General features: G+C 42.9%; 3 protein-coding genes and 2 long non-coding RNA genes across 16 annotated transcripts; 3 read left to right on the forward strand and 2 right to left on the reverse strand.

Annotated features, from left to right (window-relative positions):
- Nucleotides 1-6,882: 6,882 nt before the first annotated feature.
- Nucleotides 6,883-31,368, forward strand: slc43a3b (solute carrier family 43 member 3b). 5 transcript variants are annotated; one of them, XM_061834471.1, is made up of 13 exons: nucleotides 6,883-7,019; nucleotides 14,424-14,655; nucleotides 14,728-14,857; nucleotides 16,841-16,887; nucleotides 17,345-17,421; nucleotides 21,036-21,128; nucleotides 21,241-21,380; nucleotides 21,508-21,611; nucleotides 23,126-23,269; nucleotides 23,485-23,592; nucleotides 27,549-27,735; nucleotides 31,016-31,139; nucleotides 31,228-31,368. In XM_061834471.1, the coding sequence occupies exons 2-13, from the start codon at nucleotides 14,469-14,471 to the stop codon at nucleotides 31,333-31,335; spliced, it is 1,449 nt and encodes a 482-aa protein (XP_061690455.1). In that variant the 5' UTR covers nucleotides 6,883-7,019; nucleotides 14,424-14,468; the 3' UTR covers nucleotides 31,336-31,368. The 5 variants fall into 5 exon arrangements, with proteins under 5 accessions (XP_061690455.1, XP_061690458.1, XP_061690457.1 ...); XM_061834474.1 differs by lacking the exon at nucleotides 6,883-7,019 and adding an exon at nucleotides 10,160-10,310 and having other exon boundaries at nucleotides 27,630-27,735; XM_061834473.1 differs by lacking the exon at nucleotides 6,883-7,019 and adding an exon at nucleotides 10,160-10,310 and having other exon boundaries at nucleotides 23,189-23,269.
- Nucleotides 31,369-33,852: 2,484 nt separating this feature from the next.
- On the reverse strand, nucleotides 33,853-45,143 carry LOC133508429 (uncharacterized). The gene is made up of 4 exons (XR_009797052.1): nucleotides 44,631-45,143; nucleotides 41,249-41,341; nucleotides 39,884-39,935; nucleotides 33,853-33,953 (listed from the first exon to the last, which is right to left on the reverse strand). It is a non-coding gene; the product is annotated as an uncharacterized LOC133508429 (long non-coding RNA).
- A 4,111-nt stretch (nucleotides 45,144-49,254) lies between these two features.
- On the reverse strand, nucleotides 49,255-50,141 carry LOC133508818 (uncharacterized). Its single transcript, XR_009797162.1, has 2 exons — nucleotides 49,802-50,141; nucleotides 49,255-49,378 (listed from the first exon to the last, which is right to left on the reverse strand). It is a non-coding gene; the product is annotated as an uncharacterized LOC133508818 (long non-coding RNA).
- Nucleotides 50,142-50,297: 156 nt separating this feature from the next.
- On the forward strand, nucleotides 50,298-64,478 carry rtn4rl2b (reticulon 4 receptor-like 2b). 8 transcript variants are annotated; one of them, XM_061835258.1, is made up of 6 exons: nucleotides 50,298-50,574; nucleotides 55,454-55,556; nucleotides 55,774-56,076; nucleotides 57,873-58,099; nucleotides 58,178-58,411; nucleotides 63,526-64,478. In XM_061835258.1, exons 3-6 carry the CDS (start codon nucleotides 56,025-56,027, stop codon nucleotides 64,387-64,389), a joined length of 1,377 nt encoding a protein of 458 aa, XP_061691242.1. In that variant the 5' UTR covers nucleotides 50,298-50,574; nucleotides 55,454-55,556; nucleotides 55,774-56,024; the 3' UTR covers nucleotides 64,390-64,478. The 8 variants fall into 8 exon arrangements, with proteins under 8 accessions (XP_061691242.1, XP_061691241.1, XP_061691247.1 ...); XM_061835261.1 differs by lacking the exon at nucleotides 50,298-50,574 and adding an exon at nucleotides 52,405-52,422; XM_061835259.1 differs by lacking the exon at nucleotides 50,298-50,574 and adding an exon at nucleotides 52,448-52,623.
- A 24,745-nt stretch (nucleotides 64,479-89,223) lies between these two features.
- On the forward strand, nucleotides 89,224-99,964 carry selenoh (selenoprotein H). Its single transcript, XM_061834475.1, has 5 exons — nucleotides 89,224-89,475; nucleotides 89,775-89,883; nucleotides 96,809-96,951; nucleotides 98,120-98,233; nucleotides 99,713-99,964. The coding sequence occupies exons 1-4, from the start codon at nucleotides 89,460-89,462 to the stop codon at nucleotides 98,224-98,226; spliced, it is 375 nt and encodes a 124-aa protein (XP_061690459.1). The 5' UTR covers nucleotides 89,224-89,459; the 3' UTR covers nucleotides 98,227-98,233; nucleotides 99,713-99,964.
- Nucleotides 99,965-107,126: the final 7,162 nt, after the last annotated feature.

Genomic DNA, 107,126 nt, shown 5'->3' on the forward strand with positions numbered 1-107,126 from the left:
CTTGCTCATGCACGGCTTGATTGGTATAAGGCTATCCTATAAGTCCTATTGTATTTATTGAATAGTAGTCTGTAATTGTGTTTTGTCAGAAGATGGCTCTGTGTATTGTAAATTGTAAAAAAAAATAAAACGCTACCCCAACTCAGCCTAGAATGGACCGGCCATTCAGAATTTGTTGCAAAATGTCCTTATTGCCAGCCCATTCCTGGGCCACTACTTTTTCATGGCACTCATTTATACAAAACCAAATATTCTTGACTTAATTTTAACGTTTTTTTTTTTTTCATGAAAACAATAAGAATAATGCAACTGTAAACAATGAAACAATCATTTCATGTTTAAAATGCATTGAGAGAAAGTTGTCATGCTCTATCCCTACAGTTCCTTCTATGGAACTTGGGTGGCGGTTTGTGCCTTGCCGTACCCTTCCCCTGTCTCTCCTCTGTCTGGCTGCTTCATCCTCATCATCGTTTTACCAATATACAGTATTCTCTCTCTCTCTCAGCCGGAGAGCCAGAAGCAGTTCACTGGAGTTTCTTTTGTATAGTGTAAACAACATAACAATGAGACAACAGAGGGGTCACAGACTGTAGAAGGAAAGGTGAATTTAAAATACCAAGATTCCTATCTGTGTTACGGGTTCATTGCAGCAGGTAATTCACAAGCACCGTAGCTCAGTGGTTAGAGCGTTGGTTTGATAAACCATGGGTCGTGAGTTCGTATCCCCTGAGAGAAGTTGCGTCAAGAAGGGTATCCAGCGTAAAAACAGTGCCAAACAAATATGAGTGTTTCGCTGTGGCGACTCCTAATGGGACAAGCCGAACGAAGTTCGCTCTCCTCTGCACTCAACACCTTCATTTAAGTCTACCAGATCCAGGAAGTTTGGACCAGATACTTAACGTTCATTTGTAATACACAGGCCATCTCTTGCACTGCTCCGTGTGAGCTACTCTGCCACTTTTCTCCATGTTATTCTTCATCCCCAGTGCTTGATCCTTGCTGAGTGTCCACTCCAGCCACACCACCAAGCTTTTCCACCGGGTTAAGCCACCGCTTCCTGAATGTTCCTTGTCCTGACAGTCAACCACCACATCTTGGAGATACTTGGGTTCTCAAATAAACCTCATGCCATCTACTTCCTCTGCCTGCTTTTGAGACCAATCAAACATCATAGGATCACCATCTGTGACAGAATTCTAGACCAAGGAATAAATCAAATTTTTGTCACTCCTCTGCAGAATGGGAATAGATGATACTGGGGTATGAGCTAAATTACATGAACAATAAACTATAGTAGGCCTACTATAATTCCTTCTAAAATAAAGCAAATACAATCATAAAATACATTGAAAAATTGGTCAAACTAAAATTAAAAAGATTATTTCCTGTCATTTGCTGAGGTTTAATAAATCTAATAAAAAGCATGTGCATGACACCAGCACATTACCAATGTGAACCTAATGTAGCTAGTGTCTGAAAAAATAAACACTACTGAAGGTTTTTGTTACAAGCCAGTGCAATCTGTAGGCCGGTCCCAAGTCCGGATAAATGCAGAGGGTTGCGTCAGGAAGGGCATCCGCCGTAAAACTGCCAAACAAATATGAGCATTCTTCAGTAGCGTACCATACCGGATCAGTTGTATCCCAGGTTAACAAGGCCGGCACCGCTAACCTGCAGGACGTCGGTGGAAATTCAACTACCGTTGGTCGAAGACAGATAAGAGGAGGAAACCGGATTCACCGGCAGAAGAAGAAGATTAATGCGCAGATCCTACAACTGAGTGTAGGGACTTTGAATGTTGGGACTATGAAGGAAAAGCTCAGGAGTTGATTGACGTGATGATGAGGAGAAAGGTTGATATATTGTGCATCCAAGAGAGCAGGTGGAAGGGTAGTAAGGCTAGAAGTTTAGTAGCAGGGTTTAAATTATTTTACCATGGATTAGATGGGAAGAGAAATGGAGGAGGGGTTATTTTAAAGGAATAGCTGGCAAAGAATGTCTTAGAGGTGAAAAGAGTATCAGATCGAGTGATGAGGCTGAAAATTGAAATTGAAGGTGTTATTTATATTGTGATTAATGGCTATGCCCAACAGGTAGGATGTCACCTAGAGTTGAAAGAGAAATTCTGGAAGGAACTAGATGAAGTAGTTCTGAGCATCCCAGACAGCGAGAGAGTTGTGATTGGTGCAGATTGTAATGGACATGTTGGTGAAGGAAACAGGGGCGATGAAGAAGTGCTGGGTAAGTACGGCAACCAGGAAAGGAACTTTAAGGGACAGATGGTGGTGGACTTTGGAAAAAGAATGGAAATCGAAGTAGTGAACACTTTTTCCAGAAGAGACAGGAACATAGAGTGACCTACATTTTGTGCAGACAATGAAGGAGGTTACTGACTGTAAGGTAGTGACAGGGGAGAGTGTAGCTCGACAGCATAGGATGGTGGTGTGTAGGATGACTCTGGTAGTGGGTAGGAAGATTAAGAAGACAAAGGTAGAGCAGAGAACCATGTGGTGGAAGCTGAGAAAGGAAGACACTGAGTGAGCTCACTCCCCCGCGAGCTCGCCACCCGACGAGCCCCGGAGCTTGCTCGGGGGGAGCGAGCTCCAAAGCTCGTCTATAAATAATGTTGAATATTCGGAGGGTTCTTCAGGCCGAATCACACGGAGTCTGACGAGCTCGCTCCACCACTCTGCGGAACCTGCTCCCCGAAGCTCAGCTAACGGCCTCCTTGCCCACCAAAGCTCGGCTAACAGCCTCCCGGCCGCCGAAGCTTGGCTAACAGCCTCCCTAGATGCTGTAACTCGGCTAATGGCCTCTGTCAGCGCCGCTGAAGCTCGACTTGCAGCCCGCCGCGGGAGTTCGTTCATCAGACTCCGCGTCATTACTGTCTGAAGAACCATCCGCGGCTGCCGGCCCGGAGCTCCGGGAGCCTTTGTTCACCCACTAATGCAATGTGCGTAGGCCTCCGAGTACTCATTGTGCCTGAAGAACCATCCGAAAATTCAACATTATTTACAGCCACAGGTTCAAATCTTATGGAAGTATTCCTCCGTCTTCCCGATCAACTGATACTGTTATTTCTTCATCAGATGAGGATAAATCAGAGAAATCAGCACTGGGGATAATGGTATCCCATGTAATCGACCGTTTGTAACCCCATATAACACGTCACATTCCCGCACATAGGTCATGTGACTTGCGAAAATGGCAGTGCCGCTGAAAATTCTTAATTGTCGATAAAAATCTTCTCAAAACACCATTAAATGAGAGAGGATTTAACATAACATTGTCAAGATAGACTACATATTACATGACCTATTGGATACATTGTTAATGCAAACCCCCGGAATTCTCCTTTAAAAACAAGGGTGATGTTCAGAACTGTGGGAACTATAGAGGAATAATGTTGATGAGCCACACAATGAAGTATTCCAGAATTTCATAAATGATGTTCTACGTGAAATGCTGAATAAACGTGATTTTGTCCATCTCAACTATATTCTGATTTTCTCTCCAGACGAGGATTCCTATGTCGGGCATGTCCGGGCTGTGCTGCAGCAACGTCAGACTCGGTGATAGGGGCAGTCCTCTCCCAGAGGAGCGCCAGTGATGGGAGACTTCACACCTGCGCCTTCCTTTCCAAGAGGTTGCTCGCAGTCAAGACCGCTATAGAGGAATGGAGACACTGGCTGGAGGTGTCCCAGGTTCCGTTCCTGGTACTGACGAACCACAAGAATCTTGAATACCTCAACACCGCCAAAAGGCTAAATGCCCGACAAGCCAGGTGGGCACTCTTCTTTACCCATTTCTGATTCACGATGTCCTTCCGACCAGGGACCAAGAACGGCAAGCCCGATGCCCTATCATGGACACACGAGGTGGAACGAGCTGAAGCCGGGCACGCCCCGATTCACCCTGAATCTTGCTTCGTCTCGATCTTCAGGTGGGAGATCAAGTGAAGGACGCATTGAAGGACTCTCCCAGCCTGGCCGGATGCCCTGCCAAAAGACTGTTTGTCGTGCCCCCACTGAGGGGGAAGGTGACAGACTGCGCCCACACGAATCGGATGGTGTGTCCTGCGGCATGGCCAAGACCCAGTCAGTGGTAGAGCAACGCTTTTGGTGGCCGAACATCAGAAAGTACATACAAGAATACGTTAATGCATGCCTGGTTTGTGTGGCCAAAAAAACCCTCTTGACAATGCCGTTTGGGGAGCTATGTCCATTGACCGTTCCCCAATGCCCATGGTCCCATATATCCCTGGATTTTGTGACTGGTCTCCTGTGCTCGCAGGGTCACACCGCCGTCCTCTTGGTGGTAAACCGGTTCTCAAAATTGGTCCACTTCATTCCGCTGCCGAAGATTCCCTCCGCCAAACAGACCACCGAGCTCCTGCATGATAAGGTTTTCCGTTACCATGGCTTGCCCATCGACGTCCTCAATTTATTTCCCAATTCTGGAGGGAGTTTGGCTCCCTTATTGGGGCCCCAGCAAGTCTGACCTCTGGCCATCATCCGGAGTCCAACGGGCAGACCGAACGGGTCAACCAAGACTTGGAGATCGGACTACGATGCCTGGCCTCTCGCGAACACAGCACCTGGAGTCGGCAGCTCTGCTGAGTGGGATTCGCTCACAACTTTCTTCCCTCGGCATCAACAGGTATGGACCCCTTCCATGTTGTCCATGGCTACCCCCCTTCTCTCTTCCCATCTGTAGGTGCTGTGTCCTCGGTATCTGGTGAACTGGGAGGGTTACGGTCCCAAGGAACGTTCATGGATCCCGTTCCGGTTCGTGGTCGATCCCAAACTCATCAGTGACTTTCACGCAGACCACCCTGAAGCACCTGGGCTGTCTGGGGCTGGCCAGTTGGCTGACAAGGGTGGGAGTGCATTCACCTTCATCCGCTGGTTCTCGAGAACAGCAGCGAAACACTTCAGCACTTGGTTGTGCCGCCAGGTGTACCAGCCTTGAGTAATCAATGATCAATGATCTTCCAACCAACCAGGATGTTCTTCAGTGTTGCAGGACTTGGGCATAACAGGCGCTTGGGATTTTCGGCATACCACTTGTTTAGGTTCGTGGGAGAAGGCAAGACGTCATACGCAGCTCTGATACTAAAGCTTGCCCTGAATGCCTACATCTCCCAAAGCTCTTTCCAGGTGATCTTCCTTGCTTCCACTCCTTCCTAGGCCAACCACAGCCCTTGCTTGGCCTGCGACACACCTTGGGCGCACCTTTGCCTGTTCAGTTCCGGCTAGCTGTGTCCACTTCCTCCCAGTGGCCGTTCATGGGGGCAGGCTGGGGTACCACCGGATCGCTGGAATCGAGTAGCATCATTTCCAGTCTTACTTTGGCGCACTTGTACTCCTCTGTCAGGCTAGAAATGGGCAGTTGTAACATCCCTTTACCGTAGAGCCCATTGCTGCTGAGGCACCTGGGAAGGCCAAGCCACTTCTTCACAAACGAGCTGATCAGTCTCTCCAGCTTTTCTACCTTTGCGAGTGGGATCTCATAGAGGGTTAGTGGGCAAAGGAGTTAAGAAAGTAACCCATACTGCAAGCACCAGAGCTTCAACTTCCCAAGAAGCAGGGTTCTGTTGATTCTTTTCAGAATAAAAACGTCTCCTGAGTCGTGCATTTGGGTCCAACCCCATGTTCTGGTCATGACACAGATGCATTATTTACCTGGAGGATGCTAGTGGAGAAGTACAAAGAAGGTCAGAAGGAGCTTCATTGTGTCGTCGTAGATCTAGAGAAAGCCTATGACAGAATACCAAGAGAGGGACTGTGGTACAGAATGGATAAATCAGGTGTGGCGGAGAAATATGTTAGAATAGCACAGGGCATGTATGACGGCAGCAGAACAGTGGTGAGGTGTGCCGTTGGTGTGAAAGAAGAATTTAAGGTGGAGGTGGGACTGCATCAGGGATCTGCTCTGAGCCCCTTCCCGTTTGCTGTGGTAATGGATAAAATGACAGATTGGTTAGACTGGGTGGCATAAATGAAGATGTTGAGGTTCTCTCTAGAAATGAGCAGGATGAATAGGATTAGAAATGAGCTCATTAGAGGGACAGCCAAAGTTGGATGTTTTGGAGATAAGTTGAGAGAGAGCAGACGTCGATGGTTTGGACATGTCTAGAGGCGAGAGAGTGAGTATATTGGTAGAAGGAGGCTGAGGATGGAGGTGCCAGGCAAAAGAGTGAGAGGAAGACCAAAGAGAAGGTTGATGGAAGATGCAGTAGACAGGCTCGGGACAAGCCGAAAGGAAAAGAAGAAGAAGATTGAAGCTTTTTGTTTGATTTTCTTACAAAGTAAATATCGAAACCACAGCTTCTTGATTTTACAGCATTTTTAATTAACAAAATCATTGTGTTTCTGTCATGTTTAATATGTCAGTATTTATAACAAAGTAAAAATATAGTAAGCACATTACCATTTCTTGAGAAATATGTCAAATTATTATTTACTTTAAAAACGCCACAACAACAAAATATTTTATTGATTGAATATTATTTATTTGGACTTTATAGAGAATCCCAGTGAGCCTCAAATTGAGTATAGAAGGTGTTAAAAAATAATATAAAGTTGAGAAGGCTAGTTTACTCTATGTTTCTGTCAACGAATTGACCCCAAATTGAGACGTAAAAATGTTCATTTCTGTGTTGCATCAGACAAAATTATGACTTTTATAAAGAATGCTTTAGTGTCTGTTTCCAATCAGGCTTTGCTATTTTTTCCCCTGTTGTAGTCACATGACCTTTAGACTGACGGAACAAGTGTTGCAGCAATTGCAGCACTTTCATCATAGCTGCTGTAGAAATGTGGAGCCTTTTCCCTTTTTTTCTTTTTTTTAAGCGATATATCTTTGCACTGAACCGAGCGAGGGATTGAGGGCAGAGAGAGAGGAAACCAAAATGCAAGAGGAAGGAGGGGCGGTTTTATTTAAAAGAAACTGGATGGTTGAGAGGATATGGAGACGTGATCTGTGAGATTTACGGGGGAGGAAAGTGAACGTCAACGGTCTGTATTGGTCTTTTCTTTAATTACAATTTTCTTTCAAAATGAAATATATATTTTTTTCAGAGGATAGCGAACCAAATCAGCTACTTCTCTCATGAAGTTTGTGGACATGGATAGAAATTTATTTGGGGTGTGTTTGGAATCGGATAGCGGTCACCTGTGAGAATAGAACAGAAGACCAGAACAGAATCAAATACATTACAATAGAAATAATTTATTGTTATTGTATGGTGCAGATACCATTCAGTTTGGGTGCAACTCCCAGTTTGTATTTTAAGAATTAACACCCCCCCCTCCAAAAAAAAAAAAACCCTATAAAAGCCATGATAAACAATGTTCAATGCAAGTGTGTTAAGAAAAATATTTTAAATGCACAGTAGTACTGGAGTCAATGATCTTGAATGTTCAAAGTACAATGAACCTTGTTTTTTGGGACACATCTGTTGCCAAAGTTTGAATAAATCCAAATTGCACAATAAATAAATAAAAAAGAAAAAATAATTTTTTTTCCCGACACAAATATTTATTTAAAAAAAACGCTTCACAGAGAATAACTACTATGTAGTTTAATATATAACAAACTGACTGACTAAATGAATAGTAAACATCACTTTTATCACTTGATGGGATGTGGAAAAATGGTGGAAATGGAAGAATGTGAATTATGGGTTATTGTTTGGAAGGAGACTCTGACAATCTTAGTTTGCTCTGCTTTCTTTCTCGAATTCTTAATCAAAATTGTTGTTGTTCATGATCAAATGCTGTGTGACGATATGTTCCTCCATCGATCCATCCATCCATCCATCCATCCATCCATCCATCCATCCATCCATCCGTTCATCCCTTATCTACCGCTTTTCTGGGTCAGGTCGTGGGGGAAGTAGCTTCAGCAGGGATAACGAGACTTCCCTTTCCCCAGCCACTTCTTCCAGCTCTTCTGGAGGGATCCCGAGGCGTTCCCAAGCCAGCCGAGAGAGACAGTCTCTCCAGCATGTCCTGGGTCGTCTTCGGGGTCTCCTTCCGGTGGGACATGCCCGGAACACCCCACCAGGGACCTCATCTGGCTCCTCTCAATGCGGAGGAGTAGCGGCTCGACACTAAGGCCTTCCCAGATGACCGAGCTTATCACCCTATCTCTAAGGGAGAGCCCGGACACCCTGCGGAAGAAACTCATTTTGGCCGCATGTATGCGGGATCTTGTTCTTTCGGTTACGACCCACAGCTCATGCCCATAGGTAAGGGTAGGAACGTAGATCGACTGGTAAATTGAGAGCTTCGCCTTTCGACTTAGCTCCTTCTTTACCACAACGAACCGATACAAAGTCCGCATCACTGCAGATGCTGCACTGATCCATCTGTCGATCTCCCGCTCTGTTCTTCCCTCACGCGTGAACAAGACCCCGAGATACTTCAACTCCTCCACTTGGGGAAGGATCTTATCCCCAACCTGGAGAGGGCACGCCACCCTTTTCCGACCGAGGACCATAGTCTCAGATTTGGAGGTGCTGATTGTCATCCCAGCCACCCTAGTCTCCCAATAAAGAGGCACTGTCCTCGATGTGCACGCGATGTTGCAGAGGCGTGTCAACCAGGACAGCCCCACAACATCCAGAGCCTTTAGGAACTCCGGGCGAATCTCATCCATCCCCGGGGCCCTGCCACCAAGGAGTTTTTTAACCACCTCAGTGACCTCAACCCCAGAGATAGAAGAGCCCGCCTCAGAGCATCCAGACTCAGCTTCCTCGTTGGAAGGCATGTTGGTGGAATTGAGGAGGTCTTCGGAGTATTCTTCCCACTGACTCACAACATCCCGAGTTGAGGTCAGCAGCGCCCCGTCCTCACTATACACAGTGTAGATGGTGCACTGCTTCCCCCTACTGAGACGCCGGACAGTGGACCAGAATTTCCTCGAAGCCTAAAGTCATTTTACATGGCCTCACCGAACTCTTCCCACGCAGAGTTTTTGCCTCAGCGACCACCGAAGCTGCATTCCGCATGGCCAGCCAATACCTATCAGCTGCCTCGGGAGTCCCACAGGCCAAAACTGCCTAATAGGACTCCTTCTTCATCTTGACAGCATCCCTCACTGTTGGTGTCCACCAACGTGTTCCTGAGTTGCCGCCATGAAGCCACCGACCACCTTACGGCCACAGCTCTAGTCGGCCGCCTCAGCAATGGAGGCGCGGAACATCATCCACTCAGATTCAATGTCCACCGCCTCCTTCGGGACGTGAGCAAAGTTCTTTCAGTGGTGGGAGTTGAAATTCCTTCTGACAGGGGAATCTGCTAGCCATTCTCAGGAGACCCTCACAATACGTTTGGGCCTGCCACGTTGGACTGGCATCTTCTCCCACCATCGGAGCCAACTCACCACCAGATGGTGATCAGTTGACAGCTCCGCCCCTCTCTTCATCCGAGTGTCCAAGACATGCGGTCGCAAGTTCGATGATACAACCACAAAGTTGATAATCGAACTGTGACCTAGGGTGTCCTGGTGTCAAGTAAACATCTGAACACCCTTATGCCTGGACATGGTATTTATTATGGACAATCCGTGTTGAGCGCAGAAGTCCAATAACAGAACACCACTCGAGTCCTGATCGGGGGGGGCTTCTTCCCAATCACGCCCTTCCAGGTCTCATTGTCAATGCCCTCGTGGGCATTGCAGTCCCCCAGCAGAATGATGGAGTCTCCAGATGGGGCGCTCTCCAGCACTCCCTCTATGGACTCAAAAAAGGGTGGGTACTCTGCACTGCTGTTTGGTGCATAAGCATTGCTTATGCAATAAGGATAATAAGGACCCATCCCCCTAACTTCAGGCAGAGGGAGGCTACCCTCTCATCCACTGAGGTAAACCCCAAAGTACAGGCCCCAAGCTGGGGGGCAATTAGTATACCCACACCTGTCCGGCGTCTCTCCCCCGTGGGCAACCCCAGAGTGGAAGAGAGTCCAACCTCTCTCAAGAGGAGTGGGTCTCCGCCTTTTGCCACCCCCCTGCTCACATTGCACCCGACCCCTACAGCCCCTCTCTCAGGTGGTGAGCCCATTGGAAGGGGGACCCATTTTACCGTTTCGAGCTGTGCCCGATCAAGCCCCATAGGTGCAGGCCCGGCCACCAGGCGCATGCCTTCGACCCCCACCTCCAGGCCTGGCACCAGAGGGGGGCCCCGGTGACCCGCGTCCTGGCAAGGGAAACCAAGATCCAATTTTTGTAGTCATCATAGGGTTTTAGAGTCAAACTTTCTCTGGTCCCTCACCTAAGACCTGTTTGCCATGGCTGACACTTACAGGGTACGTAGCCCCAGACAACTTAGCTCCTACGATCATCGAGACACACAAACCCCTCCACCACGATAAGGTGAGGAGGGGACATGTTCCTAAGCTCTAAAAAGAAAACAAAACCTTGCACCTGCACATGAGACGCTTTGTGTGGGTGTGCCATATGTAAAGAATTTTTTTTTTGCACCTGTTTAAATGCACTTATTTCTTTTAATCATTATTATGCTTTCTAACTATACTCTGTGTGGGGATCGGATTGCATGTTTCACCTGCAAGGAGGTGGTGGTGCTTTGTATGTTGATGCAGTAGACAGAAGGAGAAGAAAAAGCGAAAGAGAAGCTGTTGCTAGTGTTGCTGTGTGTGTATACCTGTAAGCTGTTGTTTTCCAGAGTTTTTCTGCTCTAAAGGCAATAAACTAACGTTTTCCCCACACCACCTGAGGCATCTGTAGTGAGTGGTGTAACATGGGCACTCGATTCCAGGGAGTTTGACCGTACAGCTGATTTTCAAACGTACATAAGAGCAATGGATGTACAAAAACTGGGACATCATGTCGGTAAGAAAAAGAAAATCTCACAAAACCGTGGGCATATGAAAACCAAGGTTCAGCTGAGTACAATGGCGTGATATATGTGCAGTAGTACTAGTAGCAACTACAAGCAGATCTTGTTTTCCCCCATGGAACCTCATGAAGCGCAACCTTTCCTGTGCCCTCTTGATGGGGACCGACGGGTTTCTGGAGCAGAGGAGGTGACCAGGATCACAGTGCCCAGGAAGTGGGCACTGGTGTTCAGGGGAATTTGCAGGACTTAGCGCTAAACCTGTAGGTAGACTCTTGCCCCTCTTGTCAGCCCCACGATCATTTTGTTGTCTAAACACATTACAACATTGTTGCTGGAGTCAGGGGTTCTGCACTCAGTGGTGCAGGGAGGGACTCAATGCATTTGGGGAGACATTCTTCAGTCTCTTGAGAGGAAGAGTGGCAGGATCTCAATGGATGGGTTTCCAATTACGCCATCTTGTGTGTCATAGAGGTCAAAGAACACAGGTGATTGGTGAAGTGTGAAGTTTTTTGGGGGGGTCTAAGGGTGGTGGTGACGTCATTGGAAACCTATCCATTGACTGATTGAGGTCTTTGAGAAGGAAGTCCTTCATGTGAGGGGAGTCAAATCAAGTCAGACAGCTTTCTGGGAAGGATGTCAGGGATGGTTGTGTTGAAGGCTGAGTAGAAGAAGTCAGTCACTCTGTCGTTGATCTCCCGGTGGTGAGAAAAAGTAACTTTTTTCGTTACTTTCAGCAGCTGTCATGTACAGGATATCACTTATCCACAATACAAAAAAAAGCATTACGTCAACCATACTCATTACTTGCTAATGTATGCCACACAAGTTGCAGGATGATATCGTCAACAAGAATCAAATTAAATATTAGTGTTCAAGTACAGTATTTACCTGAATGTAAGAAGAAAAACACAATTTTCAGTACATTGCCGATTGTGTTCTATGAAACTAATTGTGTGTGTGTGTGTGTGTGTGTGTGTGTGTGTGTGTGTGTGTGTGTGCGCGTCTGTATGTGTGTCCGTGTATGATGTACATATTCACGCATACACACATTTAAGGTACAGTGAAGAAAATAATTATTTGAACACCCTGCTGTATTGCAAGATCTCCCACAATCATGGAGGGATCTGAAATTTTCATCGTAGGTGCATCTCCACTGTGAGAGAGATAATCTAAAAAGAAAAATCCAGAAATCACAATGTATGATTTTTTTTAACGTTTTGTGTAATACAGCTGCAAGTAAGTATTTGAACACCTGTCCATCAGCTAGAATTCTGACCATCAAAGACCTGTCAGTCCACCTTTAAAAGTCCACCTCCACTCCATTTATTATCCTGAATCAGATCCACCTGTGTGAGGTCATTAGCTTCGTAAAGACACCTGTCCACCCCATACAATCAGTCAGACTCAAACTTGGAACATGGCCATGACCAAAGAGCTGTCCAAAGACACCAGAGACAAAATTGTACAACTCCACACGGCTGGAAAGGGCCACGAAAAAATTGCCAAGCAACTTGATGAAAAAAGGTCCACTGTTGGAGCAATCATTAGAAAGTGGAAGAAGCTAAACATGATGGTCAGTCTCGATCGGAGTGAAGCCCCATGCAAGATATCACCTCATGGGGTCTCACTGACCTTTAGAAAGGTGAGGAATCAGCTCAGGACTACACGACAGGACTTGGTCAATGACCTGAAAAGAGCTGGGACCACCGTTTCCAAGGTGACTGTTGGTAATACACTAAGACGTCATGGTTTGAAATCATGCATGGCACGGAAGATTCCCCCGCTTTGACCAGCACATGTGAAGGCCCGTCTTAAGTTTGCCATTGACCATTTGTGTCATGCTCCTGGCTACCTGCCCAGGCTGGACGTGGCCAGCCAATTAGTCAGAGCACACCTGCACCGTGTTACAGTTGATGACGCCCAGTATATATAGGACTTGGGGGACGACTTGTCCACCGCTAGATCGTTGTTTTTGATGCTTCATTCCCGCACTCCTGTTTGTCTGACTACTACACTCCGTGTACCGACCCCCGCCTATCCTTGACCCCGCTAGTAAGCCTGCCGCACGAATACTTCTGCCTAGTTTGGACTGCCTACCTGAACACTGACCTTTGACTGAATAAAGGTTTCCTCTGCACCGTCTGTGTGTCTCTGGAGTCGTGCATTTGGGTCCGCCCTCGTGCCTCGTTCGTGACAATTTGGATGAGACCAAAATGGAACTTTTTGGTCATAATGCCACGAACCGTGTTGGGAGGAAGATGAATTATGGGTTCCATCCCAAGAACACCATCCCTATGTTAAGCTTGGGGGTGGTAGCATCATGCTATGGGGGTGTTTTTCTGCACATGGGACAGGACAACTGCACTGTATTAAGGAGAGAATGACTGCGGACATGTATTTTGAGATTTTGGGGAACAACCTCTTCCATCCATCAGAGCATTGAAGATGCGTCGTGGCTGCGTCTTTCAACATGACAATGACCCGAAGCACACAGCCAGGAAAACCAAGGAGTTGCTCCGTTAAGAAGCATAACGAGGTTCTGTCATGTCCTAGCCAGTCTCCAGACCTAAACCCAATAGAAAATCATTGGAAGGAGCTGAAAGTCCATGATTCTCAGCAACAGCCCAGAAACCTGTCTGATCTCAAGAACATCTGTGTGGAGGAGTGGGCCAAAATCCCTCCTGCAGTGTGTGCAAGCCTGGTGAACAACTTCAGGAAATGTTTGATCTCTGTAATTGCAAACAAAGGCTACTGTGTCAAATGTTAACATTGGTTTTCTCAGGTGTTCAAATACTTATTTTTACATAAATCGTTAAGAAATCATACATTGTGATTTCTGGATTTTTCTTTTTAGATTATCTCTCTCACAGTGGACATGCACACATGATGAAAATTTCAGACTCCTCCACGGTTTCTAAGTGGGAGAACTTGCGATATAGCAGGGTGTTCAAATACTTATTTTCTTCACTGTAAGTATGGTAAGTCTAAGTTGTGAAACATTTCTTACCCTCTATGACTGAATGACGATGGCCTACTCCATATAAATAATTAACCCACAATGCACTGTGTGTTTAACACACCAGTTATACTGTATTCTTATTACGTGGGGAAAAAAAAGAGCACAACAGATAAATTCATTTTTTACCAGGGAGATCAAAACTCGTGTGACAAGAGTGAAACTATCAATTTCTTTGCACTTTTATGCGACTGCATCGTCACTGTGCATTGTGTAATAAACTTTCCCAATTACTTTCTTCTACTTACAGAAACGCAAATCTTGGTCTCAGTTAAATGCTGCTGCCCACGCTTGCCCTTTGTCTAAATCACTAACTAAAAAGTAGTATTTAGTGAGAGACCTTGATGATGAAAAGATAACTACTGATGGATTGAACAAGTAATTGTAATCAGAGTACATTTCCAGGGAAAGTAGCACGCTACTTCGCTCCTTAAATGCCGGACTTTTGGGGTAACGCGTTATTTTGTAACTTAATACCAGATCAAAATATTTGTCCTTTATCACTTCCTTTCTTTACTACTTCGATGTACATTTCTCTTTTATCAGGTGTGTGCACAGACTCCATAGGTGTGAGTGACAGAAGCCGGGACCATGCCGGACTTTCGAAACCATTTGAGGGTGCGACGAGGCCTCACCTTCATCACAGGCCTGGTGGAGTGTCTGTGTTTTGCGGGCATTATATTTGGGTGGGCTTCACTCGTCTTTGTCCTCAAGGCAGATGGTTACTTCAACTATCTGTGTGTCAACGCCACAGGAATCAATGGTTCGCAGGTCGTAGGTCAGTTTGCTCTTCCCAACCCCTTTAATCAGTAAAAAGGTACAACATGGGTTTTAACTTTGACTCTCTCAGATTGCAGCGGCCAGGATGAGCAGTTCTCGCTGGTCTTCACCATTGCATCTTTCATGAATAATTTTGTCACAGTGGCGAGTGGTTTTATATTTGACCACTTTGGCACCACGGTGGCTCGGCTCTTGGGAATGTAAGTGCACACTGACATGTCACGTACAGGACCTCGATGGAATGTGATCCATTCAAATAAAATGTTTATAAATGCAGTTGAAGTCACACCAAATTTTATGCATTGTCCCGAAGAGTAATAATTTAAATGAAATTGACGCCTATTACCTAGTATTTGTATTAATATTAGTATTGTGCAATATGCCATGTAAAGATAGAATTGACTGACCGTAAAGGATGTGCTTTAATACATTAGCTTTACAAAATGAACTCACTCGTGAAAATAACATTTGTAATGATACTGTGACATACGAAAATGTAGATACTGAGAAGTATTTAGAGCAAAATTGTGGCGATCTGGTGTCAAATTGGTTTTATTTTTCGTTCGTAGGATGACGTTTACCAGCTTATGAGCTAGTTGGTCACTAGCACTTTTTTTGTCCATGCTTGGAAAGCTTTAGGCTTGAGGCAGTTAACTCTTCCCAGCCCAAACATGGAGGGATGTGGATAGAAGAACATTACTCTAGTTACTAGGATCCATTTTTCAGCTGTGCCTGGTTTCACGCATTCAGTGGACACCGCAGTGCTTGTGAGAGCAGAGACAAAGACTTGTTTTTTAGGGATATTGAAGCCTCATTTTATACACTTCATGATTGTTTTTTTTAATCATTCAAATGAATCGTTCTGTGCTGTGTCAAATCTACACCGATGAATTTTGGTTGAAAAAGAAGCATACAGTAATCATAGAGTACACTAAAGTGGGTATCCACTAAAACTAGTCCTTTGTTGTTGCATTATTTTGATTTATTAACAGCATTCAGTGTTTTGGGATGAAAATCTATCCTTGTGTCACAGCTGGAGTTAAAATTTGTCCATGCTTGAAAAAATTCCCAGGACAGAATTTGAGGGTATCTCTTTAGGTCACTCCACATATTTTGTATTTGAATTAGGTCTAGGCTCTGGCTCAAAGATTCCAACACTTGAATTTATTTGTTTTCGGTCATTGTCATGCTGAACAGTGAAATTCCTCATCGGCTTCAGCTATTTATCCAAGTTATTAAAGATTTGGGCTAAAATGAACTACCTTGAAGCCCAAGCATAATGCTCCCCCAACCATCTAGCGTTCTTCTGGCGATGTCATTGCCTATGAACCTAAAGTTCGATCCCCGATTCACACATTCCCTCACATCACTTTGGGAGACCTGCTGATTTTTTTTTTCTGCAAAAGGGTTGACTTTGTATTGTCGTTATATGAACACGGAGAGGAAAAGGCAGGATGGGAAGCAAGTCAGAGTAGTTTTCGTAAGGAACGCTGGTCTCTATTGAACCAAAACAAATCTTTGTTTTTTTTTTTAGGGATGATAGATATCTGTAAATCAAAACAAAATAACGATAAATACATTGGGAGTTTGAAATATGAGAAAAATGCATATTTGGCTCCAGAATTATCTAAGTTAACAAAAAATAAACTGGCTTGAGGAATGTCCATGTGTTTCCACTAAAACAGGGAGGAAGAAAAATACAGAGCTATGGAATGCAAATAAGTTTTCCCAGCTTTTTACTCAGCCTGGTAGTTGGTGGGATCTCCTGTATTTAATTCTTTGGATGGTTCAAGAAAAGGAAATTAAAGCCAAACAAAAGACCCATTGGTAAGGAGCAAGGATGGAAAATATAGCTCGGTCCACCAGTGTTTACACAATAAATTCTGAAAGCACCGGAAAACGGAGATGCTCGCAATAAAATTATAGTTTTTAGTTCTAAATGGTGAACGAGATGCTAAATCTAGAAATCTCTTTAATTAAAGATGAAGGCCCACAATTTAATCACATATGGTTATTCTTGTTTTGTGAAAAGTCCAAATCTTGAATTGATACTGTTCAAATGTTTTTTTTAAATGATATGTATTTACAGCTTCAAAATGTCTTCCAGTGTTGTCTCTAAGATGTGTGTGTAATTTTGGGATGTCCGGCAATTTTAATGTCTTTATTGTGGGAATTTATTTCAGAGCTTTTCACACTGTGGGTACCTTCATGGTGGCATTCTCAAATTCAGGTAAAAAAAAAAAAAAAACATTTGTTTTAAATATGCCTTGACTGAGCTCTGAAACGGCGGCACAGTGGAGCAGCTGGAAACCGTTGGCCTCCCAGTTCTGAGATCGCGGGCTCAATCCCAGACCCGCCTGTGTAGAGTTTTCTATGTTCTCCCCATGCCTGCGTGGGTTTTCTCCGGGCACTCCAGTTTCCTCCCACATCCCAAAAACAAGCGACATTAATTGAACAAACTAAAATGCCCCAAGGTGTGATTGTGTGTGTGATTGGTTGTTTGTCTCCATGTGCCCTGCGATTGGCTCGCAACCAATTCTGGCTGTACCCTGCGTGTTGCCCGTTAACAGCTGGGATAGGCTCCAGCACTCCTGTGACCCTCGTAAGGATAAGCAGCAGAAAATGGATGGATGAGTTCTGAAAGCAAGTAGGGGAGGATCTTAATTTCTTTTTCTTTTTACCATCAGCTCTGTCCATCCTGCTTTTCCCAGCACTCTCCTTTATAGCTGTGGGCGGAATCATGTTGCTCATCACCAATATGCAGGTACGTCTCAACTGCGAGGGTATCTTTCAAATAATGTTTCTCCAAACTTTATGAAGCCAAGGCACATATTTGACGTGAGAAAATCTCATGGCATACTGCCCAAAGAAAGTCACAAGGTATTTACTGTGTGTAGTGAAATATTTCTAATCTCGCCTCAATTTACTCCCCAATTGACAGTGTGAAATCTGCGCCTGTTTAGTTAATCGAAAAGATATTTTGTTGTATGAATAGCAATCAGGCGGCACAGTGGTAAAATGGTTACAGCGTCTGCCTCACAGTTCTGAGGATGGGTGCTCAAATCCTGGACACACCCGTGTGGAGTTTACATGCTCTCCCCATAGCTGCGCAGGTTTTTGGCAGGCGCTCTGGTTTTCCTCCACATACCAAAAACATGCAACATTAATTGGACACTCTAAATTGCCCCTGGGTGTGATTGTGAGTGTGACTGCCGCCTGTCTCCACGTGCCCTGCGATTGGCTGGCAATCAGTTCAGGGTGTACGTTACCTCCTGCTCGTTGACAGCTTGGCTCCAGCACTCCTGCAATCCTCGTGAGGATGAGCGGCTCAGAAAATGGAAGGATGAATAGCAAGTTCACACACGCAGGTTAAGTGTACCTTCAGTGATCTAGCGGAAGAGTATTTGTGTTCTGCCGCCTCTATAGGCCGCTGGCATCGATAGAGCGAGTGAACAAAAATGCATCTTTTGTAGAAGATAAATTACATTTTCCAACCAGTAAAGTGACATTGGAAAATTTACTGCAGCACACCTGAGAATCTTTGCTTTCAAGCACATTCTTCCATTCAAGCAGCGCAAATTTCAGCTATCACAAGGCCTTTTACTCTGTGTTTTGCAGACATGTTTATTTTTTAAAAAACATTGTCCCACAACAGACTTTAATTAATGACAGACCTCCTTGTGCCTAAAGCTTGTGAGCCCATGAAGTAAAACAACTCCCACGCAAAAATTCCCAGTCTCTTTTATGTTTAAATAGAAATACTCTCTGACATATTTTCACATACGGAACGGAGTATTAAGTCCAGCCTTAGAAACCAAAATCTACACTGTGAGATTTAAGTTATAATCTTTTGAGGATAAAGGCGGAAATAGTTTGGCACCGCAACATTATTGTTAAGAACTTGTGTAAACATTTCTGTCTGTTGCTTGGAATTGGCCGTCGCTGTGGACAACCTCCGACATGAGTCACCGTTCTCATGAAGTAGTCCCCAATAATTAATAGCAATTATTCTCATTGTTCCTGTAAAAAATACTCCAGTAAAGTGTAACTTGAGGATAGACATTGCTCATCTTTTACCTTCGTAAAGGTACAAGAATCTAAAAAATATTTAAAAAAATTCTTTGAACTATATCATGTTATTCTCACAACATGACAACTTCAATGTAAGTCTACTTTTGTTTCTTTTCATCGTGGTCCTCTTACTGTTACGTACATACAGTCCACTCAAGAAAACATTGTTTTATTTACTTTAGACATCCTCGAAACAATGAAGAGAATGAGGCCTATAAGACCAAATGAACTCTTAAAAAAGGGCAACTTGCGGCCCAAACAGAAAGAACCTACCGCACATTTTTCTGAATCCTTTCACCAATGCGGGGCATTGGTGAGAGAGAGGGCTTACTGAAGGCGCCAATAAATTGTCACGACCCATCAAAATGGAGGTAAAATCCAAACGCAGGAGTACACGGGAGTCGCAGAGGTAATTCGGGAAAAAAGTTTATTGTTCCACAGTCGGGGATCGGGCAGGCAGTCAGGTGCAGCAGCGGTAGTCAGGGCACCATCGTGGCGCCATCACCACCTCCTCCTGGACAGCAACGTGAGGCGGCTGGGGAACGATCGTCACCTCCTCGACGGGAACGTATGGGCGTGCCAGTCACCGGAGCAGGAACAGGGGGCGACCGTGGACCGGTCGCCGACGAAGCAGGAGCGTGGAGGGGCCGCGGACCGGTCACCACCGGTACTCCTGGACACGGACGAGAAGCGGCTGTGGAGACGTCGCCACTTCCTGGACAGCAACCTGAGGTGGTGGCGGATTGGTCTCCACTGCCACGTGAGCTCTACTCGGCAGCAGATCAGTGGCCATCGCCGCGTGAGCCTGCAGTGAAACAGCCAAAACTGCGACGTGGGCGTGGCGAGGTGGCGGATCCGTTCCCACAGCGACGTGGGAATGGCGAGGTGGCGGATCCGTTCCCACTGCAATGTGTGCTTGGCTTGGTAGCGAATCAGTTGCCACTGCCGTGTGAGCAAAAGTCAGTAACGAGTCAGTCGAAACTGCAACGTGGGCGTGTCTTGGCAGCAGATCCGTTGCAACAGCGACATTAGCCTTGCTTGGTAGCGGATTCGTAGCTACTGCAGCGTGAACCTGAGTCAGCAGCGAATCTGTAGCAGTTGCGACTTCAGCGTAGCTCGGCTGGTTCTCTAATCCTTGCCGGACCTGGGCCGTGAGGACCGCCAGTTCGGCCCTCTGCCTCTTTATCTCCGCCCGCATTTCGCGGTAGAACACCTCATGATTTGGCGGCCTCTCCTCCCTCTGGATTGGAAGCTTCGCCACCAGCTGCAGGTCTGCTGGTTTCACCGTTGCCAGTGAGGAGTGGTGGACGGGGACGACATCTTTGTTGCTGCGCAGCGGGAGGCACACGGGGGCGCCCGGCCTGGACGTCTCCTCTGGCCGCCACACGGAGAACCCGGGTAGATGGCCAAGCGAGTTCCCTCAAATGGGTTGGAGGACTCGGACCTACCAGGCGAAAACGCTCAGGAGCTGGAAACGTGGGGAGGTGAAACAGACTGACTGGGATTAAAGATCGGGCGAAGAGATTCATAGTCGAAATAATCCCAGTCATAGTCAGGCAGCCGGTCATATAAATCACGGTCCTCCTCGTAGTCCGAAAAATCAGAGTCCAACAGAATGTGAGGTGCTGGACGGGGTCGTGGTTGGGACGTATTCATAGCTTGCCAGTGGAGCTTGTGACACAAATCGGACAGGCTTGGTCCTCCGGCAGTTGGTCTACATTGCGTCGGTCTTTCTTGCTGGGTCCTGTTTTGGCCAGATTGTTCTGTCACAACCCATTGAGACGGAGATAGGACTCAAATGCAGGAGTACACAGGAGATGCAGAGGTAATTCAGGAAAAACGTTTATTGTTCCACGGTCGGGGATCGGGCAGGCAGTCAGGTGCAGTAGCGGTAGTCAGGACGTCGGGCGTAGAGAGCAGGTCAGCGGGCAGGCAGGAGTCGGTACATGGGAGATCGATCAAAGCAGGCAGGAGTATCAAAGGAGTAAGGCTTACGGGGTTGGTCTGAGGACAGGCAGAGGTCGGTACACACGAGAATACGATCAGAGATACGGGAGTGCTGGAACGGGGCATGAACCACAGCGATCTGGCGCCGGACCAGTCGTCCCCAAGGTCCTATATACCCCGGGGCCAATTAGCCAGCATGAGACGCAGGTGTGTGCCTCCCAATCAGTGCGGCAACCCGCACAAGCCAGGGCTGGACCGGCAGGACTATGACATAAATCTGCTATGTTGCTTATCTTATAAAACAAAGCCACCAGTCAAGTCACATATAGCACATTGTGATTAAACCTCCTCCTCCTGAAGGTGGGAAACCTTTTCGGGACCCGCCGTTCGACCGTCATCACTCTCTACAATGGGGCCTTTGACTCGTCCTCAGCCCTCTTCTTAGTCATCAAGGTGAGTCTCTGTGTAAAAAATGACCCTAGTTGGCCAAATGACAGAATTTATCCAAACCTAAATAAAAAAAAAAAAAAAACACTGATGTGGATCTTTCCTTTGTCCTGTGTAGTTGGTATACGAGTCTGGGATCTCTCTCCATGCCTGCTTCCTGTTCTTGTCTGTCTGTAGCATCATTCATGTGCTCAGGACATTCTTCCTGTTTCCCAGAACCTTCATTCCATACCCACTGCCTGATCACTACTCATACGGGTATGACCACGAAAGATGCGTCATCTTACATTGATGTACTGTATCTCCAAAATAGCTATTTATTCTGAGTAATTACAAATAAATGACAGTAAATTCATGTCCGTCTGAATCTGTATTGTGACCTCAGGCTCTCCTGCAGCAAATTATCTGCTGCCAAGCGCTCTATGAATGTGAGATCAGAGAAGAACACAGAGACGGAGCAGTTTTCAAGTGAGCCACCAGCCAAACAAGGTCAGTCTGCAACTACAAATTCACACTTTTCTGACCCTGATGAAAGATGTATCACTTGTCACCTAGGCTTTCCATTTAAAATCTCTGCGATGAAGTAAAGTATCAACTGGTACCTGTACTCCCTTGTTGATGGCACCGAAAGAACAGCAAACCTAACACCAAAAAACCTGGTTTGCAGCTCGAAACAGTTCAGCAGCTTCCAAGGAAGGCAGTTGCACAGCTCTAGTTATGTAAATGGAAATAAATAAGGGTTACATCAGTGCAAAAATCATGTACCTCATACAACATGAACAGTCATATATAGAACCAAAATATGTACTTCAGATCAATCACAGGCTCATGAAATCCATTAAAATGGTAACCCAGGTTTCCACTGTATTTACTCTTCAGCATTTATCACTGACTACTCAGAGGCAAATACTGGAAATCCAATGAAGCGATGGCAAAGGAGTCGCTTAGAAGAACAAGCAAGCGGAGCCAACGCAAGTGAAGGCAGATGTGTGGCTGCCCACGTTTTTAAAGGGCAACCAAACATCCTCCCATCCTTTTTTTGTTTCTAAATACTTTACATTAAAGGGTGACTGTCATGAAATACATGATTTTTAAGATCTTATTAATCAAAAAACGGCAACCAACATGGACCCATGCGTTTTTTTTTCACCACAAAACATGATTTTGACGTATACAGCTTTTTGTAACTCCTGCTATGAAAATCCTCTCGAGGGATTTGTTTTCGAGGAGAAGCAGGAAGTGACGTATATACTGTAGCAGGACTGCCCTGAAGTGGACTCGTTTGTTGCTTGAATACTCGGAAGGATGGATTTACTTGACTATTATGGAACCTGATTTCACATACTTTTCCATTTTTGTACTCATTCATTCATTGTCCGGCTTCTTTCTGTGGTGTGTCAAATTTACAAGTCATATCAGTTTTGTTGCATTTAAATTCATCAATAACGTTTTAAAAATAGGACATTAAGTGTGGCGGCAAGGTGGAGCAGCTGGAAAGTGTTGACCTCACTCACCTCAACTCTGTGTGGAGTTTGCATGTTCTATCCGTGCTTACTTGGGATTTCTCCGGGCACTCCAGTTTCCTCCCACATCCCAAAAACATGCAACATTAATTGGACACTCTAAATTGCCCCTAGGTGTGATTGTGACTGTGACTGTTCTCTGTCTCCATGTGCCCTGCAATTGGCTGACATCCAGTTCAGGGTGTACCCTGCCTCCTGCCTGATGACAGCTGGGATAGGCTCCAGCACTCCCATGACCCTCGTGAGGATAAGCAGCTCAGAAAATGGATGGATGAAATTAATCCTTCTGCCATATTTTGTGGTCAACTTTGACATTTTATGCATGATCACTGAAGAATTGTAAAATATGTGTTGTGATTTCGATGTATAAGATCTAACCTTAAAAAAAACAACTGTAGGTCTGTTGAACTTTTTTATCACGCAGTTTTAATCTTGAGGCAATTATTTTCTAATGGTTTCACAATCTCTTGTCTCTCACAGAGAAAACGTTACGCGAATGTGTTCTGTCCAGATTATTCATATGGCATGTAATCTGGTTGTCAGTAATCCAACTGAGACATTATCTCTTCATTGGCACACTCAACTCCACGCTGCAGAAGCTCACAAATGGGGAGCCTTCACTCGGTAAGACCATAATTCACCATGTCAACATTACAGCGAAATGTAACCGTAATGTCTCTTGCAAACATGCCTCCATGGATATTAATCTTACGGAGAGATTTTAATTGTTACAGAAAGACAGATTCTATAAACTGCCATAATGAGGGTGGCCGTAATCTCATTTGAACATTTTTAATCTAAATACAGAATATCATGAATTTTTGTCCTTTTGTTGGCAGTGAGCCAGTACATCAACGCATTTGCCTTCACCCAACTGTGCGGAGTGTTATGTGCTCCCTGGAATGGCCTCATCATGGACAGAAACAAGTGCAAACCCCGGGCGGAAGGTAATGAGCCACAAACACATTTGACTGTATTTTTACCAGGAAGAAATTGAAAATTAACCAATGGAAACAACACTAGAGAGAAGCGACTCTGTGGAACATTCATCTTGGGTCAAAGTAGAACCCACTGAACAAATAGTGTCTGGCCATAAAAAAAGAAGAGATGATCTGGCTTGAATTTAGCAGATCATGGGAACACACTTGTTTACATCCATCCATCTATCCATCCATCCATTTTCATTGCCGCTTATCCTAACAAGGGACGCAGGAAGTGCTGGTGCCTATCCCAGCTGTTAACGGGCAGGAGGCAGGGTACACCCTGAACTGGTTGCCAGCCGATCGCAGGGCACATCGAAACAAACAACCACACTCACAATCACACCTTGGGGCAATTCATAGTGTCCAATTAATGTTGCATGTTTTTGGGATTTGGGAGGAAACCGAAGTGCCTGGAGAAAATTCACGCAGGCATGGGGAGAACATGCAAACTCCACACAGACGGGTCCGGGATTGAACCCAGGACCATAGAAATGAGAGGCCAACGCTTTTCCAGCTGTGTCACCGTGCCGCACTTTTTTATGTATTATGGATAAATAGAATAGAGAGAGGCGGCACGGTGAAGCAGTTGTAAAGCGTTGGCCTCAGAGTTCTGAGGACTGGGGTTCAAATCCAGGTCCCACCTACAGTATGTGGAGTTTGCATGTTCTCCCCATGTCTGTGTGGGTTTTCTCCCGGCACTACGGTTTCCACCCACACCCCAAAAACATGCATCCATTGGAGACTCTAAATTGCCCTTAAGTGTGATCGTGAGTGCGACTATTGTCCGTCTCCATGTGCCCTGCAATTGGCTGGCAACCAATTCAGGGTGTACCCTGGCTCCTGTAAGCCTGGGTTGGATCCAATACTCCCGCAACCCTGGTGAGGATAAGTGGCTCAGAAAATGGATGTATAATCTAGCCTGCCAGCTAACACTACAGCAGCTCGATAACGCACTACCCATTTCACAGACATCTGTGCACAGTTAATCTAAGCATCAGAAACGTCATTTAATTGGCCAGTCCCCTCAACGGTCATGTTAACTCTGTCTAAATTTCCAACAAGTCAGTTTTTCCAATTAATTTACCAAGAAATTTACCATATGTAACATCTTTTCGACTGATGTCTCACACATAGAAGCTGCAGTGGTGGAAAAGAAGGTTTAAAATGTGATTCAAACCATTTCCCCTGTTTTCTGAATTGATTGTTGTTTTTTAAGTAACAAAAGTTGTTGACTTGTGGTGCCATCGGAGCTATTGGCTCGCGGAAGTACGTGTGATGACAGGGTGAAAAGATCTATTCAGTAAAACCGGGTGCATACCACAGTCTTCCATTATAGCTCGGATGTACCATACTACTACATCTGTGTGAAAAACAGAAAATTAAAAGAAGACTTCAGACACCAAGTCCGATGGCAGAATACTGGTGAGACGACTTGCATGATAAAAATGGTCGAAACAATGTTGTTTCGACCATTTTTTACATAAGTGAGTTGTTCTAATCAAGTGTGTTATAAGATAACCACTAAGTTTATAGTCATAAGATAAACACATATCAAACTCACTGATAACGAGAGAAAAGGGGTTACATTCGCTGTCGAGTTAATTATTGGACTCTGAAGCACTGGCCATGTGGTCTGGTGAGTTCAGACTGACACTGTTCCAGAGAAAATTTAATTAAGACATCTGTCATAATTGGCACCTCCAGTACAAGCTTGTGAGAGCGACAAGTTCACACCAGAGTTATGTGAAGTCCAAAATGTTTTTCCAAGCAGGAGTTTTTTTCCTTGATCACCCTAACCCTTGCAATTCATAGTGAAAATATTTTACACGGAGTGTGAGACAAAATTTGCACACAAGTGGACTACCAGAGTTCAAACCCTTGGCACCATAGAGAATCTTTGGAATACCCTTGTAAAGGATGCCACTTGCCTATCATTAGTGTGCTACATCAATGAATGAACTCAAGAGAGAGACTAGAACAAAACAATGACAAAACAGTTGTAGAAGATGACATAACACAGGCATTTGCTTTTGCTGTTTCTGTATGACTGATGGCGTTATGCAACTGCAGACTTTGATGGACATGGCCGACTGTCAACACGGCCAAAAGGCATGAAGCCTGTTCCTTGGCCTGTTGGGACATTATCAAGATCAAGCTCATTTTATATATATATATATATATATATATATATATATATATATGAATTCCTCACTGCATTTGACAGCGTACACCAGATTGCTTTTCTGCGTGTGTGGTGTCTGGTCATTGGGGTGGAGCATGGAGCAGCCTCTGTCGCATGGTGTTACAGGGTATAAAGTGTACAAAAATGCTGTGCTCTTTAAAAATACTTCTGAGTTTCAGACAGATGATATACATGGGGAATCAAAACATTATGTCTGCTACTCCTCTTCCTCATCCACCTTGCTCCTGTCCCTTCTGAAATTATATGCATCTGGGGTGACCACAGGTTTTGAGGGCCTCCCTCATGTGTCTATCCTTGGTCTGCCGACTGGTCAGGACATAATCACTCCTGTGTGCATTCTCTTCGATAATGCAAAGTTTGTGATCCTGAAGGTGCTATAAGTCAAAGGTATTGGAAGTATTGCTCAGTGTCTGGAGGTTTTCTGCAAACCCCAACATGGAGGTCCCCTTTCGTCTCCATTGTGGACATCACAGCTCATTAAAGGCAACGTTTTGTCTTTGACATCCTTATGTCTGAACTTAATGTTATTCTCCAATGTCCACAGAAGTATGCCTGGATCAGACAACAAAACAAATTTGGTCTTTGCACTTTGTCAGACTACCGCCATAAAATCTTGCCTTATCTCAGTCACACAGAATTACCCTATAGATAAGTCATCCTATAGTTTACACTAGTCACGAAGCACCGATGCACATGATCATCATGTTAAACCTAACCAAAAGTAAATATAGTACACTGGAGAGGGGGACAGCAGGAGATTTAAGATTACTCATTAGATACAAGTAAATATACATTTGGTTTCTTTAGTTTGGGTACTACGCTAAATAAAAAGTAAAGATTGGTTGCAGTTGATTAAGGTATAGTAAATGCTGTAATTTTCACCTTTTCTCAAAAATTATATAAGTTTACCAGATTTCATGTGCAACCAATGTACGTGTTAAAATGTAATAAATTCAAAGTTCTTTTTTGTGTGCAGAGACATTATGAAATTACTTCACTGCTAAGCAATACCCTCAATAAAATTTAACATTGAGAAATCATTTGAGAGGTAGATATAAGGTCATGTAGCCTGGACATGAGCATGAAATTACTTTATCTTTCAATAATGAATATGTGTAACATACGCTGACAGATAAAATAATGATTCCTTTGTGTTGGTTTTACAAGCATTAGTTCAGTCAGGAGAAGAGGAAATATATTTATCACCTTTTAATTGTTCACCTGATGCACATGTTCAAATTAAGCGAATTCAAAGGACTTTTCTTTCAGTGTATGGCCAGCTAAAACACTTATCATATTTTGAGATATCCTGCATCCTTCCAATTGGACAGCATACTGTGCTAATGTTCAGAGGTACTGTATAAGAGTTTTCACGCATTGTCGTGGAAGCTGCAAAACTTAGGGCAAGGGTGCAGACTGCAACAAATGTATTCAGCATAGCTTGAAGTATGGTACCTATTGCCCATTTCCATCTTTGGAGGGGAACCAGAGTACAGCCATTTTTTCCACCAAGAACTTACGAGCCACAGTATTCTGGCGACAACCTCACCAGTCCTATCTAATATAAATGGACCAGTTTACCTTTAATGGGTCCAGCAAATTATCTTCAGCCTTTGGTCCAATTTGCAAACAAGCATCGTCCCGAGAGCAATAGGTTTGCTGGTAGCTTGTCAATGAAATTTTAATTACTATTTTTATCATTTGTTTTTGTGTGTAGGTATGAGTGAACAAGAGGCAGACCTAAATTCTTCAGTTCTTTCTCTCTTCCTGACATCACTTATGGCATTGGTGTTCTCAGTTTGTGCTGCTACGCCGTTCCTACCACTTCAGTACATTACCTTCATAATGCAAGTGCTCAATCGCTCCTTCCTCTATGGTGGCAATGCAGCATTTCTCAGTGTGGCGTAAGTAAACTTCCACACAAAAGTTCAACAATATCACCTTTAATACCTCTGCTAAGTCAGACAGCTCAGTGACATGTTTGTTTTGAGTCCCATTTGTTGATACAGTTTAGTGAGCAGGTTTGGCACATTATTGTTTTTTGTGCATTTTGAGACCCAACGGGTCTCTGCCCCTACCAAAGAACACTATCCCTGCAGTCTTATTCATTCCATATGAACCAGAAAGCCTACCGTCATGGAGACAGAGATGCAAACAAACAATAGTGCCGTGCAATTTTATTATCAGAGGAGTTTCTGTGCCATACAGTCCACTCACTGCGTAATGACGTCTGCCGTTAACCCGAGCCGGGCCTCCAGAGCGTGGGCATTATGTGTTGCCTCTCCTCCTCCTCCCACAGATGGGCAGCGTGGTGGACGACTGGTTACCACATCTGCCTCACAGTTCTGAGGACCGGGGTTCAAATTTCAGCCCCATTGGTGTGGAGTTTTCACGTTCCCCCTGTGCTTACACGGGTTTTCTTCAGCTACTCGAGTTTAAAAAAAAAAAAATGCATGGTATGTTGATTGAAGTCTCTGAATTGCTGGTATGTATGAATGTGAGTGCGAGTAGTTGCTTAGATGTGCCCTGCGAATGGCTGCCGACTGTTCAAGGTGAACTCCGTCTCTCACCTGGCAGTGGCTGGGATAGAATCCAGTATACCAGTGACCCTAGTGATGATAAGTGGTACAGAAAATGGATGGATGGGTTCAATATTTGAAAGACTACAGACTTAACATCAAGCTAATTGAAACCCTCGATAGGATGGGTAAAACACAAAAGTTCATAGCGAAGATGGTTAGCCATTCACAGAGTGGTATGTCAAAGCATATCATTGGAAAGTCTTGTGGAAGGACAACATGCAGCAGGAGAAGATAGAGATGATTGTGGGCTTCAGTGGATTATCATACACGGAAGATTCAAGAATCTAGTAGAGAGCTAGAAAGAGTGTAATGAGACAGGAGTCACATCTTGAAAAACCACCACATATAGACGCATCTAGGAGATGGGCTACAGCTGTTGGGTTCCTTGGGTCACGTCACTTCTGAGCCTGAGCCAACATAGGAAGCGTCTCAACTGTGCCAGGGAGAAGAAGGACTAGACTCTTGGCCAGTGGTCCAGTGTCATCTTTTCAGAAGAAAGTAAAATGTGCCTTTCATTCAGCAATCGGGATCCAAGGATTTGGAGGACGACGTGTGAAAAACAGAACCCAAGGTGCTTGAGGTCCAGTGTGAAATTTCCACAGTCCTCAGTCGTAATTTGGAGTGCAATTCCCATTGTAGGTGTTGGTAAACTGCTTTCTTAAACCCAAGTTCACTGGAACAGTCTGCTCGAATGTTTCAAAGGATTTTACGATTTCTTCTGCTGAGGATGTGTGTGGAGATGCGGATTTCATCTTCCAGAAAGACCTGGTCCCTGCCCACACTGCCAGAAGCACCAAAACCTGGTTTGATACTCATGCCATCACAGTGCTTGATTGGCCAGCCAACTCGTGCTATCAGAACCCCATTGAGAATCTACACAGTATCAGATTTGTTTAATAATCGACCCATCAATCCATTTTCTAAGCCATTATCCTATCCTCACGAGGGTCTTGGGAGTACTGGAACCAACCCCAGCTGTCATCGGGCAGGAGGCAGGGTACACCTTGAACTGGTTGCCAGCCATTTGCAGGGCACATGGAGACAGACAAGTCACACTCACAACCACACCTAGGGGCAATTTAGAGTATCCAAACAATGCATGTTTTGGGGATGTGGGCGCAAACCAGAGTGCCCGGAGAAAACCCATGCAGCCACAGGGAGAACATAGAATGTCCACACGTCGGGCATGTGATCAACAAGCACTACCTTTGTGATCAACTGGTCAATCACTTTTGATGCATTGAGCACCCCGGTTTTAGTTTTTGCTCTGTATGCATTGTATGCGGTGAACAAAATAAGTATTTGAACACCCTGCTAAATTGCAAGTTCTCCCACTTAGAAATGATGAAGGGGTCTGAAATTTTCATTGGAGGTGCATGTCCACTGTGAGAGAGAACCTAAAAAGAAAAATCCAGAAATCACAATGTAGGGTTTTTTTAACGATGTATTTGTGTGATACAGCTGCAAATAAGTATTTGAATACTACAATTACAACAATACTACAGCTACAATTCTGACCCTCAAAGAGCTGTTAGTCCGCCTTTAAAAGTTCACCTCCACTCCATGTATTATCCTGAATCAGATGCACCTCTGTGAGGTTGTTAGCTGCATAAAGATACCCGTCCACCTCATACAACCAGTAAGACTTGAACTTGTAACTTGGCCAAGACCAAAGACACCAGAGACAAAATTGTACAACTCCACACGGCTGGAAAGGGCTACGGAGAAATTGCCAAGCAGCTTGGTGAAAAAAGGTCCACTGTTGGAGCAATCATTAGAAAATGGAAGAAGCTAAACATGACAGTCAGTCTCAATCGGAGTGGAGTCCCATGCAAGATATCACCTCGTGGGGTCTCAATGATCCTTCGAAAGGTGAGGAATCAGCCCAGGACTACACGACAGGACTTTGTCAATGACCTGAAAAAACAGCGGAGTCATGGGAGAAATGTTTGTGGTCAGATGTGACCCAAATGGAACGTTTTGGTGATAATTCCTTGAACCGTGTTTGGAGGGAGACGAATGGTGAGTTCCATCCCAAGAACACCATCCCTACTGTGAAGCATGGGGATAGTAGCGTCATGTTTTGGGGGTGTTTTCTGCACATGGGACAGGACGACTGTACTGTATGAAGGAGATGATTATTGCGGCCAGGTATTGTGAGATTTTGGGGAACAACGCCTTTCCCTGAGTCAGTGGATTGAAGATTGGTCGTGGCTGGGTCTTTCAACATGACAATGACCTGAAGCACACAGTCAGGAAAACAAGAGGAGGATATCAAAGTTCTGACATGGCCTAGCCAGTCTCCAGACCTAAACCCAATAGAAAATCTTTGGAGGGAGCTGAAACTCCGTATTTCTCAGTGAGAGACCAGAAACCTGTCTGATCTAGAAAAGATCTGTGTGGAGGAGTGGGCCAAAATCCCTCCTGTGTGCAAACAAACATATACACCTACAATGAAAATTTCAGAGCCCTCCATGATTTCTAAGTGGGAGAACTTGCAATATAGCAGGGTATTCAAATATTTATTTTCTTCACTGTATGTACTGCCTTCATCATATTTATACCATGTGAACTTTTGTGTTGTGACTTGCTATGCTTGTAGTTTCCCATCGTGCCACTTTGGGAAGCTGTATGGCCTCATCATGGCTGTGTCGGCAGTCTTCTCTTTGCTGCAGTATGCCTGCTTTGCTTTGGTAAAATCATTCCTGCACGGAGATCCTTTATATGTGAGTAGATAATTACTTGAATATTCAAAATCTTTTGAAACTGCCGTGAGAAGTTCCTTCTCACAGATTCTTCGCCATGTGTCTTCAGGTGAACATCACTCTGACGCTGGTCATCTTGCTCGCCTTCATCCACCCTTTGTCTGTTTTTTTGCACTGTCGACGTCTTGTATCACAGCGAGCAAAAAGCCACCTTTAATAGCAGTAAAAAGAGTAATTTTTCTCAATATTAGTAATGACATTGACACAGTAACATCAAAGTTCTTTGGTACTTTTGTATTCTTTTTATTTTTCATATTGTTCTAATTTATGTTTTTTTTGTGCGCTGTCATTAACATCAGAGCGGCTGCGTGTACTAACGTTTTTATTTTATGAATATATTTATCATGTATCACGGCTTTTGGCCCCCTTATGTTAACTTTGCATACATTGTTTTTAACTGGAAGAAATGTACAGTGAAGAAACTAAGTATTTGATCACTCTGCTATATTGAAAGTTCTTCCACTTAGAAATCATGTAGGGGTCGAAATTTGTGAGAGATTTATAAGAGAGATAATCGAAGAAAAATCCAGCAAGCACAATTTTAACGATTTATTTGTGTGATACAGCTGCAAATAGGCATTTGAACACTTGAGAAAAGCAATGTTAATATTTGGTACAGTAGCCTTTGTTTGCAATTATAGAGGTTAAACGTTTCCTGTGATTTTTCACCAGGTTTGCACACACTGCAGGATGGATTTTGGCCCACTCCTCCACACAGATCTTCTCTAGCTCAGACAGGTTTCTGGTCTCTGCCTGAGAAACACAGCGTTTCAGCTCCCTCCAAAGATTTTCTATTGGGTTTCGGTCTGGAGACTGGCTAGGCCACGACAGAACCTTGATATGCTTCTTACGGAGCCACTCCTTAGTTATCCTGGCTGTGTGCTTCAGGTCATTGTCATGTTGAAAGACCCAGCCACGACCAATCTTCAATCTTCCTCTTCCTCCAAACACGGTTAGTGGGATTATGACCAAAAGGTTCCATTTTGGTCTCATCTGACCACAAAGCTTTCTCCCATGACTCCTCTATATCATCCAAATGGTCATTGGCAAACTCAAGACAGGTCTTGACATGTGCTAGTTTAAGCAGGGGAACATTCCATGCTGTGCATGATTCCAAACCATGACATCTTAGTGTATTACCAACAGTCACCTTGGAAACGGTGGTCCCAACTCTTTTAAGATTATTGACCATGTCCTGTCGTGTAGTTCTGGGCTGATTCCTCACCTTTCTAAGGATCATTGAGCCCCCACGAGAATATATCTTTCATGGGGTTCCACTCCAATTGAGACTGACTGTCATGTTTAGCTTCTTCCATTTTCTAATGATTGCTCCAACAGTGGATCTTTTTTCACCAGGCTGCTTGGCAATTTCTCATTAGCCCTTTCCAGCCCTGTGGAGTTGTACAATTTTGTCTATGGTGTCTTTGGACAGCTCTTTGGTCTTGGCCATGTTCCAAGTTTGAGTCTGACTGATTGTATGGGGTGGACAGGTGTCTTTATGTACCTAACGACCTCACACAGGTGCATCTGATTCAGAATAATACATGGAGTGGATGTGAACTTTTAAAGGCGGACTAACACGTCTTTGAGGGTCAGAATTCTCGCTGATAGACAGGTGTTCAAATAATTGTTTGCAGCTGTATCACACAAATAAATTGGTAAAAAAAAAAAATCATGCATTGTGATTTCTGGATTTTTCTTTTTAGATTATCTCTCTGATTGTGGACATGCACTTACGATTAAAAAAAATGTAAAATTTCAGACCTCTCCATGATTTCTAAGTAGGATAACTTGCAATATAGCAGGTTGTTCAAATATTTATTTTCTTCACTGTAGTAGCGTATACAGTACTAACTAAATTCTGGACCCATCTGCCAATATTATGGAAATGTTGTTGCCAGAAAATGTTACTCAAGTGTTTCAGTTCGGTGATACCATCCTAACGAACATCCTATGAACAAAGATGTCTAAAGTATAAATGAACTGACTGCATCAACATGTCAGTTGCAGACTTGAGCAGTTAACTCACTGAGCTCTGCCACCTACTGTTCACAGTAGCCAGTCAAACACAAAAATCTCAGGTGCTCCTTGACATTTATCTTATATTAATTGTGAAGGCATTCAAAAGGATTTAAAAAAAAAAATCTCATCTAGAACGTACTATATCTCTGTTGATTCATGTGTTGTGACCATAAATTAACTTTACAGCTGTTCAGCAATAGAATTCAAATAATTTCTTCAAGACATTTGTTTGTGTAGGGAAGAATCCAACACTATCACACAACATGGTAGACAAATCCATCCATCCATCCATCTTCTTAGCCTCTTATCCTCACAAGGGTCGCGGGGAGTGCTGGAGCTTATCCCAGCTGTCATCGGGCAGGAGGCCAGGTACACCCTGAACTGGTTGCCACCCAATCGCAGGGCACAGGGAGACAGACAACATTCACAGTCACAATACACCTCGGGTCATTTCAGTGTGTCCAATTAATGTTGCATGTTTTTGAGATGTGCGAGGATACCAGAGTGCCCGCAGAAATCCTACGCAGGCATGGGGATTGAACCTGGGTCCTCAGAACTGAGGCCAACGTTTTCCAGCTTCTCCACTGCCTTCCCCTTTCAATTTAGTAACTGATGAAAGCTAAACTCGAGAATACTCATGTTGAAAAAGTATGTGCACGCAAAAAAAAAAAAAACACTCGCCTCAAAACTTGGTTGCTCGTGCAAATGTGACGTAGAAGCTGATCAACTAATCGGGGACACCCAGGATGGCATCTGCCAAAGTGACCATATTGCAGATTCATATTTTATTATTGTTGCATCTCAATTACATACATAAAAAACTGCAAAAAATGGTGGTGTTACCATCCTCGACCCACAGCATGCCCCACTTATACAACATGATTCAGAATGAATGGCAAACATTGGGGGGGGGAGGGATCACAAATTGAATAAACTAAAAATTTGAAAGGTTGAAATTGCAGTAAATATGTATAGGTGTGCAACAGGTTTCATTTTGAAAGTTCTAGGAGAAATATATCCAAATAGATTAATTTAGCTCAAGTCATGTGATTTCTAAACCTGAGAAAAATTGTGGTTGCTGATTAAACATTTTTAATATCATATCAAATCTGAAGGGGGAAAGTGACATGCACAGTGGTGCCAGTGTAGCCCAGACAAAATGAGAGGTGGCTGGGAAAGTTTTCTCATCCTGTAAATCATTTTTGAAATGCCAGAAAAGAAAATCATTGTGACGTACAGCATTGCCTTCTTGGGTCAGTGTCATTTGGGTCAGCGCTTTGCGATAATTGGAGCTGGCCTATCCCACAGCAGTTTTTCAAGTGTGCAGCCCCAACGTTTAAAACTGATTTTATGCAATATGTCCATCCATCCCTTTTCTTATCTGCTTATCCTCACAAGGGTTGTGGATGTACTTGGAGCTTATCCAAGCTGTCAACGGGCAGGAGGCGGGGTACACCCTGAACTGGTTGCCAGTCAATTGCAGGGCACATAGAAACAAACAGCCGTACTCACAATGACACTTAGGGGCAGTTTAGAGTGTCCAATTAATGTTGCATGTTTTTGGGATGCAGGAGGAAACCGGAGTGCCCGGAGAAAACCCATGCAGGCACAAGGACAACATGCAAATTCCCCACAGGCGGGGCTGGGATTGAACCCAGGTCCTCAGAACTGTGAGGGCAACATTTTACAGCTTCCAATGTGTAGATATTATACCTGCAATTGCTATGCACTTTGGGTAAATTAACTCAAAGACAATGAGATTTTTTTTTTTTTTTTGGAGGGGGGAAAACTTTATTTTCAGCTTTATATAGTGTACAAACAGACATAAGAACATAGGGTTAGGGCAGAGCAACGAGGCTTTTATTTTATTCCTTCTTCTTCTTCTTCTTCTTTCGGTTTGACCCGTTAGGGGTCGCCACAGCGTGTCATCTTTTTCCATCTTAGCCTATCTCCTCCATCTTCCTCTCTAACCCCAACTGCCCTCATGTCTTCCCTCACCACATCCATCAACCTTCTCTTTGGTCTTCCTCTCGCTCTTTTGCCTGGCAGCTCCATCCTCAGCACCCTTCCACCGATATACTCACTCTCTCTCCTCTGAACATGTCCAAACCATCGAAGTCTGCTCTCTCGAATCTTGTCTCCAAAACATCCAACTTTGGCTGTCCCTCTAATGAGCTCATTTCTAATCCTATCCAACCTGTTCACTCCGAGCGAAAACCTCAACATCTTCATTTTTGCTACCTCCAATTCTGCTTCCTGTTGTTTCTTCAGTGCCACAGTCTCTAATCCGTATATCATGGCCGGCCTCGCCACTGTTTTGTGAACGTTGCCCTTCATCCTAGCAGAGACTCTTCTGTCGCATAACACACCAGACACCTTCTGCATGCTCCCTGCTTTCACTGCATATCACAATATCATCTGCGAACATCATGGTCCAAGGGGATTCCAGTCTAACCTCATCTGTCAGCCTATCCATTACCACTGCAAACAGGAAGGGCTCAGAGCTGATCCCTGATGTAGTCCCACCTCTAACTTAAATTCTTCTGTCACACCTAAGGCACACCTCACCATTGTTCTGCTGCCATCATACACGTCCTGTACTATTTTAACATACTTCTCTGCCACACCAGATTTACGCATGCAGTACCACAGTTCCTCTCTTGGTACTCTGTCATAACCTTTCTCTAGATCCACAAAGACACAATGTAGCTCCTTCTGACCTTCTCTGTACTTTTCCACTAGCATCCTCAAGGCAAATAATGCAACTCTTTCTAGGCATGAAACCATACTGTTGCTCACAGATACTTACTTCTGTCCTGAGTCTAGCCTCCACTACTCTTTCCCATAACTTCATTGTGTGGCTCATCAACTTTATTCCTCTATAGTTCCCACAGCTCTGAACATCCCCTTTTTTCTTAAAAATGGGAACTAGTACACTTTTCCTCCATTCTTCAGGCATCTTTTCGCCCGCTGGTATTCTGTTGAATAAGTTGGTCAAAAACTCCACAGCCATCTCTCCAAATTGCTTCCATACCTCTACCGGTATGTCATCAGGACCAACTGCCTTTCCATTTTTCATCCTTTGTAGTGCCTTTCTGACTTCCCACTTACTAATCATTGCCACTTCCTGGTCATTCACACTTGCCTCTTCAACTCTTCCTTCTCTCTCATTTTCTTCATTCATCAACTTCTCAAAGTATTCTCTCGATCTATTTAGCACACGACTGGCACTACTCAACACATTTCCATCTCTCTCCTTAATCACCCTGACCTGATGCACATCCTTCCCATCTCTATCCCTCTGTCTGGCCAACCTGTAGAGATCCTTTTCTCCTTCTTTCGTGTCCAACCTGGTGTACATGTCTTCATACGCCTCTTGTTTAGCCTTTGTCTCACTTTTTCGCTTATCTCCTTCCTTGTATGACTCCTCGTATTTTGGGGTTCCACAATCAAGTCTTCTTCTCCCCTTTCCTACCAGAAGACACATCAAGTACTCTCCTGCCTGTCTCTCTGATTACCTTGGCTGTCGTAGTCCAGGCTTCCGGGAGCCTGTCTCACCTCTTTCCGAAAGGTCGCACAACATTCTTCCTATCTCAGCTTCCACCACATGGTTCTCTGCTCTACCTTTGTCTTCTTAATCTTCCTAACCACCACCAGAGTCATCCTACACACTACCATCCTATGCTGCCGAGCTACACTCTCCCCTACCACTACTTTCCAGTCAGTAATCTCCTTCAGATTACATCGTCTGCACAAAATATAATCCACCTGCGTGCTTCTACCTCCACTCTTGTAGGTCACTATATGTTCCTCCTTCTTCTGGAAATAAGTTTTTACTACAACCATCTCCATCCGTTTTGCAAAGTCCACCACCATCTGCCCTTCAAAGTTCCTTTCCTGGATGCCGTACTTACCCATCACTTCTTCAATCTGCACCAATCACAACTCTCTTGCTGTCTGGGATGCTCAGAACTACTTCATCTCGTTCCTTCCAGAATTTCTCTTTCAACTCGAGGTCACATTCTACCTGTGGGGCATAGCCGCTAACCACATCATACGTAACACCCTCAATTTCAAATTTTAGTCTCATCACTCGATCTGACACTCTTTTCCTCTCCAAGACATTCTTAGCCAGCTCTTCCTTTAAAATAACCCCTACTCCATTTCTCTTCCCATCTACTCCATGGAAGAATAATTTTAACCCTGCTCCTAAAATTCTAGCCTTACAATCTTTCCACCTGCTCTCTTGGATGCACAGTATATCAACCTTTCTCCTAATCATCATGTCAACCAACTTCTGAGCTTTTCCTGTCATAGTCCCAACATTCAAAGTCCCTACACTCAGTTGTAGGCTTTGTGCATTCTTCTTTTTCTTCTTACGACAGATCCGGTTTCCTCCTCTTCTTTGTCTTCGTCCCACAGTAGCTTAATTTCCACCGACGCCCTGCAGGTTAGCAGTGCCAGGGGGCAGGTGTTGTTAACCCGGGCCACGACCGATCCGGTATGGGATTCTTTAGATGAACGCTCATATTTGTTTGGCACAGTTTTTACGCCGGATGCCCTTCCTGACGCAACCCTCTGCATTTATCCGGGCTTGGGACCGGCCTACAGATTGCAGTGGTTTGTGCCCCCATAGGGCTGCATTCGTTTATGTCATTCTGGCTCCATAAAATTGATCAGAATGACATTACTCAGCAATATTTTTTTTTTAGGGTGGCGGGGTTTGGGCATTTTCTACTGGCATTTCCAATTCTGTCACTGCAAACTTCACTTGGCCATTGCAGTGTTCTGTATAGATGCAGAATATTGATATAGAATCACAAAATCCTCTTTTCAATATAATGGTCTCCAACTACTGTTGCCAAAGTGTGTGCAATATATTAGAGTGAACATGTAATTTACCACGTCATATTATCAGGTTCTTGGAGTTAGGGAAAATTATTGATCCAGGAAGAGTTGGATGGACTGAGACTCCATTCATCCATATATTGGCAGAGCCGCTAATCCTCACAAGGATCACGGGTGTACTGGAGCCTATACAGCTACCTGAGACTCAATACAAATAAAAACCAAAAACTTCTGTGGACACAGGGTTATTTGGAGCATTGAGTTGTGTCTGCTTCCAAAAATAACACAGACAGCTCCCCTGACCAAGACTCTCACTATGCCCCTGCTGTGCAACAACATGGTAGCTCAACGCAAGCCTGTCAATTCTGTCACTTTAAGTGTAAATGTGTGTCTACGTATGTCTTCCATCCTTGCCAAATGCAGAGAGAGACTTGAACATCACAAATGACCAAAATAGAAGCAAAAGTGAGAGGAACCCAGAATAGAAATCACAACCTAGCAGCACGTCAGTGTTGGTCTCCATCTGTTTGGAGGGTTGCTGGTGCATCAATAAACCTCAAGAAAAATGAATGAAATGCTCAATATGTTTTGGAAGCTTGTTCCTCTCGCAGTATGATAAGATTTGTGTGTTACATAAGTTATTGTAGACCTTAAAGAAGGAACTGGATTACACTGATTTGATCTTACAGGTTTCATTTAAACTCCTCAAACAGCTTCAATGTACAGTAGTTTGTACTTAATGCAGAAATATGTATTATTTGTTTAGCTTTTTTTTTGCATCTGAAGCATTCAATGAACACAACAGACTACTCGTGTCTTTTTAAGCAGACTCAAGATCTTTTTCAGTGTTTGTTGGCCCTGGCTCCTGTAAATTAAAGTCTATCTATCTTACACTTACCCAGACACTCGCGTACAGTGCAGACACTTTTCTGCTCACTCTGCTTGCTTCAACCCCTGTTCACATTTTTCTTACTGATAAGCTTGTTTTCCTTCTTTAAAAAATTGAAAATCTAAGAAAACGTGACTCGTGAATATTTTAAGTTTGTGGGACAATACATTTTTTGTCGATACAGTCAGTTACCATATTCCATTATTTTTTGATACCAATTTACGATTACATGAGTTTGGCCTGCTAATAGCAATAAAACAAGCAATAAAATGCCTTCCTTTTCTACTTTGGACTAGGACAAATTGCTACAGAAGATGGCAGTCATGGAAACAAAATTTCCCGGTAGCAAACAAATACATACAAACCCTAATCTAATGTAATTGTTAAATAAAAACAGGATACAATGATTTGAAAACCATGCACAACCTATATTTCATTGAATTCATGAATTGAATTTTAATTGAACTTCAAAGACAAGATATTTAATTTTCATACTGAAAAATATTTTTGATTTTAGAAAATGATTACTAGCTTACTATGTTATGGCTGCAAAACCTTCCAACAAAGCTGGGACTGGGTCATGCTTACCACTGAGTTACATCACCTTTTCTGTTGACAACATTCAATAAACGTTTGAGAACTGAGGCCACTAATTGTTGAAGCTTTGTAGGTGGAATTCTTTCCCACTCTTGGTTGTTGTATAGCTTTAGCAATATAGCAGGGTGTTCAAATGCTTTTTTGTTCATGGTAAGTGTGCACGTGCCTGTGTAACAATAATAGTATCATGACAGACTGTTTGAACATGCTGTGTTTACACCAATTCAAATGCCAAGTGTGCCTGTGAATCTTTTTGACACAAGTCATTGAGTGAGAAGATGGGCCTGCTGGTGTGGCGTGTGTACATGCAGCATGCATCATGTATTAGACACACATACGGTAAACTCACACACATCCTCCTCCTCCATGGAGTCTGGTCAGTTCACCCTGGGGCGACGAACCTTGCAAAAGAAATCCCACATTCTCACTCCCACAATCACGAGGGTGACTGCTGTACTTGCCAAAGCCTATATGGTGAGATTTACAGTATCCGTTAATGACGAAAGGGAAAAAAATTGAAAATGTCAAAAGCCAGTTCTAGGGACTTGCAATGTGGAATTTGACCTTCTTGTGAATGTGCTTGCTTGGGAGGAGATGGAATGTATCATGGTGGTATTCACCTTGGATGAAGGGTCAATTAGTGAGTAACCCCAAAGCCCTGCTACGGAAACCCACGACCAGACTGCACTGTTTTTCTCTCTTTTATATAAATATTAATTGAACTATTAAGGTCTAATCCAGTCCGCTGCAAGATGTCAGTCAATCTCCCATTTGTTTGACTCTTTTCATAAACGGGAACAATTCACAAAAAATGATCTAACAAGAACAAGCCACTCTGCAGCTACCTGCTATTAGCTAATGTTAGCAGACAACCTTACTGTCAGAACTTATCGTTCACTCGCTATTCCTTTTGCTCACCCATCCTTGTGACTACTGATGACAACTCCACTCTTGAAGTTGCTCAATCTCCATCACAAATACTGAGTGAGGCTGGACCCTCCTTTCGGAGAGGCTAGAATCGGTCTGTTTTTTATACGAATTCTCTTACCTCATTTGAACTACTGTACTCTTCTCGAGCCCTTTTCTAATAATCACTGGTTGAGAGGGGGAGGCATGTGATTTGACTATATGAAAACAGACTGAAAAATAGCCAGGGGTCTGGAAGCATGAGCAAAGGATGGTAAGTTTCTTTTGGCTTGTCCCATTCGGGGTCGCCACAGAGTGACATCTCAGATGAACGCTCATATTTGTTTGGCATTTTTTACGGCGGATGCCTTTCATGACGCAACCCCTCTTGAGGAGTAGAGGCCCCAGTGAGATATGAGCTCACAACCCCTGGTTTATTAAACCAATGCTCTAACTGCTGAGTTATGGGTCCTCACATGTAAAGGATGATCACTAATTTTAAAGTCCAAGTTTTGTATTATGAATGAAATATATCAAGTACATCTATAAATAAATCCTATTCTGTTTTCAAAATGTACACAATATGATCGTTCATTATTTAGGTGCATACCTTTACCCCAAAAAATTACAAATTCAAATACAAATTCAACTAAGTAAACAACTAGAAGTGAAACTAAATTGAATTCAGATTTGCATCATGGCATGAAAGTGTGCTTTCATAGTGTGTACATCGTATCCATTCAAAAATGTTTTAATTACTTGTTTTTGTAAATGACTGAAATGCGTGAATTTGACAACAATTACTAACGTCATGTTTCGTTATCAGTGTAGCAGCCCTTGGCATGAGACAGCGTAGAGTTCAACGGGTGCAAACTTTATTGCATCTTCAAGCACCGTGAAACTAAAAAACACAATACAATTTATAGGTACAAAGTTCAGTTTTCTCTAGCCACACACTTCATTATACATCCAGCCATAAAACTCCCAATATCATCATCCATTTTTGTATATAATTAAACAACAATTGATTAAAACAACACACACAAATATCAAGAGAATGAGCCATCCTCGCTCCGCCTACCATGGGTGCAAACTCTTCTTCTTCTTTTCCTTTCGGCTTGTCCCGTTAGGGGTCGCCACAGCGTGTCATCTTTTGCCATCTTAGCCTATCTCCTGCATCTTCCTCTCGAACCCCAACTGCCCTCATGTCTTCCCTCACCACATCCATAAACCTTCTCTTTGGTCTTCCTCTCGCCCTTTTGCCTGGCAGCTCCATCCTCAGCACCCTTCCACCAATATACTCACTCTCTCGCCTCTGAACATGTCCAAACCATCGAAGTCTGCTCTCTCGAACCTTGTCAGCAAAACATCCAACTTTGGCTGTCCCTCTAATGAGTTTATTTCGAATCCTATCCAACCTGCTCACTCCGAGCGAGAACCTCAACATCTTCATTTCTGCCACCTCCAGTTCTTCTTCCTGTTGTTTCTTCAGTGCCACCGTCTCTAATCTGTACATCATGGCCGGCCTCACCATTGTTTTATAAACTTTGCCCTTCATCCTAGCAGAGACTCTTCTGTCACATAACACACCAGACACCTTTCGCCAGCTGTTCCAACCTCCTTGGACCTGTTTCTTGTTACCTGTTGACCCTAAATATTTGAAGTCGTCCACCCTCGCTATCTCTTCTCCCTGTAGCCTCACTTTTCCCCCTCCACTTTTCTCATTCACGTACATATATTCTGTTTTACTTCGGCTAATCTTCATTCATCTTCTTTCCAGTGCATGTCTCCATCTTTCTAATTGTTCCTCTGCATGCTCCCTGGTTTCACTGTATATCACAATATCATCTGCGAACATCATGGTCCAAGGGGATTCCAGTCAAACCTCATCTGTCAGCCTATCCGTTACCACTGCAAACAGGAAGGGGCTCAGAGCTGATCCCTGATGCAGTCCCACCTCCACCTTAAATTCCTCTGTCACACCTAAGGCACACCTCACCATTGTTCTGCTGCCATCATACATGTCCTGTACTATTTTAACATACTTCTCTGCCACACCAGACTTACACATGCAGTACCACAGTTCCTCTCTTGGTACTCTGTCATAGGCTCTCTCTAGAACCACAAAGACACAATGTAGCTCCTTCTGACATTCTCTGTACTTTTCCACTAGCATCCTCAAGGCAAATAATGCATCTGTGGTACTCTTTCTAGGCATGAAACCACACTGTTGCTCGCAGATACTTACTTCTGTCCTGAGTCTAGCCTCCACTACTCTTTCCCATAACTTAATTGTGTGGCTCATCAACTTTATTCCTCTATAGTTCCCACAGCACTGAACATCCCCTTTTTTCTTCCTCCATTCTTCAGGCATCTTTTCGCCCGCTAGTATTCTGTTGAATAAGTTGGTCAAAAACTCCACAGCCATCTCTCCAAATTGCTTCCATACCTCTACCGGTATGTCATCAGGACCAACTGCCTTTCCATTTTTCATCCTTTGTAGTGCCTTTCTGACTTCCCCCTTAGTAATCATTGACACTTCCTGGTCCTTCACACTTGCCTCTTCAACTCTTCCTTCTCTCTCATTTTCTTCATTCATCAACTTCTCAAAGTATTCTCTCCATCTATTTAGCACACGACTGGCACCACTCAACACATTTCCATCTCTCTCCTTAATCACCCTGACCTGATGCACATCCTTCCCATCTCTATCCCTCTGTCTGGCCAACCTGTAGAGATCCTTTTCTCCTTCTTTCGTGTCCAACCTGGTGTACATGTCTTCATACGCCTCTTGTTTAGCCTTTGTCTCACTTTTTCGCTTATCTCCTTCCTTGTATGACTCCTTGTATTTTGGGGTTCCACAATCAAGTCTCCTTTTCCCCTTTCCTACCAGAAGACACATCAAGTACTCTCCTGCCTGTCTCTCTGATTACCTTGGCTGTCGTAGTCCAGGCTTCCGGGAGCCTGTCTCACCTCTTTCCGGAAGGCCGCACAACATTCTTCCTTTCTCAGCTTCCACCACATGGTTCTCTGCTCTACCTTTGTCTTCTTAACCTTCCTACCCACCACCAGAATCTTCCTACATACTACCATCCTATGCTGTCGAGCTACACTCTCCCCTACCACTACTTTACAGTCAGTAACCTCCTTCAGATTACATCGTCTGCTCAAAATATAATCCACCTGTGTGCTTCTACCTCCGCTCTTGTAGGTCACTATACGTTCCTCCCTCTTCTGGAAATAAGTGTTCACTACAGCCATCTCCATCCTTTTTGCAAAGTCCACCACCATCTGTCCCTCAAAGTTCCTTTTCTGGATGCCGTGCTTACCCATCACTTCTTCATCGCCCCTGTTTCCTTTACCAATATGTCCATTATAATCTGCACCAATCACAACTCTCTCGCTGTCTGGGAGGCTCAGAACTACTTCATCTCGTTCCTTCCAGAATTTCTCTTTCAACTCTAGGTCACATCCTACCTGTGGGGCATAGCCGCTAACCACATTATACGTAACACCCTCAATTTCAAATTTTAGTCTCATCACTCGATCTGATACTCTTTTCACCTCCAAGACATTCTTAGCCAGCTCTTCATTTAAACCCTGCTCCTAAACTTCTAGCCTTACAATCTTTCCACCTGCTCTCTTGGATGCACAGTATATCAACCTTTCTCCTAATCATCATGTCAACCAACTCCTGAGATTTTCCTGTCATAGTCCCAACATTCAAAGTCCTTACACTCAGTTGTAGGCTCTGTGCATTCCTCTTTTTCTTCTGACGATGGATCCGGTTTCCTCCTCTTCTTTGTCTTCGACCCACAGTATCTGAATTTCCACCGACGCCCTGCAGATTAGCAGTGCCGGGAGCGGGCGTTGTTAACTCGGGCCACGACCGATCCGGTATGGGATTCTTTAGATGAACGCCCATATTTGTTTGGCACAGTTTTTACGCCGGATGCCCTTCCTGACGCAACCCTCTGCATTTATCCGGGCTTGGGACCGGCCTACAGATTGCACTAGTTTGTGCCCCCATAGGGCTGCAAACTCTTCAATGACAAAATGAAGGCCACAAGCACCTGGCCCAAATTGCATTTGAATAACAAAAAAAAAAACATTTCACATCAATGTCATGCTTATATGCATATAAATGGACCAAAATAAAATGTCAAACATTGTCAAACATTTAGACTTACACTGCTTCTCTGCTCTGCTCCACATAACCTCCTCTCTTTGTGATCACCCAGGTAGTATGGCAAACCAACACAGGTGTGGCAATCAACACAGGTAATCAGATTGTGGATCACCCCAGAACATGAATGGTTCATTCAATTTACTCAACTGGCCACTAACAATCAGTAAATAATCCAGACATTTTTACAAGTAATTGCTTGTGAATTCTCACCTCGTTATTGACTACCCTGTCTGCAATTGGGGTTGGTTGCTTCGGTGGATCTTGCCTCTCAATACTGGGATTAGTGGAGGTAAACAAGGGATGAAGTCTGTTAGGTTTGTTGGCAGTGGGCAATCCCTCTAATTTTTTACGCGTCTGAGCAAACACACTAAGGCCGTGAGCGCTCCTTTTGACCACTGTGAGCAACATCAGACGGATTCATGGTGGTCAATCAGTGTCATCCATTGATGTTACATGCCTTATTAAAAGGTTCATATTACAATCCCATCAGAACATTTTGAAGAATAATTTTGTGTTTTTGCAAATTTACAATGGAAATGTCAACAAACGAAAAAATATATTACAATACAAATACATACAAAGCCAACTATTATAACAAAATCAGAGCAGGCTGAAGTAGGTTGTGATGATGTGATGAGACACTAAAATCTCACAATATTTGCTGAAGTCTCACATTAAGTCACATATGATGACATTTTAACCTCTTTGTGTGACATTTGAAGCAGGTGTTCCTGGAGATTTTGGTCAAATTTCAAACAGAGAGCGACAGTGTTTGAATTTTTACTGCATGACTATCATAAACTGAGAGGTGGGGTTTGATGGGGCCTAATGGCCAGGACTGCACCCATGAGCCCCAGCCAGGAACAGCCCAAAGAGTAACTTGGGTCTATCCTTCACATGGGGTCAACACCTGCATAATAGCTAAATGTTTGCTTTGGACGTTTCACTCCACTATTTGACCTGAGACAGTTGATCTCCAAGCTCTGCTGGGTGTCACAACCAGAACATGTGTGGGACCCAAATGCACGACTCGGGAGACGTAGAGGCAGTTCGGGAAACATTTTTATTCAGTCCAGTGTCAGGGATCAAGCAGGCAGTCCACGGAAGCAGCAGTAACAAGGTCGTCAGGCGTGAGAGGCAGTTCAGTGGGCAGGCAGGGGTTGGTACACGGGAGATCAGGAACGGAATCAAAAGTGCGGGAACGAGGCATGAGGCAACGATCTAGCAAAGGCCGGACCGTACGAGGAGTCCTATTTGTAATAATTATGGGGAACGAGGCGCAGGTGTGCGCCTCACTGATTGCTGCCGGTGTGTGCCGTGTTGGGGACTGGAACAGCCAGGACGAAGATCGGCTGGACCATGACAGCAGCACCCAAAGGCACACAGTGGAGACTAGGCCTCCATCAACCATGCGGGGGAGTTGAGGGTGATCGGACGGAGGGACCAACGGGGATGCCCGAGCCAGCTTGAGCAGGCTCACGTGGAATGTCGGGTGGACTCGCATTGATCTGGGGAGCTTAAGAGAAACCGCAACCGGGTTAATCACCTAAGTGATGGGGAACGGGCCAACCAACCTGGGAGCCAGCTTCCGGGACTCCATCTGGAGTGGAGGGCCTTTCGTCCACAGCCAGACGCGCAGGCCAACTTTATTGGTCAGGGCGTTCTTCCTTTTGCAGTCTGCCGCGGCCTTGGGGCTGCATCACATCCGCAGCAGCATCTTCCTGGCCAGTTCCCAGGTCCGCTTGCAACGTCTTACTACGGCTAATGCAGACGGCACTGGGGAATCAGCACTTACAAATGAGAAGAGGGAAAGGGGGTAGCCATGGACATGGAAGGGGGCCATACCTGTCGATGCCGAGGGAAGAGAGCTGTGAGCGTGTTCCACCTAGCAGAGCTGCCAGCTCCAGGTGCTGTGTTCGCGCGAGGCCAGGCATCAAACGCCAGTCTCCAAGGCCTGGTTGACCCGTTCGGTCTGGGCCTTGGACTCTGGATGCAGGTCCAAGGTAAGAGTTGCTGTGGCCCCAATAAGGGAGCAGAACTCTGTCTAAATTGAGGACTCCTATCCGACACTACGTCGGTGTACAAGCCGTGGTAACAGAAAACAAGGAGGAACTTGGCAGTCTGTTTGGCGGAGGGAATCTTCGGCAGCGGAGTGAAGGGCCGTTGTCGAGAGGGTTTGTTGGCCGCACAAACAGGCATGCATTGACGTATTCTTGTATGTCCTTTCTGAGGTTCGGCCACCAAAAGTGTTGCTCCATCACTGACTGTGTCTTGGCCATGCCTGCAAGACACACCGTCCGATTCATGTGAGCCCAGTCTATTACCCTCCCCTTCAGTGGGGGCATGACAAACAGTCGGTTGGTGGGGCATCCAGCCGGGCTGGGAGAGTCCTTCAATGCCTCTTTCACTTGGGTCTCCCACATGAAGATCAAGACGAAGCAGGATTCAGTGAGAATCGGGGCGTGCCCGACTTCTGCTCGTTCCCCCTTGTATATCCGCGAAAGGGCATCGGGCTTGCCCTTCTTGGTCCCTGGTCAGAAGGACATCATGAATCGGAAACGAGAGGAGTGCCTTCCTGGCTTGATGGACATTTAGCCTTTTGGCGGACTTGAGGTCAAGATGGTCTCGTGGTCCGTCAGCACTAGGAACGGAACCTGGGACCCCTCCAGCCAGTGTCTCCATTCCTCCATAGCGGTCTTGACTGTGAGCAATTCACGGTCTCCGACGTCGTAGCTGCGCTTCGCCAGAGTCAACCTCTTGAGAAGGAAGGCGCAGGGGTGTAGTCTCCCATCCCTGGCTCTCCTCTGGGAGAGGACCACGCCTATCCCTGAGTCAGATGCGTCCACCTCAATGACAAACTGTCTTTCCGGGTCAGGCAGGATGAGGACGGGGGCTGACTTAAAGGTGGTCTGAGTGCTCCCGGTGCTGAAAAGTCTTCTTGTGATTATGGCAGAGGCCGCAAGCCGAGCTTCAGCTAACGGCCTCCACCACCGATGCTCAGCTTGCGACCCGCCGCCGGAACTCGGTCATCAAACTCCACATCATTCCCATCTGAAGAACCATCTGCGGCTGCCGGATGCTGGCCCGGAGCTCCGGGGGCCTTTGTTTACGTACTTACGTCCCACGCGTAGGCCTCCGAGTAGTCAGACTCCAGGGACGTTCCGCCCGAAGAACCATCTGAATATTCAACATTATTTACAGCCACAGGTTCACATCTGTATGGAAGTATTCATCTTCCTGATCAACAGATACTGCTATTTCTTCATCAGATGAGGATAAATCCAAGAAATCAGTGCTGCGCACAATGTAATCGAGCCTTTGGTGCGGCACCTTACAAGTCACATCTCCGCACGTAAGTCATGGCAGCGCCCCTGAAAATTTGTAATTGTCATTAAAAATCTTCTCAAAACACTATTAAATGAGAGGATGGACTTGGGCTCAGGGTGGCAGCAGCTGTCGTCGGACTGGCGGCGGCAGCACTGGACATGGACGTGAACCGCGAGTCCAGCTGCGCACATATCTCCTGTAACCTGTGATCTGTCACCTGGAGTGCAGCTTCCTGCTCGGCGATACGTCTGTGTTGGATCTGCAGGGACTGACGTATCGCAGCTGAGTCAGCTGGGTCCATGTTATGGCCAAATTATTCTGTCACGAACAGATCATGGGGTTGAACACAAACGCACGACTCAGGAGTCATAGAGGTGGTTGGGGAAACGTTTTTATTCAGTCCAGTGTCAGGGATCAAGCAGGCAGTCCATGGAAGCAGCAGCAACAAGGTCATCAGGCGTGAGAGGCAAGTCAGTGGGCAGGCAGGGGTTGGTACACGGAAGATCAGGAATGGATTCAAGAGAGTGGGGGAACGAAGCATGAGGCAACGATCTGGCAACGAGGAGTCCTATTTGTATCCGTCGTAATTACGGGGAACGAGGCACAGGTGTGCACCTCGCTGATTGCTGTCAGTGTGTGCCGTGTCGGGGAACACCCAGGACAAGGACCGGCAGGACCATGACACTGGGTTTGTACTCAGTCAGCCTTTTTTTCATGTTTTCAGGGCTAAACCATTTAGTGATTTATAGACTGGTAGCTGAACTTTAAAATATTTTGTCAAGCTGAAAGGAAGTGAGACTTTTGAGTTTAAGTTATATGCTCTGACCTCTTTGTTCTGGTGAGAACCCAAACAGGAGCATTCTGAATTAGCTGCTTTTGGGGAGTCCAGTCAGAAGACCGTTACAGTAGTCAAGTCTACTTGAAATAAAAGCATGGATGAGCCTTTCCTGTTCTGCTTGACACATACAAGCCTTCACTCTAGATTTGCAGAAGGCAGTTTTTGTAATCGGTTTGATATGACAGTTGAAAGTCAGGTCGGAATCTATCAGACCACCAAGGTTTTGGACTTGGTCTTTAGTTTTTAAAGATGTATAAAATATATAATAATATGTATAATGTACAAATTTACATGAATTGCAATAAATGCATCCCAAATGTATCAGATTTCTTTGTTTTCAATTTAGAGCTATTGATACAATCTTTGAATGTCAAAATGTCACTCCCAATGTTCAAGGAAGAATGCAAAGTCCATTATCTTAAGCTTATAAAGCATGCTTAGGTAACTACAGTCATGCCAATATAATTCCACACTTTTTATTTCAATTTGCTGTACAGAGGGAATATTCCACTGATTTACACATGATTGTTTGTTGATTGGAACCCAGTCCGGATTAGTGGAATCATACAGCTGTGCTGGCTTCCCTGAAACAATAATCATAAATAACAAAATGTTAATATATTTATTTTTTGTTCGGCCAACTTACTTAATAAAACGGAACACATCATATTAAAATTTCAAGTTGTTGAAAGGATGCGGATGTTAAAACAAGGCCCCAGTCCCAATCTATTTCATAATTTAATTCATGTAACTCAGTACAGTATCAAATGATAACCATATTATTCAGAGCACACCAGAAAAACGTTTCAAGACAGTTTCAGAACAGTATTCATTTAAAATCATTATAAGTGGAAGCATGTTTTCACGTTTAGTATTAGTTTCAATGTTCACGTGTTCCAAGTGCCAACACACCATGCAGCCATAAATGACCCACCATTATCTGGGCTTGCAGATCTATGTCACCTGTTTACTTAAATGTATCACTCAATGGACAAAAAAACACTTACCAGTGACAACATGATCTGAGCAGACACGAAACTGGAACAGATTAGTAGTGTTTACATCTGCTCTGGACAATGCTACCAGACAATCCCTTTAACGCTAAGAAGAAAGTTTTTCCGTTTGTTCTTTCTGCCTTGTTAGAACAGCTAGAATCCCGAAGAATGACTTGTTTACGTCAAGCCCTGCTCTGTTGGAGCAGCCAACTGCAGCACAGAAGTTAACCATACCTGGAGGCTGGTTGGTTTGTGTAAGTTTAAAAAAAATAATGGAGTCACTGGTGCATGGGGATACGGCCTCCGGTACACTTGTTTGTTTTCCAACATTGCGGACAATTAATGCGCATGCTCGGCAGCGACGTCAGTCGCAAGCCCTCTATATGCCCGCCACTTCACGTTACGTCACGTGACTAAGAAAGCATAACAGGATTGGCTGGCTGCTGGGTGTTGGGTTCTGACATCCTTTGCTTATGTCTGTAACCCAAAGTAGCCCCGTCTTCTTAACAACGAAACTGAATTTTAACAACGAAGTTGAATTTCAGACAGCGAATTATTGAATTTAACATTTCAAATCCTATTTAAAATTCAAATCCACGTAACATTTCAATCTCATTTTAATTTCAAACCCTATTCAAATTCAAATAACTGCCTTTTACCATCTAAAGAACATATCTAGAGTGAAGGCTTGTCTGTGTCAAGCAGATCAGGTAAAGCTCATCCATTCTTTCATCTCATGAAGACTTGACTGCTGGAATGGTCTTCTGACTGGACTCCCCCGAAAGGTGACCAGAACAAAGCGGTCAGAGCATATAACTCCAATCCTAAAGGCCTTGCACTGGCTTCCACTCAGCTTTAGAATATATTTTAAAGTTCTGCTACTGGTCTATAAATCATTAAATGCTATAGGTACCGAATACATAAAAGAAATGCTTATGGAATACAAACCCAGTAGGAATCTCAAATCGATTGACTTAAGTCTAATAGTGGAGTGCAGAGTCCAAAGCAAAAATGGTGAATCAGCATTTAGCTATCATGCTGCACATAAATTGAATAAATTGCCAACAGAGGGGGCTTTAGCCCCAAGCGGGAATGTTTTTGCTTAACTCTTTTCTTTTTAATGTTTATTATAGTATTTCCACTTTTACTATTTCTCGAATTGCACGGTGTTTTTAATTGTACTTTTATTGTTCATCTTTTAATTTCTATTTTGTCATTTTTATTTTTCCCATTTTAAATTTTTATTCTCTAATTTGAAATTATTTTATGTGAAGCACACTGAGTTACCTTGCGTATGAAATGCACTGCATAAATACACTTGTTTTGCTTTACAAATGGCACTATTGATTTAATGACCACAACGTTGCTTGTCACAAAATAAGTGACACTTGATAAACTTATTTCAGGTGAAGTTGTTTGAATGTGTGAGAATCGCTAACCTGTTTTTTATTTTTTCGAGACTCTTTGATGGCTAGTCTTTGCACACCGATTTAGAAATACAATGCTTTCAACTTCGCTGAAGTGGTTGGGCGTGTGGTGTGGTGTCAAGTGTATAATAACGAGCCAATTATGAACAATAATGAGTGTGGTGCAAGGGGACAAAATAAACTAGTCGTCTGTTTCACGTGCAGACACACATGTATATCTTTCAACATTCATTGCTCCATGACTGTTATCGCAATGTCTTTATGACTCAAAAGAATTCCGCTAATTGACTGCCTGTCTGTTGTCATACTTGACATGTATGTCTTACTAGAGCAGTTCCAACTGCTGGAAACAAATTCCTTGCATGTTTTTGACATACCTGGCAAAAAAAAAGATGATTCTGATATTCACAGCTAGAAAAAAAAGAAAAAAGTTACATTGTGTTTTATAAAATGAACCTATTTTAATTCCTTCCATCCATCCATCCATTTTCTTAGCCGCTTATCTTCACAAGTGTCGGAGGAGTGCTGGAGACTATCCCAGCTGTCAACGGGCAGGATGTAGCTTTACACCCTGAACTGGTTGTCAGCCAATTGCAGGGCACACAGAGACGGACAACAGTCACAGTTGCAATCACACCTAGGGGCAATTTAGGGAGTCCAATTAATGTTGCATGTTTTTGGGCTGTGTTGGGAAACCGGAGGACTTGGAGAACGCACACAGAGAGGGCTGGGATTGAACCCGGGTCCTCAGAACTGTGAGGCCAATGCTTTTCAGCTGATCCACCATGTCACCCTAGTTTTGTTCCATTTGGCTAAATATTTGTACCTTTGGATTTTGTCACTTTATAGCATTTAAAATGTCAGAAAATAAATGAAAATTTATCTTTTGCACCCGATGTCCATAGGCTGAAAATAACGATCATTGGCCCGAATATCAATCACATTTTCAGATCAGGACATTTTATTTCTATACTTATATTTATGTGTCAAGAAAAGCCCCATCTGACAGCTACTTCTGTTTGACCCAGTTTTGAATCCACTTTGTCCATATTTATCCATATACAACCACGGACCAGTACCGATCCGTAGATTATTTTGCACCAGGCCGCAAATAATTAATAAGAAACTATTATATTTTTTTCTTCCAGGTGTCTTATTTTGAAAGACAACCACTTCTGCCCTCGCATTATTTCTGCGCTTGACTTGGTGCGTCTTTTTCTTTCATCTGCAATCCAAGATAGCCCTATTAAAATGAGCCAGAACCAGTTTACTGGAGAGTTTCATTTGTATAGTGTAAACAAGACAACGATGAGACAACAGAGGGGTCACAGACTGCCTGTAGAAAGTAAGCTGCATTTAAAAGAAAATACCAAGATTGCTTTCTGTGCTACGGGTTCATTGCAGCAGGTGATTCACAAGCCCCACTCTCACTCTCTCTGTCTCCACTCTCTCTCTCTCTCTTTCTCTCTCTCTCTCTCTCTCTCTCTCTCTCTCTCTCTCTCTCTCTCTCTCTCTCCTCTCTCTCTCTCTCTCTCTCTCTCTTTGTAAATGTGGTGTCTATAGTGCATAAAGCAAATGTTGATCCTTTGTGGGACTTGAAAATTTGAAATGGTGGCCCTTTGATTGAACATAAATTTGAAATATGAACACTGCCACATGACAGTTATAATAGGGGGTGTGTGATCCTTGTTTAACCAGAATTATTTTAATATATTTAATTTTAAGGCTATTTAACCTGCTAAAAGACTAATTAAACAGAATATCTCTTTTGCAGTGGTGACCTGGCCAAGAAATCAATTCAACATCAAGTCCAAGTTAAACATATACAAGTTCCTTTCAGTTATTTTCACCTCCACTCTCAAAAAAGATACAGCTATAAATCAGATGAGTTGTACAAATTCCAGGTCCCATTAATGGTGGAAAATGTTTTTAATTTTTTTTTTATTGAAAAAAAAAAAATATATATATATATATTAAAGGAGAAGTCTGGTTGGCAGTGTATCCAATAGGTCATGTCATATGTACTGTACCTTGAAATTTTGAGGTTAATCCTCGATCATTTAATGGTGTTTTGAGAAAATTTTTATCGGCAATTATGAATTTTCATTGGCACTGCCATTTTGGCGAGTCACATGATCTACGTGCGCAGATGTGACGAAATACGTGTGCAAACAAAGAAATCATCGCCGGTTTGTAGTGTTTTCACATGCGGAACCACCACAATCAGACACGGTAAAATACTTTACTGTATCGTGAAATTTTGCCATAATTCGGATAGAATTAATCCACGGAATGTTTAGTGGCATGTTCTGCCCAGTAAGAAAAAGAATCATTTAAGGACTAGAAACTGGTCTGCCCGGAGAAAACCTACGCCGGCATGGGGAGAACATGCAAGCCCATGCACACAAAATTAAAAAAAAATAATAGTAATCCAGGTCCTCAGAACTGTAAGGCCAACGCTTTACCAGCTGCGCTACTGTCCCGCTGTTGTGGAGGCAGGATTTCCAATTCAATTCATTATCACGGACCCTGGCCACCCTGTTGACTAAAACAATCTTTCCCACAATATAAGGCCTACCTTTCACTGATGAAAAAAATAATAGTAATCCAGGTCCTCAGAACTGTAAGGCCAACGCTTTACCAGCTGCGCTACTGTCCCGCTGTTGTGGAGGCAGGATTTCCAATTCAATTCATTATCACGGACCCTGGCCACCCTGTTGACTAAAACAATCTTTCCCACAATATAAGGCCTACCTTTCACTGATGGGTTCTACCATCCTTCATGGCTACAAGTGCTGTCCTCGGTGCAGTCCTCGTTGGCCGAAACGCACTCCAAAATCGATAGGATGGATGAATGGTGTGTCCCGCACGTCGGCCTCCAAGTAGTCAGACTCCACATCATTCCCGTCCAAAAACCCAGCCGAATATTCAACATTATTTACAGTCACAGGTTCAAATCTGTTTGCACATATTCCTCCGTCTTCCCGATCAACCGATACTGATATTTCTTCATCAGATGAGGATAATTCTGAGAAATCAGCACTGGCCATAATTCTGTCCCACCATAAGCGAGCCTTTGAGGGGCACGTAATACGTCACATCCACGCATATAGGTTGTGTGACTCGCTAAAATGGCGGCGGCCATGAAAATTTGTAATTGCTGATAAAAACCTTCTCAAACCACCATTAAATGGGAGGGGATTAACATCACATTGTCAAGGTACAGTTCATAGACATGACCTATCAGATACATTGTTAATCCAAACGACCAGACTTCTCCTTTAACAATTAATACATTTTCTCCGACATGACAAAGAAAGCGGCAGCTGAGCAGAACTGTGTATACGTTTTGTAGTCACTTTACCCAGTTCCTGTTTTTGTAGTATACCCAGTGAGCCAACAGTGCTATGCTGTTTCACAAGTGGAAACAACATATAGAACAATTTCTGAGAGCAGAATTTGCCTTTATTTTTCAAATATTAGCACCTCTTTGTGGCACGGTGGACGACTGGTTAGAGTGTATGACGAAAAGTTCTGAGGACCGGGGTTCAAATTCCTGCTCCGCCTGTATGGAGTTTGCATGTTCTCCCGGGGCCTGTGTGGGGTTTCTCCGGGCAACTCCCACATCCCAAAACATGAATTAATTGGGGACTCTAAATTGCCCTCAGGTGTAATTGTGCATGTGAATGCTTGTTTATTTCGATATTCTCTGTGATTGGCTGGCAACCAATTCAGGGTGGACCCCGCCTTTCACCTGAAGATAGCTCTGATTGGCTCCAGCATACCTGCGACCCTTGTGAGGATTAGTAGTACAAAAAATGGATGTACAGTACTGTATGGTTTAGATTAAGTTATATTGTTCACAAATATGTGAATTTGCACATATTCACATACAAAAGTTACATTGTGTATTATAAAATGAACCTAATTTTTTTCCATCCATCCATCCATCCATCCATCCATTTTCTTCACTACTTATCTTAGAACATGCAAACTCCACACAGGCAGGTCCGGGATTGAACCCGGGACCTCAGAACTGTGAGGCCAATGCTTTACCAACTGCTCAACCGTGCTGCCCTCTTTTATTCCGATTATTTAAATTTTTATTGATGTTCATGCTACAATTTAATAAACTCAAAAGTTACTCAGTACTTGAATAATTTTTTTAACCGAGTACTCTTTGTTACAGTCATATAATAATAATAATAACAATTATTATTATTCCTCCCACCCAAAGATACAGATAGGCACTCCCATGCTTCTTGTGAGGATGAGAAGAGAATAATGTTTTCAGATGTGATGGTGTTATTAAGAGGTGGATTAGGTCACTGAAGGCCCAGGTATGTAAACTCAGTTCCCACTACCGGATTTCATGATCTTTGAAATATGTTTACTTAGCCATACCGTTCATGTACAGTCCATGTTTTATTGGTATTCAAACTAAGTTGTTAGTTCGTAATTGGCGCAACGGAGTGTTTTGTTACCTCCCACCACTTGATGCTGCATTGTTGGGTAATATAAGGGAAGAAGCCAAACCTCCTCCACTTCCTATCATAGCTGTTCCTCCGGTGACTCCCATCCCTCCTCCCAGCCCGGATGCTGACGTATGACGGCGTCCACCGCTCTGCCTACGCTGCCTGGTGGGCGACCAGCCTCCCGCCAAGTATATAAAAGCTCACGTGGACTCAGGAGTTTCACTCCCCCTGAAGGCACAGCCACTCAGTCCCCGGAGCTGAACCTCAGCAGAGATAGCAGCAAAAAGGCACTTCCTTGGCGCGCAGGCTAACTCGCTTTGGGTTTTACTCGCCATGGAGACACGCAGGATGGTGAGGAGCTCCAGAACAGGCCACAATTTCAAAAGTGAGTTGGCGTGCACCGAACACTTTTGTGCTGTGTTCTTTTCCCATTGTTTGAGTGGGTTACCCATGAAGATGGAACATTTCAGATGCAACCTATACTGTAAAAGTGCTTTAATTGACAATATTTTGTGTGTGTACTGTAATTACTAGGGTTGGAAACTTTCCCTGGGAATTATGATGAATAACCCAGGAATTTACAAAATTCAAGGTTGACTATTAATGTGTTAGGGAAACACATTTTAGCATAATCCTGTCTAAAACAACCAGAAAGATTGCATTATTAACTCATAATCGCTTCAGGGGAAATTCAACACTGCAATAAAATAGTGCAATTAAAAAATGAATAGGAAGAGCCAATTGCACGAAAGGTTTTAGGCTGGCTGGAGGAAAGATGCTTTTTGTAATTTTGGAGTGGGGTGGGACATGCACACTTGAATGGATTGGGTCAGGAAAGTAGTATTTACTATTTAAGTCAATATTCATGTTTGGTTCTTAAATTAAAGAATTGATTGTTCAATTAAATATGTAAACCTTGATGAAGTTCTAAAAAAAAAGAAAATGTAATTCTTTTTAATTGTGGTTTGTGTAGATATTTTCATATAGCCAAAAAAAGATGTCTATACTTTTGTCTATTATTGGTTGAATTCACAATCTTAAATTTTAATAGAAATTCACCACAAATTATCTTCCATTTTTCAATCCTGGTATTGACATTATCATCCATATTATCACCACTTCAAGAATATATATATATATATACAGTATAACCTGTACTTTTTTACTGTAGCTTAATACTGGTCAAGTAATACATAATACTATTTCATTACCTGCTCTCATTACATTATGCAGGTTTATCTGATACTGTCGTCAGTGAGTCTTTTTCAGTTTTTTTTTTAAGTTTCTGCAAATTTGTCCAATTCCTCCAAATATCCTTTACCTACTGAATGATGGTTATGCATAAATGATACTGAACTTAATTTGCCATGTGGTAAATAAGACTAACCAAGATTCTGGATCAGTGTCTTATTCCTCATGAAATCCCTGTCTCACATTTTTCTGAAGGTCTGGAGTACTGTAGATACTGTAATAGTTCGAATGGTTCGGAGGTCAAGGGGTGAACCACTGGAAAATGTTTCGTCTAACAGTTGAATGAGAAGTTCATCTAAATTTTATGAGTCTAGTTTTACCACCGTAGTCTATCTGAGCTGAGAAACCGGGGAAAATTTGAAGCAGGGATGAAATTGATCTTGGTCCAATTACTACTCTTACGTGTGTGAATGTGTGCCCTCTCTTTGCAAATTCAGTGGAAAGGTTCATTGTCCAGGGCATCCTTATTTTAAACTCAATGGATTCATTAACATTTGCTCAATCTTTTCATTTTTGCAGATTTACATATGTATGCATTCAAAAATAAATGCTTTTTATTGTTTACTCTGCACAGCTCAACTTTAGAGTTATGTAACTGACATTCTAGCCAGGACACCCTATGTAAAGTGATCAGGTGGATACGAGTGCTTGAATGGTTTCTGTCATGTTTAATTATTCACAAGGGTCAGGGAACTAGTCACAAATGAGAGGGCACAGAAAAAAAAAATCAGTGGCGAGTGGCCAGACTGCACAGAAAACTAGAGGAGGTGGCCAGAGTTGAAACCTCTCGAAACTTTTCCGAATTTGAGGTCCACATTTTCCAAACCACCACTGAATCCCAGAACTGTAGTTCTGTTATTTTATTTTTTTATTGTTTGTTTTGTTTTTTAAAAATAATCTTTTCTTGGCTTTCCACTTGGTCTTTCTTAGGTGGACTTTCTCTGTGGCTGATCCTGTGGCTGGTAGTGGTGAAGCCCAGCTATGTGGCTGCATGCCCCAGGCTTTGTGTGTGTTATCCTACGCCCATGACGGTCAGCTGCCAGTCCCAGAACCTCACCATCGTTCCGGCCAATGTGCCCTATGACTCACAACGTGTGTTCCTGCAAAACAATCGCATCACAGAGCTCCGTGCTGATTCCTTTGGTTTTGAAACACAGGTAAGACAAGCGCATGGCCAATGTATAGTTTCATTTCAGTGTTTAAACGATTTACTTCCACCCCCCGATTCTATACAGGTGCTTTGGCTTTATGGCAATAACATCACGTGGATTGAGGCCGGCGCCTTTAGTAACCTTCGGGTGTTGGAGGAGTTAGACCTGGGTGACAACCCCACCCTGAGGCGCTTAGAAAGTGGAGCTTTCAGGGGGTTGGAGAAGCTGCAGAGTCTGCACATGCACCGATGCAAGCTTGCCATGTTACCTCACGACCTCTTCTACAAGTTGTATAGCCTGCAGTTTCTCTATTTGCAGGTAAAAAAATGCATCTGTACACATTTATAGACTGCACATTGTGAACACACAAAGGTATAAAGTTGAACTGCTGCACTGTTAGAATAGATTTTCTTATTTGTCCCACGGTGGAGAAATTCAAGGCAAACAAGGTTGGTTTCTCATAAAAACAGAAAAAAAGACCATTCCAAAGGGATAGCAAGAGTTGAACCAACAACAAATTGCAAGGCAGCATGTATCCTTCAGTCATGCTGCTCCCTTAGCATAACAACTGTTATTTTGTTGTTGTTCAAAATGTATTTAATCATAAAGCAAAATAGAAAACTCATATTTCCAAGTTTAACGGCAATTCTTGAAACTAAAATTTAGCCAATATCAGAAGGACATACTAACCATTAGGCATACAATGGCAGTTACTGGGACCCTGAAAAGTCTTGTATATTTTGGATTATTTTGTTTCACAAACTCAAACAATAGTCCAAACGTCCAAAGTAGTATAAATTTCACCATCTGTAAGTATTATTACCCTTGCTGAAATTATCAAGTGTTGACAGGCAGCCATGGCTTTACAAATCAGCCACTGATCACCCCAACCCACTCAACTTCAGAGCCAATGCTGAGTACAGCTTTTGCGACCATAATGGTGAGGTGCAGAGCTACTTACTGGGGCCTGAATGAAAAAGCAAGCGTAAACCTTTGATGTGCAATCGAGCTCCTTGAAAAACAGCGAAAGCGTCAATTGCAGTTTCACTTTGTAAAGGCAACATGGTACCAACTCCTCAATTAGAAAGCAGATCTATCTATGTGACTTGAATATATTGGCAGAAGGGTGCTGAGGATGGAGCTGCCAGGCAAAAGAGTGAGAGGAAGACCAAAGAAAAGGTTGATGGATGTTGTGAGGGAGAACATGAGGACAGTGGGTGTTAGAGAGGAGGATGCACGAGATAGGCTTAGATGGAAAAAGATGACACGCTGTGGCGACTCCTAACGAAACAAGCCGAAAGGAAAAGAAGGATCTATTTGTGTGGCGCATGCAAATAATCCCCCCAACACCCCACTAAACACACACCACCACGTCAACAACTTCACCAAATATGTGGCGCTGATCAGATGCTAACACTAATACTTTTATTTTCGAAAGTTTGTCTTTGCTTCCAAGACTGCAGTCCTGCGAGTGCAATTTGTAGGCTGGTACCAAGCCCTGATAAATGCAGAGGGTTGCAACAGGAAGGGCATCCATCTTAAAACTTTGCCAAACAAACAGAAGCATTTATTCAAAGGATGCCATACCAGAATGGTCGTGGGCCAGGTTAGCAACGTCCACCACAGGCACCGCTGTTGGAAATTAGGATAGGAGATGGAAAGTGAGTTCTTAGGCAAAAAGAGAAGAGGACAGTACACAGTCTAAAACTGAATGAAGCGGACTTTTTATGTTGGGACTATGACAGGAATGGTTTAGGAGTTGGATGACATGATGATTAGGAGAAAGATTAATATATAGCATGCCCAGGGATGTATGTGGAAAGGGAGTAAGGCAAGAACTTTAAGGGCAGGGTTCAAATTATTTTGCCATGGAGTAGATGGGAAGAAAAAATGAGTAGGCATTATTTTAAAGGAAGAGTTACTTAAGAAACATCTTGGAGGTGAACAGTATTTGATTGAGTGAAGAGGCTGAAACCTGAAATTGAGGGATTTATGTATAATGGTGGCACGGTGGAATAAATGATTAGAGCATTGGCCTCAGAGTTCTGGAGGCCGGGATTCAAATCCCAGTTGCGCCTGTGTGGGGTTTGCATGTTCTTCACGTTCTTCCATGGGTCTTCCCTGGCCACTTCGGTTTCCTCCCACATCCCAACAACTTGCCTTAATTGAAGACTCTAAATTTCTCCTATATGTGATTGTGAGTGCGACTGTAGCTTGTCTCAATGTGCCCTGGAATTGGCTGGTAACCTGTTGAGGGTGTACCCCGCCGCCTGACTGATGATCACTGGATAGGCTCCAGCACTCCCACAGATGTTGTGACGATCAGCGGCTCACAAAATGGATGAATGGATGTGTAATGTGATCAGCGGTTTTGGCCCACAGGTAGGATGTGACACAGAGATAAAAGAGAAATTCTGGAAGGAGCTGGATGAAGTAGTACTGATCAAATCAGACAGAGAAACAGTGGTTATTGATTTTAATGTACATGTTGATGAAGGAGAGGAGTGAAGACGAAGGTAAGCAACCTCGAGAGATAGATGGTGTTAGACTTCAGAAAAAGGATTGTAATGGCTGGAGTGAACACTTTCTTCTAGAAAAAGCGGGAACACAGGGTGACCTACAAGAGCAGAGGTAGAAGCACACAGGTGGCTTACATCTTGTGCATACGATGTAATCTGAAGATGGTTACTGACTGTAAGGTAGTGGTAATGGAGATTGTAGCTAGACAGCATAGAATGGTGGTGTGCAAGATGATTCTGGTGGTGGGGAGGAAGAACAAGAATACAAAGGCAGAGCAGAGAAATGTGGTGGAAGCTGAGAAAGGAAGAGTGGAACAGGATCTCTCTGGAGCTTCCAGAATACTGGACCACTACAGCCTAGGTGACCAGAAAGACGGGGAGTAGAGTACTTGGTGTAGCTTCTGGTAGCGAAGGAGGTTGGTGGTGGAACCTCAAATTACAGAAAATCATACAAAGGAAAGAGGTTAACTAAGAGGAAGTAGTACACTGGGAGGACTGAAAAGAGTAGAAAGGAAAACATGGAGATGCAACATAGGGTGAAGGTAAAGGTGAGAAAGACCAAACAAGAAACATATGATGAAATGTATGCCAGGTTGGACATCCTAAAGAGGGAGAAAATGATCTATTCGCTTTGGCCAGACAGAGGGATGATGATGGGAAGGATGTGAAGCAGGTAAGGGTGATGGAGGAAATAGATGGAAACCTGTTGACTTGTGCCAGTGGTGTGCTAGATTGATGGATTGAGGGAGTTCGTCCTGATGAGATACATTACCTGTGGAGGTATTTCGATTATAGTGGTGAACAGATTCCTGAGGAATGGAGGAAAAGTGTGCTGGTCCCTTTTTTTTTTTTTTTTTAGAATAAGATTGATGTGCAGAGCTTTGGGAACTACAGAGAAATAAATTTGATGAGCCATGCAATGAAATTAAGGGAAAGAGTTATGGAGGCTAAACTGAGGAAAGATGTGAGTATCTGCAAGCAACAGTATGGTGTCATGCATCGAAAGAGTACCACAGATGCATCATATGTATGTCCTGAAGATATTGTTGGAAGTACAGAGAAGGGCAGAAGGAGCTAGATGTGTGTCTTTGTAGAAAAAGAGAAAGCCTATGACAGAGTACCCAGAAGAACTGTGGTAGAGCATACGGAGGTCTGGAGTGACACAGAAGTATGTTAGAATAATACAGGACATAAGTGAGGGAAGCAGAACAGTAGTTGGTGTGTTATAGGTGTGACAAAGGAATTTAAGGTGGAGGTGGGACTCCATTAGGGATCAGCCCTGAGCCCCATCCTGTTTCTAGTGGTGATGACTATGCTGACAGATGAGGTTAGAGTGGAATCCCCGTTGACGATGATATTCGCAGATGACATTGTGATCTGCAGGGAACAGGTGGAGGAAAATATAGAATGGTGGAAACATGCACTGGAATAGGAGAGGAATGAAAATTAGTTAACGTAAGAGAGAATATGTGTATGAATTAGAGGGTTGGGAGCGGGCTAGAGGGTTATAGGGTGAAGGACTTCAAATACTTGGGGGCAACAATCCAGCGTAATGGTGAGTGTGGTAAGGAAGTAAAGAAATGGGTTCAAGCAGGTTAGAATGGGTAGAGGAAGGTGTCAGGTGGGTTGTGTAGCAGAAGAATCTGGCTCGGATGAAGGCAAAAGCTTATAAGACAGTGGTCAGGCCATCCATGATGTACGGATTTGAAACAGTGGCACTGAAGAGACAACAGGAAGCAGAGCTGGAGATGGTGTCGTGGCCGTCCCGTCCTTGTCTTGGCTGTACCAGTCGCTGATGCGGCACGCACTTGCTTCAATCAGCGGAGGCGCACACCGGTGCCTTGTCCCAGCCATTACGGCTCATACATAAATGGCCACGCATGCGGTCTGACTGTGCCAGATTGTTGTCTTATGTCACATTACCACAACTTTCTGTTCAGGCTCCTGCTCTCCCGTGTACCGAACCCCGCCTCGCTCCTGACCTGTCTCTTACGCCTGCCGATTCTACCACTGTTGCCTCCGTGGACTGTCTATTGGTATTTTGACGTCAGACTGACTAAAGACGTTTCCCGAACTGCTCCTAAGTCTCGTGAGTCGTGCATTTGGGTTCAGTCCCGTGTTCTGGTCCATGACAGGTGGCAGAAATTAAGATGGTGAGATTCTCTCTAGGAGTGAGCAGGTTGGATAGGATTACAAATTAGCCCATCAGAGGGTCAACCAAGGTTAGTTGTTCTGGAGACAAAGTTGGAGAGTGCGGACTTCATTTGTCCAGAGGAGAGATAGTGGGTATACTGGTAGAATATTGGTGAGGATGGAGCTGCCAGGCAAGAGAGAGAGTCTGGACGTAATACTGTGCACCAAGCAGCTGTACATGTACTTTACACGTCAGGAATGACACTTCAACAACATTGAACAATCAGCGTCACAGCCATAAAAAGTCAACATTCAGTGAATTTTGTAACAAAACACTGTCGTCTCATACCATTTGGCAGCTCTGAATATGATTTCACACTTGATGGATGAGCAAGAATTCTGGAAAGCAACATTTTTGTATACAAGCAATTAAAAATTAAATCTTCCAAAATATGTACACTTTAATAAAAGTAAAACTCAATCACATGAAGGGTTTTTTGTGGCTCATTGTCCATGAAAACAATATAAATGTGGGGTAAACTCTTTCATTGAATTAAATATCCCAAAATCTAAGTTCAAATACTCATCAAAATGGGTTTCTTGCTGTTTTCACATAATAATGTTAACTAACTGACACTGCTATACATAACAGTAGTTTAAGCATAAACAAATCCAATAAATTCTTGTTTATTGACCCAAGGCGAATAGCATTTTTAGCCAACTCTATAATGCCAATGCTTTTTTTCACACTATCTTTTGGCTTTTTTTTTTTTTTTTCAGGAAAATCAACTCCACTTTCTCCAGGATGACCTGTTCTTAGATCTGGTCAACCTCACCCACCTATTCCTCCATGGCAACCGCATCCGGATCCTTTCTGAAAATGTATTCCGTGGCTTGGTCAATCTGGACCGGCTCCTTCTCCATGACAATCGAATCAGGCAGGTCAACCGTCGTGCTTTCCGTGACCTGGGTCGCCTCTCCATTCTTTATCTGTTCAACAACTCCCTTGCTGAGCTCCCTGGCCAAGCTATGAAAGATACCAAGGGCATTAATTTCCTCCGTCTGAACGGCAATCCTTGGTCCTGTGGTTGTGAGGCCCGTACCTTGTGGGAGTGGTTCCGTGAGGTCCGCATTTCCTCCTCAGAGCTGATATGTTCGTCGCCATCCCAGCATCGTGGGCAAGATCTAAGATTTCTCCGGGAGCTGGACTTCGCCCTCTGTCCCATGCCTGACCCCAGCTTGCTGTCTGGAACCACCACAACCACCTTCAGCACCAAGACCCGCTGGTGGTTCTCCAAGCACAAGCCCGCATCTTCCTCCAAGGTCAATAACCAGAAGACTACAGAGACAATAAAGGCATTCCCTGGAGGAAAGCCACAGTATTTCCCCAAAACCCATTTTGACTTGTTTCCTCCTAAGTATGAACTATCAGATGACGAAGCGGCTCTCCCTAAACTCAACCCAGAAGAGTACTGGGCCGACTATGGTAACGAAGATGCCGCTATCCGTTGCTTTGATCCTGAGTGCTCACTCACAAATCCAGCTTTTGCATCCTCATTCTCATCCTTTGCCACCAGTCCGGCCCTCCTCCACCCCCTTTTTTTCTGTTTAGTCACTTTCTCCCTCCATTTACTTTTTGGCTGAATCTGTCATTCCCTCAACTTTTCTTTGTTGTCTCAATTCTGCTCCTGAACCTTTTTTCAAATCAAAACAAAATAAAAAACACAACAGGATCCTGATTCCTTTTAGTTACCTCTTCGAGCTGCAAGTTTATGGCAGTACACCGTGTCAAGAAACAACCGAGGTAGCCAAAATCTGTTTTAAACAGCAGATATCAGAGGTGATGTGAAATTAATTATTACTGTTGATTTGGCTGCCACTTACGAGTGTGTACAGTCTTGACAAAAACAGAGACCGTATAATGGAGACCATAAGTGAAAAAAAGGAACTGTTAAGGAACAGTTACACAGTAAGTTGGTGGGGCAATCCAGAGGTTACTACACAAGGATGGAAAGTATGGAATTTTAATTCATTATTTCCAAGCCAGGAAAAGAATGGAAAATAGAAACAATTGTAAGTAAAAATCAAACAATTATAAAAATTTAAAAAATCATAAATTGATCTGTGTTTGAGGCGGCACAGTGGGTCAGCTGGTAAAAGCGTTGGCCTCACAGTTCTGAGGACCCGGGTTCGATCCTGGCTTTTGGAATAAGTGATCACCAGGTACGTCCTAATAGTTGGGTTGACATACTGTTGAAGTCTTTTATATGCAGTTATAGGCTGTGTATTTGGGCTGGGCTTTCACAGGGGCTGTAGCCAACTTAATCCACCTCTTAATACCACTGCCATTGTGTCATGATTATAGAAGCAATTAATACTTAATAACAGTAATGCTAATTACAGGAATATAATTCGGACATTGATCAAGGCCTCATGAGGACAAATTTGGACTCTGACTCGTTTAGGAAACAGTCCTATTAGTAAAAGTTACATTAGAGAGCACTATTGATTCTGAAGGCCCTGAGCAGATTAGCTAGAAATGGCAGCTAAGAGGCTGAAATATGATTGGATAGAAAAATCCACCAGGCACAGACATGTACAGGAAGCAGGCTGCTGGAAATAGATTACAATAATTTACCAGCATTCATATGGCCCTACTGGGAAGTCGCAGAAAGATTATTTCGCACATATGACAGGCAAGAAGTAGTGACAAAGAATTTCTGGCCAAAATTATAATAAATAAGAGCAGAGCTCCCAAAAAGAAAATGAGAGGCCGAGTGCAGGATTTGCAGTCAAGAGTGACTCTCTTTTCTCAGATTCTGAGTCTTGCGTGATCCCACAGATGCCAACAGAACAGCCGCCCACACGTGTACAAGCAACTTTGAAACAACTGAAGCAACTTGAAACACTCGTCACACGACAAAAGTCAAACATCACACACTTCTCTGCAGTGCTCTTATTAGTTTTACTTTCCTCTTTTCACTCAGTAGCCTTTAGCAATAGACACAAGCATCAGCGTGAGTGTTAAGGTCGACGTAATGACAAATGTTTTTATTTTATTTTTTTGATTTGATTAGTAGCGATCGCTTCACTCACGAAGAGTTAATTTTTATGTTGCACATCTTGCATGTTAAAGGTTTCCAAACTTGTAAAATAATTTAACATTTTCAATTTTATTATTTATTTATAATAAAGAACAGCAGTTAGTTTTATTTGATTAGACATGTTTTTGGACTGTGTGAAATACATTGTTGTAAACTGTAGTACTTGCTGAAGCCAGTTGTCAAGTTTAGGCAGTGTTTTCAAAATTTTGTATTTGACTTGGTCATCAAATGATGTTTTTCAATGAAAAACTAGAGAAAATGTGCTTTGCTTTGTTTATGAAAATAATAAATACATTATCATACATATGTGAGCGGGAGTTTCTTTGTTTCGCTGCGATAACTGCCCAAGTCTAGCTCAGGTGTGTCAATCAGTAAAGGGCTGTAATAGAACATAAGGCACACACATTACAATTAAATTGTTTAAAAGTTTTTCACTAAATGTAAATAATATAAAATGAACATTTACAAAAGTAGGATATTAGAATAAATTTTGATGTTATTGTAACTGGTGAGTGATTAGTTTTGACACTGGAAGATTATGAAGAATAATTTTTATTGTCATGAACATGCATGCACGTGAAATTTGTTTTCTGTATTTTGCCCATCATAGTGAACACACATTTGTTAGTGGAACACACTGGAGCAGAGGGGAAACTGAAGCGCCCATCGTGCTGTTCGTGTTATCAGTGTCTTGCTCAAGGGCACCACAGCCGCGAGAACCGGGGATGGTCCACTTGGGATCTTGAACCATGGTCCCCCACAGATGATCTTAATCTTGATTTGAGTCACTGTTTGTCATTCATTGTCTTTGTTATGTGTGAATCCTTGAAATGTGAGCCATTCATGTGACAGTGTGTTTCGATATGGTAAGGTTCACCAATTACAATACTATTCATTCTTCACACAGATGAGTGCTATATTGAGTGTTCGAGCTGTCCATAAGTCTGTTATAGGAAGGGATGTGGGAAGGTTGGGTAAATGGGCGGTGCTAAAATGTGATTCAAGCACGACGACAAATAGAGTACATAATGTCAAGATGCGGCGATAACTTCAACCTGGAGTTCACACACCCCCGCAACAGCAATCGCAATCGTGACTGTGATAATGATGATTCAAATGTGATAGTGATGCACACACACATAAATCGCCATGCCTGTACATGAACAACCACCCTGTCACTTGAATAAAGTTGTACAGTGAAACTTCCAAAGTCACAAACACCGCAAATGTCTGCCAAAGAATGATTTAAAGCAAAAAAAAAATTTGATTTTGAGCCTGCTGTGTCGTGGAAGGAGTTTTCCGTACCATGCCACCATGAACAAAACAATTACATTTAGATTATGTGGTTATATGCTGTGCACTACTCACAAAAAGTTAAAGACATGCGGCTTTCAGTGAGATTTCAGGATGGGCCGAGATTGTGCCCTTACCAAAACAGGTAAACTTAAGTTGACCCTAAGTTTTAAATACAGTACTCATGTCCAATTTTTCAATGTTCCAATTTCCACTTTTTGCAGAACTTTCAGTACTCTAGGAAGGTGCTGAAGAACAATATTCACACTAGGAAAGGTCCACTTCGTTGCCTTTCTGTGTCTCTTAATGGCATTCTAAACTTACTGACTTCAGAGAACATCCTGTTGGAAGCACCCTCATGGGAAACTGTTAATCAATTGTTTGGTGTCATCCTGGTCTAATGATGTCAAAACATGAAAGTGTAAGAGGACTGTTGAAAAAAATAATTATACTGTGTATAGACATGGTGGATCAACTGGTTAGAGGGTTAGCCTCACAGTTCAGAGGACTGGGGTTTAAATCCTGGACCCACCTTTGTGGAGTTTGCATGTTCTCCCCATGCCTGTGTGGGTTTTCTCCAGGCATTCCTGTTTCCTCCCACATCCCAAAAACGTGCATTAATTGGAGGCTCTTAATTGCCCTTTCTCTCAAAGTTCTGTGTGAAGCTGGGCAGACCGCTGTGAGACAAGTCCTTGGCATTGGTCACTTTGTCCTGCCAGGATATTCCCAGGATGCTACGGAGGCTGTGCATTTGAAACGTGTGCAGTTTCCTCTCTTGCCTGGCATATCTGGTTCATGACTCCCTGTGGTAGAACAGTGTGCTCCTGATGCAAGGATGGTACCATCTTGGCCATCTTGGTCTTAATTGACAGCTTGTGCTTTTCCAACAGATGAGATATGAGGCAGGTAAGAGTTATGGCTGCTTTCCCAATCCTCTGGTCAATTTCCACATGTGGGGAGGGCTTGGCAGTGATGGTTGAGTCGAGGTAGATAAACTCATGGATGTTGTTTTTTAGGCTGATTGTTAGTCTGAAGTCCTTGCAGGCCTAGGAGAGATGATCCATCAGGGACTGGAAGTGGGTTACTCCAGCAGTGTCATCGGTGAGCAGCACATCTCTAATGAGCATGTTGTGTACCTTGGATACACAAGATTTCCCGATCTTTAAATACCTCAAGGAGCAACGTGCAAGCAATCATATTGAAATGGAAGGAGTATCAGACCACTGCAAATCTACCAAGACCCACCCGTCCCTCTAAACTTTCACCTCGAACAAGGAGAAGACTGATCAGAGATGCAGCCAAGAGGCCCATGGTCACTCTGGATGAACTGCAGAGATCTGCAGCTGAGGTGGGAGAAATCTGGCCTTTATGGAAGCGTGGCAAGAAGAAAGCCATTTCTCAAAGATATCCATGAAAAAGTTTCATTTAAAGTTTGCCACAAGCCACCTGGGAGACACACCAAACATGTGGAAGAAGGTGCTCTGGTCAGATGAAACCAAGATCAAACTTTTTGGCCACAATGCAAAACGATATGTTTGGGATGAAAGCAACACAGCTCATCACCCTGAACACACCATCCCCACTGTCAAACATGGTGATGACATCCTCATGGTTTGGGCCTGCTTTTCTTCAGCAGGGAGAGGGAAGATGGTTAAATTTGATGGGAAGATGAATGGAGCCAAATACAGGACAAGAGTCTGCAAAAGACCCGACACTGGGATGGAGATTTATCTTCCAACAGGACAATGAGCCAAACCATAAAGCCAAATCTACAATGAATGGTTCAGAAATAAATGTTTCCAGGTGTTAGAATGGCCAAGTCAAAGTCCAGACCTGAATCAAATCGACAATCTGTTCACAAACGCTCTCCATCCAACCTCACTGAGCTCGAGGTGTTTTGCAAGGAACAATGGGCAAGAATTTCAAACTGATAGAGACATATACCAAGCCACTTGCTCCTGTAATTGCAAGAAAAGGTGGCGCTACTAAGTATTAATGCAAGGGGGTCAAATAATATTGCATGCCCCAGTTTTCATGTTAAAAAAGTTTAAAATATCCAATAAATTTCATTCGACTTCACGTTTGTGTCCCACTTGTTGTTTATTCTTGACAAAAAAAATTATTTTATGTCTTTATGTTTGAAGCCTGAAATGTGCCGAAAGGTTGAAAAGTTCATAAGGGCCGAATACTTTCACAAGGCACTGTTTAATGCACGAAACAAACAGAAAAAGGAAAAAAAAATCTACTTCTACCACAAGGATTTTACCTACGGGTATTCATTGGAACGTAACACCCCGCGTTACACGAAGGAACACTTTATACTTCTCTGGTTATTTTAAGTTTGTCTAACTACAAATGTTAGTGCAGCGTTTACACTGAAGAAAATGAGTATTTGAACACCCTGCTATATTGCAAGTTCTCCCACTTAGAAATCATGGAGGGGTCTGAAATTTGGAGGTGCATGTCCACTGTCCACAGTGAGAGCAATAATCTAAAAAGAAAATTCCAGAAATCACAATGTATGATTTTTTTAACAATTTATATGTGATACAGTGACAAATAAGTATTTGAACTCCTGTCTATCAGCTAAAATTCTGACCCTCAAAGACCCGTTAGTCTGCCTTTAAAAGTCCACCTCCACTCCATGTATTATCCTGAATCAGATGCGAGGTCGTGAGCTGCATAAAGACACCTGTCCACCCGATACAATCAGTAAGACTCAAACTTATAACATGGCTAAGACCAAAGAGCTGTCCAAAGACACCAGAGACAAAATTGTACAACTTCACACGGCTGGAAAGGGCTACGGTGAAAAAAAGTTCCACTTGTGGAGCAATCGTCAGAAAATGGAAGAAGCTAAACATGATGGTCAATCTCAATCGGAGTCGAGCCCCATCCAAGATATCACCATGTGGGGTCTCAATGTTCCTTATTTTAAAAAAGTTTAAAATATCCAATAAATTTCATTCCAATTCACGTTTCTGTCCCACTTGTTGTTGATTCTTGACAAAAAATTAAAATTTTATATCTTTATGTTTGAAGCCTGAAATGTGGCGAAAGTTTGAAAAGTTCAAGGGGGCCGAATACTTTCACAAGAGACTGTGTATATGTATATATATATATATATATATATATATATATATATATATTATATATATATATATTATTAGACTCTGGATAAGACTTAATTCCAGCAACCTGGATAAAATGACGCAATCAGTGTCAGAGAACCAGAGGACACATACAGCGCTAACTATCGTTCTATGCATGCAATGGCACAAGAACATGGACATCTGCTATAAGCCTAAAAACACTGAATTTGTCATTTTATTAGCACATGAAATAGTTTTTTGTTTTCTTTTTTGGGTAAAACAACACAAATTTGGATTTAAAGGCCTTTAGGAAAGAGGAAGTCATCTAATGCTGATGATGTATACAGATAGTGCCCACTCCCTGTCTTTCAAAATCTCTGTGCCATTTTCCCCTTTCCTTTCTTTCTCTCTTTTGTGTGTACTTTTTATGCTGTCACTCTTTGTCTGAATACCAATTCTCTTTGGCTCTCTCACTCGCACATGCTTCAAACGTCTGCTCGCCCTTATGAGTTGGTGTGTCATTGACGTATTTTGGTGACGTTTACGCTTGTACATGTCATATTTGGAAAAGGCAAACTGGTAAGGATATCCATGGCCCTAGAAGAATAGAATAGAATATCCATCCATCCATTTTCTTTGCTGCTTATCCTCACAAGAGTTGCGGGGCGTGCTCTCAGCTGTCAACAGGCAGGAGCCAGGGTACACCCTGAACTGGTTGCCAGCCAATCGCCGGGAACATGGAAACAGACAACAGCCGCACTCACAATCACACCTACGGGCAATTTAGAGTGTCCAATGTTGCATGTTTTTGGGATGTGGGAGGAAACCGGAGTGCCTGGAGGAAACCCACGCAGAGACGGGAAATACATGCAAACTCCACACAGGCGGGTCCGGGATCGAACCCAGGACCTCAAAACTGTGATGCCAATTCTTTCCAGCTGCTCCACCATACCACCCAGAGAATAGAATAGAATAGAATAGAATAGAATAGAATAGAATAGAATAACCTACAGGCATAACATACATCATTGCTCATCTTAAGTGTGCATTGACCCATTCCTTTCGTCCTTCACACGGAAACTTGAGCCCGCTTTAAGTCAGTGACTGCTACTTGGTGTCGAGCCACCAACAGGATATTGACTGACTGATATTGAGGCCATCCAATGAGCTCCAAAACAAGAACTACCGTATATCAACATATTCAATTATAATTCATTTTTAGATCAATTTAATTGAAATAGCAGATAGATAGATAGATAGATAGATAGATAGATAGATAGATAGATAGATAGATAGATAGATAGATAGATAGATAGATAGATAGATAGATAGATAGATAGATAGATAGATAGATAGATAGATAGATAGATAGATAGATGTGAACCCTATGGTTGAAGCTCATGTGCATGACAGCTGCAATGCAGACGAGCTTGTGCCTGAACCAATCGTCAAAATGTACAGTCAATGAGTTTGTTGGAGAAAAAAAAAAGGAGGAAGATTCTGAGGACAGATGAATCAGACATGCTATGCTGCCTCTCTGGGAAATTTGACAGCCTTTGTTGGCACAGTCACAGCCTCTGATGTCGTCAAACATTTACAGTTTCACAGCTTCTATAAATGTCAATGCCACATCATGGAGAAAGAACCACGCATTTGCTATTATTTTGAAAACCCCATATGGTATTTGGTTTTGGATTCAAAGAAATTGAGCACATCCATCTGGTACTTGTCAGATTTCCTCATGTATTCTTCTATCTTTTGGATGTCATACATTATCTGTTTGACAAATGTGGACATTTCGCGATTACTAATAGTAAGTAATCATCTGTGCTTACCATATTTACACAGATTTCAGCTACAAGTACCAGAAATGTGATTTTTCAGGACAGACCAAAATAAATATTAGCTATCATGATATGATATTTTAATGAGAGCCATAATAATAATAACATGAAATGATTGGTAAAAAGAGTAGAATGAGGGCATCTATTGGAAGAGACAAATTTTGAATCATTTTAACAATAGTTCAGTTCAATTTTCTAATTGGGCCCTGATCTAACACATGAGTTTTTATTTCGGACAAATATAGAGACAAGTGCCTTGTTGTTGGAGAAACCACAATTTTTACACATGACACACACACACTATATGTATATATATATATATATATATATATATATATATATATATATATAAATCGAATGTCCCAAAAAATTATACTGTACTCACTTTAAATGATTATAATTTCAAATTCTTTAACATGTTAAAAATTATTTGAATTATAATAAACATCAAGTTTACAATTCACGTGAATTTGAAGCGTTTTCAGGTCTCCGTTGCAGACATCCTTAAAGCAGCATATGGGTATGCCAATGGGGCGGATCCTTGTGTCAGTTCTCCATGGAGTAGGTCCTTTGTAATTCTTCCATTCCCCGTATGAGGTACATGGCCCAGCCAGCGCAAACCCCTTTGCTTAAAGGTCCACTGACACGTAAAACATAATTTTTTTGTATGTTTTTAATTTTTTAAAAGGTCGGCCAGAATGGACCCATCCTTTTTTTCACCACACAACATGATTTTTTCGTATATGGATTTTTGCATCTCCCGCCATGAAAATCCTCTCGAGGCATTTGTGTTGGAGAAGAAACAGGAAGTGACGTTTTTTGCAGACGCCCACACTGGCGAGTTTGTGTGTTTGTACCTGTTTTACCAGCAGGAAAGTAGCTGTTTTTTCTGTGTGTTAGCCAAAATGCCAGCTCGTAGTATTGCTGGATTTTGCTGGAACATTTGGGAGGATGGATTCGCTATTCACACTTTTCCAAAACACCTGGTTCATCGTGAAAAATAGATTGCACAGGTGCGAAGGATACAGGTAGGTGTGTATAGAGCTATTAAAACAGTAATACTTGTGGGGGACTAATTTGTCTCACAGATTATAGCATATGTTATGTGTGAATTTAGAGTAAACCCCCTTGGTCAAACCGGCAAATTACAAAAAGGCACTCGTATTGCATTTAAGACAATTTAATCACACACAATACAATACAACACAAAACAACAAAATAGAAGTACAAAGACAGTTTAGTAGCATGTAACATGAGCTAACTAGCTAACTAGCCGTATAGTCACCAAACTCAAAGAACATCTCTGAAAGCAGCAATAATAAAATGCTCCATCCGCGTCCGACGTCATAATCCTTTTCTCAGAACATAACAAAAGATCCACGTCATAATCACTTCATAAGTCGGGGGTGCTAAATGTATTGATGTGCACAGCCCGCCATTGTTGTTGTCCGCCAGCGGCCCGGCAGTGTTGTCGTCCGCCGGTGGCCCGCCGTTGTCGTCGCTTGCCGGAAGCCCGGCTTTGTTGTCGGTTGCCTGTCACCGGCGTTAGCCTCAACACGGAGGTGGATCGGGTGGGGAGCTGGTTTGGCCGCGTCCGGGGAGGAGAAAGGAGCTCTCGTCCCCCACCGGCCACCAGTGTCTGGTCACCCCTGAAGTAGTTACTTCGCCTGGTATGGGTAAGCTACGTAGACAAGACTTGTAAAAGAGTTGGGAAATCAAACAATTATTGGCCTGTCATTTTGAATATTTCATCGGGTTCCTCGTCCGTCTCTCGGGGAGTCTGTTGTTAGTTAGAAGTGATCTGGCATTAAATATGGGTCCTCTATGCCAAGTGTCTCTCATTTTTCCATGTACCTTCGTTTATTATCACCTTCTAAATGTTTAACGGTATCAAAAATTGTCATGATCCTGCCGCTCCAGCCCGGGCTGTGCGGGTGTCCGCGGTTGCTCTGATTGGGAGGTGCACACCTGCGCCTCATGCAGCCTGATTATGCTGTGTATATATATGACCCCGATGACGACTGGCCAGGGCCAGTTCGTTGAGCTTCATGTCCCGTTCCAGCACTCTCGTATCCCTGATCGACAACCTGTGTGTACCGACCTTTGCCCGTTCTCCGACCAACCTTGTAAGCCTGACTCCTTTGATACTTCTGCCTGCCTTGATCATTCTCCTGTGTACCGACTCCTGCCTGCCCGCTCACCTGCTCTCTTCGCCCGACGTCCCAACTACCGCTCCTGCTCCGGACTGGCTGCTCGATCCCCGACCTCAGCATATAATAAACGTTTCTCCTTGAACTACCTTGCATTGTCCGAGTCCTGCATTTGGGTCCTACCCCTGTTCCGATGGGGCCTGACAAAAATCAATGGATGTCATGCTATAAGAAATGTTTTCGTTTTGTCTCAACGGAATTAACTTGCAACAATGCTGTTTGACCAACAATATGGCGATGTCACATGATTTTATGACATAGCTGCAGGAGCTCGATAGAGGCCTGCGAAATGACGTCACAATGAGGTGATTTTCGGCCTCGCACCATATTGGAAAACAAAGTAATTGCTTGGAAGGTTGCATGCTCAATGACTATATGGATCGTGTCGACAGTACATCAACATCTGCGCAAAATGCGGACAGGGCCCTCACGACACACAGCACATCTTCAACTGCGCAGCGGCTCCCACTACGCTGACCGTAATGAACCCATGGAAACGCCCGAAGGAAGTGGCTGCCTTCCTGGAACTAGAAGTTGACTGAACAATGTGATTGCCTGGCTACAACAACAACAAACAAGTGTACCGGCGGCCATATCTCCACGCAACAGTGACCCCGTTATTTTTTCAAACTTGCACAAACCAACCAGCCTCCAGGTATGGTTAACCTCTGTGCTGTGGTTGGCTGGTCCAACAGAGCTAGCAGCATTGTCCAGAGCAGATGTAAACACGGCTCATCTGTCCCAGTATCGTGTCTCCTCAGATCATTTTGTCACTGGTAAGTGTTTTTTGTCAGTTCAGTGATACATTTAAGTAAACAGATCTGTAGTAGATCTGCAAGCCCAGACAATAGTGAGTCATGTATGGCTGCAAGGTGTGTTGGCACTTGGAACATGTGAACATTGAAACTGATACTAAACGGGAAAACATGCTTCCACTTATAATGATGTTAAATGAATACTGTTCTGAAACTGTTTTGAAACGTCTTTTCTGGTGTGCTTTGAATAATATGGTTGTTTGATACTGTGGTGAGTTACATGACTTAAATTATGAAATATTTTAGGACTGGGGACTTGTTTTAACATCAGCATCCTTTCAACAACTTATTAAAATTTGAATATGATGTGTTCTGTTTTACTAAGAAAGTTGGCCAAACAAAAAATAAATATATTAACATTTTGTTATTTATGATTTTTTTTTTTCAGGCAAGCCAGCACAGCTGTCTAATTCCACAAATCCGGACTGGGTTCCAACCAACAATCATATGGAAATCAGTGGAATATTCCCTCTGTACAGCAAATTGAAATAAACTATATCCTTTTATTCATAAAGTGATGTGAAGAGCATTCTTAAGTGCATGTCTTTGTGGAATTACAGTATATAATACCCAAGCATGCTTTATAAGCTTAAGATAATGGACTCTGCCTTAAACATTTTGTTATTCAATGATAGTATCAACAACTCTAAACTCAAAACAAAAAAATAATTTGGAAGGCATTTAATCCAATTCATGTAAAGTTGCACATATATATCCACACGTTTTTGTTTCAAATACAGCGGGTAACTGTTACAAGGAGAACTAAACACAATTTTCAGGGTACAGAACAGCCTGACATGTTAGATGGAGAATGAGACAATAAAATTTTTAGTACAATTGGTTTGTTTGTTTGTTTTTGCACTTACATAACATTGGCTACAGCACATTTATATGGTCAAAACATTCTGATAAGGCCAAACAAAAATAATGTTGTGTTTCCGGTAACATAGACTAAGAAAACTCGGGTCGGTAGGTAGGGATTTTTTTAAATTTTTGGAATGTTTTTTGGTATTGACTACTTTTGAGGAGGACTACATATTGGTGAGACATACGATGCTGTTGTTGCCGAGAACTTTGAAATTAATTGATCCGAGTCTGAAAATGGTGAATGCCATCCACATTGGCACCAGCTTCAAATGCATTATACAGTTGGTGTATTTTTGTCTTTGCTGAAGTAAAGTCAATTTCACCAATTGTACGATACTCCACATCCTTTAAAGGTGTTGGCAGCTTCCAGTATGTTTTCTCTTGTGTGACAGTCTTTGAGTCCCGTATCCTGATGTTGGCTTCAACCCAAAATAGCAGTGCTGCAACATGTGAACAAGCTTCACCCAGGCCAGCCTTGCAGATACAATGTCAGGGATGAGAATGAGCAATTTGGAAGAACAATGAAAATGTCTGCCTCGGTCGGCGGTGGGTTGGTGGTGGTGGTGTGATTTCCAAAGGTTGTTATATAGTGACCTCTGGTTACTTCGAACAGTGTAAATACATGCCAATCATAATATTTTGAAAACTTAAAATATGAGTACAAACAACCAAAATAATTTTGCCAAACTTCAGTCATAAAAATGTAGACTGAGTGAAATTTATACCAAATAGGCTATTTCACTTACAAGTTATACTTCAGAAATAAGTACACAAGTAATTTGTGTGTGTGTGTGTGTGTGTGTATATATATATATATATATATATATATTCTTCTTTTCCTTTCAGCTTGTCCCGTTAGGGGTCGCCACAGTGTGTCATCTTTTTCCATCGTAGCCTATCTCCTGCATCTTCCTCTCTAACCCCAACTGCCATCATGTCTTCCCTCACAACATCCATCAACCTTCTCTTTGGTCTTCCTCTTGCTCTTTTCCCTGGCAGCTCCATCCTCAGCACCCTTCTACCGATATACTCACTCTCTCTCCTCTGAACATGTCCAAACCATCGAAGTCTGCTCTCTCGAATCTTGTCTCCAAAACATCCAACTTTTGCTGTCCCTCTAATGAGCTCATTTCTAATCCTATCCAACCTGCTCACTCTAAGCGAGAACCTCAACATCTTCATTTCTGCCACCTCCAGTTCTTCTTCCTGTTGTTTCTTCAGTGCCACCGTCTCTAATCCGTACATCATGGCCAGCCTCACCACTGTTTTATAAACTTTACCCTTCATCCTAGCAGAGACTCTTCTGTCACATAACACACCAGCCACCTTCCGCCAGCTGTTCCAACCTGCTTGGACCCGTTTCTTCACTTCCTGACCACACTCACCATTGCTCTGGATTGTTGACCCGAAATATTTGAAGTCGTCCACCCTCGCTATCTCTTCTCCCTGTAGCCTCACTCTTCCCCTATACTCTGTTTTACTTCGGCTAATCTTCATTCCTCTCCTTTCCAGTGCATGTCTCCATCTTTCTAATTGTTCCTCCACCTGCCTCCCTGCTTTCACTGGATATCACAATATCATCTGCGAACATCATGGTCCAAGGGGATTCCAGTCTAACCTCATCTGTCAGCCTATCCATTACCACTGCAAACAGGAAGGGGCTCAGAGCTGATCCCTGATGCAGTCCCACCTCCACCTTAAATTCCTCTGTCACACTTAAGGCACACCTCACCATTGTTCTGCTGCCATTATACATGTCCTGTACTATTTTAACATACTTCTCTGCTGCACCAGACTTACGCATGCAGTACCACAGTTCCTCTCTTGGTACTCTGTCATAGGCTTTCTCTAGATCCACAAAAACACAATGTAGCTCCTTCTGACCTTCTCTGTACTTTTCCACTAGGATCCTCAAGGCAAATAATGCATCTGTGGTACTCTTTCTAGGCATGAAACCATACTGTTGCTCGCAGATACTAACTTCTGTCCTGAGTCTAGCCTCCACTACTCTTTCCCATAACTTCATTGTGTGGCTCAACTTTATTCCTCTATAATTCCCACAGCTCTGAACATCGCCTTTGTTCTTAAAAATGGGAACTAGAACACTTTTCCTCCATTTTTCAGGCATCTTTTCGCTCGCTAGTATTCTGTTGAATAAGTTGGTCAAAAACTCCACAGCCATCTCTCCAAATTGCTTCCATACCTCTACCGGTATGTCATCAGGACCAACTGCCTTTCCATTTTTCATCCTTTGTAGTGCCTTTCTGACTTCCCCCTAAGTAATCATTTCCACTTCCTGGTCCTTCACTCTTGCCTCTTCAACTCTTCCTTCTCTCTCATTTTCTTCATTCATCAACTTCTCAAAGTATTCTTTCCATCTATTCAGCACACTAATGGCACCAGTCAACACATTTCCATCTCTATCCTTAATCACCCTTACCTGCTGCACATCCTTCCCATCTCTATCCCTCTGTCTGGCCAACCTGTAGAGATCCTTTTCTCCTTCTTTTGCATCCAACCTGGTGTACATGTAGTCATATGCCTCTTGTTTAGCCTCCGTCACCGCCACCTTTGATCCATGACGCATCTCAATGTATTCCTTATGCCTTTCATCAGTCCTCTCCGTGTCCCACTTCTTCTTCGCTAATCTCTTTCGTTGGATGACTTCATGTATTTTCGGACTCCACCACCAAGTCTCCTTCTCCCTTTTCCTACCAGAAGACACACCAAGTACTCTCCTGCCTGTCTCTCTGATTACCTTGGTTGTTGTAGTACAGTCTTCCGGAAGCTTCTGCTGTCCATCGAGAGCCTGTCTCACCTCTTTCTGAAAGGCTGCACAACATTCTTCCTTTCTCAGCTTCCACCACATGGTTCTCTGCTCTACCTTTGTCTTCTTAATCTTCCTACCCACCACCAGAGTCATCCTACACACCACCATCCTATGCTGTCGAGCTACATTCTCCCTACCACTACTTTACAGTCAGTAACCTCCTTCAGATTACATCGTCTGCACAAAATATAATCCACCTGTGTGCTTCTACCTCCGCTCTTGTAGGTCACTATACGTTCCTCCCTCTTCTGGAAATAAGCGTTCACTACAACCATCTCCATCCTTTTTGCAAGGTCCACCACCATCTGTCCCCCAAAGTTCCTTTCTTCGATACCGTACTTACCCATCACTTCTTCATCGCCCCTGTTTCCTTTACCAATATGGGATTCTTTAGATGAACGCCCATATTTGTTTGGCACAGTTTTTACGCCGGATGCCCTTCCTGACGCAACCCTCTGCATTTATCCGGGCTTGGGACCGGCCTACAGATTGCACTAGTTTGTGCCCCCATAGGGCTGCAAACTCTTCAATGACAAAATGAAGGCCACAAGCACCTGGCCCAAATTGCATTTGAATAACAAAAATAAAAACATTTCACATCAATGTCATGCTTATATGCATATAAATGGACCAAAATAAAATGTCAAACATTGTCAAACATTTAGACTTACACTGCTTCTCTGCTCTGCTCCACATAACCTCCTCTCTTTGTGATCACCCAGGTAGTATGGCAAACCAACACAGGTGTGGCAATCAACACAGGTAATCAGATTGTGGATCACCCCAGAACATGAATGGTTCATTCAATTTACTCAACTGGCCACTAACAATCAGTAAATAATCCAGACATTTTTACAAGTAATTGCTTCTGAATTCTCACCTCGTTATTGAATACCCTGTCTGCAATTGGGGTTGGTTCTGTCTCTTCTGGAAAAAGTGTTCACTACTGCGATTTCCATTCTTTTTCCAAAGTCCACCATCATCTGTCCCTTAAAGTTCCTTTCCTGGTTGCCGTACTTACCCAGCACTTCTTCATCGCCCCTGTTTCCTTCACCAACATGTCCATTACAATCTGCACCAATCACAACTCTCTCGCTGTCTGGGATGCTCAGAACTACTTCATCTAGTTCCTTCCAAAATTTCTCTTTCAACTCTAGGTGACATCCTACCTGTTGGGCTTAGCCATTAATCACAATATAAATAACACCTTCAATTTCAATTTTCAGCCTCATCACTCGATCTGATACTCTTTTCACCTCTAAGACATTCTTAGCCAGCTCTTCCTTTAAAATAACCCCTACTCCATTTCTCTTCTCATCTACTCCATGGTAGAATAATTTAAACCCTGCTCCTAAACTTCTAGCCTTGCTACCTTTCCACCTGCTCTCTTGGATGCACAATATATCAACCTTTCTCCTAATCATCATTCAACCAACTCCTGAGCTTTTCCTGTTATAGTCCCAACATTCAAAGTCCCTACACTCAGTTGTAGGCTCTGTGCATTCCTCTTTTTCTTCTTAAGACGAATCCGGTTTCCTCCTCTTCTTTGTCTTCGACCCACAGTAGTTGAATTTCCACTGACGCCCTGCAGGTTAGCAGTCCCGGGAGCGGGCGTTGTTAACCCGGGCTCCGACCGATCCAGTATGGAATTCTTTAGATGAACACTCCTATTTGTTTGGCACAGTTTTTACGCCGGATGCCCTTCCTGACGCAACCCTCTGCATTTATCCGGGCTTGGGACCGGCCTACAGATTGCACTGGTTTGTGCCCCCAAAGGGCTGAGAGCGATAAAATGCGTGATCTATAGGGCCAGTGCTTCAGATAGGCCTAATTGTATGTATTGTATTGTTGTCAATTATAATATTTGAGAAATTTACATCCAACTTACCTTTGTGTTTCCTGGTTTGGATATGCTCCTGGATAAGTGCACAACACTTTGCCGGGAACGTCCACTTTTTGTATGTGTTCTGTTAGACATGTTGATACCGTATTCGTTCCTATCTGCACGGTTCCACTTTTTTCAAGCCATGCCGATTTGACAGTTGTTTTACCCCGTGGTTTTTATCAATTTTCCGGGCACGATCTTCATCTTTTCGCTCCTGGACTTTCGCCATACTAGAAAACGTGCAGACCGCTCGATAACATATTCGTACGTATGTCTCTATGTTATATCTATGCCGTAATAAACAGAATGCTTCTCGAAGAAATGTTAACATCAGGGTGAAAATACTGATGAAATACCACCAAAATGCTGCCGGAAATCGGAATGTTGTCGTTATTGTAAACACCAAATTTAGTGCAAACAGGTAGCAATGCCGTAAACAGATACCAATGCCGTTTCCCCCCGGAATTCCGCGAATCTGCGGAAAATTCTCATCCCTGAATGTGCAGCAACAATTTTCCCACTTTGTTCAGCAATCACCCAAGGCCAAAGGGGCTTTTCTCGCAATGCTTGGGAATGTAGAACCTGTCAAGACAATATTGGTGTTTTTAGCATACATGCATTGTCATGATCCTGCCGGTCCAGCCCTGGCTGTGCGGGTGCCCAGACGGTCGTGCTGATTAGGAGGCGCATACCAGCGCCTCATGCTGGCTGATTGGCCCCGGGGTATATAGGACCATGGGGACGACTGGTCCAGCGCCAGATTGTTGCGGTTCATGCCCCGGTCCAGCAATCCCGTATCCTTGATCGTCAACCCGTGTGTACCGACCTCCACCTGTTCTCCGACTGACCCCGTAAGCCTGACTCCTTTGATACTCCTGCCTGCTTTGATCGATCTCCCGTGTACCGACTCCTGCCTGCTCGCTGACTTGCTCTATACGCCCGACGTCCTGACTACCGCTGCCGCACCTGACTGCCTGCCCGATCCCCAACCTTGGAATAATAAACGTTTTTCCCGAATTACCTCTGCGTTTCACAACTCCTGCATTTGGGTCCTACCTCCGTTTGAATGGGTCGTGACATGCATGTATACACGTATTAAGTATCATGCACATTTAATTATTATTGAATATTTTCACCTACGATTATTGTAGCAAATTAATATTTCACAAAATAATGTAGGCTAGAGAAATGTGTATTTTATTGAAAAATGTCTATTTCAAATATTATGATTTTGAAAATATATGTAGTAAAAAGAGACTGAAACAAATTAATTATACTGTTTCCTGCATGGCGTTACTTAACTGTCAAATGCAAATGATCATTAAATTATTCCTGGCCTCACAAATATGACATACATTTAAATGTACATGAATTAAATAATTAGATTTACTAAAAAGCTGTAGTGGGAACGTCTACATTGAACTAAGAAAAGTCACAATGTAATGAAATATAGATCATATGAAATGTAAACACTGACCTTTCCACTGACTAGGTGGTATCCATTTCTGACAACCGCTCCCCCATCATGAACCCAGCCAGTTTCATGGTATAAACACTTGGAGTGAAGATAAAATAGTTCACAATGTCAGGGTAAATTACAGCAGGATAGTATGTCACATCTGTTGTCCATTCCTGTTTGGGTAATCCATAGGGATAAACTCCATCAATCAGAGCAAGTTTCTCCTTGTAATGATTCCTTTTGACAGCTCGCAGGGTGTCAACATGTTTACACTTGGCAGAAGGGCCTGCCATGCCTTGCGAGATCATGGAGATCAAATTCCAAGCGAAGAAACAGAGACAAAACTATATAAAAAGAGATTACACCTTGAAGTATGTCTTATGCCCATATTTAGTCATGACTACATCATTTCCTCATGGCCTCAGCTCTAGCCAGATGTGTCCTTGAGCACGTCTCTGCACGTAGGCTAACCTTGATGGACTGCATACTGGACACTTTGTAATAATCCATTGCCAGCTAAAACCAGTTGAGACAGAAACCCTTTGTCTAAGTGGAAAGTTCGATCTCACGCCACGGGTTTGATACTACCCATAGTCCGCCCTTCTGACAAGATAAAGAATGTGTGTTTTCTCTGTATCTTCGCACTTCTGATCTGCTCTCTACAGCCATTGTCTGTAACTCATAAGTGCCCAGAATATTCTGTAAGTAAATTCTTCGAAGAAACTGTTCATCATCTCCGGCCTTTATTTGGATAACCAACATTCTCACTAGCCGAAATTAAACGAACACGCGGAGGAAAAAAGCGTCCTCCAACAATTGGTGACCCTGACGTGATTTCGGACTGAGGTGTTGGTTGACAGACAGAACATCGGCCAGCCAACAATTGATAAGGTAAGAAGACATTTGTCCTCCAAAAATGATCTTCTGTCCATTAACTGGGGTTGAGGTCCGTGTCACGTTTGAATTTGTTACACTGTGAAATTATAGTTTTTGGCTGGATAAACAGTAGGGGAAATTGAACATTATTGAGTCCTGGGTTTGAGACCCTGGTGGGTAACTGTCGCGTCCCACCTAAATGGTTGAAAAGCCATAGAGTGCCCTGTGTTCGGAGGTTGTGCCGACACAAAAAGGTTGTAAATCCCGGGGCTGGCAGAACATGCCGATAAGATTGTGGCCAGCCTGAAACTTTCTGGACCACGAGGTTTTCTAGTTCTTTTCGGAGAATCCTAGAGACTAGAATTCCTCTTTCGAAATCAAAGGACAAAGAGCGATAAGTGCTGGGTTCGAGGCCCTGGTGGGTAACCGTCGTGTCCCACCTAAATGGTTGAAAAGCCATAGAGTGTGTGGGTGTACCACTCTAAAAAGGGTTTAGAAGTGCCCTGTGTTCGGAGGTTGTGTCGACACAAAAAGGATGTGAATCCAGGGGCTGGCAGAACACAACGATAAGGTTGAGGCCAGCCCAAAACTTTCTGGACCACGAGGCTTTCTTGTTCTTTTCGGAGAATCCTAGAGACTGGAATTCCTCATTCAAAATCAGAGGACTGTTTCGTTAAAATAAAGGGGCTCGAGGATAAAAATATATATATATAATATATATATATATATATATAATATATATATATATATATATATATATATATAAATGAGTAACTTGATAAGAGGGAAAACATAAAATAATAATAATCCATCTGAGAGATCACAAATTGTACAAATTAAAGTGACCTTAATAAAATGGCCAAAGAAGGGTATGACGATACCCAGTGGTAGTTAAAAAAAAAAGAGCGTCCTTCGACATCTGCTAGCGCGCACACACACACACACACACACACACACACACACACACATGATTGGAGTGTGGTGGGGCAAGTGTGTGTGTGTGTGTGTGTGTGCAAGATCAACAGAGTCAACACCGCTTGTACGTTTGCTGTTCTCATTATTGTTTTATATAGCTGCATTTTTAAGGTTGAGTCCTTTGAGTTGTTGGTTGCGTGAGTGTGTAGAAACGTGAGGGAGAATACTAAGAAAGTTGAGGAAATGAATGCGAGAGCAAGAATGATGCAATGGGATGTGCGTTAAAGTTGTCCCGTTTGGCTGTCAAGGAAGAAAGTGTTGGTCTGGTACCGTCAACACCCAAACGGCCTTCCACGCCGCCTCCTTACTTGGAGGAGAAAGGGCCTTGGGCGTTGTCTTCAACTAACCCATTTGTACCTTCACTTTGCCATAAACCAGGAAAGCTTTAAATGAATTTCAGGGTCCAGTATTGAATGTAATTGCGGGCTGGCTCTAGATAAACAAAAACTACATAAACACAACTTGCCATGTTGCAGTTGCAAATTCTAAAAAGCAGGAAGAAGCCTCTCTCGCTCTGATCTCATCTCACTCTGTCGGTGCTGAGTGCAAGCTGTATCAAGCAGGTTCATTTATGGGTCGAGGTGCGCCCCTGATGGCCGTAACGTGTGCTTCAATTGTGGACAGCCTGGTCATTGGGCCCACGAATGCAGACAGCGACCTCAAGCGTCTGAATGGAGCATGTGGCTACAATCAAGGAGGTTACAACCAACTCCAAGAGAGTCAAACCAACAGTCACAGACTCTTTTGCCTTCTTTTGTGTTTGCATCTATCTATCCAGTCAATCTTTTGGGCAGAGATCTCTTCATCGCCGCATGGCCTCTCATCAAATGCAGCCTCTATTGACTCATCCTAGAATTTCCAGATGGTAACACCTACTGCTGCTCTGCCTCCGGTGCCACCTCCCAGTTCCCGCTTGTTGAACAACGTTCTGTGGCATGCGCCACTGCCGACATCTACTAGGAAAGAATGAATATTGACTCCTGTGGTTGGCTCAAAGCTGTACAATTTTGGACTCTCTGGTCACCTTGGGTTCGCAACCTCAGATTTTATGATATGGTAACTGATTGTATGCATTGCGCTCTGTACTATGATCAGGGGATGAGATGTATAGTGAGGCATTTCAGGAAATTGAAAACAACATATGGAAATTGAACATGGGTGATTTGTTTGCAGGCAAGCCAGGTGTCGCCTTTTTGGTGTTCCTGACTCCTGAACAACTCAAATGCTACAGGATGGCGGATCCCCCAATCCTTCTATGCCTCCTTGTCACCCACATATCTCTTTGATGGTCTCGCCTCAGCACACAGCGAAGGATCTCGGTCTGTTTGTCCTGGGATGCACACAGGAAACTGATTGGCAAAATTAATTTCACTCTCTATTGCTCTATTCCCTGTCACTTGTTGCTTATTGGATTAAGTCTAACACATTTTTACCCACTTCTGTTTTAGAGCACCAGCTTCTGGATAGGCACCATGGGCGTGAAACAACCGACAGCGATTTTGCTGGTCAACTTCATGATTCCCTTCCCACATCGCTGTGGTCCTAACCCTAACCTAACCTAACCCTCCCACTGATGTTGATCTCTGCAACGTATCACCTGTTGTGTTTCAGATGAAACCAGGACAAATATATATTCCCCAATACTCTGTAGAAGAGGCTGGTATGATTGGCATTTCGGAAACAATTGATGGCTTGCTCAAAGCAGGGGTGCTGTGTGAAATTTCTGGCTCTGATTTTAACACCCCCATCTTGCCTGTTGAAAAGAAGAACACTGGAAAGTTTCGCATGGTCCATGACCTGTGAGCAATTAATGCAGCCGTGTTAACCCTCATTTTGCCGTCCCGAACTCGCACTCGGCATTGTCCCAAATTAGCCCAGAATCAATTCATTTGCATTGATTTGGCTAATGCTTTCTTTCCCTTCAAAGAAGCAAATTTTTTGCTTTCACTTGGAATGGTGTTTGCTACTCCTACAAATACCTGCCTCAAGGCTCTGTTCTTTCACCTGGAGTCTTCAATGACTGTCTTCATCAGGTGCTGTCTCTGTTTGAATTGCCTCATGGGGTTCTCCTGGTGCAGTATGTGGATGACCTCTTGCTGGCGGCTCCATCTGAAACTTCTTGTCTTGAAGCCACTAGGTCTTTGCTTTCTCATTTGGCCTCTGTTGGACTGAAGTGTTCCAAGTCCAAACTCCAGATTGCAACTACTCCAGGCATCATGTTCCAAACTTTGCTGAACTCACTCACCCACTCAGATGGATGGTCAATGAACAAGGTATGTGCAATCTTTCTAACAGTCTTTGTTGGACCACGTAAGCAGACACTTCTTTCATCTCTTTGAAACAACATCTTTGCAGTGCCGCAGCTCTTGCGATTCCTGATTAGTCGCATGTTCTATCTTGACGTGTCTGAAAAGATCAGCAGTGTTTCTGCTACTCTTTATCAGAAAGGGGAAGGAGGAAGTCAACAAGTTTGTCTGTATGCATCAACTCCATTGGAAAAATACAAGCAAAGACACTCAATTTGCGCTTCTGTCGCATCTGCTCTAGCCAGAGTGATTCAGAAGACTTCTCACATTGTTCTTCATCATCCGCTAACTGTGCGAACATCACACAGTAGAGTCCAGTACGTCACGAGTCAAGCTTTCACCATGACCGGAGGAAGACAGATGAAAATTTAAGCAATTTTAACACAACCACATATTCTCCTTACTCATGAAGGGGTAAACATGGCTGAATGTCTGCTTGGAGGAGAACTGCATTGTTGTACTCCGCACTGGACTCTACGAGACACCTTTTGACAACCCGGACTTGATTCTTTTCTCAGACGGATGTTCCTTCAAAGGCAACGATGGCCTACAATCTGGATTTGCAGTAACCCAACCCACAGAAACAGGTTTTGAAAAAGTCCAAGCAGAAAGAATTCCAGGCTCCCAGTCAGCACAAAGAGCAGAAATTTTTGCGTTAACGGCAGCTCTCAAGTTGGCAAAAAATTAGTCAGTTAACATTTACACAGATTCGGAGTATGCACACATGACAGTTCATGTTGCATTAAAAGAATGGCAGCGAAACGATTTCCAAACTGCAACCGGTACACCTATTAAACATAAGGACGAAATTCTCGAATTGCGAGATGGTTTAATGCTACCGACAGTGGTGGCATTCTTGAAATGCAAGGTGTAAGATAAGCTTACACATTTCACAGAGGCCTGTGAAATGTATGACCTCATGTGTCATAAATCTCTTTTAATGACTCTGTTGCTGTGCAGGGATGCGTGTGTGCGCTGTTTGTCTATGGGAAGTTTAAGAGCTCAAGGTGACTGCAAATTTATGATAGCTGCATATTCTTGTGGGTTTTTGTAACAGGAAGAACTGTGTCTACTCAGAGGACACCCGGCCTTGAGAAGATTAACTGTCTCTGTATAACAACTTTACTTGTCTTGTGAAACCTACTCTCCCCCACCCTATGTGTGGAGCTCAATAAAATGTGTGGTTTTGGGGAGACTCGGAGAGAGTCTTACGTGCGGGCTGAAGAATATGTTCTTCTTCCCCGAGTTCTCCCCAAACTGCAGTTTGGTAAAAAATAACTCTGCCTCTGTCTCAATCATTCTATCCCGGTGCCGTGAGCTTCTGGGTCCACATTGAGCGAGAAGTCCGTGCTTTGGACCTAACACAAGGATCACTCTCGAAGTAATTATTTTGTATCCGCAGGAAATGAATCATCAGATCGAGCAGTAAAAAAGGTTGCGGGGTCCTGACCCACAATCCGGACGTGGACGCCCCTGGTCAGGTGATTTCAATAGGATTTCACTGACATTATTAAAACAGTGTCAGGTTACTGGAATTTCCTAGTCATAGAAGTTTTCTTTTTGGAATGGCCAGAGCCATACCCCTGCAAATCTGAAACAGCAAGCATAGTGTTAAAACATTTGGTTAATCACTACATTCATAACCAGACGCTCCCCTCGAAATGAATACTTGTGAATCTGTGTGGTTAAAAGTAACTAAACGTAAATAGTCTGAACCTACGATTACAGGTCCCTTTCAGGGACCACAGCAGTACGTCCTGCAGGAAAGGGGGACACGTGGTTCTACATCTCGTCTACACGACCTGCTAGATCCGCCTCGGGTTCAGCGATCCCTCCACCTGACGACAACCGGAAAACCATGTCTTCTCAAGTGCCGGCTGACACCTGTTGATGACATAATTCGACAAGGAACCTGACTGCGCCCCAGCTCGACTCATCCCAGAGGAAAAGGCCCCATGCCCAATGCACCACCCACTCCGGCCAATGACCACGCTGGCACCTTCCTTTAATTTTGTTAATTTCAAGCGTCGGACTCAAAAGAGTCCAAAAGGGGGATTGAAGTATGTCTTATTCCCCTATTTAGTCATGACTACATAATTTCCTAATGTCCTCAGCCCCAGCCAGATGTGTCCTTGAGCACATCTCTGCACGTAGGCTAACCTTGATAAACTGCATACTGGACACTTTGTAACAATCCATTGCCAGCTAGAACCAGTTGAGACAGAAACCCTTTGTCAAAGTGGAAAGCCCCGATCTCACGCTACAGGTTTGATACCACCCATAGTCCGCCCTTCTGACAGGATAAAGGATGTGTGTTTTCTCTGTATCTTCGCACTTCTGATCTGCTCTCTACAGCCATTGTCTGTAACTCATAAGTGCCCAGAATATTCTGTAAGTACATTCTTCGAAGAAACTGTTCATCATCTACGGATATTTGGATAAAAAACATTCTCACTACCCGAAATTAAATGAACAAAAACCTTCACGCACTCGAACTTCGGGGGGAGGGGGGTGTTTTCTTCCAATATGGCGGACTATTAATGCGCATGCTCGGCAGTGACGTCAGTCGCAGCCCTCTATACTGTTCGTAAACTGCTGCTTACAGGTCGGAACAACGCTGTACAATCACAAAAAGAAAACTGGGAGGAACCATTCACAGGTAAAAATATTTTTGCAGGCTTGTTTTTCAACTCTCGTGTACTCATACCACACGCTTTGACTTGACAAAAAAGGTAAACATCATGACAATCTGTTGAGCAAGGCACTATTTTTTTGTCATTCTAATAAATCTGATCTAATTTCAAAATCCATGCATTGCCTTTGATAGGAACGTCGCCCCTGTCAACATGGAAATCATGAAGACACATCAAATGGCGTGCTATTGTTCGGTGACGTCCTCTACTTGTGTAAGTACCGATGTATTTGTGAGGGGTCCTTCGAAAAATTTCTCCTCGAATTTTCTGCACTGTAAATGGTCCCTAGACCCTAAAACTTTGAGAACCCCGGGGATAAAAAAAAATAGTCTTAGTTTATATGTGTCTTTTATAGTCAGTGTAGCATGGTCATTCCCAAAATGTTCATAATTGTATGAAACCAACTCCCTTGAAAGAAAGGCATGTTAGTACAGTCCACTAACCCGCGAAAGCTTCATAATAACAATGGCGTCTGGAGCAGGTTGGTTATGCTCTTGTGTGTTTTAATTTTCAAAATGCCAGTCTGGTTTACATATGTTGATTTTGGGCTATTCAAGATTACTGTATTCATTTGCTGCGTTTTGTCAGCAGTACTTTGTTCCTAGTGGGGCGAATTTCGTATCTTCAAATATAATCCCACAAATTGCTGTTTTCAATGGTCTGCTGTCATCGAATGAGTGGCGTCATTGTCAACGAGTAGTTTAACGTCACTGAGTCAAGGATGGAATGACATGGGTATTCACGTTGCAAACAACATTGTGGTAAACTTGATTTCTCTAGGCCGCCGTAGGCGCAAGTTTGAGATTGAGGAGGAGAAAGCCGCCAAGAAAGCAAAAGGAGAAGAAGAGGTGCCCCCGGTGGACGGTCGAAAGGTGGTTATCGAACACTGGTAAGCATTAAATTCACATTCAATACAACTGTGGCCTTCGTGTCAGAAGTTGGTCTTCAAAGTTAGGATCAAATTCAGATGCAGGCAGTCTGTTAATTGATTTTTTGTGGTTTGGGCGCTAGCAGATTATCACATTATGATAATTTTGAGCAAATCTATTGCAGAATCACAGTATCTGAAAGTTGATCTGATCATGATCTGTATTATAAATTGAAAATGTATTATTTTGCAATTTACTTTTTTGACAATCTATTTTTAAACAAAACCTGGAAAATCTGATAAATTAAAAAATGTGTACTAAAAATAGTACGGTACTTTAGTAGCAAAAACTGCAACTCAACAATAATGACAAACACTGAAATTCTTTATGTAAAAAACACACTTCTAAATTAAATGAAAATACAAGCAATGGTTTTGATGTATAAATCTATTCACAATAAACGTTACTTTTTTTCCCAAAATGAATACATTAACATAAAATATAACCGGGGTTAGGGTTATAAGCTATAACCATAATTATTAAGTTGGTCTAAACATCCAGCTGCTGAACAAGTGTTTTTGAATCCATGCTCATTTTGATGTGGTTGCTCCATTGCTACTAATGCCCTAAAAAGAAGAAAAAGACGTGTGAATGTACCCCAAATCTGTATATCACTTAACCAAGGCTATTATAATTTTTTTTTTCGTTTTGACTTTTGCTTTTAAAATTGTGTGAGTTTTTATTAAATCTATCTATCCATCCATCCTCCTACAGTATCTACACTTTTTTCCCCCAAAAATTGAAAAATCATTGAAAAGTTTATTCATTTCCATAATTCCTTTCAAAAAGTTAAACTATTATAGATTCGGGGGACACAATAAAAAAAAAATTGATCGGCGTTAATGTCATAATTCGCCAATCCGATCGATGCCGTCATTGATCGGCTCCGCAAAGCACATTTACACCGCATTGCCATCGTGCACAGTATCTTTGAATCTAAAAGCTAGTTTGTTTATAGCCTTGTCGCATGTCCTTTGATGTAGTACTGTAAATAAAGTTATGTATGCCAGTATGGGACAGACAACACATCTGAGACAGACAACACACAATGCCTGGATCAGACATCAAGACAGTTTTGCTCCTTCATGTGTGCACTTTTAGACTACGGCAATAAAATCTCCTTTTCTGATACAACTGCATCACATTTTTTATGATCACTGTGCTTTATCCTGTCACCTCAAATGCGAGTAGCCACACTTGCTACAGTGGCGACGACAAGAAGCATGGATCACGCTGACTGTATTTTAGTTTATTGGTATGCCTCACTGGCATGAATAGATGAACAAACATACAAACAGTTTTAATACTCTGCACCACATAATGCACATGCACCAAGATGTCCAAAGGAATGGGGTTTTATAATGGTGGGTATGATATCCATTAGTACAAGCATCATACTGTACAGTATGTTTGCATACTCGACACAGCACAACAAATATTCTGTAACAGAGTTGCTTCGAAAAATGTCAATAATTAGTACACAGAGGTTACTTACATTAAAGTGGGACTGTCATCCCCATAAACATTCTAAAATAGATATTGTAATGAAAAATACATATAACAGTATTCACTTCAATGTCTACACGAAAAATAAAGTGAGCGGAGAGCGCGTCATCCATGCACAAAGTTGCGCAATTGAGTGTCCCTCGACATCCAAGCAGTCGCCATATTGGTCGCGTCCTCTGTCCTTGACGTCATCGTCACTTCCGCCGCTGCTACTATGGAAGCTGAACAACAGAGATATTCTGATTTTTGTGACGCCCCTTCTGACACCAAAGCTCTTTTCGAAAAGGACAACACCACACAACCGAGTGACGTTACCGGGGCAACATTACACTATTGTTTTGAGCCATATTCAGTGGATATGTGATCACGGCCAAACCCCACCCCCGTCCGATCCACTTCCACGGCGGAGATGAGCCATCGCGGCTCATCGCAGCCGGCTGGTATGGCTTATGACAGAGCCGAGCGGTGCTGCTTTAGGGAGGTGCTCACAGACGCCTGAGTACTCGATGAACACAGTCGAGCCGGGGCGCTTTATGCGCGCACACGACTGAGTAACGCATTCTCGGCTGGGTTCTTCAGAGCTGCCCTCGTCGCAAAGCCCAACCTGCTGCCTTTGCAGAAGCTGTGACCGCCGAATGTGGCACCTCAGCCGGTGTGGCTGATTTTCGGCGCCGTGGTATATAAGGAGGAGGTGGAGCCGAACCATGCTGCTTTTAGGGGTGTGTTCAAAGCCGCCGCAATACGCGATGAACACTATTGAGACGAGGCTGAGTGAGAAGATCATACACTGATCTTTTGTTACATTATGAGAGAGACCGATTACGTGGTCCGCCCCAAACTATTGTTTTTTTTTAGTAGCTATATGCGCACATCAACACATTTCATATGAGGATCTTTTGCAACGTTATGAGAGAGACCAATTACGTGTTCTGCCCCAAACTATTATTTTTTTTTTTTTAGTAGCTGTATACACACCTACCTGTTATTTGGAACCCACGAAGCTCTCGTCCTCTGCACCCGTGCAATCCATTTTTCACAATGAACAGGGTCTCTTTCAAACTTATGAAGGGTAAATCCATTCTCCCGAGTGTTCAAGCAATGTCCAACAATGCAATGAGCTGGCATTTTGGCTAACACGAAGGAACAACGAGGTACCTTCCCGAAGGTGAAACTAATGAAAACAAAGGAGTCCACGAGGGGGCGCCGCTGTCCTTTACGTCACTTCCTACAATCACATTGTTTAGTCTTATATAGGTACATAGGGTGGTTTGACAAAAAAATAAAGGTATACATATACATTTCGATATGATATTCGATGTCTTATGTTACACACACACACACACATATATATATATATTATATATATATATATATATATATATATAATATATATATATATATATATATATATATTGCGGTAATGTGCGCCCCCAACCTGAGCTCTCTCCTCGGGGAGCTTGCATTTTACGATCGTAGTTTAGCATGTTTGAAGAATTTAAGGTGGACGTGGGACTGCATGAGGGATCTGCGCTGAGCCCCTTCCTGTTTGTGGTAGTAATGCATAGGCTGACAGACGAAGTTAGACTGGAATCCCCTTGGACCATGATGTTCGCAGATGATATTGTGATATGCAGTGAAGCAGGGAACAGGAGGGGGAACAGTTAGAAAGATGGAGGTACGCACTGGAAAGGAGAGGAATGAAGATTAGCTGAAGTAAAACAGAATATATGTGCATGAATGAGAGGGGTGGAGGAGGAAGAGGGAGGCTCCAGGAAGAAGAGATGGCAAATGTGGACTACTTCAAATATTTGGGGTCAACAATCCAGAGTGTGGTAAGGAAGTGAAGAAACGGGTACAAGCGGGATGGAACAGTTGGCGGAAGGTGTCTGGTGTTCTCTGTGACAGAAGAGTCTCCGCTACGATGAAGGGCAAAGTTTATAAAATAGTGGTGAGGCCGGCCATGATGTACGGATTAGAGACGGTGGCTGTAAAGAAATATCAGGAAGTAGAACTAGAGGTAGCAAAAATGAAGATGTTGAGGTTCTCGCTTAGAGTGAGCAGGTTGGATAGGATTAGAAATGAGCTCATTAGAGGGACAGCCAAAGGTGGATGTTTTGGAGACAAGGTTAGGGACAGCAGACTTCGATGGTTTGGACATGTTCAGAGGCAAGACAGTGAGTATATTGGTAGAAGGGTGCTAAGGATGGAGATTAGAAGGGTGCTGAGGATGGAGCTGCCAGGCAAAAGAGCGAGAGGAAGACCAAAGAAAAGGTTAATGGATGTTGTGAGGAAGGACAGTGGGTGTTAGAGAAGAGGATGTACTGTGGCGACCCCTAACGGGAGAACCCGAAAGGAAAAGAAGAGCGTAGCATGTTTGTTGCTACTGCACCAAACATCAAAAACGACTCCCCGTGAATTTGTTTTAACTTAAACCAAAACAAAAAATGTTAACTACAATGACTAGTTGTGCAACTGGTTTTAAAAGAAATGTCAACACTCCTGCCGATGACGCTGCCAACCTGGAAATAGCGCTGCAGTCCAAAACAACCATAGCTTGCCTCAATGACTTCAGGTGGGTATAAAAAAGACGTGAGCTCAAACTACGTAATATGATCGTCATGGGCACATTAAAAAAAAAAAAAAAACGGGAGAGCACACACAATTGAAATGGTCGCTTTTTTTTTTTTTTTTTTTTTTTTTTCATAAGCCCATTACCCTCGTTTCGTAATTTGAGCTCACGTTTTGATGGCCAGGACGAGGCTGCGCTGCGGAACCAAAACTCTTGGGATTCAAAAAATGTTTTCCCACAAACGCCATGGATTGCACAGAGGATGACATAATGTGGGAGCAAAATAGGATCACTGTTCATAAATTCAGGAGGCACCAGAACTGGACCAAGTCAACAAAGGTAGCTACGATGGATATTTTTCAGATAGGAGATGACCCAGATGTAGCTTTTGAAGTCTTGGCCAAGGATGTGTAACGCATAGGATAAACTGCACTATGCACAAACGTTTTATGCACAAATATTAAATGCAAAAAATGTTTACGACAGTGTTTATTTATTTAAGACTGTAATATGTGTTATCAACAGTATCAATAAAATGTTATGAGTATCAATAAAATGTTATGGCATCATTGGGCATTTATTTTAGTTGGTTGAGGGATTCTGTTCTGACAATTACAGGGACGTGTCCTGGGTCTGTCCTGAGATTATATTACGGGTACATCAGCACTTGCACTGATTATTATTAATGATTGTTGTACAGACAGCTTTTTTGAAAAACAATACAAGTACAAATCTGACAAAATATAAATACAGATAATTCCCAATATTTTGAGCATATGGGTATCAGCAAATTGGTGGTCCGTATTGTACATGAGTAGAGGGGTTTTCCAGATATTTTTTTCGGTCAACGTTGGGGGTGCGCATTATACTCGAGAAATTACGGTACTGTACACCAAGCAACATCAAGTGAAAACACAGCCGTATCATACAAGTCCTCACTTTTAATACTCGCAGAATTCTTTGGGAGCAGTCACCCAAACACAAAAAGTCTCGCTGCAGCGGAAGAGCAGAAAAAGCAAGGGCAGTGCATAGTTTGACAAGTATGTGTGCAGCGGAAGTGGAGGATGGGCACTTGTCAAATGTGCAAGATTTGGCAGGAGCTTTTTTGTAAAATTGCATAGGTTTAAGCAGTCAGAATGCAGTGAAAGTGCTTGTGCAACCCGGAAGAGACCACTGCATTATACTTGTCTAACTTGGACAGTGACATATAGACAGAGTCTGACGTTAAGATGACATGGTTGCCTTGTCAGAATTTATACTGGCCCTGTATATGTTAAGGTTTAGTGATTATTTCGTATTTAGCATGATCATACTGTTATTTAAAGGCCTATGGCCCTGCTACCCTGAGAACGCCCAATCTCGTCAGATCTTGAAAGCTAAGCGGGTTTGGCCCTGGTTAATACTTGGATGAGAGATCGCCTGGGATTACTTGGTGCTGTAAGCTTCTCTCCCTGGCTAAAATACAGAGGGGTTGCGTCAGGAAGGGCATCCGGCATAAAAAAAACTGTGCCAAACAAATATGCGTTCATCTGAGATGACGGGACAATCTGAAAAGAAAGAAAGAAAACAAACAAAAAAAAAAAGATACTGTATTATTTTAGCTACTTTTAAGAAATTATCAGTACAATTGCATTCATAGTGGTGGCTCTGTACTAACGTCAGTAAAAATTAAGTAATTGGAATTACACAAAATAATAATGCTTAAAAGAATAAATCAATTAAAAACGTAAAAATATTTATTTAGCAGTTACTTTCAAGCAATGCTTTGTCTTGTGTCTTGATGCTGTGCATAATGTGTAATATGAACTCGTTTGTGAGGCGCTCCAATCAGTTTTATGATGCCAATTCCAATACTGATAATCTTGAGTTTACTCTGCCATTTGTTCACCACTGACCAATCATCTAGATTAGGGGTAATTGTTTTTCAATTAATTTATGGTGTTTGCTATTGCCTGTATGATCTCTGACATATTTTTCTGAGCTCCTTTGCAGTTCTTACGGACCTACAGCATGATGGGGGAGTAGACATTATAGTGGTGATGGGGAAAAAATAGTAATCAGGATTATTTTTTGATTATTGAAATCATGATTAATAAAGTGGCACGCTGGTTCATCTGGTAAAGCATTGGCCTCACAGTTTTGAGGTCCCAGGTTCAATCCCAGACCTGCCTGTGTGGAGTTTGCATGTTCTCCCCATATCTGCGTGGGTTTTCTCCAGGCACTCTGGTTTCCTCCCACATACCCGAAACATGCAACATTAATTGGACACTCTAAATTGCCCCTAGGTGTGAATGTGAGTGTGACTGTTTGTCTCCATGTGCCCTGCGATTGGCTGGCAACCAGTTCAGGGTGTACCCCGCCTCCTGCCCGTTGACATCTGGGATAGGCTCTAGCATTCCCCGCGACCCTCGTGAGGATAAGCAGCAAAGAAATGGATGGCTAATTATTAAACATGGTTATTTATTGCTAAACTTGTATTCAAATACTAAAACTAAACCTTAAATATAGTTTAAAAGAAAAAAAAACAGAAAATAAATTGGTCACCAAAAAAATGAAACACCAGAAGTAAAAAATATATATATTTTTGTACAATATCTAATAAAATCATTTTCATCACAATTGCAAGAAATAACATCAAGCATCTGTACTTGGACATATAAAAATGTAATTCGAATGTAAATGTAAAAATGTTAGTATTTATAATCGTATTTAATAAAGTAATGAATTTATGAATCCCAAAATAATCCATGTTTCCCTTTAAGCCATCTTTCTAAGCAACATTAACATCGTCATGTTGTTATTTTTGGCAGTAAGAGCTGACGAGTGTATGGGCATAATGCCGAAGGGGTGAAATCTGCCCTGTTGGCTGCATGCCCTGAACTGACTGTGGTCCTCAATCCCGAGAAGCCTCGCAGGAACAGCTTTGAGATCACTCTGATAGATGGGGGCAAAGGTGAGCCAAAGGAATGGACCTAATTAATTGTACAATGAATGGCCATTAAGAATTCTAAAATATTATGAAGGAGCCGACTCGCCGTCCTAGTTAATGAATGCAAGTTTGTGTAAAATCAGGGGTCATTTACTTAAATATTGGTATTTGTATTAAATACTAGCTGAAAAGATCGATGGAATCCGGCAAAGGTTAACGTGTAGCTTGTTGCAGAAGCCATCACTTGTTAGCTTAACTCCAACAGCAAGTACTTTACCGATTCTAGTAAAAAGAGATGACGCTCACCACTCCTTAGACAATGTGAGAAAGTCCTTTTGTGGTTGCTAATGTTAACCATTCCTGCTCTGGTGGGCTGACCGTGGTCAGGAGACGCAGGGGAGACGTCTTCTCTGGGGCCCAGGTTGCTCTCCTCGGGGTTAACTCCCTTCTCGCGGCACAACTCCAAAGCTCAATGGCGCGAGTAGTAAAATCACGGCGCATCGACTTACTGTTATACTTGCTTTATTTTCTTTTTGCACACAACAATTCCTGGTTGCTGTGAATCAACTTTCTTTTTTCTCTCACACTCGCTTCTGACCAAAAACGCATGCGCAGTCCGTTTCACCCACACAACACACACGCCCACCTCCACGAAACTCGCAACAAGCCGAAGACGGTTCCGTGTTCACGAGCCGTCAACCCGTCACTACGTCGGATTTATTACAACAAAGTATTTGTATGTGACCAGACTTTTCTACGCTTTCAAACTTTGTGTAAATCTCGACGACTTACTCACCAGATACACATGTATATCCAGTTGTCCAAGACAAGCGAAAGCAAATTAACAGTCCAATTTCTTATTGCCGAAAACATCGACTTTTGCATGAAATATGGGTCCTCTATGCCGAGTGTCTCTCATTTTTCCATGTACCAAATTTTAATGGTATCGGACAAAACTCTGGGCATTGTGCTATAAGACATATTTTCGTGTCGTCTCCAACCGACTTAACATTGAACAATACTCTGTTAGACTGGCAATGTGGTGACGTAAATAAAAGTCAAGTGATTTTATGACATAGGTGCATGAGCTCTTAATAAGCAGCACTCTTATTTTATACAATGTAAATATCACCCATAGCGTGACTGACTATGATCTTATCCTACCATCTTTCTTTGTGTCTCATGTCAATAGAGATTTGTCTCTGGACCGGAATAAAGAAAGGTCCACCTCGCAAGCTCAAGTTTCCAGAACCTAATGTGGTAGTTTACGCTCTACAGGAGGCTGTCTGTATCAAATAGATGCAAGGTGAAGGTTTATCATTTTGAAAGATAGATTGGTACCCTGATTTATGAGTGACCTAAGACTTTTTGGAGATCCAAACCTTAACTTAGTCTTTTTTTTTTTTTGCTTTGATTTGCAAGCAGAAATACAAGATTCAAGTGTTGGATAGTGGCAGCGAATTCCACTTGGGTCACAATATGCAGCAATTTGGCACATGAAATATTGGTCAAAAAAGAGGCTTCAGGCTATGGGTCTGCGATATGGGAAAATGAAACTTTTAATTATTTTTTTATTTCTATGATGATAATTTGAATATCGTAATGGTGTAAATCTCTACTTGCTTCCCAGGCCATTTATTAATAGATGCCGCATTTCAGAACAACTTTATGGAAAATGGATGGATGTCACACTTAAATGTTTCTCATCATCAAACAAATTTAAATATTTGTCAAACCCCACACAGGTAAACAAAAAGTGTGATTTTTTTTTTTTTAATAGTTTTAATCATTTAAGTAAAGAAAATCCAAACCTACATTGCCCTATTTTGGATAAAAGTGATCCTTTGTGTGGCCCAAAATTCCTCCACAGCACTGTAAGATTCCCTGCAAGTTTATGCAAACCATTGATTGCTGCTAACGGTGGCCCAACCAGTTGTTAGGTTTGGGGGGCAATCTGTTTTTCACACAGGTTCATGTAGGTTTGGGAAAATAAAACCATTTAAAAACTAAATTGTGTTTATTTGTGTTGTCTTTGACTAATATTTGGATTTGCTTGATGATGGAAAACATTGAAGCGACAACATGCAATATATATAAAAAAAAAATATATATATATATATAAGGAAGGGGGCAAACGCTTTTTTCCCCACCACGTACACAGGCAATAAACCAATGCGTATATATTTACTCTGCAAAAAAAAAAAAACGCTATTATTACTGCAACTTAACAAGTTACTTAGTTCTGAAACTCTTTGTGTCTGTAGGATTGTATACAACTGACCCCTATTGGCCAAGGGGCGCATACCAGGAGCACAAATGCTGGAATGGATTAATGCCATTTCTATTCATTTCAGTGGGAAAAGATAATTTTGAGACACAAGTGTTATGGAACAAATGGAACGCTTAAATCTACTTACTACTGGAAAAAAAATGAATGCATAAAGAATTTATACAGCCTTTATGTTATTTGTCTATCCCATGGAAGTGACGGCATTGTTTGTCTCTTACATTTGGTTTGTTGACAAAAAAGAACTATACTTAAGAACTCTGCTACAAAGGTGTTATCTTTTATAGCTGAATTGCCTTTTTGTCCTCTTTGACACTTGATAGATTATAGCCGTGACAAGATTAGAAAGAGTAAAACTTCAATTTTTTAGCTTTGCAATCCAAAGACACCACTTAAACTTGAAACCATGTTGTTTGCTTAACCATCCATCCCCCATTGTCCTTTGTGAGAACTTATAATGTACTGTCGTATAAAAAGCCCACCCTCTCTGTCATGCAGATGATTGTTCGTGCGTGTGGCTTGTGGAAGCAGAATGACGAGGGGGGACCAAAGTGGATGTTTCTCCTCTGATGAACAAAGTGACGCCAGCTCACACTTATGATCACATGGCGGCATCTACTGGAGAATTTTTAGAGCAAAATTCCATGCCAGAAACTGTTGTGCGTTTTTTTTGGACAGCATTGCAAATTTGATTTTTGTGCTATTTTAGTATTTTTCTGCGAAGTAAAATTGTTCAAAATTTTGTTGTAATTATTGGTTTGTTTTTATATGACTTATGACTAAGCAGTACGCATAGCAAACCAAAAGTTGTGTTATAATGCATAAAAACTCGAGACCATTTGTTTGGAAGAAAATCTTAATTTTTTTTTAATGAAAAACTGAACACAACTATGAAGGGTAATATAAATGGAAGATATAAGGTGAGAGAGCATTCATTGTGTGACAAAAGTTATTGATGTCATGTCATGCCTTCTTTCACTCTGAGCTAAAAAGTTTTGTATAACTCCCTAAGAATGATTAAAAAAAATAAAAGCTATAAAACACCCTCATGATAGTGTTTTAAACAATTTCCATCAGAGACGTACGAAGTGAATAACGTAGCCCCCCACCCACCCCCCAAATCCTTTATAATTTGTTTTATCCCTCCTGTGTTTCAATCTTGTAGTTGTATTATGTACAGGGTTCCTATGCAGGTGAAGTGTGAAAAATACGCCATACTGAATAAATATCCAGGACTGGAAAAGTCTAAAAGAAAATGGCAACATGACAGTATCAGATTTTCTGATAAGTAAATGTGAAGTACTCTTAGAACAGAAAATAGCTGAGTTTATGGAGTAAGGAGTAATTTTATCAGTGACATAAAGTGATAACACCTTTGATGACTGGTGTGCGGTTGAGGAATTTGAGGGCGGGGGAATCAAGAGAGAATCAGTACAAATTTAACTTCATAAGATTTAAATGAAGTTGCAGACAAAGGATGAAGTAAATGCAAAAAAAAAAGCAGTTAAAATGAAACAAACTCAAAAACTGACAAATACTAAATGTAGTTTGGTAATACTAAACTAAAGAAATTAAAATGTACTGTCTGCTGTCAAATCAAAACTTTTTTCATCCATCCATCCAGGAAGCAAATGTTTTTACAACATAACTGCTGAATTATCTGCATTAATAATTGGTCATTATGGGAAATGATTGTAAATATGATAAAAATCTTCAATAAATGGAGAATATTTTCTCAAATAATTAAAAAAATCTGGTATATTTATAATACCAACTTCTTTTTCTTTCGGCTTGTCCCGTTAGTGGTTGCCACAGCGTGTCATTTTTTTCCGTCTAAGCCTATCTCATGCATCTTCCTCTCTAACATCCACTGTCTTCATGTCTTCCCTCACAATATCCATCAACCTGTCAAGTCCCATCGGAAACGAGAGTAGGACCCAAATGCAGGAACTCGGAAGACGCAAGTTAGTTCAAGAAGAGACACGTTTATTGTATGCAGAGGCTGGGGATCGAGCAGGCAGTCCGGTGCAGCAGCGGTAGTTGTGACGTCGGGCGAAGAGAGCAGATGAGCGGACAGGCAGGAGTCGGTACACGGGAGAAACAATCAACGCAGGCAGAAGTATCAAGGAGTCAGGCTTACAAGGTTGGTCGGAGAACGGACGAAGGTCGGTACACACAGGTTCAATCAGGAATACGAGAGTGCTGGAACGGGACATAAAGCTCAACGAAGTGGCGCCAGACCAGTCGTCACCGGGTCCTATATATACGGGGGATGATCAGGCCGCATGAGGCACAGGTGTGTGCCTCCCAATCAGCGCACCCGCAGAGCTCGTGCTGAAGCGGCAGGATCATGACACAACCTTTTCTTTGGTCTTCCTCTCGCTCTTTTACCTGGTAGCTCTATCCTCAGCACTCTTCTACCAATATATTCACTCTCTCGCCTCTGAACATGTCCAAACCATCGAAGTCTGCTCTCTTGAAACTTGTCTCCAAAACATCCAGCTTTGGCTGTCCCTCTAATGAGCTCATTTTTAATCCTATCCAACCTGCTCACTCCGAGCGAGAACCTCAACATCTTCATTTCTGCTACCTCCAGTTCTGCTTCCTGTTGTCTCTTCAGTGCCACGGGGATTCCAGTCTAAACTCATCTGTCAGCCTATCCATTACTACAGGAAACGGGAAAGGGCTCAGAGTGGATCCCTGATACAGTCCCACCTCCACCTTAAATTCTTCTGTCACACCTACAGCACATCTCACTGATGTTCGGCTGCCCTCATACATGTCCTGTACTATTCTAACATTTTTCTCCGCTACATCAGACTTGTTCATGCAGTACAACAGTTCCTGTACTGGTACTCTGTCATAAGCTTTCTCTAGGTCTACAAGACACAATGTAGCTCCTTCTGAGCTTCTCTGTACTTTACCACAAGCGTCCTCAAGGCAAATAATGCATCTGTGGTACTCTTTCTAGGCATTAAACCATACTGTTGCTCGCAGATACTTACTTCTGTCCTGAGTCTAGCCTCCACTACTCTTTCCCATCACTTCATTGTGTGGCTCATCAATTTTATTCCTCAAAAGTTTCCACAGCTCTGAACATCGCCTTTGTTCTTAAAAATGGGAACTCGCACACTTTTCCTCCATTCTTCTGGCATCTTCTCGCCCACTAGTATTCTACTGAATAAGTTGGTCAAAAACTCCACAGCCACCTCTCCAAATTCCTTCCATACCTCTAAGGTATGTCATCAGGACCAACTGCCTTTCCATTTTTCATCCTTTGTAGTGCCTTTCTGACTTCCCCCTTACTAATCATTGCCACTTCCTGGTCATTCACACTTGCCTCTTTTACTCTTCCGTCTCTCTCATTTTCTTCATTCATTAACTTCTCACAGTATTCTTTCCATCTACTGAGCACAGTATAAACGTATTCAACATATTTCCATCGTTATCCTGAATCACCTTTACTTGCTGCACATCTTTCCCATCTATCCCTCTGTCAGGCCAACCTGTTGGGATCCTTTTCTCCTTCTTTCGTATCCAACCTGAAGTACATGTCGTCACATGCCTCTTTTTGAGCCGTCACCACCTCCTTCAGATTACGTCGTTTGCACAAAATATAATCCACCTGCGTGCTTCTAACTGCGCTCTTGTAGGTCACTCTATGTTCCTGTTCTTCTGGAAATCAGTGTTCACTACTGCCGTTTCTATCCTTTTTGCGAAGTCCACCACCATCTGTCCCTCAAAATTCCTTTGCTGGATGCTATACTTACACATCACTTCTTCATTGCCCCTGTTTCCTTCGCCAACATGCCAATTGAAATGTGCACCAATCACAACTCTCTCTCTCTCTCTCTCTCTGTCTAGGATGCTTAGAACTACTTTGTCTAGTTCCTTCCAGAATTTCTCTTTCAACTCGAGGTTACACCCTACCTGTGCGGCATAGCCACTAATCACATTATACACAATACCCTGAATTTCAAATTTCAGCCTCATCACTCGATCTGATACTCTTTTCACCTCCAAGACATTCTTAGCCAGCTCTTCTTTTAAAATAACCCCAACTCCATTTCTCTTCCCATCTACTCCATGTTACAATAATTTAAACCCTGCTTCAAGACTTCTAACCTTACTCCCTTTCCACTTGCTCTCTTAGATACACATTATATTAACCTCTCTCCTAATCATCATGTCAACTAACTCCTGAGCTTTTCCTGTCATAGTCCCAACATTCAAAGTCCTAATACACAGTTGTAGGGTCTGTGCGTTCCCATTGTTCTGCTGACTAAGCTGCTTTCCTCCTCTTTTTTTGTCTTCGACCCACATCATCTAAATTTCTACCTGCAACTTGCAGATTAACAGGGCCGAGGCAGGCGTAGTTAGCCCGGGCCACGACCTATCTGGAATGGAATTCGTTTGATGAACACTCATATAAGTTTGGCACAGTTTTATGCCGGATGCCCTTCCTGACGCAACCCTCTGCATTTATTGGGGTTTGGGACCGGCCTACAGGTTGCACAGGGTTGTGCCCCACATTGGCTTTTGCAGATTGTCAAATAAAAGCAATCAAATAAACAAAGTTGGCAAATAACGTACACAATTCACATACTACCTAGTCTATGTTAAAGTTAAAAGGGTATGTGGGTAAGTAAGGTTCGAATATGAAAATATAAAAGATATGTAGATATAAAGCATATGGAGATGAAGGAGTTTCAAACCATATGCTTTGTATGCAGATCCTTTTTTTTAGTCACTTGAAAGATTCGATAATTTTGTGAAATACTGGATTTGTTTATTCTTTTGTCTTTCTGCCATTGTTATCAAATTTTAAACATAATAAACATTTTGCTTTGCTTGTGGTGAACTAACATACAGGTTTTCCTTTTTGGAAAAAAATTGAAATAAATTTGCCTTGAGTCAGCACGGTGGAACAGCTGGTAAAGAGTTGACCTCACAGTTCTGAGGTTCCCGGGTTCAATCGTGGACCCGCCTGTGTGGAGTTTGCATGTTCTCCCCGTAACTGGGTGGTTTTTCTCCTGGCACTTGGGTTTCCTCCCACATCCCAAAAATATGCATTAATTGGACATTCTAAATTGCCCCTAGGTGTGATTGTGATTGCGGTTGTTTGTCTCTATGTGCCCTGCGATTGGCTGGCAACCAGTTCAGGGTGTACCCTGCCTCCTGCCCGTTGACAGCTGGGATAGGCTCCAGCACTCCCCGCAACCAGAGGATAAGTGGTGAAGAAAATGGATGAATGGCGTTTGCCTCGATATTAAAAAAAATTATATTCCACCACCTTTCATTTTCCGTGTTACCATAGAGGTAATTGCCCATATATATATTTTTATATGGACACTTACCTGTATGCTAACACAGAAAATGTAAGGCGGAAGAATGGTGTATGGACGTTACAGAGCTCAGCACATACTGCAGCAATTTTTGTTAGCTACACCAACCTATCTATGAAAAATCAGACTGAACTCATCATTTACGAAGTGTCTTGAGCAGACAAGTGTCCAATCCTTCTGTTTCCTCTTTCGTGATTTCTGTCACATAGAGTAAAAGATCAAGAGCATAATACTGTGCCTTTGTGACGCATTCCTGAGTCCCATGATGTGTGTATGCCACTTTGCCTAGTAGTCAGTCTGGGCTTGACGTGCTGTCGGCCGCGTCTTCAATAATTGCAGTTAGAAACATAATGTCGTCCACCTTGAGTATGTATGAATAACAAGCTCAGGGATAAAAAATGGCCACCGTCCAAAGCAGCACAATGGGTGCCGCTACGTGAAAACCACCCATACCGCCCACTTACAAAGAAGAAGAAGAAAGAAGTCATGCTCTCTGACCTATAGAGCTCATACACGTGACGTCACCATTTTCACGGCGCCATATTGCCGGTCAAACAGAGCTGCTTGACAGTGTGGGGGACATTGAAACTGGGCAGAATATACACAATGCCCGAGATTTGTTGTGCTGTTGGTTGTCAGAACAGACGAGACAGATATCCAAAGAGATCATTCTATGGAATACCAGTGAAGTATGTCTTATGCCCATATTTAGTCATGACTCCATAATTTCCTAATGTCCTCAGTGGGGCTCTGCTCTGTAGCCAGACGTGTCCTTGAGCGCATCTCTGCACTAAGGCTAACCTTGATGAACTGCATACTGGACACTTTGTAATAATCCATTGCCAGGTAGAAGTGGTTGAGACAGAAACCCTCAGTAGAAAGCCCCGATGTCAGGCCACAGGTTTGATACCACCCATGATCCGCCCTTCTGACAAGATAAAGGATGTGTGCTTTCTCTGTATCTTCGCACTTGTGATCTGCTCTCTACAGCCATTGTCTGAAACTCATAAGTGCCTGGAATATTCTGCATGTAAATTCTTCGAAGAAACTGTTCATTAGCTCCGGCCTTTATGTGGGTAAAAAACATTCTCACTACCCGTAATTAAACGAACACGCGAAGGAAAAAAGCGTCCTCCAACACCAGCTAAAAAGACCAGAAAATATCGATGGATTTCGACAATTAAACGTGATGGTGCCGAACCAAATAGACATGACTGTGTTGCGATCGCTTCACTTTGAATTATTATTTTCAATTTCAAATTCCCAAGAAGTTTTTATAATGCCAAGTTGGCTCAATTGAGAACAATGCGTTTAAAAAAAAAAAAACGACGGAGTCATCTCCAACGTACACGGAAGCATGTTGCGGCCAACCTGTCTCTGACAGATGTTTTTTTTTTTTTTTTTTAATATGCATTGTGCTCAAATGAGTCCAATGTGTGTTTAAAAAAGAAACCGTTAATCACACAGAGGTTTACGTAATAGTGGCCACAACACGCTTCGTGTACGGAGGAGCCGACTCTGTCTTGTTTTTTTTAACACATTGTTCTCAAATGAGCCAACTTGGCATTACAAGTACTTCTTGGGAAACGCTACAGAGGAGCTGACTTCGTTGTCCTCTTTTTTCCCAATCAGAGTTAATGAATGGGAGTTTGTGTAAAACCAGGGGTCATTTATTTAAATATTGGTATTCGTATTGAATACTAGCTGAAAAGATCGATGGATTCCAGCAAAGTGTAACGTGTCGCCGAACACACTCCCGCGTTCACAAGCTGCCAAAACCGTCACAATGTGGGATTTATTCCTGATGAGAACACATCCAGCAACAGGGTATTCGTATGCATCCAGACTTTTATACGCTTTCAACCTTTTCCGTTTAAATCTCGACGACTTACTCACCAGATCCATGTGCATATCCAGTTGTCCAAGACAAGTGGAAGAGAATTAACGGTCCAATTTCTTATGTGCGAAAACATCGATTTCGGCATTAAATACAGGTCCTCTATGACAGGTTTATCTAATTTTTCCACATACCGTTGTTTATTTTCACCTTCTAAATGTCTGACGGTATCGGACAAGACTGGGCATCGTACTACAAGACATATTTCCGTGTTGTCTCCAACCAACTTGAGCAATGCTTTGTTTGACCGCCAATATGGCCAGTCACGTGATTTCAGCGACGTAGGTGCACGAGCTCTATACAGAGTCAACAAGATGCATATTCTGCTGAGCAATCTTATCTGGAATCGTCCGCAAATAGCTACATCAAAGTGTATTGACGTTCCCAATATTGCCCGAAGTGAGCAGGAACAGACCTGAGTCAACGTGATGGGTGTCGAGCACTGGCACCATATGACCAGGGTAACATTATTTTGTGCCATATAACCTGCAGTAGTGTAACAAATTCCCCACACATTTTTTATGTATTTGTAAAGTTGCTTTATGTATTTATTTTTATGTATTTATTCGATCTTGTATTCACATGTAGTTTTCTACATTGCCTGCATCTTAGTTGCTTCGTTGAGGTCAATATTTTGAAAAACGTGTTGGTGTAGCGCCGGAGAAAAGGA

This window comes from Syngnathoides biaculeatus, chromosome 11, assembly GCF_019802595.1.
Source record: "Syngnathoides biaculeatus isolate LvHL_M chromosome 11, ASM1980259v1, whole genome shotgun sequence".
NCBI classification, from domain to species: Eukaryota; Metazoa; Chordata; class Actinopteri; order Syngnathiformes; family Syngnathidae; genus Syngnathoides; species Syngnathoides biaculeatus.

Excerpts from the sequence above, each read along its gene's own strand:
- slc43a3b (XM_061834471.1), top strand. The coding sequence starts at position 14,469 with ATGCCGGACTTTCGAAACCATTTGAGGGTGCGACGAGGCCTCACCTTC. Across the intron at positions 14,858-16,840 it reads GTGGCTCGGCTCTTGGGAAT|AGCTTTTCACACTGTGGGTA; the intron begins GTAAGTGCACAC and ends AATTTATTTCAG. Across the intron at positions 31,140-31,227 it reads TGCACGGAGATCCTTTATAT|GTGAACATCACTCTGACGCT; the intron begins GTGAGTAGATAA and ends ATGTGTCTTCAG.
- rtn4rl2b (XM_061835258.1), top strand. The coding sequence starts at position 56,025 with ATGGAGACACGCAGGATGGTGAGGAGCTCCAGAACAGGCCACAATTTC. Across the intron at positions 56,077-57,872 it reads AACAGGCCACAATTTCAAAA|GTGGACTTTCTCTGTGGCTG; the intron begins GTGAGTTGGCGT and ends GGTCTTTCTTAG. Across the intron at positions 58,412-63,525 it reads TGCAGTTTCTCTATTTGCAG|GAAAATCAACTCCACTTTCT; the intron begins GTAAAAAAATGC and ends TTTTTTTTTCAG.